The following is a 144,179-nucleotide window of genomic DNA, read 5'->3' as shown; positions in this document are numbered from 1 at the left end:
CTTCCTTTGTGAAGTTCTATGTAACCCTGGCTAGCCTGGAATTTGCTGGGCTCCTTCTGCTGAGATTATGGGTATGTACCATGAGAGGACACCCGAATAGCATCTCTTTTACTCACCTTTGAATCCTCAGTGGCTTACCTCGGTGCCCAAAGTAGACATTCCACAAGTAAGTAAGCAAAGGAATGCACATGCTTTTCTTTTTCAACGTATTTATTATTTACTTGCTTATTTGTGTGTGTCTGAAGATAACTCTGAGGGTAGGAGTTGGTCCCCTCCTTCCACCTGTAGTCTCTCTGTTGTCTTGATGTTGTCTCCAGGCTGGCTGGCCCACAAACTCCCACGTGACTCTCCTCCTCCTCCTCCTCCTCTTCCTTCTCCTCCTTCTCCTCCTGCCTGCCTCTCAGTGCTGGGACTAAAGACACGCACTACTATATTTATATATTTATATATTTATATATTTATACATTTATATATTTATATATTTATATATTTATATATTTATATATTTATACATTTATATATTTATATATTTATATATTTATATATTTATATATTTATATATTTATATATTTATATATTTATATATTTATATATTTATATATTTATATATATAGTTATAAGCCATAGTGACCCTAATGTATATTAGAACATTGACCTCCATTTTCCTAGGTAACTGTATTTAGACTTCTTCAGTATATGCAAGTGTTGGCATAAATGTGAAACATAAATTTATTTAAAAGCATCATTAAATTCACATTTTTGTCAACATGATTTCTTTCTTATGCAGCAAAATAAAGATAACAGTCAGGACTGGTGGCACACACCATCAGTCTCAGCACTGGGGAGGCAGAGCAGGTGGATCTCTGTGAACTGGCACCCAACCTTATCTGCATAATGAATTCCAAGACAGGTAGGTTTATGTAGAGAGACCCTGTCCCCCATTTCCCCCAACCCCCCTCCCCAAAACAAAGAAACAGAAAAACCAAGAAAAAAAAACCATAAAAATGACTACTTTCATTACTATGGTAGTTTATTTTGTTTCTTTTCTTTTTTTGGGGGGAGGGGGGTTTCGAGACAGGGTTTCTCTGTATAGCCCTGGCTGTCCTGGAACTCACTTTGTAGACCAGGCTGGCCTCGAACTCAGAAATCCGCCTGCCTCTGCCTCCCAAGTGCTGGGATTAAAGGCGTGCGCCACCACCGCCCGGCTATTTATTTTGTTTCTTAAGTGGGTTTCATGTATCCCAGGCTGGCCTGGAACTCATCATTATATTATGAAGATGACCTTGAACTCCTGACCTTCCTATTGCAGGCAGGAGCTGCCACATTCAGTGCAAAACAAAACAAAACAAAACAAAACAAACAAAAAATCTTTTTGAGACAGAGTTTAGCTCTATAGCTCTGGCTGTCCTGAACTCACTGTGTAGACCAGAATGTCCTCAAACTTGCAAAGCTCCTCCTGTCCCCTTAGGGCTGAGGGGACAATCATATGCCACCACGCACAGCAGCTGAAGATGATTTCAACTGTGCAGGACTGTTGGCTTGCTCAATATGACTTCTTTTGATGCAAGTAAGAATGGGTTGGTTTCAAAAGTAAGTTTAGAGCCACACGTGGTGGCACATGCCTTTAATCCCAGCGCTTGGTAGGCAGGGAAGGGCAGACCTCTGTGAGTTGGAGGATCTCTGTGGGTTCGAAGCCAGCCTGGTCTACATAGTGAATTCCAGGACAGTCTTGCGACATAGTGAGACTTTGTCTCACCTAATCTTTCCTCTGACCAAAGAGTGACTTTGTTCCATTTCTCTCCCTCTGCTCAGTTCCCCAACACCCCAGAATATGTCCTGCCCTTTTGACCTCTTCTTAACTACTCCCCATGTAGTCATGTGTGGTCCAGTGTAGAAGAGAGTTCAAGTTGTACCCCTCAGTTGTATGTGAGCCTTAGACAGCTTTAAAGCCCAACTTTCTATCCTTCCTTCCTTCCTTCCTTCCTTCCTTCCTTCCTTCCTTCCTTCCTCCCTCCCTCTCTTCCTCCCTCCCTCCCTCCTTCCTTCTCTTCTTTCTTTTTCTTTCGTGCTATTGAAGACTAAACCTAGACCCTTACATATCCTAGGGCCTAGGCAGATGCTCTACAATGCAGCTGCATCCCCAGCTCCTTACTGTTTCTCTTCCCTCTCTTTTCTTTCTATGTGTCTTTTTATCAGACATGTGAGGCATACCCTAGAAGAAAACAAAGCAAAGCCACACTCTGTCCCGCCTGCTTTCCCCCACTCCCTCTTTTCTCTCCACGGCTTTGCTGTGACTATTATCTGAGTGACTATTGACTTCCTTCCGGGATTTGTTTTTTTTTTTTTTTCCCAGAGTGATCCATCTTCATTAAAGGTTGCACGCCTTTCCACCAGACTCCTGGCTTTACATTTTGATGAATAATTATTATCCTTAGAACACAGTGGGCCACTGCGAGGTCACACTCTAATGAATGCCAGAGGAGGGTTGACTACCGAGAGAAACACAGAAAACAAAACGAGCCGGTTGGCACTGCCAGCCCATACTTGGCTGCCTCCTGTGTTTCCCTGATTACCAGAGCCAGAATTAGCTGTGAGTGGGAGGCCATGCTTTTTTTCTCCCCGTAGCTCCCACTCCATGTTGATTCACATGGGCCATTTCAAAAGGATCCACAAGTCCAAAATTATTTGTAATGAACACAAATACTTCATTTCTAATTTTGGTCTTTTATTAAGGTCTACAAAGGAATTTGTGTACTTGATAGTTAAATAAAGTATTATGGGAACCAATATCTAAATTTGACTCTTTTGACCTGCTCCCAGGAGTCCTTTCTTAGATGTAATATTGAAAGTTTAGCTCCTTGGAAGTTGTTTTCACAAGTGATGCTTTGGTCAAACCTTCTCATACCATGGCACGGAGTCAAAAAGAGCTGCTTTGACCTGTTTTTTTTCCCCCAACCTCATTTCAAAAAAGTTGCTTCTGTTTATCCAAAATCTATCTGTATTTTTACAATTCCTTTGACTCTTGTTCTAAGAATTATCTAAAAGAATAAATGTAAACCAACTAGCCCTACCCGGGAATCCAGAGCTGAGCTTAGCTAGACTGACCCCATCAAGAGGCCAGTGCGCAGGCTGGTGGAGACCTTCCGCACTGAAAGCCACCTACTCATTTGTCTGGACCTTTTCAGCAACACAGGAAGTGCCCATGCCATTTCTTACCAGCAGGAAACAATGCTGATGTTTCTTTTACGGAAAACAGGAAACTCTATTGGTCATTATCTCACATAAATCGTCTACATTCATACTCCATGATAGGCTGTAGAGAATTCTGGGATAGTAGAAAGACCTCTGGTCATGTGATCTGTTTCCACAATGCCGCTTTATACTCGTGTTAAAGAGTCTAAGTTTACTCTTGGACATCTTCTTAAAATGTGGATTTTTCCCTTCTGGAGTTTCCCACCTCCCTGGTGGGAAACAGAAAGCATTCCTCTCCTCTCTGAAAGCCCTCAAAAGTGTCCATAGTGCACGGATTATACTTGCTGTCCTGGGCATATCGAGGACACTACTGACTGCCATCAATACACCACTGCTTTCTCCTACAACTTTCAGATAAAAGGAGACACGGAGGAAGAAAGGTGTCTTAGTTAGGGTGTTCTTGCTGTGAAGAGACACCACAACCATGGCAACTCTTATAAAGGAAAACATTCAAATGGGGCTGGTTTACGGTTTCAGAGGTTTAGCCCCTCGAAGGCAGCGTGGTGGCATGAAGGCAGCAGACATGGTGCTGGAGGAGGAGCTGAGAGTTCTGCATCTTGAGTAGCAGACAGAGATTGTTGCACACTGGGCATAGCTTGAGCATCTGAGATTTCAAAACCTGTCCCCACACTGACACACTTCCTACAATAAGGCCACATCTATTCCAACGAAGCCACATCTCCTGACAGTGCCAATCCTCATGAGCTAAGCATTCTAATACATGAGGCCATGGATGTCATTCTTATTGAAAGCACCACAAAAGGATGACTTGATTTCAGGGCTTGTGCCATGCTTGCTTGGCACCATAGCTTTTGAACCTATGGCAAGGGAGAACAAATCGTGGAGTCGGGCAGTGGAGGGAAAGGTTTATCTCATGGAAGCACATAAACAGAGAGAAGGGTTCATAGAGCCCAGGACATCCTTCAGGAGTACATCCCTAGATACCCCAGCTCCTCATAGTAGGCCCTCTAAAGGTTATATCACCTTCCAATCACACCACAGGCTATTACCACTCAACCCTTTACTACAAGGGGTTTGGAAGAATACTCCTCCAAATTATAGCTCGTGCCTGCTTCAGCTCTTGAAAACAACTATAAGAAGTACTTTTGAGACAAACAGGAAATTAAACACTGGCTAGATGATATTAAAATATGACTGTTAGTTTTGCCAGATATGGTCATTGTACTGGAGTTATAGTAGCCAGAACCACCTTCTATTAGGGAGATAAATAACTACTTAGAGCTGAAATGATTTTAAAAAGTTCGATATTTGCTTCAAAATATTCCAAAAAGAATAAAATAAGATTGGATAAATGATAATTATTTAGAAAAATAATTTTTATGTGAATAAATGTTTTGTCTGTCTGTATGTCTCTGTACCACATGCATGCCTGGTGCCCACAGAGCCTAAAAGGCAGGGTATCAGTTATTTTGAAACTAGAGTTACAGATGGTTGTAAACCACCATGTGGGTGCTAAGAATTGAGTTCGGGTCCTTTGGAAGAGTAGCCAGTGTTCTTAACTGTTGAGCCATCTCTCCAGCTCCAAGGATAAATCCCAATTATTAAAGCTATAAATAGTGAGATTCATTACATTATTTGCTTTAATTTTACATATGTTTTTAAATGGCACAAACTTTTTTAAAATTTAGGGGTTTTGTTTGTTTGCTTTTTGCTTTGTGGGTTTTTTGTTTGTTTGTTTGAGACAAGATCTCATTAGGTAGCTCTGGCTGTCATGGAACTCACTACATAGGTTAGGCTGGCTTTGAACTCACAGGGATTCTTGAACTCACAGAGATCTGCCAGCCTTTGCTTCCCAAGTACTAGGATTAAAGATTTTATTTATTTTTATTGTTTGATTGTGTGTGGGTGCTTGCACATACATGAGTGTACCCCACATGGGCCAGAGGAGTGGGATCCCTGGGTCTGAAATTACAGGTGATTTTGAGTAATCGAGCAGGTTCTGGGAACTGAACCCAGGTCCTCTGCAAGAGCAGCAGTGCTCTTAACCACTGAGCCATCTCTCCAGCCCAAGACATTTTTGTTTGTTTGTTTGTTTTGTTTATTAGAAAAAGAACATATCCTTTATTTTTTATTTTATTTTATTTATTTTTCTACTCATACATTACTGTAATAGAAACAGAGAAGATATACTATGTAATAAAGATCTCACCGATTGTACTGGCTGGTTTTGTGTGTCAACTTGACACAAGCTGGAGTTATCACAGAGATAGAAGCTTCCCTTGAGGAAATGCCTCCACGAGATCCAGCTGTAAGGCATTTTCTCAATTAGTGATCAAGGGTGGGAGAGCCCACTGTGAGTGGTGCCATCCCTGGGCTGGTGGTCCTGGGTTCTATAAGAAAGCAGGCTGAGCAAGCCAGGGGAAGCAAGCCAGTAAAGAACATCCCTCCATAGCCTCTGCATCAGCTCCTGCTTCCTGACCTACTTGAGTTCCAGTCCTGACTTCCTTTGGTGATGAACAGCAGTGTGGAAGTGTAAGCCAAATAAACCCTTTCCTCCCCAACTTGCTTCTTGGTCATGATGTTTATGCAGGAACAGAAACCCTAAGACACTTACGTTATTTTTAATAATAAAGCAATCTAATACATGACTAAAGCAGCATCTTTCTATATTTTATTAGTAACTATTGCGTTTCGGGTGATTTACACTGTATGGCGGGTCATATAATTTCTCTTGTGTTTAAAGAAACGGAATTTCCTGGATCAAAACAGCTAGCACAATTAACAGTGCCAGCGAAGCCTGAGGTTTGGACACACTCTTGTCTAAAACCAAAGGCCATGCTCTCTCTCTCTCTGCCACCCAGCCTCTCATTCTCTTGGTATTTGGGGCCTTGTTAACTATTGGCAGCTAAGTCAACTGCTAATTAGAGTAATTCTCCGAAAATGTTAATCAGAGCATGTTTCTTTTCTGCAGAAAAATTTCCAGCTCGCACGGAGTCGAATCCAAACGGCTGCAGAGTTTTCCAGTGCCTTTCTGGGGTTTCCTCCCTCTTGGGCACCGTGTTCCGCTTCCTTCCTTCCAGCTTCCTCTTTGCTTGCTCTGCTGTGGCCCCGCTAGCATCTTAAATACTTCCCAAAGACATATGGAGCATCCTGCTTCTGTTCATGCCGTGGCATTTACTCTGCCCACTTTCTTCTCCTTCTTCTCATTCCTTCAGTCTCTGTTCCAGTCTTTTCCTCGGAGAAGACTCCCTGGCCATCGCTATGAAATTGCCCCTCCCATATCGCGTTCTCTTTGACTCTCTGCGCCTATCATTGATTGACAGCTGAGAGAAATGACTTATCTCTCTATAGTTTAATGCAGATCGGCGAGGATGGGGGAGGGGTGTACTCATTTTTCACTTCTATATTACTCTAGCACCTAGTATAATAACTGGCACATCATAGCTGCTCAATAACATTTGTTATATCATTGGATAGCTTGCCCTCATCAGCTGACCTGGCTCTCTGTGTGACATAACCCCATGCCAGGCAACCTACGAGATCGGAATGGAGTCATCAGTAGGGGCAGGCAGAGCTCTCTAATCCCGTTTTAAGTCGTGGATATTTTCGGGGGGTGGGGGTGGAGGGGTGGGGGGGTGGCGGGTTGGGGGGAGGGTAGTTTGCGGTCTACTCACAACATATCTCCTTGTATGATATATGAGTAAGTTTCCTAGTTCTGTTTGGTCTTAATTTTATCATGGGTAGAACAGATATAACAACTGTTAGGTAACTATGTAGGGAATTAAGTTAGACACTTCGATCCCCCTTTCAGGCTAAGTAGAGAGCTCCCTCCTCAGCTCCATAAACGGTCTTTGCTTTCATAATCCCAGACAGCTGACTAGTCAGCCAAGGGCTCTGAAAGGCCTTTGGCTAGGAACTCAGGATTTATGAAAGCCACTGTTTCTCTCTTTCCCATCCCAGCCTGTAGATGACAGGGGATAGCCTCTCTGATTTATTGAATTAGCATCACCAGTGTGGCTTTTGGTGCCAGATGAACACTTCCCAGTTTGATAAGAATCACTTGATAATGGGGATTAGATATAAAAATGACAGCTGGATCTTTCACATTCTTCTTCTTCTTCTTAACCCAAACCCTCTGCCGTGCCAAACATTTACACAAAGACTTAGTGTTCTTACACTTTTCTAGGACTTAACAAATTCATTATTTTTATGATGTAACCTCTAAACACTAAGAGACATTGGCTAGGAGTTAAAGTATTTTTTTTAATGGAGCAAAAAAAAATATATGGATGTACTGGTAAAAACAATGTTTTAATCCCATGCAGTTTTGATTTCAGGTTGAGCGGAGAGTAGAGCAACCACAGGAATGTACATTAACAAAAGGAATAAGCTAATTAAATAGTGCACAAACGTTGTATTGTCTGGGTATTAATGCTCGAAGGTCATGCCTTAGTTTACAATGGCAAAGGGGAGGATTATAAGGGAGGATCGTTTGATGAGGATCTTTTTGTGCCACAAGTTATGTGCAGTTTAAGATAATCAATTCTCGTCCCCCAACCTCTATGAATAGAATCATAAAGAAGAAAAAAAATCTGTGCTTTGCATGTTTCTTGAATACTGCATTTTGCCACTTAGCTCACAGGATCTCGGGCAGAGGGATGGAGGAAGAAGAGGAGATGTACTTTCACCGGGGCTAAGATTGGGAGTGGATGGTCGAGCCAGGTCGCTATAATAAGGAAGACAGGCTGGCCCTGGTTCCTGGGTTTTAAGACATCACCAAAGAGAACACACGCAAGCATAATACCATGTGTACCTTTCCCCTGCCATCTTTAAACAAATACAGCAAACAGGTCCAAAAGCCCAAAGGTGGGTCTGGCGCAAGAAGCTGCGTTTCCTGGTGACGGTACTCTGTGTCTTGGCATTTAGTCTGTGTTTATGGTCAAAGCAGCAGACATGAGGTAATAAAGCGAAGATGGGGAACACACAGTAATCACCATACCGTAAAGACACTGTGTACTCTGGGCCTTTTTTTTTTTGGAGACTGGAGGAGGCTGGACTGCATCTGCTTTGGGTCCTTTGGTGGCCAAGGCTTACTCTACTCATCTGTCCATAATTGCCCAATGTTGCACCATAGCTACTGGAGGGCAGTGAGAGCCGAGAAAAGCAGATGATGTAATTAACCTGTCAGGGATACCTGTCAGGACTGGTGGTGATAGCCGCCAATGCCAGGAACTCCTTAGTCTTAGACACGAGGCGCTCAGTACTTGTTCAGTGTCTGACTCTTATGTGGGCGCAGGCCACGGGTTCTGTCTTAGTTGTTTTTCTCTGTAGACCAGGTTGACCTTGAACTCAGAGATCTTTTTGCCTCGGCTTCCCAAATGAAGGGATCAAAGGCGTGTGCCACCGCTGCCCGGCTTTTCTTGGTTACTTTCTATTGCTGTGACAAGACACCATGACCAAGGCAACTAATAGACTGTTAATTGATGTACATTGGTGGAACAAAGGCATGGCAGCCATAGCTGAGAGCTTACATCTTGATCTACAGGCAGGAGGCAAAGTGTGTGTGTGTGTGGGCGTGGACAAGGGAGTGTGTTAGGGGGAATGGTATGAGTCTTTTGAAACCTAAAAGCCCACCCCAAATAACATACTTCTTCCAACAAGGCCACACCTCCTGAAATTTCCCAAACAGGTCCACCAGCCAGAGACCAAGTATTCAAACAGTTGAGCCCACGAGGACCATTCTCATTCAAACCACCACGGGCTGGGCTCCTTTATTGGCAAACCTCAGTGGGTTTTAGGTATGCTGAGGGAACTGAGAGATGTCTGTATTTGTAAATATGCTCTTGTTTCATCTACAGGGGAGAGGAGGAGCTGGTGTCATGGAGCAAAGGCTATAAAAACATAAAGGGATGTATGACTGAGGGAGTCGGTGAGCCCATTTCCTCCCTCGGGGACCCAAAGGATTGTGTGTAAGCGTGTGTATATGCGAATTTGTCTGGTTACCTTATTAATTTGTTAGTTTAAAAGTTATTGCCTTTATTTATACTACGCATCTCTCTGTGTGTGCACATGTGTGTGTCTGCATGCCTGTATGTGTATGCACATGTATTGTGTGTGTTTTGTGTGTATGCACATGCCATAGTGCATGTGTGGGACTCCCAGGTATAGGACTCAGTACCCTCTGAGCCATTGTTTTTGCCTCCTATAGTTTCTGTAGGGCCATAAGTGAGTTTCATTTAAAAGGATTCTCTTGGTGGTTCACGAGTCTAAACCTCAGCGTTTGGGGTAGTAAGAGAATTGAGAGTCCAAGATACACAATGAATTTGAGGGCAGACTGGACTGCATGAGACCCTGATTTCAAAAGGCAAAATTAAGTTGGCTAAAAAAAAAAAAAAAGATTCTCTAGGAAAGTTATGAGACACTATGTCGAGTTACAGTGTGACAGAGGTATGGCAGAGTAACCCTAAGAAAGCCTACCAGGAGGTTAGTAATGAACTGTGAGGGCAGCAAAGATATTAGTGGGTAGAAGCTTTGCAGTTCAGCACAGCCATGGCTGAAGAGGACAGTGTGACATGCCAGACAAGAGACTCTGGTTCCTGCCAGGCAACAGCAATAACGTCTGGCTATCACAATCCAAATGAAATCTATAATGAAATGGTCAGAGGGCAGAGACCAGGGCTAACGCAGTTCCTGAAGATGCCTGATGTCCCACAAAGTAAAGGCAGAGTAGAGACACTGGATAAAGGGGGACATAGTTTCCGTGATAGAGATGCAGTGATGGGGGAAAGACTTCCAGCCAACAGCCTTGGGAAAAGGAGAGCCTGTTGAGTTCAGGGAGACAAATATTTGCCGAGCGAGCGTGAGATGGGAGAACGAGTAGCTTCCCACTTTACCAAATCCTATCCTTTGTTAAAAGCAAAATGGAGACAAAGCAGAATTCTGTGTGTGCGCGCATGTGTGTGTTTGACTTGACCACTGAAACTATTTCTCCCCAGACTTCCTCCATTTTTCCAGTCAGCCAGAGAGTATTTGGCTGTCAGACAACAGGAAAAGAGCATACATAGCAACCAAAGAGGTATGTGTTATAGGAAAAAAAAAAAAACCAAAAAAACAAAACAAAACCAAACCAAACCATGGTTCTAGGAAATCAAAGAAAATCCTAGAATAGATCTAATAATGGCTCTCAATTTTAATTATAGCTCACATCAAGAAACCTTCACATTCTAGAAACACTACCTACTCATCTTTCTGAAGAACTCTCAGAAGCTCAGGCGTGAGGATGTAGGGGGTGGGGGGAAAGCCAAAGTAAATTACTATGTAACAGTACTACTGAGATTTCATTATATGAGACACATATTGGCATATTTCCTTTATTTTTTTAATTTTTAATTTTTTGGGGGGGTCAAGACAGGGTTTCTCTGTATAGCCTGGCTGTTCTGGAACTTACTCCATAGACCAGGCTGGCCATGAACTCAGAAATCTGCCTGCCTCTGCCTCCCAAGTGCTGGGATTAAAGGCGTGCACCACCACCGCCTGGCTGGCATATTTCCTTTAGATGTCTTGGAAATGGTACAAAATGAGCCATATTGTGGATGTGGTTATCGCTTGTTCACAACGCCTTGTCATTTCAGTCCCAAGCTAGAGTCACTAAAAGGACCAGAAGAGCTATTCAGTAGGACCAACATTTGAACTAAGTGAGTATGCTGAGCTGGGGAGTAGGGCAAAGCATTATCATAAATCAACTGAAGCCAGCCGGGCCAAGAAGTGGGAAGCAAGATGCCAGTAACTACAAGCATCGTGTTTAGTGTAAAGGAACTGATGTTTATGGGTGGCGGATTTTTTTTTTTTTTGTCTGCATGCAGTACTCATGGTGGCAAGAAGTGGGCGTTGAATCACAGGGATCTACAGGCATGGAGGCTTGTGAGCGACTCTAGGTACTTACTGGGAATGGAATCCAGGTCCTCTGGAAGGGCAACCAGTGCTCTTAACCACTGAACCATCCCTTCAGCCTGACAGTTTCCTTTTGGAATATTCTCCTCTTCTGTTCCTTTCATATTCCCTTACTTATTCTCCAGTTCTACTTGTTACTCTCTCCAATTTATATGTATATGTATATGTATATGTATATGTATATGTATATGTATAATGTATATGAGTGATATATCTGCATGTATGCCTGTGTGCCAGAGGAGGGCATCAGATCCCCTTACAGATGGTTGAGAGCCACCATTATGGTTGCTAGGAATTGAACTCAGGACCTCTGGAAGAACAGCCAGTGTTCTTAACCACCGAGCCATCTCTCCAGGCCCCATCTCCTTTTTCCCATCTCCTTTTTTCTCTTGGCTTTTTAGAGTGTTTTGCTACAAATCCCCAATTGGCCCAAACTCTTGATCCTCCTGCCTCTGCCTCCAGTGTGCTTGCATTACAGGGATGGCTGAGTCTCTGGCTTACTTGGCACACTTTCTGCTAGGGTTTTTGTGTCTCAGTTGATGGACAAATACTGACATGCCTTAGACATTTAGTCAAGGCCCAGTTACTCTTTACCTACATCCTTGTCCTGGTGATCTTCTCTGTGGTAGACTCCATTGTTAACCCTGGTTTCATTCCTCTTGCTTCTTATTCAGGTTTGATACTGGCAAAGCATAATTCTCCTGCCCTGGACTTGGGACTTGGGACTGGGCATGTATAATAACTTGGTTTAGTTAGTGATCTATTGGCAGAGTTAAAGATGCATCATGAACTTAGATAGGATCTCCCATACTTTCTCTTGCTCTCTTGGTACAGTGCCATGGGCATGGCCTGGAAGGACTGTGGAAAACTAGGAGGATGGGAGCCATACAGAATAGAGATGCTCGCGTGACTTGCAGATAGAGACAGAGATGCCTAGCTAGAATGTCAATGTCAGATGCAGGCACAGACTCTCGTGGTTTTAAGGCACTGTCATGGTTTGTATATGCTTGGCCCAGGGAGTGGCACTATTTGGAGGTGTGGCCTTATTGTAGTAGGTGTGTCATTATGGGTGTGGGCTATAAGACCCTTGTCCTAGCTGCCTGGGAAGCCAGTCTTCTAGCAGTCTTTAGATGAAGATGTAGAACTCTCAGGTCCTCCTGCACCATGCCTGTCTGGATGCTGTCATGTTCCCACCTTGATGATAATGGACGGAACCTCTGAACCTGTAAGCCAGCCCCAATTAAACATTATCTTTATAAGAGACGCCTTGGTCATGGTGTCTGTTCACAGCAACAGAACCCTAACTAAGACAGGCACTGAGTGTTAGGATTGTCTATGCAGCAACAGCAAACCATCACACCATCAGTTCGTTTGGACTTCCAAATATAGGGCCTTAGCTTTGGCCTGGCCCTCGTTGCCTTTCAGACTTGTATATTCTGTTGAGTACTTGGCTTCTCCATTCAGCATCTAAGACACATTTCAAACTGAAACATAAAGAGTAGGAATAGATACTTTTTAAAAATCAAGAGACAACTATTTTTATCCCTAAAGCTGCCTTCTCCCAAGTAAACTATATAACCATCCTCCTACTTGTTCAGACCCCAAACAGAAGGAACTCCCGATTCTTCTTTCTGTCTCCGTTTATATTTAGTCTGCGCCCGAGCCCTGTGGGGCTCCCTGTGAACTACTCAGAAAACAGCCACTGCCCTCTGCCTTGTGTAGCGTCTCTGACTTGGAACACTTCAATACCCCCTTTGTCAAAGTGTTGTGCTTCTACTTTAGGCCTATTTTCCACATATCAGCCAGGGGAATCTTTTGAAAGAGTAACTCAGGTCATGCCTGCCTCTCCCCCCGTGGTCATTACCTGGAATAAACGCTGAACTCCTCAAGGCTCTCCTGTTCTGACCCCACAGCCTCACTGGTCTTGGTACGCAGACCTCCAACACTCGATTGGTTCTAATTCAGGGGACTTTTCTTTACTGAACCTACTTTCTCACAGCTATTCCCATGGCTGCTGCTGTCTCACTGTGTAGCTAGGAGCTTAAATATGACCTTTTCAGAGAGGCCTTCTTTGTTTTAGAAGGATGGCCAGCCTTTACTCGCACATTTATTGGTGCTATGGTGCCTGAGTCCTCCTCTCTATGAAAAGACTTGACTCTTTCAGCTTGCTCTTTCAGAATGCTATGGGCAGACAACTTGTAGCTCTTGGACCCTTTAGGAGTTGCTTTGCTAACAAGAGAGTTGACCAACTCATGCCTGTCCCATTCCTGAGAGAACTACACTTAGTGGCATAGATGGAGACCCATCTGCCTCAGTAGCAGATGCGTGCCTGCGAAGAAGGTATTTCTTTTTCTTTTCTTTCTTTCTTTTTTTTTTAAAGATGTATTTATTTATTATATGTAAGTACACTGTAGCTGTCCTCTGACACTCCAGAAGAGGGCGTCAGATCTTGTTACAGATGATTGTGAGTCACCATATGGTTGCTGGGATTTGAACTCTGACCTCTGAAAGAGCAGTCAGTGCTCTTAACCACTGAGCCATCTCTCCAGCCTGAAGAAGGTGTTTCTTGTGGAGTTGGAGGCTATTGTTGGGCATGCTTTCCAGATTGGCTTCTATTCCTATACTTACAGTTCCTTTCCCACTGCAGTTACTGATCCCCCAAAACACTCTTTAATATAAATATACTTTATATGTTATATAATATAGCATAATATTAATATAGTCAAATATATATATATTCTGCATGCTAATTATTAGTTCATGTTGTTTTCACAATAGCAATGAAACTTTCTACCCCCCCCCTCGAGACAGGGTTTCTCTGTATAGCTCTGGCTGTCCTGGATAGTGTTGAAAATGATTCAAAATTATCCAACTGGTGTGTGTATAGCCTGCTGTTCATTTCTCCTCCTGGAAGGAAAGTGATGTGGGTGTAGGCCTCCCCTCCCCCACCACACTCCAGTCTTGTATTCCTCGTGCTCTGAACAACACTGGCACTGGCTGTTGTCGTCATCATAGAAAATACCTGTTGGTTTGTGCCAGGTGCTGTTATGAATAGCTTATCATACTGAACCACTTCCTCCTCCGCCCCTCCCAACCCCCGCACATCGGAGCTACTATTTGCTCTACTTTACAGATGGGCAAACACAAATGCAGAGAGATTAATTGGCCATCCCAGAGTCACACAGTAGGTAAGTGATACAACCCATATTGAAACTCAGGCAGTCTGGGTCTATGTTCTATGTACTTCACCATGCCATAGGCTAGGCTTTCCCCTCTTTCTTTCTTCCCTTCTTTCTCCTTTCATTTCCTTTCCTTCTTTCTCCTTTCCTTTCTTTTCTTTCTTCTGCCGTAGCAGCTGTTCAAATAACTGCTGAGTGGTCAGAGAAGCAGAAGAGAGCAGCAGTAGCTGGGCCTGCTTTTCTAATCTGAGGTTTGAAGAGCTCACCTATCCACCCACTTGTCTCATACTCGTTGCTATTGTCAGGACAAGGTCTCACTATGCAGCTAAGGCTGGCCATGAACCCCCAATCCTCCTGCCTTAGCTTCCTGAATGTTGAGGTCACAGGTGCACACCTCCATGTCCATCGGATAGTTTGAGCATCCATGAGATCACAGGTGTGCACATCAGTGCTCAGCTGACAAGTATTTTAAGCCTCCATGATATGCCAGGTCTGGTGAAATGTTTTGGGGACACAATATGAGTGAACCAAATGGGATCCCCATCTTTGAGTAGCTTCTGAAAGTTAACAGAAGAGAGTAAGTCACATTTGAAGGGAAGTATGTTCTTACATATTATTACTACTTGCTATCCAAAATGCTTGCTTTGCTTTTCTGGCCTCAGAGGACCACCCATACCTAATCCAGAGAGTCCATTACTAGGTGACAGGTCTGTGATGATGAGAAGGGTGTTTCCTATGGTCAGTGACATATACACACACACACAGACACACACACAGACACAGACACACACACACACACACAGACACACACACACAGACACACACACACAGACACACAAACAGACACAGACAGACAGACACACACACACAGACAGACACACACACACAGAGACACACAGACACACACACACACAGACACACACACACAGACACACACACACAGACACACAGACACACACAGACACACAGACACATACAGACACAGGCACAGACACACACAGACACAAACAGACACACAGACAGATAGACACACAGACACACACAGACAGACAGACACACACACACATACACAGACACAGACACACACACACACAGACACACACATACACACACACAGACACACACACAGACACACACACACAGACACACACACAGACACAGACAGACAGACAGACAGACACACACACACACAGACACACACACAGACAGACACAGACACAGACACACAGACAGACACAGACAGACAGACGCACACAGAGACACACACAGACAGAAAGACACACACACAGACACACAGACAGACAGACACACACACACACACACATACACACACTTATGTGCATTAGCATTTTGTTTACATGTTCTCCAAGTGCTTGCCTGGCGTGTGTGGAGACCAGACGAGGAGGGTGGATCTCCTGGAACTGGAGTTACTAGTTACTAATGGTTGTGAGATACCATGGGAGTGCTGGAAATGGAACCCAGATCCTCTGCATGAGCAAGCCACAAGGGCTCTTAACTGCTCTACCATCTCTCCAGCTCTGACTAAAACTTTTCAAAAATACATTTATTTTTATCTAATGTATACGTGTGTTTTACTTATATTTATGTATGTGAGCTGCATGCATGCAGGTGCCCTAGAAGACTAGAAAAGGGCATTGAATTCCCTGGGACTGGAGTCACAGAGGGTTGGAAGCTGGCACGTGGGGGCTGGGCGCCTATGTAAGAGCAACCAAGTTAGCTCTTAGCTGCTGAGCCATCTTTCCATCCCTTCCCCCGATTTTTAAAATTACATTGTGGTTGACTTGATTGTGTAGGCGTATGCATGTACCCTGGTGTGAGTGGAGGTCAGAGGACAACTTGCCTGGGCCAGTTCTCTCCTCTCATGCAGATTCTGGGAACCAAACTCAGGCGCTCAGGCTTGGCAGCACAGGTCATTGCTGAACCATCTCCCTGGCTCATCAGCAGGCTTTTCTCCCCTGAGTGGGAAGTGAACTCATTATGGCTCAGCCTGCTAGTAAAGGAGAATGGTCTTAGGCAGGGAGATGGCTCAGTGGGTAAAGGTCCTCGCACCCCAGACTAGTGAGCTGTGGATGATCCCAGAACCCATAGAGTGGATCATAGAGAGGATCAGCTCCTGCAGGTAGCTTGCCCTGTGACCCACGCATGCAAGGTGGCATGGGCACACCTAGCCACATGCACATTCATGTGCACACTAGTGTACACACACACACACACACACACACACACACACCAAAATAAATGTTTAAAAATCTTCTGTTTGTAATGGTGACTCACTGTAGGAAGAATTACCTGGTTCATTATCCTGCGTCTTGGTCCCTGACTCAGTCCAGGAAATGATCCTGAGGATCAGAAGGAATACAGAGGCTCAAAAGGAACTTTCATCGGCTGTCTCTACAGTCTGAGAATGCACTCGTGAAGGAGGAAACGCTTTGTATGGTGATCAAGAGTAAAGGCTGTGGGGTTCAGACCCAGCCTGTCCTTTCACTCTCTATCTACCACACGGTGGTCTGTGCCCTTAACTTCCTCTTTCAAATGGAATGACAGTTGCATCTGTGTCCCAGGTTTGCATCAAGTTGCTACCATGATGACACATATTAAGCCATTTTTAGGGAAGATAGCATTTGAGGCTCAGGGAGTCTGAGCCTCTGGGTTCTCATGGGTGTTATAAATGACAACCGGGAACTCTCTCGTCCCTCAGCCTGGTGAAATGCCAAAGTTAAGAAGCTGTCGAGAGGCCAGGTTCTGGTCACATTGTCACGAGGCTTTTCCTGCAGTACCTGTAGTTCACTAACAGTGCCTCTTCCAGCCCAGAGCCTCATCTGCTCCTTCTCTCGGTCACCTCCCCGCTGGGGAAGCATTGGCCTTTTGCTCATCCTTTGTTCCTTCTCAAATTATTGGAACAAGGACACACAAACTCTTTACAGAAGGGAAGTGGTGTGGGGTCTGTTGGCACAGTGAGGAGAAGATGTTTCTCTGTCGAGTGTAATTGTCTCTGCAGAGGGAAGGATGTCTTTCTGTAGAGTGTCATTGTCTCACTGAATCAAGTGTCTTTGACACTTAGATAATTTAAATTGGTTCGAGTGGTAGCGGCGTGGGGCCTTCTCTTCCTTTGCCATAATTAAAAAAAAAATGGAGCAGATCCTCTTGCTTTCATTTCATTTCATATCCCTCTGCTTTCCTTTAAAGGAGGGAATAGGAAAAGAAGAAATATGAGGTAAACAAGAGGGGAGCCTTTTAAAAAGACTCCAAAGTAGACTGAAGATATCTGAGGGAAGATTCACAAGAGGTTGTTTGAAAAATATGTTAGGACCTAGAACAAGATGGGAGAACTCTGGGCTGAATCCCAACAGAGTGAAGACTTCCCTGTGGGCCAGCCCCATGGAGTCATAGATGTACTGTCGGAGCCCAGTGGGCCGACCATTCTGTGCAAACTCCCCAGCTCACAAGTGTTGGCTCAAGAGTCTGTGGCAGAGAATGTAAACCACTGTCCTCTGTTTTTGCCCAAAGCCTGAGGGTAATTCACTTAATCCCAGGTTGACCTCCCTGTAGAATCAGCTTGCAGTGCACAATAAATAAGGCAGGGGGTGGGTGGCAGAGTTAATTACTGGGCTTTGGTCTATTCAACCTTCGGACAGTGCTAAGAGTTTTGATGTGAGTGGAGGGACCTGAATTCTTTGTCAACTGGAATGTGCTGCGACTCTCCAGTGGCTTGAAAGACTGCCTAGGATTCCTCTTCTGAGATGGCCATTGTTACATTGTTACTTCTCGGAAGCAAGTGAATTCTCCTGTGCTACTGCGATTGGACGAGAGCAGCCCTTGGCAGGCTCACGGGGAGCAAAGCTAGCTGGTATTTCCTAGTGTAGACTAGTGAGGGAAAACTTGGCTTTCTCACACAGGGGTTTCAGGCAGAGCTGTTGTAAATACGAAATAAGGCAATAGGAGAGCTTATGGGTTTGGAGTAGAGCAGGACCTATCAGTGGTGGGAGGAAGAATTCTGCTACCTTCCCCTCGGCAGTAGGCAGACCTTGACAACTTCTGCTTTGTAGCCATTTCCCAGCTACAATAGCTTCCTATCTTGGAAATGTATCAGTCATTTAGGGGCCATGTTTGGTCCAGTCATGATGATCTGGACCTCACTCTATAAATAAGTCTGGTCTTGACCTAACAGAGAACTGCCTGCCTCTGCCTCCTGAGGCTGGGATTAAAGATGGGCACACCATCATGCCTGGCTGGAAATGCCTTTCATCACAGGTATCAAGTGCTGGATAAATCACTTACGTATTAGAAGCAAAAGATTAGTATAGCTATCTATATCTATATCAATATCTATATCTATATCTATAGCTTTTGAAGGCCTCTCCACTCCTTAGTAGCTGAGCTCAGCCGGCGTAGGGTTTTGATAGGGTTCACTGCTGTATCCTCACAATTAGAACTATGCTGACCACAGAGATGGGCAATAGGGAATAATAAATCAATGCAGAGTGACAACCCAACAAGTCATACTGTGGAGGGAGCACACAGCTTTAGGGAGCACGGAGCTTAGGGAGGACAAAGCCCCAAAGCAGTGCTGTGCAGTTGAGGGATCTTACAATTTGATGGCTTTTGGGTTTTGAACACTTGGCTTTGTTAGGTGATTGTTATGTGGCCTTGGGCAAGTTACTTTCCTCTTTTTTAGTTCCATACTCTTCTTCTTTGAAATGAAGTAATAATACCTACGTCAGAGAGAAGTGTGATTATTAATCCGATGATGTCTGGCACTCTGGCACTATCTGTTTGTCTCCTGCTCACACCTCTAGCCCTGATCTCATTGCTTGAGTTTCTTTAGTTGAGATATTAGGGTTGGGAAGGGAAAGTGTGGAGACATGGGAGGAGAGTGTGGAGCCAGCATGAGCCAAGTCCAGAGATACAGATGCAGATGCTGTCATGATAGACCTGTTATTCCATTGCTCCCTGGTGGGTTCTAAGCCACTCTTGGTGATGTAGGATGCTCACTGTTTTGTTCCACATGTGCTAATTCACTTTCTGCCTGAAAAAGGAAAATATACTTAAAACAGACACCTAATCCTGAAAAATTGACTACGGACAATATGAGGCTTTAATCACTGTTGCTCCAAGAGGATAATAATGTTTTTCTTTCTTTTTTTCTTTTTTGTTTTTTTATTGGTTATTTTATTCATTTACATTTCAAATGTTGTTCCCCTTCTGCAAACCTCCTATCCCATCCCCCTCCCCTTTGCCTCTATGAGGGTGCTCCCCCACCGACTCCCCCATTCCTGCCTTACCACCCTAGCATCCCCCTGCACTGGGCCATCAAGCCTCCACAGGACCAAGGGCCTTCCCTCCCAGGGATGCCAGACAAGGCCATCCTCTGCTACGTTTGTAGCTGGAGTCATGGGTCTTTCCATGTGTACTCCGGTTGGTGGTTTAGTCCCTGGGAGCTCTGGGTGGTCAGGCTAGCTGGCAGATAATACAGTTTTAATAGGATAGTAGAGCATAGGTGAGGGTTAAATGGAAACTGGGGGGAGAAGACTATCTTAACTGACTTTGCTTTACATCTGGGAAGACCTGTGACATTTGGAGATGTGCAGAACAGATGTCCTGGGAAGTGCTGCTTCAGAACATCCTCCCGGCATTTCTGCTTTGAATGGTCTAGGAGGATATGGCTCAGAGGCACAGAGCGTGTTGGTGGAAATGCCCACTTTCATGTCCTCGGCGGTTATCCGAAGCTCTGTGGCTCACCGCAGGGCTCTGCCGAGCAAGCGTCTCTGACAGATGGTCGAGGATGGTCGTGGGCCAGACGGGAGTCTTCTCCCAGGAGGGAATGCTGCAGCTTTTCTTCTTCCCCTTGACTTTTCTCATCTAGCAAGGAATAGGCTAGGCCTCTACTTTATTTCTCACCTAGGAGCAGGACAACCAAAGTGTGGACCTGTGATACTGGTTTATTTGTGTCTTGGCTCCATGCTTTGGAGGCAGGCCCTCTGCTGGCCTTCCCCAATGTCATTTCTCGTTCACCTTTCTCCTTCCTTGAGCCTATAATGGGGTGTGGCTGAGTGTGTTAGCGAGGCTGGCACTGCCTGAGGGGAAATTAGGAAGCTGTCCAGGCAAGCTGATTTATGAGGCATTGAAAGGCACATCTGACCAAAAATATCTGCCCCACTGGCCTGCCACCAGTCCCCGAGATCCCTGATTACAAGTGCCCATTAAAAGCTTTTCTGTAGACTTACATGGATCCCTTGGGCCCACCAATTATTATCTGAGGGGGACTTTGGAAAGTAGGGAAATGGGGAAAGTTTTTTCACTAGGATGCTATTCTTTATCTTAGTCTGTTAATCTCTTGTTCAAGAATAGCATCCTGACAGGCCAATGGCACATTAGTTCAAGACCAGAAGGAACCTCAATGGAACTCTGGCACCTTAATGGAACTCTGAGCAGTAGGAACCAGAGGGGAACTGGAGACAAGAAGGTGAAAGTGAATAGCAGCAAGTTACGGGAGACGAGATGGCCGAAGCGAACTGAGGAGTTAAGGTGTTAAAGACAGACAGGCAGGTACTTCACTGTCGCATTCTTGATGCTTAGAAGATGGGGCCATACCAAGTGTACTTGCAGAGACTTCTTTTGAATTTAACTTTTCACCACTTCAGTTCTTAGTAACCTAGCTCACAGTGCTCTAGCAGGGCCGATGGCTCTGTTATTCATAAAGAGGCACCCGTGACCAAGGCCAAGTAGATTTATGGCCAGAAGAAGATATATTTGCAGAGGCAAGCTAATGAATCATTTTATGACTTTGTGAACGCTATTCCGGAGAAGTGTCCAATGGCCATGTTTCTCAGTCCTGTCGAGATGCCACCTCTGTCTGAGTCACTGATGGCACCTATTAAAATGTTCCTCTTAGCTGGGCTGGGTGGTGCGTGCCTTCGGAGCCAGCACTTGAGAGACAGGAGCAGGAGGATGAGATGTTTAAGGCCACCCTCAGTCACATGTAGTCAACTTAAAGTCAGTCTAGGCTATGTGATACCTTATATCCAAGAGCAAAACAACAAGAACAACAACAACAAAACAAACAAACAAAAAACAAATAAAAAGTTAAACCCTGCTTCCCCACCCAGACCCTTGTAAAGGCCCCAGAGGGGTGTGTCTGGGACACTGTATTAAAAAGCCATGTCTGCTGAATTTTACATGAACTACTACCAAAACATAGAGGCAAAGTATGTAAACTCCCAAGGCACACACATCAGGCATCAAAGCCTAGCCTTGCTACCTATTCATTCGTGCTTTGGATATGTTAGTTATTGGACCTCTCTGGCCCTTAGGTTCAGCCTAATAGTATTAGTGACCTTACAGCGTTATTATTGTATGTGGCCAGAGGAGCCAAGCCATGTAAAGTTTAGTGTTGCATCTGACATATGATGATGGCAAAGGAGACAGCGGTTGTTATGATCGCCATGTAAAAAGGCTTTTAGGCAATGGTTACTGACTATAATGATATCATATAATGACTATACATGACTATAATTTTGTTGACTGTGAATGGTAAGTTGAAAAATCCCATCTCAGTACATTGTAAAATCAAGTTGACTTTTTAATTTTCTTTTCTTTTTTCTTTTTTCAGATTTACTAACTTTTATTTTACGCGTATGAGCGGTTTCCTACATGCAGGAATGTGCACAGTACACATGTCTGGTAGGTACTCCAGGAGGGCAGAGGATGCTGTCAGATGCCCTGAAATTGGAGTTATAGATGGTTGGGAGGCAACATAGCGATTCTGGGAACTGAACTTGGGTTCTCCAAAAGAGCAGTAAGTGCTCTTAACTGCTAAGCAGCCCAGGCTTGCTAATTTTCTCATTATCATTTTCTAATGCTTCTGTGGCATTTTATCATGCATAGGGGTACCAACTCCTCAAATACAACTAACAAGAGAAGTATTAGATAGAAATACCTAATGATAAATATCCATATATATTGTATATGTCCATATATATGCACATATATGTATATCTACACACACACATATATGGGCATATATATGTATACATGTATATATACATATATATATATGTAGCTATGAAGGAACAGTTGGCTGAATGTACTCTGAACTCTGAAATATTTTGCCCACGCTTACTGCTAGGATGAGTCGCCTGGCTCCGTTTGAAGCTACACCTTCCATTCTTCTTTTCCCCTTTGTCTCCTGCCTTCTTCCTACCCATCTGCGGGTGACAAAGGGCCTACATTCTACAGTCCTCCCCGTTCCCTGTCTCACTCTGCCGTACTGCCTTCTCATTCATCTTGCAAGCAGACTTTGCCCACGCAGCACACGTCACAGCTGAGAGAATTGATTTGACACGCTGTCGAGTCTCACAGTAGCGTGGTCAGGGTCGTTACTGACGAATGCAAGAGAGCAGCTTTTCTACCCAGATGGACCTTACAAAGCAAGGCCAAGGGGAAAGGGTGGAGGTCAAAGGGATGCTCCTACTATATCGACTTAGCATAAATCGTGTCTGGCAGTGTCGTAACTATGACAAAGACAGCAGAAAATCTTGTAACCACAGAATACAATAGAGGAATACACTGGAGCCCCGAGTCTGGAGAAGGAAAACAAGAAGAAGCATAGAACTTCAATGCTCTTCTCTAAACCATGATTCAAGAGAAAGGACTACTAAGAAAATGTCATCATTAGCATCTGTTGCTATGGATACCTTCCTGTGGATACCTTATGACGCCAGAATCCTATTAAAGCTTGAGACATGAGGGTTGTGAACTAGAACACATAGGTTCAAACCCAAGCTGCACGCAGTTCAGTCTCTCTGTGCCTCAGTTTCCTCACCTGGGAAGTGGACACAGCAATAGTGCACGCATCAGGAGTGTTTAGGAGAACAAAATGAAAGTGATACCTAGATAGCACTTAGGCGAAATACCTTGTCTGTAGAATTAAATAACAATTTAATTAATTTAGTATTGAGTATGTGAGTGGTTAGGTATGTGTATCGTGGAACACATTGGGAGGTCGGAGAGCAATGTGGAATCTGCCCTTGCTTTCCACCTTTGTGTGAGTTCTGGGGATAAAAACTCAAATGTCAGGCCTTTGCAGAGGGCAAGTGCCTTTGCCTGCTGAGACGTCCTGTCTTACTTGTAAATTCTTAATTGTTATTTTTAGTTTTTATTGCCCCTCCCCCTTTGAGATAGAATCTCTCTATGTAGCCCTGGCTGGCCTCGAACTCACAGAGATACTCCTGCTTCTGCCTGCCAGGTGCTGGGATTAAAGAGGTGCACCCCACACTGCACCCCCACACTGAACTGGAGTGACCAGACTTTATTCTCTACTCCTGGTGGCACCCAGGAGTTCTCAGCAGATCGCTGTGCTGAGGCTGTGAAAATTTTGCTAATGGAAGTTGTTTTTGTTTTTGTTTTTCCCTTGGAAAGCAAGATTTTTTATCTGACTGCTATTTCCTCCTGTTCTGACAATAAATAAAATAAAATAAAACCATAACTTATCAAATCCAGGGCCACTAAGGTGCTCTAAGCAACTGCTCTGCTGTGACTCGGTATCCCTTGCTCTGACTGCAATGAGCAATCTCACATTTCAGAAATAAGTGTTTGATCCAGCACATATTTCTGTTTTTCTCTCTCTGCATTTTTAGTTATTCAGCGTGTGTGAACACTAGAAACCTGAGCATTTATCATTTAAAAGATTATAGGTGTCAGGCACAGTCATTCATGTTTGAATAGTACAGAAACATTTATGCGTCTTGGCTGCAGTGCTTGGTTTGGGGCATCATGCTTGAGAAAGTACATCCAGACACATCCTTCTCCAAGAGAACGATTAAAAACAAGCTATCAGTCATGCGAGGCACACTCCTTCCCCTCGGTTCCATTCTTATCATACCGATCTCCCTTGCAAAATTGAAGCTGCTCATAAATATTTTCCTTCCAAACTGTGGGAAATAAGTTGTAACACTGGCTCTCTGATAAGGTTACATTAGAAGACGGCTTTATCATCTAAACAATGACTACAAAATCCGTGTGGTCTTGGGACTTCTGACCAGAGGCCAACGGGTGCTCACCCTTATTCTCAGGCATTCCAGGGGAGTGGCCGAGGGGCGGCCACCACGAGACATTTTCAAGGGCTCTTTTTCCCACCCTTCAGAGTGCCATCTCTGACCATTTTTTTTTTTTCTTGAAAAGGATTTGTTTTGCAAGAACGTAAAGTGTCCCAAAGAACTGTTTACCCATACTAGGACTTGCTGTTTGCTTAAGACAGCCAGATGGACAGTGCCTCTTGACTCACGGCCACCTCCCCACAGATTTGACCTCATTTCACAGACACTATTAAAAGATTATCCTATTATCGAGACTTTCCATTGCATCAAATACTAAATATTAGCAACATTCCTCTGCAGGGAAAATGATGTCAGAAGAGGGCACAGACTGTGTTGACCTCAGGCACATCACGAGGAGAGGTATGTGGTGATTGCTTAACGGCTGGCTGACTAATTAAGCCCAGAGGTACAGGCAAGAAAGCTCTAGGGGCGTAAACTTTCCCAACAGCTCCTGAAGGATGTGCTTGGCTTCATATGCGGCCATAGATGGAAGTTTTATTGGGTTCTGTTGACTCGGTATCGAGGTGGTAGTTATTTTGTAAAATGCTCAGAAGAGAACAAACATACAGAATCAGGGCAGTAGTGGGGGGATGGGATGGAGTGGGGAGGAAAACCATAGTTCTTTCCCTGCTTTCTTCTCCAAAACTGTCCTCATCTGACATCACCACTCCCCACTTTGGACCAAAGGATGCTCGGAGGACGTTGGATGCAGCAGAGGAGAGACCGCAAATGATTTCAGGATCAAGATACTAAGAAATCCTTATATCAAAGATTTCTTCTTAAAAGTAATTTATTTGCTTTTATTTTATGTGCCTCAGTGTTTTGCCTGCATGTATATCTGTGTGAGGGTGTCCTGTATTGGAATTACAGACAGTTATTAGCTGCTATGTGGGTGCTGGGATTTGAACCCAGGTCCCCTGAAAAAACAGTCAGTGCTCTTAACTGCCAAGCCATCTCTACAGCTCCTAAAGATTTCTTTCTAATGTTGCAAGAAATGCGCCTTAAAGAGCAACTGTAAGAAGGGAAATTCTAGTCACAGAGGACCTGTATTAGTCAGCTTGCCATCGTGGCAAATACCTGAGAGAAATACCTTAAAGGAGGAAGGGTTTAGAGTAACAGAAGTTCCAATCCACGGTCACTTGGATCTGTGCTGAAGTACAACATCATGGCAGGGGTACAGAAGAACAAAACACCTCAAGTCATGGTGGCCAGAAAGCAGAGAGGTCCAGGAAAAAAAAGGAGCTGTATCCCAAGCATCCCCCACAATCCCCAAGGGCACCTCTCTTCCTGCCTCACCTCCTAAAGTTCCACCAGGGTTGATGACCAAGCCTTTAGCATGTGGGTCTTAGGCCTGGGGGACACTTGGGGTCCAAAGTGTCAACAGAAATGAAGATCATATTAAAGCCCAAACAATTAGGCAAATTAGATAAGATTAAACTGTTAGTCATGATTTTACTCCATTGTATTAAAAAAAAAAAAACAACAGAAAACAAACCACCAGCTGAATTTTAAATGTTGGGAAGGGTGAAGGCAAACCCAGCCCACGCTCAGTGGAAGCAAGTCAAGTAGTGGGGTGTATATAAAGGAGAAACCTTTGTCACCTAGAAGGACACACATTGCTAGGATGCCTTCCAGAAGTCTTAAGACAGCATACAATCCGATAACCATGCCCTTAGGTTGGGGGATGAGGCTGTGCTTGTTCTGAAGTTTTTTTCCCTGACTTGATGTTTCCAGTTTCATGTTCTTTTTTTTTTAAATGGCCACCATATCTGCTGTTCTTTTTAAAAGGCAGTATTTTAAGTGAAATGGGAAATCCTTTATCTGACGCTCTCAAACTATATTGTATGGGTATGATATAGTACCCAATATGCTGTATAAGTTGCCTGAGAATTGTAAAACTAGGAAGTTGTTCTTCTGGGATAGACAGGAAGATGTAAGAAGCCAAGAGACACGCTACAGGTGAAAGCCGATTTTGCAGGAATACGTATAATGTAGTCCCGATCATATAAAGGGAACACACACACAAACAGACACACACACACACACACACACACACACACACACGGGGCGGGGGGAGATGACATACATACATATATACTTACAAGTTCATGAAAAATGATCTATTTTATAAATACTAAATATTACTCATTGTTAATGGAGGATGGTTGGAATAGAAATATTTTTCTCATTCTACATGTGTGTGGGTGGGTGCGCCCACATGTGCCATGGTGCATGTATGAAGAATCAGGGGAGAACTTTTGGGAGTCAGCCTTCAGCCTTCTCCCTTCACCATGTCAGACCTGAGGATTGAACTCAGGCTGTCAGGTTGGCTGAGTCAGTTCGTTTCTTTTATGGTGTGGATTCTGGGACCAGACTCAGGTTATCAGGCATGCGTGGCAAATGCTTCCACCCATTGAGCCCTTCTCTGGTCCCTTCGGAAACTAGATTTAGAATTAGATTAGAATTCCCTTCGGAATTATATTTAAGTTTCCTTATGTAGAAAAGCTAATCTGTAGCATTATTGAAGAATTGGCCAGGAGACAAAGTTCAGGAGTCCATCTGCCTTTATTACATACATGAAATATAAAAACAAAGTCACAAGGCAATATATATATATTTTTTTGTGAGTCCACAGGACCTAAGGGAAAAATAGGCTCCGGATGTGAATCTAAGGTTTCGGCACTGTGGTTCCTGGTTTGTAAGTTCAAGTACAGTAGAAACTGTCTGCAGCAGGGCTATGCCTGGATAAAGAAGACGGAAGATGATGGAAAGGAGCAAGCTGGTGAACTATCACATACTCTGTGTTAGGAAACTGGTACATGTATTGTTAATACAAGAAGGAAGAAAACTGGTCCAATATTCACGTTTAAATACTAAACAAAAAATAGAACAAATTCTGTGTTTACAATAATTTTCGAAGTGTGTACAAGTGCCTCACAAATAAATGACATTTTCGACATTTAAAGTCTACTTCCCCTCTATGGAAACATTTTTCTACATTTTTTTCTTTTAAAGTCTCTCTCTCTCTCTCTCTCTCTCTCTCTCTCTCTCTCTCTCTCTCTCTCTCTCGTTTCATTATGGCCAGTATCTCACAATCTAACCTCTCACTCCAAACTGAGACTTCACACAAAATTCTCCTTTTAGGCTGTGTGTCTACAGTGTTTCTCCCAGTATCTGGAGCTAACAGCATAGATTTCTTTATTCACGATTCCTCTCCGTCCACAGTGGTGGGGCTTCTGGTTCAGTAGGGTCTTCAGGCAGCCCCTCTCTTCTCTGCCTGTCAGTAGCAGTCTCCAGACTTTCACAAGTAGTAGGTAAAGTGCTTTACAGAAGGAAATTATATATATATATATATATATATATATATATATATATATATATATATAATATATATATATATATATATATGGAGAAGTCCCATTCACATCCCGCACACCGATGGCCACACGCAGCACACAAGACAAGGCTCTCTTTAAGAAATGCCTTTCCTGTAAGTGGAGTTGGAAGGTGGGGGTGAGGGGTGTGTTTCCCTAAAATCTCATTAATTCCTTAAATAGCCTCACACACGTATCTGAAGCCGGGAGAAGACCTTATCAGGGATACAGCCCTTAATGGATGACGGCAATATCACTATTAAAAAAATTCTCAATAACTATGGCTTTCAGAACCAGTTTCACTTAAAGCAGGTATCGGCTTGGGGTTCTCATTTCTCTTTATGAAACATGACTGTTTTCAAACACAGATCTAGAATGCTTAGGTTAGACAAGGCCTATGCGATTGGAACATCCCCCCCCCCCCCATTTTGGCACTTAAAAAAAAATTCCAGTTTTATTTTGAGGTCTCTTTTTCATTAGACTTGTGTATCTGCTACCCAGAGAAAAGCCCTTGTGTGCTTAAGACCTTCAGTGCTACACGCAGTCTCTTTTTAAGATGTGCATGACTCTTCTGCCAAGAGCTGGTTTCCAGTGCTGGACAAAGCTTTTCATATTCACAATTAATTTGCCTGTTCTTACGTCCTCGTGGCCAGCGACCAGGTACTCCAATCCTGGAAGCACAAAGGGGATACACAAATTATAGTTTTTCCACTTTTGTTTGGTGTTCGCTTTTGTCTTTTTGAGACACGGTTTCTCCATGTAACCTTGGCTGTCCTAGAACTTGCTCTGTAGACAAGGCTGGTCTGGAAACACACAGAGATCCACCAGCCTCTGCCTCCAAAGTATCAGGATTAAAGGCGAGCAGCATCACCACCTGGTGCACATTAAATTCTATTAAAGGAGGTGCTGCGGCTTTAGCAGTTCCATACGTTACTGGCTAATAGTTTTATAGAGGCATGGATGAGATAATCACAGATACTAAGAGATGACATTTAGTATATATTATACACCATATATTGTACATGTATTATCTCATGTGACTTTGACCACAACTTATAAAGTATCTAGTCTCTTCTTTTGTAGGAGTGAGAAACTGAGGCTCCGAAGTCAGGAAGCTTGTTCAGTTTCTCCTACTAAATAGCAGCGCCTTGACTCCAACTCAGAGCTGTCTGATTCTTGGCTTCTGGATTGTTCCACCCCATGTGAGAGAGGAGAGAGGGGTCAATGGGCACTTGATCTATTAATATTCCCTGGAGATCACTGTGTGTGTTTGGTAGCAGCAACTAAGAAGGACTTTACAAGCTGGGCGTGGTGGTGCACCTTTAATCCCAGCACTTGGGAGGCAGAGGCAGGTGGATCTCTGAGTTCGAGGCCAGCCTGGTCTAGAGAGCAAGTTCCACAACCTAGCCTTTAGCGAGAGCCCAGGACAGCCAGCGTTACACAGAGAAATCCTGTCTCGAAAAACAGCAAGCTAACCAACTAACCAACCAACCAAACCAAACCAAACGAAACGGACTTTGCATAAGCGAAGCAACTATTTGTAAAATGTTGAAAGCTACAGATGACATAGAAGGACATATATTCTCTATATACACTTTGAAGAATGAACATGAGTAGCTTGTTTATGAACATAATGAAAAAACTGATGAGACCTGATCACACTCATTGCTGCCCTTATGATTTAAAAACCGTTCAGGTTTAAGAACAAAAAAAAATTGCTAACAACTGCACAGAGACAGTCCTGTCTCTTTATGTATTAAGGAAATGGCAGTATCCCCCATGGTATCAGTTTTGACATCAAGAAACAATTTTATAAAAGACAGGATTAGAAAAATAATTATGCCTATAACTTTCTAAGACAAAAGGCTGTATACTTCAACTTTTTTAATGAAAGCATTGGATGTTAAAATTCAAATAAATATCAGTTTAAATTTATGGGCCATGTGTAGTGATGTATGTCTATAATCCCAGTTATTATGGCTACTTGGGACACTAAGACAAGAGAATCCCAAGTCTGAGGTCACCTGGGCAATTTAACAAGAAGTAAAAAGGAAGTAAAGAGGATGTAGATACAGTTCAGCGGTGGGATGTTTGCATGGTTATGCACAATCACTAGTAAAACCTAATATGTGTGTGTGTGTGTGTGTCTTTGTCTAATATTTAAGTAATAACGTTCTCTTTTTACAAATAAATAAGCATTTATAAATCCACCAGAACTTCAGGGCTGGTGAGATGACTCAGTGGCTAAGAGCAGTGGCTGTTCTTACAGAGGACCCTGGTTTGATTCCCAACAGCCACAAGACAGTTCACAACCGTTTGTGACTTCAATCCCAGGAGACCTGACACCCTCTTCTGGCCTCTGTGCACTGCATGAACATGGTGCATAGACATGCATGTAGGCAAAACATGCACGCACACAAAACACAAATATATGTTTAAAAATACATATAAAAAAAGACTTGAAGATCAAGACCAGTATTTTAAATTACTTTAAAGCCATAAATAGAACAAATAGTACAGGACTTTAGTACTTACTGCATTGATATAAAACTAATGACATTGAATAAACCCCTAAAATGTGGAGTACCATCAAGCCAAACCATAACACACAGTGTCTTCATTTACTTCTCTTAGTAGTATGTGTGTGTATAAAGGTTTATTTATGTATATGATGCTCTGTCTTTATGTTAGCCAGAAAAGGCCATCAGATCGCATTACAGAAGCTTGTGGGGCAACTTGTGGGTGCTGGGAATTGAACCCAGGACCTTTGGAAGAGGAGCCAGTGCCCTTAACCAATGAGCCACCTCTCCGGTCCCAGTAGCACTTAATTTTTCTATCTTTTCAGTTTGATGTCTGCTTTGTTGTATGTTTGAGGGCACAAAGATTTTTATCTATGAAAAAAGGAAGTGTACTTTGGTGCTAGTGTTGGTAGTGGAAGATACGAGATTGACACAAAATATTCATGAGTTCCAGAGCACACCAGCATGGATACCTGCTCTTTCTCTGTCTCTCTCTGTCTTTCTCTCTCTCTCCCTCCCCCTCTTCCCTTCCTCCCCCCCCCCCTTTGGATTCTCTGTGTAGCCCTGGCTGTCCGGGAACTCACTCTATAGATCAGGATGGCCTTGAACTCAGAGACCCACCGATCCACCTGCCTCTGCCCCCCCCGCCCCCCCCCCCCCCTTTAGTACTGGGATTAAAGGCCCGTGCTTAGAAAGCTTCTTTTCAAAGGGGAGACAAGTTGAGGCAGACGAAAGGTTTCAGGGTTTTCTTATCAGGCTTCTTTGGTTTTAGTCACTGAACTTGTAAAAATGGAAAAACAAAAACAAACTGAAACAGTGTCTGGTTTTGCTTTGGCAGCTTCCAGATTTTTCTTCAAAGCAAGTAAACATGTTTTCAAGGATTCTTTGAATAATTGTGCTTGTGTTTTCAATTGTGATGAACTCAGTTGGTTCTCTGACTCTGGCACGGACTTGAGTAGGAAATAGAGCTCACTTCCTGGAGGGTGGTGCAGATGGCCTAGGCTTGGTTTTTAATGTCATTCGGCAAAACTGGATTAGCCTCTCTCTCTCTCTCTCTCTCTCTCTCTCTCTCTCTCTCTCTCTCTCTCTCTCTCTTTCCCCTTTGCCAAGATAATAGAAAATTGCTCATAAGAGCTCTCAAGCACAGATCATTGAAAAACAGAATTTAAACGAATGACTCTTTGTTTCCTGTATTAAAAAATCCAAGGTTTTATTTATTTTTTGGAACTATTTATTTTTACAATTAAGAAAATTTCCCTTCTACCTTATTGAAATTTAAATGAAATTAAGTGAAATAAACATCAGAGGGATGGAAGTACAAAAAAATTAGTTAACTTGAGAAAACATTATTTTTTTAAAAAAATTTTGCTGTTTAAATGTTTAAATGGATATTTTATTTGTAGTTTTCTCTGTTATCCATTTCTTTTCTTTCGTTAATTAAGAGCTCTTATTAACATAGCTGTGGTTTCCTGGCTCATAAGGGGAATAAATTAGACCTGGACTATAAATGATGCACCTGTCTCAGTGGTGTCCTACGACACAGAGGATTATTGCATACACAGGAAATCACAAAAGGCAGGAAGAGGGAAGAAGGCTTTTTAGAAGGATTTGTTTGCCCAGAGCCTATTATTGATTGTTACGCTAGTATTATTTGAGTGCCAATGCTGAATGGGCGTTAGAGGGACTATGATAAAAAAGCTAAATCCTGCTTTCAAATTTAGCAAGGGAGCAGGGAAGAAGTCCGTGAGGTGGGTGTTTACACGTAGGATAGGCCAGCAGAGTTCTTACACATCCCGATGGAAGGTTGTCATGGGAGAGCCCTGTCCCAGCTGGCCCTACATTCTGAGAGTCCCACTGCCAGAGGGCTATCTTTGTAGAGTCCTGGAAGTCTGGACTCCTAAGGGGTCGTAAGAACTCACCTGTGACCACTATCACCACCATCTCTGCCTTATATTTTTAAGGTTCAAATCAAATCTCGCTCCATTTCGGGTCTCACTAAGATTGTACTGAAATCATTTCCCCGGCTGTTTCTCATTTCAGACCAGAATGATCATCCAATTGGGAAGCAATCCGATGAAAACTGGAGAACTGTTTTTCTCTCCAGGAGAAACAGATGCTTCTCATGCAACAGTAGAAGCGGTTTCAGTGTTATTTGCACAGATGGGCTTTTGCATTGGCGCTTCCTTTGGGAACAGGTTCTCATGTAATAGGACCTAGCTTTCCAATAACGCACATAGAGGCAGATAAGCTCTTGAAAGTGCGGTCAAAGCCGAGGGCACCTGGAACCAATCTGAGGCTTCTCTTTCAGGACACGAAGTATTATATTGCTGGATTTTAAAATACTTTCCTTTTATGGAGCACATGGAGGAGATATTTCTTTTGGGGGGGTGTATATTTTAATGCTAGTTCAAAGAATTCCTTTTGGATTTTACCCAGTGCTCATAAGGTACAAGGAGAGATGCTTTTATGGCGGTTTGGTTCGAAGGATATCACATAAGACAGGCAATGTGCAGAGGTAAGGGTCACGGGATGGAAAGTCTAACCGGTGCTCACCTGGATTGAGGATTGGACAGGTGCAGCCTCTGTTAGTCCAGGACTCTGGGTATAGCGTTCTCTTGCCTCGTAAGATCTTCAGTTTGGTGGACTTTAAGACTTTCTTAATCTTCACGTTGACCTCGGCATGGGAGCCTTTGTCGTGGGCTGATAAGATCTTGATTTTTAACACTGTAACGACAGAATTCCAAACTTTAAAAAAAAAAAGCATACAGATTTCATGTTTTCTGTTGAAATTATAACTATTTAAATGGTCATTTCCAAGTGTGAAGGAAGGGTGAATTGAGGAAAATCAAGATACAGAAACCTGCTTTTAAGGTCATGAGGCTCATTCACCCTTGCGGTGATTTAATCTCATTTACATTTTATTTTCTCTTTATTGGGAAATTTCAACCTTTGCCCCCTCCAGTATTATGACACTGCAAAGACATTAACCATCGCCTACTGCAAATGCAATTTTAAGTATATTCAGCTGAGCCAAGCATGGTAGCACACACCTTAATCCCAGCACTTGGGAGGTGGAGGTGGGCAGATCTCTATGAGTTCAAGGCCAGCCTGGTCTACAGAGAGAGTTTCAGGACAGCACAGGGCTACACAGAGAAACATTGACCCAGAAAGGAAAAAAAAATCAAAACAAAAAAGTATATTGATATATCAAATCTACAGAGAGAGAATAAATAGGAAGTAGAACTATTGTCCAGGTTTTTATTTAGATTCTGATCCTATTGTAGTTCTTTTGCTGACTGTGTATGATAATATGGCCAAGAACAAAATGCTTTGGTCGAGTCTGTCTTCCATCCCTCTACAGAGTTTATGTAACATGATTGCCTGTTTACTGTTCGCTGGAGTGCAATTCAAGCTGACCAGGTGAGGTCAACTGTCCTCCTCCACGCTGGAGAGGCTGTAGTATTTTTCTCACTTGACTTATTTTAAAACTTATTTATTTTGACTTTATGTGTATGAGTGTTTGCCTGCATGTATGTATGTATGTATGTATGTATGTATGTATGTGTGTGTATGTGCACCACGTGTGTGTCTTGTGCCCAGGGAGGCCAGAAGAAAGCCTCACATCCCCTCCTTGAGCTAGAGTAGCAGACAGTTATAAGCTTCCGTGTGCAAACTGAGAACTGATCCCTGGTCCTCTGGAAGACTGGCACGTGTTCTTAACTGCTGAACCATCTCTCCAGACCCTTCTTTTAATTTTTAATAATTAAGCAATATTTCTAAGTTGACACATAGATATAGTACACACTTATGAAATCCTATGTAATATTTTAATATATACATTGTAAAATGTAGAACAGAGTCAGTTGACCAGTTCAAACATTCATCACTCCTCCGTAATAAAAATACCTACTTGATTTGGCCCCCAAATCTCCCGATCTGTGTGTTCAAACGCTGAAAGTCCCTGTTCCCAATTGGTTTTTGATTGATCATAGAAGAGCCAATGGTCAATGGTTGGGCAGAGAGAGGGGTGGGGGCGGGGCTTCTAGGTTCCCGAGAGAAGAAACCCAGGGAGGAGAGAGAAAGGATATCATGGAGAAGGGCAGAGGAAGGACCATGCTGGGAAGGAACAGGAGGGAGTAATGGCCAAAATGTAGATACAAGAAGATATGCAGCCCCCAGAAAGGCTGCCCAGAGCATCTTGGGCAGCAAAGATAACGGGGTTGCCCAGAAGGAGCCAGAGCAATAAGATAAAATATAGATTTAAAAGGTGTTAAGTCAGGAATGCTGGCAGCGTGCAGGGAGGTTTAGAAGTGCTCAGCCATTGAGCTAGTCAAGGCATAACAAAATTAGCTGGTGTGTGTGTGTGTGTGTGTGTGTGTGTGTGTGTGTGTGTGAGGGGTGTGTCTTTCATTTGAGAATCCAGAGAGCTCTTGGTACATCGTGTGTGAGACCCACCAGGAGCCAAAGCGGTTAACTAATTCACTGCTATACAGAGTAGTACACTATGATTACAGAGCCTTTAGAATCTGAAGATAGTAATTATTTAGAGAAGCTCTATTTTCTTCTCTGGGTAGCCCTGGCTGTCCTGGAACTCCATCTGTAGACCAGGCTGGCCTCAAACACATAGAGATCCATCCACTTGCCTCTGCCTCCTGAGTGCTGGCATTAAAGGCCTGCACCACCACCAGTTTTAATGAATGCCTCATAAACAGCCTTCTTCCCATTGCCCAAGCATCTGATGCATTATGGGATTACATCAGCCAGGCACCTCGTTTCCTTAGAAACCTCTGTTCGTTGTCTGAATAGAGAATACCCAGGCTTCGAGGATTCCCACTCACCATATGAATACTTCATTCCACAAAAGGCTTTGGGGTTTCCTAACACCTGTTCCTTACATTCACATTTACCTACAGAAAGCAAATGGAAAATTGTGTTATGGGGGGGGAGGAGGGGTGCAAATCTACATAACAGTTTATTCCTTCATTGGTTCATATAACACGTGGAAGTATTATGCAGTCGTGAAGATGACTCAATAGAAGTAAAGTCTCCTTCTAAATGCAATTACTGTCTAATAAAATACTGACCAGAATAAAATATGGAAGATAAAATCAACATCACATTCCAACGACAAAGTGATGTTTCGATAAATACAGTCTACTGTCAATACTCTATGTTAACAACAACAAAAAGAACAGCTGAAAGTGAAAACCTACAGAAAAGTAACTAAGCATACTAAATATCCAGGTAATTAAAATGTCAAGGAAAATCAAATGCAATATTTGGTAGTCCATTGGAGGTAACTGGGTACCATATGATGCTCTAGGCGCGGTGATATCCTTCAGAACATGTAAGTATGAGCAAGGTATGACTCTTGCCTAAGGCTAGCAATTTGTTAAGTCAAAGGGTGTGTATAAAAAGTGACTAAGTAGCCTATGATAGAAGTCCAACGTGCTTAGGTGGCAGGGTCCCATGTTTGGGAAGACAAGAAAAGCCTTCATGGCTGGAGAAAGATCTAGGAATGGTTTTTTATAAAAACATGGGGTAGTTTCTTCCAACCGTTGAACTCATCTGCTAGAACTGGCGCATGAGAGCACTGCCAGTCTCCAGAGAAAACTTTCAAAACACCTTTGAACAAAAATGAACGTCTTAAAAGTCAAGTTTTCAGTTAATGACCGAGTACTGTGATATCACTAACAGAAACAGGAACATTGGGGGTGGGGGGGATATTTCTGGACTTTAAAGTTTTAAAGGCTTTAGTAGCAATTTGTCTATCTAGTTGGTTGTTCTGAGGGATGGAGGATGATAGCTCTCTGAAGGGAGAAACAGCTGAAATCAGACCTCAGTAAGAACAACAATCAGCGGGGCACAAGAGATGTTGGGAAACAGACCTAGGGGGTTCCAGCTTTGCCTCTGGAACCATGCACTTTATCATGCGTAGACTTAGTCACCACTGATGTATGGTTGTTTGTGCTCTATCATTCCATGTGTTTGAATGCTTGACCATAGAGTGTGGCCTAGGAGGTGTCGCCTTGTTGGAGGAAGTGTGTCACTGTGTAGGCAGAATTTGAGGCCTCTTAGGCTTAGGCTCTACCCAGTGTGGGAGACAGTCTCCTCCTGGCTGTCTTCAGAGCAAGATGCAGAACTCTCAACTCCTCCAGCACCATGTCTGACTGCATGCTGCCATGCTTCCCGCTGTGATGATAACGTACAGAACCTCTGAAACTATAAGCCAGCCCCAATTACATGTTTTCCCCTCTAAGAGTTGCCTTGGTCACAGTGTCTCTTCACAGCAATAAAACCCTACCTAAGACACGTTTCCAGAGACAGAGAGGATATTGGGTTGGCTTTTAGGGTGAGTGAGAAAGGAAAGCTTCCTATAGCAAAATTGACTGGCGCTAACCCAGAAGTATCAGGAAAGAGGGAAAATGGATCTGGTCAGGCCAAAATGATGGTGGTCTAGAATAAGGAGGATGGAGTGAATCAGAGAAGACCGACAAAACATCTGGGCAGAATCTGGGCCAATCCAGAGAGAGTGGCATAGAAAACTCTGGCACATAAGCTATAGCAACCCATGAAAAAAAGAGCCTAAGATTTGCAAGTGTAAGATCCCTAGTAGAATTAAATGGTGAGAAAGAGAAGTTAAAGGTGCTCACAGCATACCATTGTGATTCACTTATCATTGAAACACATCGGTGGACTCATTTGAAGTGGTGGTAGGTGAATGGCCCACGGCCTTTAAAAGCTGCATTGAAGCAGGGTGTGTGCTTGCTGCCACACCACCATAAAACCTAATGGAACTACGAGTGAATGGTGCACACCATTCCTTACTACAAAGCTCTCTTGTTAGACTTTTTGGGGGCACACACAAGTCTGTCATGTGAAGGTCTGTCTCTGGCTGCCTGACAATCCCCTTTCTTCACATGCTTAAGAGTTCAAGCATTAACATGCATTGGCCAAGCTGGGTTCTGTGGGGGAGTTTATGTTGTTGTCTCAGTTACTCAGAAAGCTGAGCCCAGGGGACTGTTTCCCAGGAGTTCACGCCCAGCCTGGACAGATCATGAGAGCCAATCTCAGAGAACAAGATTTTGCATTTGTCAGGGTTTAAGAAATCTGGAAATTGAAAAAGCCTGTTGGGTTACAGTAGGTGGCTGAAACATTTTGAAAGACGAACATTGCTCACAGTTTTCTGGTACTAGTTAAAGCCAGGTTTGTCATTAGGGAAGTTAGAATTTACATCTGTTTTGTTGTTGTTGTTGTTGTTTTTGGTTTTTTTTCTACCTCACAAATGGTAGAAATGGCAGAGTAGAGGGCTGAGAATGAACTCAGCTGTAGAACTCTTTGCCTAGCATGTACATGGCTCAGGGTTTCATCTCTGGCACTGAGGAAGATGGGAGAAAGAGAAAGGGAGGTGGGGAAAGAAGAAGAAGAAGAAGAAGAAGAAGAAGAAGAAGAAGAAGGAGGAGGAGGAGGAGGAGGAGGAGGAGGAGGAGGAGGAGGAGGGGAAGAATAAGAATAAGAGAGATTAAGTTTACTTTGTGACAAATACCAATTTTTGGCATATTACTTTGTAGTTATGGTTGGAAGCTTTTAATGGTGTTTAGGTAGGAAGATGAATGGGCTTTTTAACCGCTTAAGAAACTGGCTGTCTCATCTGTTGAAGAAAGGGACCGAGGAGCACTGAGCTACACCCGAAGGTACCATGAAAGCGGAGCTGTCTTCCTCCCTCAGGAACTCATCCAGATGGTTCCCAGAGGCTCCCTGGGGACACTCGGGGCCTGACAGCTGTGGGACACTTTATGTGCTCACTGGGCATGCTGCCAGCTCCCTGATAGCATGCACAATGGGCTTACTGGATGTCCTGGAGTCCAAATGACCTGATTATTACAGATTTGGTCGAGCAAGCAGTTACAGATTAGAAGTCATTGTTGTAGCAAAGTAGAGGACAGCTTTCAGAGTGGCTAAAGTGATAAAATACAGACTAAATACCATGAAGGCCAAAAATAATGATAAATATTTGTCTTCTTCCTCAAATGCCTAAAAAGATAAAGATGGGAGCCAAGCACGGTGCACGTCTGTAATTCCAGCACTTGGGAGGCAGAGAGGCTTTCATACTTTGTCTCAAACACAAATAAATAGATAAGACAACCTCATCTATATTCCCTACCTTCTTTCTATTAAAAGTTAGGGAAATTATTATGACATTATGCTTAGTGAGACAAACAGAATAGCAAATAACACTGACTCTCAAATTTGGGTTCATGGATTTTGTTGGTTTTGAGACAGTGCCTGTCCATGTAGCCCTGATTGTCCTAGAACTTGCTATGTAGACTAACCTGGTCTTGAACTCACAGAGATTCTCATGCCTCTGTCTCCCAAATGCTAAGGTTAAAGGCTTGTATTGTCATGTCTGGCTTGAATCATAAAAAAAAAAATTACACACCAACATTTTTGGCCTTGGGCTATAGGTTCCCTATGAAAATGTTAAAAGAATGTTTTCTTTCATTATTTAAAAATGTAGATTAAATTAAATGACAATTCTAAATTTCTCTGTATGTCTGAAAATAATAAAATGTTTGAAAAATATTATATTCATGTAGTACAGTTTTGTAAATTCATACTCAGATACATTTGTATCTTTATTTATCTGTATATATGTGTGCATTTTGGGGTATCTGTGTGTAGGTGTGTGGGATGCATGTGTGTGGTCGAGGCTAGAGTGCATGTCAAGTATCTATTTTGTTGTACTTTATTTCTTGATACAGATTTCCTCTCAATAAACTTGGAGCTTGCTGATTATAGCTGGATTGCCTGGCCAGCAAGCCCCAGGTGTCCTCTTGTCTGCTCTTCTTTCCTTCCCCCACACCTCAAGAGCTGGGATTAAAGGTGTGTCCCATAATAGGTTTTTGTGGTGTTTGTTTATTTGTTGTTTAAAGGATGTTCTGGGAAATTTTCATATGTAACAGTTTCCTCCTAGTTTGAAACGATCTATCCTGCAGGGAAGCTCTCTCAGGAAGAAGATAAACCTCTCAAAACAGCTTCAGGAAGTCCCTGAAACTAACCAGATTCACTAGGCCACTCCTTGCCAGAGTAAGCATAAACCTGAGAGTGCTCCTTGGATGAGGAAGCTGATGGAAAGAAGATTTTCAGATGAGCCGAGGTGCCACGAAGACTCAGTGGAGAAAAGCTGCAGAGATCTGACCAGCTAGCTGCCTGAAAGAAGTAGCAACCAGCTGAACTGCCTGGAAGAAGGGTAGACTTACTGAAGAACCCAGACAGGACACTCTCCAACCTGTTGAGCTGCCTGCTGGCTGTGCAGTGTTTCCTAGGTGTCCCAGATTTTGTGGGCTGTCACCCATGCTGGGGTGGGCTTTGATGGTACAGATAGATGTCTTTGAGTCATTTCTGCCTCTCTAAGTGACTCCTCACCCATATTCCTGTAAGTAATCCCAATAAAATTCATTGGTTCACCAAGTTGGACTTTGGTGGTATCCAGACAGACTTTGGTCTGTCTGGGTTTCCTGTTGGGTGAATAGACCTGTATGTTGTGTCTCCCCAGGAAAAGTTTGTCACATAACACAGATCAAATTCAGATCCTTATGCTTGCTGAGCCATCTAATCAGCCCCATCTTAGGTTTAAATACACAGCCATGTTAGGAAAAGGAGAAAATAAACCAGACACAGGCTGTGTCAGAGCCAGAAAACAACCTCTGTGGGTCAGAGATATCATACAAAGTTAATATATATCACATGTATAAATTATAAATACATATAATTATATATTAAATGCATATAAATATAAATTTATATATTTTATATAAAATATAAGATCATAAAAAAACCACAACAGCCCATTAAAAAAATCCCCAACTGTTTTTCACTTTCACATCTATGGGGACAGGCCATTCATTTATTAAAACTCAGAACCAAAGAATGCCCCTCAGAAGACTCGGAAAGCTGTCCCCTGACCCAATCACCACTGCTCAAGAGCAGCTGTGGATCTACAGTCGTGGCCCCGCACATCTCACCTGAGTGTCGGAGGGCAGAAAATCCTTGCTCATCCTCCCATTCCCAGCTGGGCTCACTCTTATTGTGCAGCGAGTGAAAGGCGGGGACTTCGTGGTACCAGTCTACATCAGCGTTACTGACGGGACAGAACACAACGGCAAACTTAGTGAGAGATGTCTTAGAAACCAAGTAACAATGAGTCCTGCCATATAGACCCAAACCTTCCTATTTATCTACTTACTTTCTTTCACTTTCCAGTAACAGTGCTGTGTTAAGAGTCTACTGTGCAAAATAATTTATTTTGCAAAATGAATTAGGTGATCCCCGACTCAATCCCAAGAACAAATTTTTGATTTTGCAAACTGTAAAAAAATTTTTTTTAAGTTATGTGCAGCTGTGTGCACTCTACTTAACGGCATTCAGTCACCTCCCAATCTCCCGAAAGCTTGAACAACTCAGAGACAAGAACAGGAGGCATGCACATTCACCTGCTGATGCAGTCTCCTGTGAGCGGGTCGCAGCTCCCTGCACAATCGCAAGGTCTGCAGCCGTAGTCTCCAAAACCCCAGTATCCCACCATGCATCTGTCGCAATGTGGCCCCGCCACCCCAGGCTTGCAGGGGCAGTCACCATTGCTGGGGTCGCAGAAGGTCACTGAGCTGAAAGGAAGGATCGCCGATCCAACCGGGTGGCAGGAACATGCTACAGCAGAAGAGACATGAACATGATGAGCGTTTGTCACCTGTTTGTCACCTGTTTGTCACCAGGTGTCTGTTTGTCACCTGTGTGCATCTTATGCCTGGCAAGTGTCTTCACCTCATCAAACAGGATGTTTCTGAGGTGCGTTCTTTAGCCATCTGGTGTACGCTTGGTGAACGAAAGATAATTACACGACAGAGAAACAAGATATAATTAGAAAGCATGTCTGCTGCAAAATAAGAACCTTGGAACTTATTCCAAAGTTGAGAGCATTAAATATAAAACCTTTTGGCTGAGGAGACGAGGACGGACAAGCCAGTGAGGCAGGCAGAGAAGGAACACTGATTGAGAGAGGAATTACAAGCAGATGGTGTTCTGGAATAGTGGTTCTCAGCCTCCCTAATGCTGCCGCCCTTTAACACGGTTCCTTATGGAATCGTAATGTAGATATCTGTGTTTTCCGATGGTCTTAGGGGACCCCTGTGAAAGATCGTTTGGTCCTCAAAGAGAGCAAGACCCACAGGTTGAGAACCGCGGTTCTGGATGTCACTAAGGCTTGAAGGAAGAAGATGATGTCAACTGTCTAACACAGCTACTGCCGAGAAGATAAGGAAAGAATGGATCGTTAGGCTTATTAACACGAAGGCCTTCACAGGAAAAGTTTCAGTTCAGGGGTACATAGAGGATGTGATAAAGAGACGTCTCCAGAGAATCCAACTCTGAGGTCAGATAGCGCTTTCCAAAGCTAAACGTGGCCGGGTATGTGAAACTGAATGAGGATCTGTGTGCACGCGTGTGCGTGTGAATTCTATATGAAATTTGCTTATTTGGGTCATTATAAGTGCTAAACCATGACTTCACATGGGTCCTCTAACTGATGCTCAATTTGATGTCTTCAACGTTACCTAGATTAAAGACAAAATACTCCCTACAGTGGCCTCAGCCAAACTACCCTGGACTTTTCTTTTCTTCTTTTCTCTTCTTTTCTCTTCTTTTCTCTTCTTTTCTCTTCTTTTCTCTTCTCTTCTCTTCTTTCTTTTTTCTTTTTTCTTTTTTTGAGACAGGGTTTCTCTGTGTAGCCTTGGATGTCCTGGAACTCACTTTGTAGACCAGGCTGGCCTTGAACTCAGAAATCTGCCTGCCTCTGCCTCCCAAGTGCTGGGATTAAAGGCATATGCCACCACCAGCTAGTTTTGTGTTTGTTTTAAAAGATAGAGCATATTTGAGGCTAAGAACCCCATGTAAGAGAAAGAGCCACAGAACAGTAACAAATAAAGACCATCTGGATGAGACACCGTTGTCAAGGGGAAGCACGTGTGGAGGAAGGTTTGAGCTCTCTAGTTTATAGAGAGAAGAGGACATTGTTTATGAAAATGAGCAAGAGAAGACTCAGGTATAAAGGGCTACATGGGGTAGAGGTTGCAAAATAGGGAGAAAAACATGAACTTGGGGTTAGACATCTATGAGCTGGGATGCGCTTGTGGGATATGTTAAGAAGTTATAATGGACAGCTGGAAATAATCTGAGGGTGGAGAGAAAAGCTGGAGGATCCCAAAAACCGTTTAAAGAGTTTTCAGGCAATGGGAGTTGAAGCCAAGAGATCATGGGGAGATCCCCAAAGGTGTACAGAGTGAGGGGACAGTCACAGGCCCTTCATGGAGGCCAGCCTTCCAACACAAACAGGTGGAGGGATAATAGCTTAGATGGCCAAGGGTTAGATAGGAAGGCGGAGGGGGTGGGGTGGGGGAAGAAAACCAGCTATGGAAAACAGAAGCTGAGAAAGTTCCAGGTGGTTAACAGCGTCAAATACTGCAGAATCATGTAAGATTGATATTAGGCCCGAACCACTATCAGTCAGGAAGTCCCCAATAGTTTTCTGAGAATAGGAGTTGGAGATATGGTGGCTGGCACAATCTTCCTTGCTGTTTTAACCAGAAAGCATGAGATCAGTGTTCTCAAATAAACACTCCTGGGTAGCGTTTATGACACTGTAGTGTGTGCAACCCCCTTGCCACACCCTTCCACGTGCCGCCTTTGGTGGAGAGCCATCACAATGGCATAATGCTAGCTCCTTTGTCTGCAAAAGGCGTGAGTTATCTTCTTAGAGTGAACCTTTTATTTGTTCTGTTATTCATTTACTGGAGAAGAATCGAGAGCTGACGATAATAATCCTAATGTTTATGAAAGACTTTGCAGTTTAGAACATAACAACCACTAGTCGAACATTGCACGCTAGGGCCCTTGTCTACCTCTCTAGTCTTGGCTTTCATTATCCTCTTCGAATGCCCCTTATCCTAATGAAATGCTACCTACTGTTTCTAGGCACACAGCACTCTCCTGATTCTGTGCTGTTCCTGCGAGAGGGCCTAGCCCTCCCTGCACACATAGTTTCCAGAGTTCCACACATCACTCATGTCTAGCTTATACAGCATCTCCAGGCCATGCATTTGAGGTGCTGAGTGCTCACAGCGAGTGTGTAGGGATAGATAGAGGACAACCGGTGGCAGTTGGTTCTCTGTTTCTACCATGTAGGGTCCAGGCATTGAACTCAGACACCAGGCTTGGCAGCAAGCACTTTGAGTACTCTTACCAACGGAGCCAACAACCCCAGCTGTCCAAAGGCAGAATGTTTAAAACAGAGTGCCAACCCTAACAGAGCAAGCTGTATCATCCCTCCTCAGCCCTCTCCACTTCCCCTGGCTTGGTGCTCAAGGCAGCCATTCGTGGTCCTATCTAAGGAACAAGTCTGCTGTCTTTAAGGAGTCAACACTAATTCACACGACGGAGTTTTGGAAACCTTGGTTGCTTTAAGGATAGCATTTCTTCCTATAGCTTTGGTAGCATTTTAGCTTACACTAGAAACAGTGGCGTTTTCCATTTTTTTTTCATTGTGAAGATCATAATCTACCTCCTCCAATGTTTATTTAATTATACATTTCAGATAATTAAAAAAAAACCCTCACTAGATCGAATTAAAATGCAATGACAAACATGCTTAGCAAGTGGGAAAAGGGACAACCATGTATTTGCACAAGGTCATCTATCCATTCATTTAGTCAATGCACATTTAATGAACAGCTACTCTGTGCTAAGCGAGTACTAAGGAGACTGATAGGGATCTAAGTTGAACTAGATATCCTTTGCCCTTTGAAGAGACTTGCAGTTTATGAGAATAATCATTTCAGAGCTGGTGAGATGTCTCAGCGGGTAAACGTCAACATGCTAACCTCATGACATGGGTTTGATCCCTAGAACCATGGAGGAGGAGAGGAACAACTCTTGAATGTCCGATGACTCCTCTCATAGGCACCATCACTCTCTCTCTCTCTCTCTCTCTCTCTCTCTCTCTCTCTCTCTCTCACACACACACACACACACACACACACACACACACACACACCCCACCACCACCACCACCACCTCCACCACCACCATATAAGCATATTTAATGGGGATTTTTCTAGCTGAGACTCCTAACAGCAAGGATATGGAGCCTTAAGTGACCACCTCCTGTAGCCAGGCAGGACTTGCAGTAGAGGGAGGGGGACATCAACCTATTCAAAAGAACCAACCCAAAATTTGTCCTGCCTACAAATTGCACAGCAATAAGGATGGAGCAGAGGTTGAGGAAACAGACGACCAATGACTGGCCCAACGTGAGACCCATCCCACGGGAGAGAGCCAATCCCTGACACTATTAATGATAGCTCTGCTGTGCTTGCACATAGGAACCTAGCATAACTGTCTCCTCAGAGGCTTCATGCAGCAGCTGAGGGAAACAGATGCAGAGATCCACAGCCAAACATCAGGTGGCGCTCAGGGGAGTCTTGTGGAAGAGTGAGGAATAGGATTGAGCAAGCCAGAGGAGTCAAGCACACCACAAGAAAACCTACAGAGTGAACTAACCTGGGTCCATGGGGGCTCACAGAGACTGAACCACCATGCAGGGCTGGACCACATTTGTAGCAGATGTGGTCTTCAAGTGGGTCCGATAACAATTGGAGCGGGGACTATCTCTCACTCTGTTGCCTGCCATTGGATCCCTTCCCCTAACTGGACAGCCTGGTTGGACCTCAGTGGAAAAGGATGAGTTTAGCCCTGTGGAGACTCGATGTCCCATGGCAGGGTGGTACCCAAGAGGGGCTTCCCCTTGCCTGAGGAGAAGGAGATGGGGTAGTGGGGGTGGATTTGTGAGGGTAGAACCGTGAAAAGAGGAGGGAAGGGGAGTGCTATAGGGATGTAAAGTGACTAAATAAGTTAATAAAAAAGGGAAAATAATAACTATTCCACTATAAAGGGACTTATGTAGTACAGAAAAAGATTTTAATCTTGAAAACACCGAGGTTCTTGTGATGATAATGTCATTTAAGTTGAGTGCAGTTATGTATTGCTATGTCTTTATTAAGCTTCCTAATTTTCCCAAGGGCTTGATTGGATTATGAGGATCTTCCAGAATTTTCTCTTAAGATATCAGATCACTGTTGCTTTACCCCTTGTTCTTAGAGGTAATTTCTCTTAATCACTGGGTTATATACATATAATGTACAATGTGTGGGTATGATGCGTCTGCACACATGATGTATGTATTGTTATGATGTATAGGTGTGTGCCTGCCATGGCACATGTGTACAGGTCAGAGAACAACTCTGTATGGCCCAGCTCTTTCCTTTCATCCTTATGTGGATTAAATGGAGGTCGCAGGGCTAGCCTGGCAAGTGACTTTTCCTGGTGAACTATCATGCTGGGCACCTGGGTTTATTACTTGTTTTTAACTAACCAACGTAGAAAGTATGCATACCATGGAACGTGAATACACCGAGATAACATGTAGGGAACAGCACAGACATGACACTAAATAAAACCATACACGAAAGCACAAAACTAGATGATTAAACCAACAGTCGGTGTGTCGCTCGCTTAAATCATTTCTGTTCTTAACAGTGGCTGCAGGAGATTGAGACCGAAGGCAGATGCTGTAGGTCTTCACCCAGGGGACCCCACTCAGAGCTTTTCCATTCATGGAAAAAGGAATAAAGTAAAATAAAATAAAAGTCTGTCTAGGAGTTGACCTCTCAGTAGGACCTTCCGTTTTTAAAACTGATACACAAGTCAGGAATGGCCAGTGAAGAATGCGATTCTATTACGTGTGCTAATGGATTCCTGTCAATGTGACTTTTTGCATAATAACAAGACAGAAATACCAGTGAGAAACTATGCAGAACTAGCTGCAGGCAGAAGGCCCGGCATCCTCCACTGCGTTCCTTCTCAGACTGCAAGGGGGCGGGGCAAGGGGGGGTGGGACTTGCCTTGCATTCTTGGCTCCTGAAGTTTGATGGGTGTCAGTATCTGACACACAGAATCTGCATTTCTTGGGGAGATTGGGGGGCTGCGGAGAGGTCATGGTTCAGTTCTGAGTCCCTAGCATCTGTTTTATACTCATTCTTCTTTTTCTTTTCCTTATTTTTTTCCTTATTTTTTTTTCCAGGACTGGATTTCTCTGTATTTGTCTTCCTTGGAACTCACTCTAGACCAGGCTGTCTTAGAATTCATAGAGAACCTCCTGCCTCTGCCTCCAGAGTGCTGGGATTAATGCGGTGCTACATCATTGGCTGGTTGATGGTTCTTTTTAAATTCAACTCAAGCATTTACTTTTCCACGATGCGAGGCATTATTTTACTTTTTACATTTTGGTTGCTATACACTCCTAGTGTATGCTAGGTTACTATACACTCATCATGTATGCTAGGTTACTATACATTCATAGTGTATGCTAGGTTACTATACACTCCTAGTGTATGTTAGGTTACTATACACTCCTCGTGTATGCTAGGTTACTATACACTCCTAGTGTATGCTAGGTTACTATACACTCCTAGTGTATGCTAGGTTACTATACACTCCTAGTGTATGCTAGGTTACTATACACTCCTAGTGTATGCTAGGTTACTATACACTCCTAGTGTATGCTAGGTTACTATACACTCCTAGTGTATGCTAGGTTACTATACACTCCTAGTGTATGCTAGGTTACTATACACTCATCGTGTATGCTAGGTTACTATACACTCCTAGTGTATGCTAGGTTACTATACACTCCTCGTGTATGCTAGGTTACTATACACTCCTCGTGTATGCTAGGTTACTATACACTCCTCGTGTATGCTAGGTTACTATACACTCCTAGTGTATGCTAGGTTACTATACACTCCTAGTGTATGCTAGGTTACTATACACTTCTAGTGTATGCTAGGTTACTATACACTTCTAGTTTATACTACTGGGCTGCATAGGGACATTCTCACACAAGTATAGAAAGTACTTTGAGCACATTATCCCTCCAGAACCCTCTCTACCCGCCATTAATTCCTTATTTCTCTGGGAAGCTTCACATCTACTTTAATGTCACATGCACAGATACCTTTATTTGGTGTCCAAATAAAACTTAGAAACCACAAATGAGGGAAAAGAAGTGCTATAGTTACTTTTCTGAGACTGTCCAAGTTTTGACAGACAGAGCGGTGCAAGTCCCTGACTTCTGCTTGTCATTAGACACGAACCTCATCAGTGAAGATTACGTAACTTTTTCTGATTATCATCATCACTGTGTGCTGTGTGGGTGCGAACAACTTCCTGGAGTTGTTTTTCCCTCCTACCTTTAGGTGGGTTCCAGGCATTTAATGTAGGCCACTGGGCTGGGCAGCAGGGACCTTTACCAGCTGAGCCATGTCACTGCAGTGAGTGTTATGATGGAGTTAGTCCACCGTGTATGAGAATACAGAGGGAAACCCAGCAATGACCTCAGGACACATACATAATGGTATATTTTTTAAGGGGATAAACAATCCAACTGGCTTTCTAGTTCGCCTCTTTACTTTGCCCTTGGGAGGAATGTGGTGGCAGCATTGTAGCATACCTTTTCTGATTACCCCGTGAGTTAGAATTAAGTTCCTCTTTGGTTGCACAGTCCTTTGCTTGGATAAAAACACCAACCTATCACTCATGTAGTAAATCAGAGTAGGAGGTAAAAGTAGGGTGTGATTTATGGTCCTGCTGCTTAGAGAGAGTGAACCTGTAGTCAAAGCTGCTCAGTGCCTGAATTTAAGAATACAAATGCCAGTAACAATAGCCAGGAACCCTGTGGTCACTTATTTTTTGGATGGGTACTTAAGGCGTTGTTGTTGTTGTTGATAGTGGTGGTGGTGGTGTCCGAGGGTACCAAGGTTGTCTTTCCACCCCTATTCCCACCTTCAGCGGGACTGCAGCCCCTGTATGGATGTCTCGCACTCTGAGACTGAGCTCACCATAGAAAGGCTACTCAGGGCTCTTTAGCGTTACCTGGTAGTTCCTTAACTTTTTGCTGCTCTGCTGGCAAAAGATACACCGAGAGAAAAATACCCTGAACGTATTTGTTCCTGATTTAGCGTTTCTAAAAACAGCACTCAAAAGTTCAAGGCCCTAAGCTGGGAAAGAAGTGGCAGCTTGGGGACCTTTCACCGCGGTCCTGTGACCACGCCTTCCTCAGTGCAGCGCCTCCCAGGCTCCCAGCTTTGTTTTCTCCTGGAAAGGCCAAGGCCCTACCCAACTTCTGGTTTTTTTTTTTTTTTTTTTTTTTTTTTTTTTTTTTTTAAATAGCAAAGACATTTCAGGAGCTGGCAGCTGCGTGCTGAGGCTCTCAGAGGGAGTGGGGATTTAAAGGGGGGGGGGATGATTTTGGGACACAGTTCCAAGCAGAGAGGAGATAGTATAAGCTGTTACTAATGTATTAAGTGTGAAGTTCAATAGTAGATGAAAGGCGCCCCTTTCTTTCTGTTTACTCCTTCCATTCTCCCGCCATCTCTTTGATAGTAACCCAACAGCTACAAAAACAACCAGTTTTGTTAGTGGATGAACAGCTATGAAACTAAAGGATAAAAGTAAATGGAGCTCTCACCCTGTGAAAGGCAAGATAGCCACTTAGGCATGTTTTCCTAACCATCCCCGAATCGATAAATACATTTCATTCAGCTGACATCTAGCTGTTTATAATATTCAATATATTATATTGAATATTATACATACTGTTTTCAAAGTAATCCAAAGTAACATATGCCTTTAGTTTACTGAAATTTATTCTATCGTGAATTAGCTGTCTCATGTGGCATAGGAAAATTCATCACACGTAAGAAATGCTTTTATTCAATGTCTTAGACAGTATATGGGAGGTAATTTAGTATATTTCTTATCTGCCTTTGGTAAAAATTTAAGTGTATAATGTAAATAAATACTGACGTCATGACCTTTATTTTTAATCCATGACAGTGGCTGAGATGGTCAGGCCTCTATTTGTTTTTTATTTTTATTTTTGGTTCGGTGTGTGTGTGTGTGTGTGTGTGTGAGTGTGTGTGATTTTTTTTTCCTGTTTACCAATTGTAACTGTGCCAGTTTCTATTTATTCCTGGAGATATCTAAAAGATCTTACATGGTTTAAAAAAAAGAAAGAAAGAAAGAAAGAGAGAGAGAAAGAAAGAGAGAGAGAGAGAAAGAAGGAAAACAGCTCTATCATCTCGGTTTGTGACGTTTTAAACCAGGGAAAGTACTTCTGAATATACAGACGCATTCAATTTACTAGAAAACTTCCAGATATGATTTTATGTATGTTGCTTGACTCTGAAGAACTTGGCTCTGCCACACACCACAGTTATTATTCTTGTCCGGATCATGCTTTGAAATGAAATACCACCTGCTCACCCTCTCCTACTCCCAATCCACTCACCAGTCAGTCACCTGGCCAGGATCGGGGCCATCTCTAGCGAACCCTTTTCCTTGAGAGAGAAGCCCTAGTTCCTACTGACAGCACGCACCTTAGAGCTTTCCTCTGAATGGATACGATAAGTCTGGCCTATCACCTATCACAGCATTTGTTTCCCTTCCTAACACTTTTAAGTTTTTAATTCTATAACCACATGGTGAGGTGGTGAGATTTTCTATTAGGGTAGAGGCTCCGTTTTGTTGTCTGTGGAATGACCAGAATAGGCCTTGCACATGACAAGTATTGAGTAAGGTGAGGTTTTGTTTGTTTGTTTATTTTTTCCCTTTCTTTTTTGGAATTCTTGTTTTTTGGATTTATTTTTATTTGTGGGGTGTGTGTGTGTGTGTGTGTGTGTGTGCGCACACATACACACACACACACACAATTGCCCACAGGGATCAGAAGAGGGTATCAGATCTCCTGGAGCTGGAGTTCCAAGTGATGGTGAGCAGCCATGTTGATAGTAGAAAGCAAACTTTGTTTCCCTGGAAGAGTTCCAGTGCTCTTGATTGATGAGCCATCTCTCCAGCCCCTAGGTTGGATTTTCGAAATGAATGGTTGTACTGGCTGGTTTTGTGTGTCAAATTGACACAAGCTGGAGTTATCATAGAGAAGAGGAAATGCTTCCATGAGATCCAGCTGTAAGGCATTTTCTCAATTAGTGATCAATGAGGGAGGGCCCAGCCCATTGAGAGTGGTGTCATTGCTGGGGAAGCCAGGGGAAGCAAGCCAGTAAGCAACTCCTCCCTGGGCTCTCTAACAGCTCCTGCCTCCAGGTTCCTGTCCTGTGTGAGTTTCAGTATTGACTTCCTTTGGTGATGAACAGCATTGTGGATGTGTAAGCTGAATAAACCCTTCCCTCCCCAACTTGCTTCTTGGTCATGTGTTTCACTGCAGCAGTAGAAACCCTGACTCGTAAAGACAATGGTGTTATCTAGTATTTCTTAATGACGGGTAGTCTTTGCTAGTCTCTCCCTGTCTCACGGTCATCTCTACAGTACAGTGTGAAGCCTAGAAGGTAAGAAAGATAATAATGACATCCATTAAAGCCTACGTCTGTAGCCAACTTACTTTGGCAATTCAACCTTTGTTGAATGAATGATTGAATGAATGGACCTCTCTGTAAGCATGGAATGATTTTCTGTTTTGGTGAAGTCCCCAAAGGACCACACTATTTCTTTTACAGGCTTTAATGGTTTCTTAGCACTACTGCATGTAACACAGAGATACTAGAAACAGAAAGATAAAACAAACAAGACCCACAACACGCATGGCCAAAGCACAGTCCATTATGCTGAGTCACGTGGGCACAGCTATTTCTTACACTTAATGCTTCACTTAGTTCAGTTCTGTTATTTATTATTTGTGATAAAAAAAAATATTACAACTCTGCAGGAGACATTCTCCACTCCAAATAATGCCTTTCACTGGAAGCAATTTTTCCCACATTCATCAATCTGAAATTCTTTTTCTTGCATGTAATTATCTCTAATTATTCCTCTTTGTTGTAGGGCCATAACTTATCTTAAGATCAACACTCTGCATTCCTGCACCCTTTTTGGGTATCTATAGAAACTTTCAGTCTCCTCTCAGGGAGGTTTTCTGGTTATTCTGAATAAATTTACCCTTGCTCACATTTATACAGGGTCATTCCTGCCTCCCCCCACCAACCCCCATTTGTTTCTGTTGGCCTTCTGGAACTCTCCCCACTTCTGTATTTTTTTGTAGTAAGATCCTTAGGACAGTGTTTTTCAACCTGTGGGTCTTGACTTCTTTAGGGCTCAAAGGACCCTTTCATGGGGGGTCACATACCAGATAGCTTGCATATCAGATATTTATATTATGCTTTGTAACAGTAGCAAAATTACAGTTATGGAGTAGCAAGGAAGATAAGTTTATGGTTGAGGGTAGCCACAGCAGGAGGAACTGTATCCAAGGGTCACAGCTTTAGGAAGGCCGAGAAGCAATGGCTTAGGAGGATGGCAGGTCTTTAGATTTAGATTTTTACCTGGCTGTTTATCAGGAAGCAGAACGCTATGCCACACCAAATGCTAGACTTTGAAAAAAAAAATGTCCCTTACAATGACTCTTTTCTCTAAAAATGTATATATAGAGAATTCTATATAGAATTCTATATATAGTTATATAGTTATAATATATAAATTTATTACTATATATAATTATGTAGTTATATATTTGTTTTAATAATATACATTGTTATGTATATTTAATAACTATAACTGTAACTATATAATTTGTTTTCAGATAGCTCATGGTATAGAGTAGAATTCCTTAGAATTTTGTGGTTCATTGATTGCATCTAGGTCTTTGTAGTCAGAATGACTTGGGTACCAAACCCAGACTTGCCACTGACCAATTGTATGAACCTGGATAAATGTGGGATCAGGTTAAGCCTAGAGCTCCTTCTGTAAGGAGAAGCTGACAGTACTTAGCTATGGTCACTATGTATGTCGCCTTTGCATTGCTCAGCACAGGGTCTACCCAGGCAGTCATTTAACCTCATCCCATTTCCTTCCTTCTAAGTTTGTCCAGATTTTTCTGAAGATTTTGATACAGATATACTTACTTGCTTGCTTGCTTAATATTTATCATCGTCATCAAATGTAAAGGGCTATCTTATTTACTCAATGAACTTTACTTTGAGAGACACTGGAGAGAGTTTATTATCATTTATCACTTTCCAAGTTGACTCATGAATGTGTGTGTGTGTGTGTGTGAGAGAGAGAGAGAGAGAGAGAGAGAGAGAATGTGTGTGCACGTGTATGAGTATATGTGTGTGTATGTATGTGAATGCATGTGAATGTGTGTGTAAGTAGGTACATACATTCATGTGAATGTGTGCGTATGTATGTAAGTGGTTGTATGCACTCTGGGAAGTGAACCCCTAGGCAAATACTCTATTACTGACCTATATCTTCAGCTTTATTTCTATTTATTTATTTATTTATTTATTTATTTATTTATTTAGAGACAGGCTCTCCCCATGCAGCCCAGTCTGGCTTTGAACTCAAGATCTTCCTGCTTCTGCCTCCCAGTACTGGAATTAAGGTGTGTGCCAAACACCCAGTCTTGACTGACTTTTATTTACCAGTTTGTAACGGTTCTTACAGGGAGAATATAAATGTTCATACGTTACTTAATCTTTTAGAAGAATCACCATAGTATGGTTACTATATTATGCTATGTTGATTTTTTTTCCTATTTCTTGCCCCTCTGGTTTTACTTTTTGTGTTAGAAATAGAAAGTTGCCATGCTGCTGGTTCTATTTAAAGTTTGCTTTTTCAAAAACAGTTACTTCATTTTGACTCTACAGTGGAATCATCCGCTCTTGCTTCCAGAATAAAACAGAGACGCCTGTGTTGTTCGTATGCCGCAAAATGAACTTATATGGCTTTGCCAAATTGTACTTGGAAAGGAAGAGCCCACCGGGGTTTTACTGTCCCAGGAGACGCTCCCGGCACCTGAGAAGCAGTGCCCTGGACATAGGCTCAGGAGCTGAAAACCGAGGATGTCTCGGGTTCCCAACTGTGTCTTATGGTAAGGCATTCTGGATTTCATTAACGTAAAGCTTTTACCTGTAAGCAAATGGATGGGCAAGACTCAGTATACAAGAGCAGGAAATGAAATAGTTGACAGAGATCCAAGTGAAGAGAAATATGGAGGCTTTGTCACATGAACAGGCTGTGTGAGTAGACTCTGAAGGACAGAAAATGGCCACCCACCCAAGGCACATGCATTTCTTCTGTATGTTGAGTTCTTTTGGCCCAAGCCAGGAGGAAGAGTGTGGGAGGAAGCCAGAGGGGGTGGGGGTGGGGGTGGGGTAAGCTGTTTGGATGACAGACTCTCTAGTGTAGGTAACTGTAACTAAGTGACCAGACAGGATCTTAGTAAACACTTGGTTTAGGGGTCAGAGCAGAGAGAACAAGTGTATTTTTATCCACTTGCCCCTAAAAGGCAATTGGCTGCATTTATTCCAGCCCCTTGGGATGAAGGAAGGGTATGCCAACTGTCCCAGAGGTTGCTACTTTGGTATTCTGCATTGTTTTCTGATTGTTGCTTTGCTTACCATACTGAGAAAGACTTCGCCATGGTTAGAAACGTTGTTTCTGGACATTAAAAAAAAAAGTTATTATAAAGGAACTAAGGAGGTGTGTCCTAAGAAGAGCTAACTTTGTTCTTAAGGCATGTGGTCAAACATCTGTTTTAAACATGCTCTACGAAAGTGAGGGAAATTTGTACAGAAGCATCCTAGGATGGCTGTCAATAGTCCATGCCCAGTCAAATTCCCACCCACAAAACACTCAATAAATCCTTTAGTGTTGAAAAGATGGGGATGGCGAAGGAGAAACTCTGGGAGGGACTGGATTCAGGGATTATTTCAGTGCCAGCACAATAACGTACCTACAGTAGTCCAATGCTGTACTGCTCCAAAATAGGTCAACATAGAACAAAAGGAAATGTCGGTGTGGGGGTAAGCTAGGTTCATCATAAATCTCTCTCTCTCTCTCTCTCACACACACACACACACACACACACCACATATACACATAATCTATATCCTATGAATAAGAGGTTCGGTGATTGGAATTTCCAGATAATTATTCTGAAATGGTACACAGAAAACAAACATCTTGGAACAACTTCTTCTTCTTCTTCTTCTTTTTTTTTTTTTTCCCGAGACAGGGTTTCTCTCTATAGCCCTGGCTGTCCTGGAACTCACTCTGTAGACCAGGCTGGCCTCAAACTCAGAAATCCGCCTGCCTCTGCCTCCTGAGTGCTGGGATTAAAGGTGTGCGCTACCACACCCGGCTTTGGAACTTTTTTCACAGATTCTCTTGGATAAAACCAGGCCCTATGCTAAACATCTCTCTTCAGAGAAGAAAACTGACATGGATGCTTACCAGAGTTTATGTCATGACTAGCCAGAGTTTCGGCACCGCTTTCAGGTTTTCTGCAGGAGGTACAGCTAACTCAGTGAAGAGATTATGTTATAGGTGATTGTTAGCTCAGACTCTTTCATTCCCAGGGTAGAAGTAAAGGTGGCTGGCCCCAGAGGTAGGGCTGACATATGCAGTGGTCCTCAGAGCTCAGTAAGACGCCAGAAAGGTTGGATCTGAATCACCAATGATGCTTGTACAGAAGTATCCGCACCCCTCCCCCATCACTTCCCTATTGGGGTTTTAGAGTCAGGAGATCAGCAAGAGCTCTCAAGACATTCTGATACACATTCAGGTTCTGACCAGAGAGCGGTGCTTGCACCTGGTGGTTGGTGTAAGTGTCTAGACTGTGTGCGAAGGATGGGAACACACCACTTACAGTCTATTTGATTTCCTAATGTAAAACTTTGGGGGCTGAGGATGAAGCTCAGTGGTAGTGTTGCTTGCTGAGCACGTGAGTCTCTAAGCTCCATCTTCAGTATCTCCCATCCTTAAATCTGTTAGCTTGAAACCAGCTACAGTGGGAATATTAAAGCCATAGACATTGCCAAATGCTACAGATTAGGGCTCTTCCCTACCTCCCACTGTAAGACAGTGCACTCCTTGGTGCTACATGGCTTATTCTTCCATCTTTAATACACCTGCCATGGCCAAACCATCAGGGGTTATAGTCACATAGGAGACCAGAGGTCTCTATGACAGAAACTATGCTCCTTTGGAAGTACAGTATTTCTTGGAGTAGCTTGGTCCATAGAGGAGGGAGAACTCTCCCTTCTTCTTCTCTCCCCTTAGCAACCACTTAGTTTGAGCCTGTTTCTGTTCTTAGCCCTAAATTCAGCTAGGAGACTCACATTTTCCCCTGTGTTTATAGACCTTAAATGCACTGTCCTTGAAAAACACTTCTTTCCCTTACTTGTGTAAATAAATTCAGTTTCAATGATCTCCACTTGTCTTAAATAAACAAACAACATCTTAGGAATCCCCAGAAGTGATTTCTTGGCCTGGAAAAGTGTGGTGGACAGGCCGTCCCACAGTGGACTCTGGTTAAGGCTGAAGTAAAGAGGATGTGAAAACAGATGATTTAATTACTCACGGGAGTTAATATATTGACTGTCAGATTCGGTGTAGGGCTGTGTTTATTCAGGTTTGATGGGTTTGTGAAATCAACTAAAGTGTGCAAGTAAGGCCCTGTTGCCTTTAGCACACCAGGAGAGCGAGAGGCACAAAAGCAACTAGAACCTTAGTGGGGCCAACAAATCCTTGGTTATTGGGCAGGAAGCTAGCAGACCTGAGAACTGATTTCCAGGATTAAATGTCATTCTATTTGTAATGAGCGAAGGTGACCAGGTGACTATCCTACTAAATGTATGGGAGCTGCTATGAGCAGCATGTCACTTTATTTCTTAGATAATTCATGTAAAGCCAAGGGCACTCACTGAACTGGAAAGCAGGACAATAGTAACAGAGGGGGGAAAGGTCCATGAAGGAATACCACAGGGGATTTCCTGAGGAAGTCTTCCTCAGGCTTTGCTCATTTTCTCCCCACCCTCTCCCTGAGGCACGAAGCACATCTTTCCTCCCACAGCCCAGAGGTCACAGTACTGCTTATATGAAAGCACTTTTGAGAAACGTTCAATGAGCTGGCTCACGCCCTTTGGAGAGTGAACAGAGGGTCCTGTGCATTCACTGGGTGTCAGCCAGGGCTTGTACATCACTGCCACCTCGGTGGGTGTACTGATGTGACCCGTTACTGTAATTTCTCCCCATCGAGTAGGTAAGGCCTTCCCAGGAAGACCCTGGCATCTTACAGACCTGACGATTACCACAGTGCCCGGCAAAGGGGACAATAAATGTTTTCAAGCAAAGTTTTGTATACAGCCACTGTACAAGACAGTAGTAGCGAACAGCACCAAATTAAGCATTGAGGAGACTTGAGGTCAAGAAAACTTCAGTGGACTCACGTCCTAAATCGAAAGCCATAGGGAAGTATCCCTTCTTGTGATTTCTACTAATATTTCATGGAATTAGCATCCTACTGAGGCTCAAACACAGGAATCTAGATTTCTGTTTTTCTCTCTCAGGAAACTTCTTAAAATTTATTTATAAATTCTAAGTCTACGTGCACACAAATAGAGATAAAATCATCAGTTTTATTTGGATGTTGGTTTAAGTAGGCAGCCTCGGGAGCTCATTTAAGCAGTTCAGCTCTAGAGAGACCTCGGACACTTCTAACCTTCACTGGAAAGCATCTTGCACTCTCCTCAGCTTCTAAGTCAGATGAGGACTTGTTAAAGGGAATTTTTGGCTTTGTCTGGGTTGGGACCCGGGGTTCTGCATTTCTAAGTAGCAACCAGATGATGCCAATGAGATTAGGTCTCTGGACCACACACAGAGGGCAGGCTGTTGTTCTGCCTTGGTAAACTCAGAAGAAATAAAACAAAATTGTTGTTCTGAGTAAAGTCGTTCATGCTGTTGATGGAGCCACACAAGGAAATAGTCTGGATTTTTTTTTCCTTTTAATCAACCTGTTTGTTCTCTCTCTCTCTCTCTCTCTCTCTCTCTCTCTCTCTCTCTCTCTCTTTCTCCCTCTCCCTCCCTCCCCCCTCTCTCCTTCCTTCCTTCCCTCCTTCCTTCCTTCCTTCCTTCCTTCCTTCCTTCCTTCCTTCCTTCCTTCCTTCCTTTCTCTCTCTAAGATTTATTTATGTTATGTATATGAGTACACTGTCACTGTCTTCAGAGACACCAGAAGAGGGTATCAGATCCCATTACAGATAGCTGTGAGCCACCATGTGGTTGCTGGGATTTGAACTCAGGACCTCTGGAAGAACAGTCAGTGCTCTTAACCACTGAGCCGGCTCTCCAGCCCTCAACCTGGGTTCTTGATACCATATTCAATGAAAGTGAAGGAGAAGCTGTTGGAGAGAAGGCATCTGAGGCTAGTGATTCTCTCTCAGGATACCTCCCATGAGTCTGTACGTCACAAGCACAATAGATCCTGTGTGTCATCCACCTCATCACCAGAGTTCATAGCCAGAGGACACACAGGGGGACAGTCGATACATAGACGCTGGTAGGGAAGAGAATTGGACACACCGCCAGTTAGACACATACATGATAGGGAGAGGATTTCCATAGAAGAATTGGGTTGCTGTGTTCTGAGATGGACTGCAGGCTCAGAAAGGGGAAATGAAGAACAAGATTTGTATTCTAGAAGGAAGTGGCTGTAGATGTCTGTGCCCAAATGTACCCTGAAATAGTCATAAGATAAACGGAGTCCATTGCTCAGCAGTGCAGGGACTGTGTAGGGAAGAGAAGAAAGAAAGACAAGCTTCCCTAATACCTTACCTGCCTCCTGAAACCATGCTCGAAACACCAGACTGCTATTGGCCATTTTCGTAAGTCTCCACAGTACACCAAGAAACGTGTAAGCGCTGGCTGGCTATGAGTGATCAGCAATATGGCGCATTAAAGTAGTTTTAAACTTTGATCCTATCAGTAGTCCAGACAGAGGCAAACCATTGGACAAATGTGATTTGTGGTTTTGTTTAGTTTTGTTCTGAAGGGTGTATTAATACAGTTGTCATTGAGATGGCGTTGGCCTTCTGACCAGCTACGAGGAATCCATTTTTGTTTTATAGTTTCTTCCCTTGTACTCTTCTTATAAAACTCTGGATCCATGAGTATTAAAGGTCTTAAAAAGCCAGAGCCAACAGCCCTTTTATATTTGGCAAGCATATGAATCATAGCTTGTCACAGAACAGTACAAACAAAACAAAACAAAACAAATAAAAAAACAAAACCAAAAGAAAAATGAGAAGATACTCAGTTTGGCTCCCAGCCTGTCAGTAACCCTTTCTACCCTTAACCCTTTCTACCCTTTCTATGTTTTATTTTTTCTATTGGTCAGACTCATTCAAAAAACGTTTCACCTGTTCGAATTCTTCATGTGGTTTTTAATTTTATAAAAGCCAAGCAAAATAAAAATTAAGTAAGGGCCAGGGACATAGTTTAGAGCGTAAAAGTACTTGCCATGCAAGACTGACTATTTGAATTTGACCCCTGGAACCAGTAGTAGTAGTAGCAGCAGGGAGAGGAGGGGTAGAGGCTGGAGAAATGGCACAGCAATTAAGAGCATTGTTGCTGTAGCAGAGGACATGATTTTGGTTCTCAGCACCCATCTGGTAGCTCACAACCACCTGAAACTCCAGCTCTGAGAGATGTGATGCCCTCTCCTGGTCTCTGACGGCATCTGCATTCATGTGCACATAGCTACACACAGACATACACACAGAGAATTACAAATAAGATAAAATCTTTTAAGAAACATAGATGCAGGGGTGCACATCTGCAATCCCAGCATCCCATGGTGAGGTGAGAGGTAGAGATGGGACAGAGGGATCTGTAAAACTGAGGGCCAACCAGCCTGAAGACTATAGTACAACAAGCAGAAACAAGAGAGACCCTGTCCCATCAAGGTAAAAACCAAGAACCAACTATTGAGAGTTGTTCTCAGACTTTTATACCCATATTCTCAAACTCATACACACACACACACACTCATATATACACACTCATACACACATGGTCATATACACACATGCTCATAAATACTCATATACACACACTCATACACACATGCTCATATATACACACTCATATATACACACACTCATACACACATGCTCATATATACACACTCATACACACATGCTCATATATACACACTCATATATACACACACTCATACACACATGCTCATATATACACACTCATACACACATGCTCATATATACACACTGATACACACACACACTCATACATACACATTCATATACATACACACTCATACACACATGCTCATATACACACACTCATACATGCACACTCATACATACATGCTCATATACACACATATACACACACAATTTTTTTAAAAAGTCAGTGAATAATAATGATTTTAATCAAATCTGAATTATATAATGGCTTCCTGTATCCTAGAAACTAAACATCAAATTTTTTTGTTTGTTTGTTTCAAGTCAGAGTCTTACTATATAGATCTGGCTGTCCTGGAACTCACTATGTAGACCAGGCTGGCCTCCAATTCACTGAAATCCACCTGCCTCTGCCTCTGCCTCTGCCTCTGCCTCTGCCTCTGCCTCTGCCTCTGCCTCTGCCTCTGCCTCTGCCTCTGCCTCTGCCTCTGCCTCTGCCTCTGCCTCTGCCTCTGCCTCTGCCTCTGCCTCTGCCTCTGCCTCTGCCTCTGCCTCTGCCTCTGCCTCTGCCTCTGCCTCTGCCTCTGCCTCTGCCTCTGCCTCTGCCTCTGCATCCCAAATACTTGGATAAAGTTGTGTGCCACTACACCCTGTTCAATGAACATCAACATTTTAAAGACTGCAGTCAAGGCTTTCTAAAATCTAGCCAACACCGAGAACCTTTCTCAGTTTCTTTCCCTGTTCTGTTTGCCCTCTACTCTTTAATGGAAACGAGTGTTTGTTCTCCTCCCAGCTTGATGCTCAAATGTTAATGAAATGTCAGAGGCAGAGTGTGCTCTAACCAATATAAAACCATGGGGGAGCACGTCTGTATCATTGTTTTCCAGACTCTCCTGTGCATCAGAATGATCTGGAGGGCTCCGAGTCGAGTCGGGAGTCCCGACTCCCGTCAACAGACTCTGAATTTGTTGGTCTTTGTTGGTGCCTAAGCCCGTGCACATCTGCATCTGACATTTCCCTGGGGATGCTGCTAATACGCCCCCAGGGGTGACGTTATGGAGATCACTAGTTTGTTAACTTCACTAAAGTTGAATTTGAGAAGTACAAGTATACGAAAAGCTACCCTTGAAAAATGCAAAAACAATCCTTGGGAAACTAAGCCACCTCTTCTGCTCGTCTCAGAAAGTGTGCACTGGCTCATGGTTTTATTCCAAGTCAAAGGTGAGGTGATTACACGGTTGTCCATAGGCACACTTCAGTCACTCCCTGCCCAAGTCGCTTCTCTGGTTTCATCTCCCATGACTTCCCAGCTCCTACTCTAGTGCAGTCAAGCACCCCTTCACCCCACCCCCACCCCCAAACAACATCTCTTTGGACACACTAGACTCCTTCTTCCCTTGCAATACTTGCTCTTGAGATTCCTTCTCCGGAGAACTTTCTGCACTCAGTCAAATGTTTAGCCAACTTTCTCATTGTCTCCAAACCTTGGCTCATCTTTCCTACCCAGTCACGAGAGCCACCCTCCTTTCTTATCCAATATGGTGTTTTGTTCCTCCTCTTCCCACTCTCCATCCCTACAGCCATGTTTTCTTTTCCCTACTTTGGTAACACCAGCACTTATTGCATTCTTCCATATGTCATATTTATCATTTATATTTTCTGCTTGTCTCCTCTATGAGAATACATGCTCCCCCAAAGCAAGGACTTCTGTTTTGTTTCCTGATGCCTCCTAAGCACCTAGCACATAATAGGTCCTCAATAGATAGTCACTGAATGAATGAACGAATGAATGAATGGACAAATCAGTGAACATATTAGGTATACTGAATAATATCATATTTGAAGTAAATGTTACACACACTAGAAAAAGTGGCCCGATTTCATATAAGAGCTATCTAGGTTACTTAGTGACAAATTCATTTTTCTCCTCTCTTTTATCTTCTGGGTAATGCATTTTGATCTTTGAGGATTTGTACTAGTGGTCTGAGGCTATGGGATAGGTACATACATACTCTCTCTTTAAACATACCTAGTACAAATGGGGTTGGATTGAACATTTTCCAAATTGAAACAATTTTGTATGCACTTCTTTTAGTCAGCACGTAGAGATAAGAACTCTTTATTTTAGTCCCAAAGGTATTGTAGACTTTGAAGGGGTAACTATTTTTGAAAAGATTTTATTTATTTACTTATTTAACAATTTATTTATGTGTATGGGTGTTTGGCCTGCATGTATATGTAACAATGTGTGCAGTACCCACAGAAGACGGAAGAGGGCATCAGATCCTCTGGAATTGGAGGTACAGACGGTTTTAGCAACTATGAGTGGCTAGTCAGTGCTGGGAACCAAACCTAGGTCCCCTGGAAGAGCAGCCAGTGCTCTTAACCAATGAGCCATCTCTGCAGCTCCAGCTATAAATATTTTTGGCATGAGTCTCTGCCATTGATAGACAAGTGGTTTCTCCTGTCTAATGATGTCTCGTTGCGAGGCATGCAGATTCCAATGTGGTTTAAGCTCCTTGTTCCCACCGGACAATTTGTTGCTTCCATATGCCTACATCACACTCGCCCTGGGCAATGCCACACACCGGAGGCAGACCTCTTAAAATTCCATTCTCTCTTCGAAGAAACTTCTGGGAGCTATGCCAACAGAGAGGCAGAACCTAACCTGTGCATTTAGTGTTCCCTCCACTCCCTATGGGGTTTCTCTGTATAGCCCTGGCTGTCTTGGAACTCACTCTGTAGACCAGGCTGGACTCGAACTCAGAAATCCGCCTGCCTCTGTCTCCTGAGTGCTGGGATTAAAGGCGTGTGCCACCAGGCGCATTCAGTGTTTTAAGAGAGAGCATAAAGTTATGCTCCGAATTCGTCATGATGAGATACATTTACAATGTCGGCTGCAGTGCATTCTCAATAGAACCCAGGGGGTTTCAGGGGTTCATAACCCAGCCCAAGTGTAAGTGAGCACTGTATCTCATTAGCCTATTTCTGCCTCTTGTGAGCTCTTTATTCATAGTCCCCCCTTCCTCATCAGTCTTACTAGTTCTCTTGCTACGGTAAGGACACTTCTTTATCAGGAGCAAGATGGGAGATTCCCTTGTGAATACTGCGCTATTTTGACTGAACAGGTTGAAAATTCTTGGCATGTATTGATAAGAAAGTAGCTGATATCTCTGAGTGTATGGTCCGAGGTACATCTCCCCCTTGGGTCAGCAAAGAGCAAGTATGTTTGCACAAATCGTCTTAGGCACCGTGAATGTGCGTACCTTTGCAAGCGTCAGGGGCAGAGAAGGGTCTTCGGAGATCGCGGTAGAAACCCGGCTTACAGCGCTGACAGTGCTGACCCTCAGTGTTGTGCTGACAGTTGTTGCAGACACCGCCGCTGCGGTTCCCCGACGCCTCCCACACGTTGACGTCGAAGTGACAGGTGTCCGCGTGCCCATTGCACTTGCAAGCTGGCGATAAAACAGCATAGGAGGGACATAAAACACTGCAGCGGGTTCTCCAACGGTCAAGACATCAGAATAGGATAAAGTTGTCGTTAAATTGAAATGTTATTTATCTATTGAAGAGTATATAGCACAAGAATAAAAACAATACAAAGAGGGATAAATTAAAAACTATCAGCTGAATGGCGGGGTGCAGCAGGGGGAGGGTGGTGGCGCCTTTAATCTCAGCACTCAGGAGGCAGAGGCAGGAGGATCTCTTGAGTTTGAAAGGCCAGCCTGGCCTACAGAGGAAGTTCTAGAACAGCCAGGGCTATTCAGAGAAAGCCTGTCTCAAAACAAACAAACAAACAAACAGACAAACAAACACACAAACAAGAAAGCCCAAAGCAAATAAAACAAACAAACCAATAACAACAACCCAAAACCTAAAACCCCCAAACCAAAGAACCAACAAAGCAAAAGAACCATCTTCTTTCCCTTGATCAAGGTACCTCTATTATTTTACACTTCTTCTCTAGACTTGCATTTTTTGTTATCCATTGGTATTTTAAAGTGTTAATATATGCACGAAGGACATCGTGAAGGTAGGTGTTAATTGTTAACTGGGCTGTCTAGATCACCTGGGACACTGGCCTCAGCACCCTGTGGAAATACTCATTATGTTACTTGATGTGGGAGGACCCATCCCCGTGCGGATCAGATCGCTCCATCAGGGAGTTTGGACTGCACGAAATGGAGAGAACCGCAGAGTGTTAGCATCCTCTTCCTGTTTCCTGGTTGTGGGTGCTTCAAGCTCCTGTATGTGACTTCATTGCCGAGATGGACTGGACCCGTGAACTAACGCCGGAGTAAACCCTGTACGTGGCTTTCGTTAGAGTATTTGATCACAGCGACAGGAAAAGAAACTAAAGTAATTATCAAAATGAAGGTAGGTCCATTCAGTCAAAGATATTCTGGTAACTGTGGTTATATTCTGGGGTTGGCATTTACTTTGGATATTTGAGAGGTTACCAGGCTTCCTCTTGGATTGTGACACCTGACCTTCCAATTTCCTGCACCTTTCTGAGAATCAGTGGGTCTCTTGCCTTGGTGAAGAAAATCAAAGACCCTTGGCATTATTTGAAAAAAATTTTTTTTTTACTGAAGATATAAACCATAATGTATGCTTACCCATGAGCCTGGAAAAAAAAATCTCTGGTGGACAGAGTCCAAGGATTGCTCTCTTGTTATACTGAGATGGTACCTAGGGCTTCATACATGCTAGGCTCTGTGTGTGTGTGTGTGTGTGTGTGTGCATGTTACTGAATAAATGTAGAGGTCCGAGGTTAACTTGTAGGAATCAATTCTCTCCTTCCATCATGTGGGTATCAGCTGGGGGACTAAGGTCATCACCAGGCTTGGTGGCAAGCGCCTTTACAAGTTGAGTCATATTGTTGGCCCACCTTTTTCCTTTTTATTTTGGGATTGGTCTCACTTAGTAGCCCAGTCTATCCTTGAACTCAATTTATAGCCCTGGCAGCCTTTGATCTTGGGAATCTCCTGCCTCAGCCTTTCCAAGTAACGGAGGTTACAGGCCTGAGCCATTAGGCCTTGTTTAAGTTATCTTCTGTGAAGTAACATTTCCCTGCTGCTGTCATTTTTGATAGACCTAAGGAAGTCTGGTATTGAAGCCTCCATTTATAGAGACGGCCTCGGTGTTCCTTGTGTAATGATTTCTCAATGACATATCTAAGCTTATCAGTCTATAGAGTCCAGTGACACGCTTCTGTGTCTATGTGTATTTAGATATGCGGTGGGTTTCCATGGAAAGGACCAGAAAGGCACTCTAGGAATTTAGGAGAAATTCTTTAGATTGTCTTGATAAGTAATTTAGAATAAGAATCCAGACATCCCCGGAAATCCAACTGTATTTGAAAAAGGCTAGTGCAATTGTTTTCATTGTTTCCTCAATGTGTTATGATATTTTCCCAGACTCTGTGTCTTTAAAAGGCATAAGGTAATTTGATATTTGTGCTCAGAGGAAATCCTTCATATTTCTTAGAAACAAATTTGTTACGATTCCAGATTGGGTACGGGAAGAGATTTCTCAGAACTTTACTCACAGTACAAACAGCTTGCAGAGCTGCCAACAAGATGGAGTAGCAGGACCGTGTTATTCGCGTGTGTACTTTGTGGGATCTAAATACTCTCCATGAGACCCTGACGTAATACAAACACGCCCAGACCCAAGATTTAGAAGTCTCCATAGAACAGGCTTGGGATGTGAGCGTGTGTGTGTGTGTGTGTGTGTGTGTGTGTGTGTCTCAGAACATCTGACCACTCAGATGATAATGCGCTACAGCTGGGCCAGTCTCTTGAGCGTTTTAAACTGCAAATAGAGACATGGTCCCTTTCCCATGTCCTGTCCTCCTGTATCTAATCCCCAAATGCAAATCCAAAATTAGTCCTAGTCAAGCGATGTCATTGTTGACTTCCTGGTTTAATTTTGGGTCTGATCCATCCGTGAAAGGGGACCCAATAATACCATGGGGGAAAGTATCTGATAGGCTCCTGAAGACATGGGGTCAAGTCTTCATCCCTTCATTACTAACTTTGGCAAGATACTTTAAGCTAACTGAGCCTCGGTTTCCTGATTTCTAAAACAGGATCAACACCATCTGCTCTACTGGGTTGTTCTGGGGACTGACTGACCTTAAAGAGCTGTTTTCATGGTTATCATTCAGTATCACAGCCACGGGAGCAGTCGTACTCTGTAATCCTGAGTCCACTCATGATTGTAGCGTTTCATGTTCTCAAGGGGAGCATTTCATCCCACAAAGTACCCGAGCAAATAGACAGCACATTCTTGGCTACTCAGGCCGATTGGCAGCACTGCAGACTGTTTCCAACGGTTGGAGTCACGCTGAGCGGTGATACGGGCTATGTTTGTATATGGCTTCTGTCACCCTCCACTTTATATTGAGTTTCAAGAGATAACAAGGAATTCAAAGATAAGTTTACTCTACAAAGAGGGCTTTGAGGAGTGGATGCTCTTACTTACTTCTGCATTCGTTAGGAGCCCCTGTTCTGCCGTCCGCTGCCTCCCAGGGCCGGTCATTGTACAATGGTGCACAGTGCTGGCAGTGGCTGCCTGCTGTATTGTGCTTACACATACACTTCCCATGGACCTACAGACAACATTAAGTAAAGGCCGTGAGCAAAGGAGTAAGGCTGGGGGAGAAAGAAACCCTCCCTTCAACTTCTTCATACCCATTTATCTGTAAGGCACTAATTCACTTTTTTGAAGAAGTTAGCTAGCACGGGGAAAAAATTCTTTTAGTCTGTCTTGTGATTAACTCAAAGGAAGAAACAATACTTTTCCTTGACTATAGAATATATGGCTCCAGTGAGAAATTCTGCAGTATTGGCTAAGTATTTAAGTTAATTTTAATAGCCTTAAATAAAAACATGCCTAGCACAAAATAATGCATTGTTACTGTAGAAAATTTAGAAACTTGTAATCTTTAAAAAATATTGATATCGGGCTGGTGAGATGGCTCAGTGGGTAAGAGCACCCGACTGCTCTTCCGAAGGTCCAGAGTTCAAATCCCAGCAACCACATGGTGGCTCACAACCATCCGTAACAAGATCTGGCGCCCTCTTCTGGAGTGTCTGAAGACAGCTACAGTGTACTTACAAATAATAAATAAATAAATCTTAAAAAAAAAGAAAAAAAATATTGATATCAACATTTGAAAAAATTTATTTCTAGTGCTTTCAATGCAATGAAAGACCTTTTCTGCATAATATATTGGGAATATGAAATATGTAGCTAAGTGCTAGAGTGTGTACCCTTGAGTTCAATCCTTAGTACTCTATCAAAAAAAAAGGAATATCTATGTACCTTTTAAAATATTCTTGTGTATAATCGTGTCTCTTGTAGGATAAGCAGTTTATTTGTGCAATCCCGTACTTTCTTATTACAAAAGTATAAACGATTGATATATCTAATGCTACCATAAATATCTCTATAGCTAAGTATTTGTATAACTCTTTATTTCTCTTAAATATATTTCCTAGAAGTATAATTAATCAAGGGGCCAAAATATACTGCTCTGACTTTGAATATACTTTGTCATCATTAGTGGGTTTTTCTTTTGACCCCACAACTGAATTCTTGAGGGTTATCTACAACAGTGTGTTTCACAGAGAGGAATGCTTTAGCAAAATTCTTAAGAAAATGTTTGGTTTTATTCCATTGATAACATTAAAAAACCTCTTTGGATTCTCAAGTGCTACCTAGGAAGAATTACCATGGAGCCCAGTAACAAAATACATCTCTGGAAACTGAAACAGGGATCAGATATGCAACTTTGTGAAATGACTCTGAATGGGGTTTATAAATATGAATCTGCAAGTTTTTCTTGAAAAACAGTAGTTAAAATAATCCAGCATAAAAGGGGATAAATCAGCCGGGCATGGTGGCGCACTCCTTTAATGCCAGCACTCGGGAGGCAGAGGCAGGCGGATTTCTGAGTTTGAGGCCAGCCTGGTCTACAAAGTGAGTTCCAGGACAGCCAGGGCTATAACAGAGAAACCCTGTCTCGAAAAACAAAAACAAAAACAAAAACCCAAAACAATAACAACAACAACAACAACAAAACAAAACAACAACACAACAAAACAAAACAACAACAACAAAGGTGCTAAATCATGCCAATCGGTCAGTGAACGTTTAGTGATGAGCTTGAGAGGACAATCACTATGCTACACTGAGTTTGCTACCCAAAGCAGCACCTTGCTATTTATTTATTTTTACTTCTGTGTGTATGTGACTGTATGTCACCTGTGTTTGGGTGCTTTCAGGGGCCAGAAGAGGGAGTTGGATCCCTAGAGCTGAAGTTACAGTGAGCTTCCTGACCTTGGTGCTGGGGCCTGAACTAGGGTCCTTTGGAAAAGCTGAAAGCACTTTTAAGTGAAGAACATTTCTCTGGCCACAGTATTCCTTTTCTTTAAGAAAGGGTGAGGAGTTGGTTGTTGCTGGAGAGATGGCTCAGTCGAAACACCCATATACATAAAAAAAAAAAATGGATCTGGGTTGTTGGATGATGGTTTAGAGCTCATCTGGCTCTTCAAGACGACCCAAGTTCAATTCCCAACCACCATATGAGGGAGCTCACAGCTGCCTGTAAGTAACTCCAGCTCCAGGGGAATCCAATTCCTCTGGCCTTTGCAGGTACTTGCACTCTTGTGTGTGCACAGGTACATGTGCGTGTGCACACAGCCATAATTAAAAATAAAAATAAATTTTATAAGGACAGGAGATGGGATGATGAGAGTGAAGAGCTTTACGCAGGTAAATGCAACGGCAAGCAAGGCAGTGCACAAGCAGGAGAAGGGGAATGTTGGAGTTCAAAGGCTTAGAATTGATCGTAGGTTTGACGGCTGTGGAGGGCACTATGAAAGGCACAGGGCCTGATGGGATGAACTTCTAACAGGCTGAAGAGAGGAGGCTTCCCAGGCCGTGGAAACAAAGAAGAAACAAGATGTAGGGGAATCTGGGGGCAGGTGTGGTCCTTGAGGCTGAGTCTGAAAGGTCACACAGGATTTTCATCATGGATGGAAGATAAAATGATGAGACTTGTAAAGAGATGGGCAAAGAACAGTTCATAAATAAACCAGAGTATGCATTAGAGAGCTATGGTTGGTCTAGAATGAACATGGCATTCACCAAACGTCAGCTCAGTGAGTCTGTGTGTGCACAGGTACACTGCAGATGATGCGGACACATTAAAGATTTTTAAGCAAAAAGAATTAAGAAGTGTACTAACTACACTTTCTTTTCTTCACAATGAAGAAAACAAACGTCTTTCTGCTTTCTTCCTCTCGTCTAATAAAACACTTTTCTTTCCCTTCCTCTCTTATTGTTTCTTCACCCCTGCCCTAGCTTATGTCTCTCAATATCCAATGACATGTCTTAGATTTTAATTTTAAACAGAAATTATATTGTTGTTCCTTGTTTGTATCTTCTCCAATTTTTTTTAAGCATCCATTTATCAAGGGTTATATGAAGGTGATATTGAATGGTACTATTACTTTTCATTTCAGGAATTCAACTATTGCCAAGAATTCAGCTTATCAAGTTTAATCTTGGAAGGTCCAACGCCTACATATGAATTCTCTCAACTCATAGGTTATTCTGTCTCACCAATTCCACACCTCAGGAGGTCCCAGACATTTGGGGGGCGGGGTAACCCCATCAAACACTCGAGTGTATTACAGGATAATATTGACAGGTCTGTTTCATCTTGAGCTTTCCTTCCTTCCCATCTGCCAAGAACTGAGAAGCACCTCCCAGGGTCTGAAGATGCTAGGCCAGCACATTTTTCTGCACATAGAAAAAAATTCAAGGAGCTGTCATTTTGAGAATTACCCAAAATAGCTGTAAATCATTACCCAGACAGTTTGAGACCAAAAATCCTTCCTCAGCGATACGGCTATGGCTGTTCAAGCTTGAAGGATCGCCCACTATTTGATGCTTGTGAAAAATGTGCAAGGAAAACTAGGTCTTCCTTGGAGGACAAACAGAAGAAAGGAAACTTCAATAGTAAGTTCAACATAACTCCTATTTGGTCCATAAACACCAACTAGGTAGAGAGTAAGATAATGGAGTTATGCAAGGAAGATTGCATCTAACAGTGGTGTCTGGTGTCTAACTGGAAAACAAGAAATGAGTCTTGACCACAATCTACAACTTCTAATTACCCAGGAGGTATTTGAATATTGTAGGTGTTTCAGAACTCCTCTGTTAATGCTAAGGACACGTTTTCTCTTTCAATGACCAAAGTCTTTTTTCCTTTTTGAGACAGGGTTTCTTTGTGTAGCCCTAGATGATCTGGAACTCACGCTGTAGACCAGGCTGGCCTCGAACTCAGAAATCTGCCTGCCTCTGCTTCATGAGTGCTGGGATTGAAGGTGTGCACTACCAGTGCCTGGCCAGTTTTTCTACTTACATGCAAGTCTTTTTACCACTAATATTAACCTGTTTTCTACTCATTTTTAGCACATTCTTCACAGGAAGGTTCTTGTGCAAACTTAAAACAAGCCATTGGAGGATTTACTGGACCAGTGGGCTCATTATGTTTGAGCTGTGCGGTTTTGCTACAGTAATTGTATATTAAACCCAGAAAGGTGGCCAGGTGGCGGTGGCATGTGCCTTTAATCCCAATACTTGGGAGGCAGAGGCAGGAGGATCTCTGTGAATTGGAGGCCAGCCTGAACTACAGAGTGAGTTCTAGGATAGCCAAGGCTACACAAAGAAACCCTGTCTCAAAAAAACAGAAAAAAAGAAAGAAAGAAACCCCAAGCCACCCCCAACAAACATAACAAAACAAAACAAAGAAAAGGAAAATAGCTCCTCTTCATATTTGAAGCTGCACACATAAGGATTTAGGTGAGGCCAAAGCTGAGCCATGATTGCCTTTTAGATCCATTGTCAGAGCACAGACCTAGGATAATAAGGTTTCTTTTTATTGGTTCCTTTTGGCTTTCAGAAGTCATGTATCACATGATGGAGGACACTGGGTATGGTATGAGGTGGTGGGAACCTGATCACAGACAGTAACAGGTACATGTGATTGAACAACCACTTATTTGTATGTAGATTTTGATATGTAGATTCAATAAAAGGTTGATTTTATTTTTAACTATGTATCTGTGTGTCCATACCTGTGAGTGCTGGTATCTGCAGACTCTAGAAGAGGGCACCACATCCCAAGAAGCTGGGGTTACAGGCAGTTGTGTACCTCCAAATGAGTGTTGGGAACCAAATATGGGCCGTCTGCTAGAGCAGAATATGCTATTAGCCACTAAGCCATCTCTGCAGCTCCAAGATGTTATAGAATATTTAAATATTAGAAGGAGAACTGTCTTCAATAACCTGTAAATACTCTAGGGTCCTTAAAAAAAAAGTAATGTTCTATCAAAGCCTGCTTTTTCACACTCCAGATGTTGTTCAACTGTTGACAGCCAGACACAAGCTGCAATTCTTTCTGATAAGAAGATTCGGCCATCCTCTCACCAATGTCAGAAACTCCTGGCGTGAAACACAGAAGAGCCACACGCTTATTTCTTACTTCTTGCTCTATGTAGCACAGATAAAGAAATGAATGACCAGTCATAGTCTCTGAAGGTGGAGATCCACCTGTCTGTTGCCTATGACTTGCAGTAAGTTCTGGTCACTGTTATTTCTGTCTTTGGTTTCTCTCTCTGCTTCCTTCCCATGGCTCAGGGACAGCTTGAGCCATTTTAGACTCTGGGTTGTTCTAATTATCACCCCCGCAATAGCCATGCACTTTGTTGTCTCATGATGACATTCTCCATGGACCTTCACCATATCAAGAGGGCTAATGTACCTAGGAACCCATGCTCAGTTCCTTGGGGAATGTTTGACAAGATTGGCTTCCCACTACGTTCTGAGAAAAAAAAAAAAGTATAACCACTTTTGAGACTTCTGTTCAAATTCTACAGAGAACAATAGTGTAAGTCAATGGGAAATGTGTTTTATCATTTCATAGTAATAAATTCCTTAATTTCAAAAATAAAGTAATTTTCTTGTCCTATGTATATGTATATATGTGTGTGTGTTTGTAAATATACATACATATATATGCATGATTTTATCATCACCGACCGGGTAGAACATGAATATTGTTTCATACCATCATTAAAACTTAAAAAAAAAGAGCCGGGTGTGGTGGCGCACGCCTTTAATCCCAGCACTCGGGAGACAGAGGCAGGTGGATTTCTGAGTGCGAGGCCAGCCTGGTCTACAAAGTGAGTTCCAGGACAGCCAGAGCTATACAGAGAAACCCTGTCTCAAAAAAAAAAAAAAACAAAACAAAAAAAAAAAAAAAACTTAAAAAAAAAAGTGTGAAAAGAAAAGATTCTGTGAGCCAAGAGGAATGCATGCTTAATGGTAGCTGCGGCCGTCTAATGGGACCTCTGTTTAATGCCAACAAATTACCTACAAAGAGGAAAGATGCCGTGTGGCCTCTGAAGACCAAATGGGAAGGGAAACTGAGGAATTTCTGAGGAGACAGTATATCCCTTTTAGAGAAAAAGGATTAGCTCCTAAAAGAATGAACTTCTTATGCACGGGAAGAGATGAATTCTAAGAACAGGCTGGCCTGTTGAAACCTGTTCTTCTTACGTGGGGCAAAAGCATGCACAGCAATGCTACACTACAACCTAGGGATAGAAAACACTGCAAGGAAACGTGTCTTTCCATTAAAAAAACTATTAATAATCAAATGCGCCCTTTCCAGTTAGAGGACTGCACGTTTTAAGTCAGCAGAAGTAAGAGTTCTGTGGGGAAGAAGGAAGCTCCGAGTGAGTTTGGTGGAAAAGGAGCTTGAAACTTTCCGTCCTAATGGACAAAAGAGGCAGAAGGGAGTCCAATCCGTGGCTGGTAACCCAGACAGGAAGAAGGCAAAGGAAACAAACAGCCGTGTGGTTTATTCTCTGGTCTGCACCGGAACACTAGCAAAAACAGCTCCTATCAGAAAGCATGGGCTGTGCGGATAAAGAGATCACAACCCCAGGACAAAAGCCGATTCGTATTTAAGACTGTTCTTTCCATCTTGCTTGAATGCTGAAATGTGTCTCGTAGAGATTCAGTCTTGCAACCCTAGTTATGTGTCAGAGTCCAAAGCTCTTAACATAATCACACCTTAAAGAGTAATTGAAAACCCCATCCGCAGAGATGCTCACTATCTGCAACTAATCCTACAAGCACAGACGCAGTTGCTTGGAGGAGGAATGGACTTCCTGAAGGAATAGAAAGGAATGTCTTAAGCGGAGAGGAAAGGAGCCAAAGACAGACTTTGTCTACTTCACTAATTTGCCAAGACCAGTCCTTGACTGACATTTTGGGGAAAAGCATGAATGGAGCCAATGCAAATTTCTGAAGGAAGTGCTAAGCGGTCGCACTCCTGTGAGAACCGAATACTTATCTCTCTCCACTAGATTCTAGACCCTTGCAGGGAAGAGTGGCTTCAGTTTCTTTGAATTTCCAGTAACTAGAATATAACGGGTTATCAGAAAATATGCAATATTTTTCCTTGGGTTGATACATGTTGAGCAGAGCATTGGCATCCTTAGCCATTGGTTTAAAATGGCTTAGAAGGCTGAGTTAGCTATTGTGAAGTGGGCATGAGATCCCTACAGTTATTTGGGAATTCGGCACGACCAGGGTACTTTCTGTAAAGGCTGTGTCAGTCCATACCCAAGTGTCTCTGAGGGACAAACTGCAACATGGCTCTGTCATGGGATGACAACAAACACCAGCAATAGTCATGAGTATACTGCACGGCTTTTACAACACGCCATGCGCCATTCTAGGCACCGTATGAATATTAATTAACTCGGTTCACACAAAAACCTTATTAGAAGGCAGGAATAATAGGCACTGCCTAGTTTCAGAACTGATTAAACCAAGACCCAGAGGGCTTAAATAACTTGCCCAAATGTCAAAGCCTCAAAAAGCGGTCCAATGACTTGAATTCTAGTAGCCTGACTGCAGACTTCCCCACCTAACCCTTGAACAATTCTGTTTGTAAGACCCAGAGGGTGGATGCTGAGGGATCCACTTTGCCCAAGCCTGTTCAGAGTGATCCCTACATGATGTTAGTGTGTCCCAGGCCAGTTTGCCCTTCATGAGCATTCAGGAACTGTTGAGATGGTTCAAAGGATGCTGCCCACCAAGACTGTGACCTGAATCTTATCTCTGAAACCCGCATGGTGGAATGAGAGAACCAACTTCTATAAGTTGTCCTCTGAGCACCACATTTGTGCTGTGGCATGCATGTGCCTGTATTTAGGTACGCATATGTGCACACATATATATATCACACACACACACAAACACGTGCATAGAGTATTTCAGGACAGAGTTGGCCTGGATTTGTAGTGAAACCAGGAAGTTAAAGATAAGGGGACATAGGAGGATTAGCTGTAATTTCCCACACCTGCTACAAATATGTGTCAAGCAAGTAGGGGTGGAGAAGAGTTTAAGAAACTCCTTGGTTTTGCACACAAAACCTTTCTACCTGTGCACTTAAAACACTGGCTCCACATGCCTTTAATTCCAGCATTGAGGGGGCAGAGACAGGTGATCCTCTGTGAGTTTGAAGCCAGCTTGGTCTATAGAACTCATTCTAGGTTAGCCAAGACTACAAAGAAACCCTGTCTTGAAAAGCAAAGCAAAGCAAAGCAAAGCAAAGCAAAGCAAAGCAAAGCAAAGCAAAGCAAAGCAAAGCAAAGCAAAGCAAAGCAAAGCAAAGCAAAGCAAAGCAAAGCAAAGCAAAACACTGGGTCCTGCTAATGGAATTTCTAGGCTACTGAAAACGTTAAGAAGTTTCCAGAGACTCCATTCAGGGCAATGGTTAATATAGATAGTCATCACTAGTCACTATGCTGAAGTGACCGTTGAAGGTCTGGCTCTCCATGAGTCATTTATGTCGGTTCAGGGGATGCAGTGGAAGATGGAGCCGAAAGAATGTGTAAGAGCTGGAGTTCAGGAAGGAGGGAGCCCTGTAAAATGCTGTGTCCTGGACATGACTGGCAGTCATACCCACAGACTTACTCCAGCAGTGACTATTTGCATAGGACCTGCATGAGACTGGACCAACATTCTAGCGTGGGTGAGGGGCACATAAGGCTCCACCTGTCCCATAGGAGCCCATAGGCAGTTAAAGGTTGCAAGGGGGACGGAAATCAGTGGTATAGCCACTGGACATTGCCCTCATTTGACTATATGGCCCCTATCCATATTCATGCAACAACTTAATAGAAAGCAGTGAGTTACAGAAAACAGTTGAGTAAAAAACTATACTCCCCTCCCTGCCCTGTACTCAAGGCAGGTGGGTCTCTGAGTTCAAGGTCAGCTTGGTGTAGAAAGTGAGTTCCAGGACAGCCAGGACTACACAGAGAAACCCTGTCTCAAACAAACAAACAAACAAACAAACAAACAAACACTCCCCCCAAAAATGCACACCAAAGCCCCTAAACAAATGACAGCAAAAACAAAACAAAAAACCACCCAAAAGGCAAAAAAATTAATTATCTATCTGCTTATTCACTTACATGTGTTTGACTGTTTTACCTCCATGTATGTCTACATAACACATACATACATTGTGGCCACTGCTCTTAACAGCTGAGTTAATCTCTCTAGCTCAAACACATTCAGTTTTTAAAAAGCTAAATGAAAGGACTTAATTAATCTCATTGTTTTAAAATATAGTATTGTGTTTTGTTTGTTTTGTTTGTTTTATAAGTGAAAAGAGCGGTTTAAATGTCAGGCTCTCATGTAACGTGCTTCTCTGCTTTGGAGAGAAAGAATTACTTTCTGGAAGAAAGCAAGCCTCTCCTTTCTGAGGCTGGGGATCAGCACTTTTATCGGTAGCTCTGGACTGCAGGTCCCAGACAGCCTTCATTTGGGAAAGATCACTCCCTGAAGAATGTTTCTTTGCCTCATTCTCTATATAATTAGCCGGATTCCTTCTGCTGGAAAAAAGTTGTGAAGAAAAACTGTTACATGTGGGAGGGGAAACCCCGTTTGCTAAGAATCCTGTCCACTGAAGTCTGCTGGGTTGATTCTATTATTATTGAGTTGCTTCATATTCCCATACGTTGTAGAAAACCCATGTTTCCGAATGTTTCTTACCCATAGAAGCACAAATCAGTGGTGTTAGGGAATGAACTGTGTTGAAAGAATGCAAGTGACTATTTCAACTTACTATGTAGTCCATGCAAGCCTCCTGCCTCTGCCTGCTGGTGAGATGATAGATTTGAGCCACTGTGCCCAGCTCACTTCAGCGTTCTCTGTGTCTGTATTTGCCTAAATATGTATATTTTTTAACTTTCATTTGACTTGTTATAATGTCTTACTGGTTCCGACAAATTTCCACTTTATGTCTGTAAAGTAATTGTTTTGTTTGGTGGCTCTAGGGTTTGAAGACAGGGTCTGGGCATTGCCAGGCTAATACTAGGTTAGAGACTCAGGTTGTCTCTGTCTGTCTGTCTGTCTGTCTCTCTGTCTGTCTCTGTTGGTCTGTCTTCTGTCTACCTTTTTACTCTTGTCTCTGCCCATCTGTCTGCCTGCCTGCTTGCCTATCTCTTATTTTGACTCTTTCTCTCTCTCTCTCCTCTCTCCATCTTCTCTTCTCCCACCCCACTCCTTCATTCTTTCCTCTTTTTTTCCCCCAAGGATCCTTGAAGCCAGACATGGTGGCTTGTACCTGTACTTCTCGGCTACTTGGGAGGCTGAGGCTGAGGCAGGAGGACTGAATCAAAAAAACTATTCAAGAACAGCCTGGGACGTATTGTGAGATTCTATCTCCGAAGAATAAGAATAAGAATAAGAATAAGAATAAGAATAAGAATAAGAATAAGAATAAGAATAAGCTGTTCGGCTGAGTGTGTTGTGTACAACCTGAAACCTCAGCATTCTGGGAGGTTGAGGTGGGGAGGCCACAAGTTCTAGGTCAGCCTGGCTGTGTAAAAAGCGCTGGGTCTGCCAGGGCTACATAGTATAGACCCAGCCTAAGAAAGAAAGAAAGAAAGAAAGAAAGAAAGAAAGAAAGAAAGAAAGAAAGAAAGAACAAAAGGGAAATAGTATAGATCCAGCCAAATAAATAAATAAATAAATAAATAAATAAATAAATAACAAAAGGGAAAAATAACCTTAAGAATTTACTTCTAAAGATAGAATTTTCAACATGTTTTATAAAGATAAATGAGTTTTCAATGTCTTATATTTTATAAAACCAAGCCTAATAGCTTCCTCAGTTCAGAATCACCAGGCACTTGATTTTCCTTCTTGCTATAAAAATGCAAATAATACCATTGAACTAGAAAGTGCAGTGCCTAGAAGGCTTGTGAAAAGGACCTTTAGATAAGACCACGTGACTGCTGATTTAGGAGGGGACCCCCTCCCCCACTTCCTTCATTGCCGAGAACTGTTGATTATTTGTTTTTCACTTCCAGTGGATTAAAAAATATTTCTGAGTACTAAATTAAAAATGATTCTGTCTACAGGCAAGCTATTTGACTAAGTCATACAAGTGAATTGGGCAGGTGTGTACACACCATCTGGCTTTAGATCTGCATTCAGGCAATGGTGACAAAGTATCGCTTGTCCTTCTTTTTTTTTTTAATATTTTTTTATTATGTATTTTCCTCAATTACATTTCCAATGCTATCCCAAAAGTCCCCCATACCCTCCCCCCCACTTCCCTACCCACCCATTCCCATTTTTTTGGCCCTGGCGTTCCCCTGTACTGGGGCATATAAAGTTTGTGTGTCCAATGGGCCTCTTTTTCCAGTGATGGCTGACTAGGCCATCTTTTGATACTTGTTGGTCCTTCTTGTATTGGCACTTGTTACAATGTATCTGAAGCTTCATTGCTTCTGGATAGGATGTTGGCCCCATACCAGGGGTTCTCAACCTTCCAATGCTGTGACCCTGTAATACTCCTCATGTTGTAGTGACCCCCAACCATAAAATTATTTTCATGGTGACCTCATAACTGTGACTTTGCTACTGTGATGAATCATGATGTAAATATTTTTGGAGGTAGAGGTTTGCCAAGTTGGCCTCGACCTAACCCACAGGTTGAGAACCACTGAACACCTTCCTGAACAACCACGATTTCTTCAACCGCAAATTTAAAACAAAAGATGATTTTTAAAAGGTGGATAGATATTGCTACATTTTTACTGCACTCTCCTATAGGGCTGTACTAGAAAGCCCCTCAATAGACAGCTAATTGTACAAACCTTTCAAGCCAAACTCTTGCCTGGTTACCAAGCTCACTCAGTTCTGGGGACAGCAGCTAGTGGCCACTCCACTCCCTCTGTATGCTTGCCTAGATCTTTTAGGTGTTGTTTTCATTTGACATCACATTTACCTGTTTATATTTTTCCCAGCGACTCTGTGACAGCTCACAAGACAGAGCCCCCAAGAGCCCCCCAAATACCAGAAGTTCCATCTCAAAACAGTGATGCCATCAACGAGATTAAAAAAAAATCCCTCCCACAAATACTTAAAAGTAGCTGCTTATGATGTAATCTCTTTGAGGAAAGAAAAGGAAGGTCTCAATTTCAGTTTCTTAATACCCATTTAACTTTCACAATCTCAGGAGGGAATAGCTACGGCGGAATGAACAACATGCCTCGTCCCGTGTGCTGCTGAGTCTCCCCGGGTTAGGCAAGAACTCAGAGCGCGAGAGCGGAAAATGAATAGAACCCATTTTGTAAGCGATTTCTGTATGAGCCTGAAGGAAGGTTTTGTAGGGTCTTGCTCAATGTCTTTTAGGATTTAGATGAGTTTTTATAATGAGTTGGGGGCCAGGTAAATTGTATGAGCGAGCGCATGGTGGGTTATCAGGGACTTTTCACTCAATGCCGCTTGTTCAGTGTGCCCGAGTAACTCCTTGTAAAGGAGAACTTGCTGTAGGCTACTTTGCATCCGCTCACAGCCCCTCCCCCTTCTCAATTCATTCTCGTTCACATTAACCATTGTTTTCCTTCTTTCCTGACAGCTCTGTCTGTCTGTCACTCAGTACTCTATACAGTGCGGAGTGTGTTACAAAAGTTGACTTGTTTAAGAAAAATGAGCCTCGGATTGGAGCTCAATAAGCTAGTTGCTAGGGCATGTTTCCTTCCATAGTTTCTGTTGTTGAATTACTTAATTCAGAGGCTACTCTTCCTTCTAGAAAACGGCCTGTCTCTTAGTTTCGTAAAAGGCAATCTGCATTTTTTTTAAAGCACGCGTATATGAAAGATTAAGGTAGAACAATTCGCTGATTGGTTTGCTTGGGGCTCTGACAGAACCATAAAAAAAGTCTGCGATCATCTGAAGGTGACCAGAAACAGCAGCCACGGGTTGCAAAAGCACCAGTTTTCTTCACCGACACTGCTTTTTATAACAGTCAGTTTTGAGACTCAGTCTGCAAAATCCCTCGATGAACATCATCCCCCTTTGCCTTATGCGTTTGTTTGAGGGTGGCTTTTGGGACAACTCTGATCTCTTCTGGAGGTAACATCCTCCAAAACATTGTCATTTCCCTCGCTTTTAGGGTACAGCACAGTGGTTTGTCAGTTTAGTTGAGATGTTGTACAAACACTAACTTGAGCGTAGAGCTTTTCATCGCTCTAGAAAGAACATGATGAAGCGGGCACCCCCCACCCCATTTTCCTGAGCAATGGCCAGTTGATTTTGCCTTTATGGATTTTTTTTCCTTTGTACATTTCATATAGAAAGGAAAAAACCATAACATGGGCTTTTGTGGCTGGTTTCTTGTGCTTAGTTTAATGTTTACAAGATCTAGCTTCGTTGAAGCATATAGTAGAACTTCGTTCCTTATAATGGCTGGCTAATATTCCATTTCACGGATATGCTGTATTTTGTTTATGTGTTCCTCAGTTGATGGGTATTGGGGTCATAGCAACTCACAAATAGTGCTACCTTGAACACGTGTGTTCAAGATTTTATGGGAAGGTTTTATATTGTCAATCCATTTGAATGTCTAGGGGAGAGCAGAATTTGTGGATCATACATACAATAACTGTCTGAGGACATGTGGAATTGCTTTCCTCAGCAGCCATGACATTTTGTCATTTTGCATTTCCCAGCACTGCATGCACTCCAGGTCCTCCTCACCCACATCTGTGCCAGTTTAGTCTTTCTGGGACAGCTGTGTAGTGGATGGGAAGTGGTGTCTCCTGGTTGTTTCTGATTTGCATTCATCTAGATGATTAAAGATACTGAGACTCTCTCCAGTGCATGCTGACCCTTTGCGTGCTTTCTTTAGAGGAATGTCTGTTCAGATGTTTTGCTACTCTAAGAACTAGCTTGGTCTTCTCTTGTTGAGCTGTGAGAACTCTTTATATATGGTATGAATTGGTATATGGTAGAACTTTATAGAAAGTCGACTTGAAAGGATTTTTCAGCCGTTCTTTTAGACCTTCTTTTTTTACTTTCTTGATAGTGTTTTTCACATAGCAGTTTTTGACTTTGATGAAGTCAAATATATTTATTTTTCTTTTGTTTTAATTTTTTGAGACATATTCTCTCTATGTAGCCTTGGCTGTCCCAGAACTTGCTATGTAGTCTAGGCTGGCCTCAAACTCATAAAAATCCATCTGTCTTAGCCTCCTGGGTGCTGGCATTAAAGGTATGCACCTCCATGCCTGACTTGCTGACTTACTTGATTGATTGATTGATTGATTGTTATTTGTGCTTTTGAGTGTCACAACTCACAAAGCACCCTCTAATGTAAAGTCACAGATAACCCGTGTTTCCTTCTAAGAGCTTAGGATGTTAGCCCTGAGTTTAGGCATGCTGTCTGTCATTTTAGTTACCTCTTAAGCATGGTGCATGGTAGAGGTCCAACTATATTTTTGTGACTACCTCACCACTTCTTGAAAAGACTGTTCTTTGTTCCTGAATAGTATTTTGTTGTTGTTGTTGTTGTTGTTGTTGTATTGCTTTATTTTGGTTTTGTTTTCTGAGACAGGATCTCAGGCTCTCTGCAACTGGAACTCTAGGCCACTGAGCATGGTCATGCGTTCCAGATCTACCAATCTGATCGTCTTGTCTCTCGGATTCTGTACTAATTGCCTAGGCTGGAGTTTCTAGCATGAGTTAAACAGGCAATGAGAACAGCCATACTTGTCTGTTCCTAATAGTGGTGGGATAGCCCTGGTTTTCACCATTATGTCCACTGTCCAGTGTAGACGACCTTCACTGCACTCAGGGTGGCCTCCCCATTCCTAGTTTACTGAGTGCTTTTCCTCGCTACTTATGAGATGATGTTGGATTTCTGTCAAGTGCTCTCCCCACACCGATGAAGAGGATCAGATGGGTCTTGCCTTTTGTTTATGATTACAGCATATTACATTGGTTGATTTTCCAATGTTAAACTAACCCTGAGTTTCAAATTGTAGAGTCATTCTGGAGCTGAGTTAGAATAACCCTACTTAAACAAGGACATGCTAGTCTCCTTTTTCCTTAATAAAAAAGTATAACTTCTTTTTTCTTATAGGTACAAATTTTTCTAATGGTGCAAAGCCTAGGCAAAAAATATTTAAAGGTTTATTTATCTTAAGTAGAAACACAGATTTCTATAGTATGATACTGCTAAGGAATAGGAAAAAGAATTTTAAAATTACCTAGTACAATAAATTAAGTACAAACCAGTATTATGTGTTATATTGAGGATAGATGGTGTATTTAAGACAATTTATGTCCTTCATATTAATAAATTATTCTGTCTTTTTAAAGAAGTTCTACAACTTCTGGGGGCCAGAGAAATGGTCTGAGGTTTAGAGTGCTTGCTGCTCTTTTTGGGGAGCTGGAACTGGGACCCCAACATGCACACTGAGCAGCTTACAAAGACCTGAAAATCTGGCTTGAGAGGGTCCAATGTTCTCTTCTGGCCTCCATGAAAAACCCCCTTCTGCCACGTGTACCCACACACATGTTACAGGGGAGAAAGGTAAATAAGGCTACAGTGGAGTGTTATAATTAAATCCACTAGAGATTAAATAAAAATAAACCCTTTTGTTGTTATTTTGATAAACCAAGAAAAATCACATTAAAAATGTCCCAAGGATTTGTGTGCCAGCTCTACCCTGAGAAATAGTTTAAGACCAAGAATGGCTCCCGATTAAAGTGTGTTCTGTGGGTGTATGGAAATGTCACAGTGACCATTATTTTGTTCAATTGATACATTCACACAACAACAAAAGAGAAAGAGAAGAAAAAATAATGGAGGTATCAGAAATTAGCTACATAGTTTTCCTTTATATCCTTTGGAGGCAATCTAGGAGTTAGAAACAGGAAGACAACCTAGTATTCTCGGAAGAAGCTTGCCTCTGATCACCATTAGTATCTCCATGCTTACACGGCTTTGAAATGAGAGATCTTACTCTCTTTGAGATGATCCTAAAATATATTTTGGATTTTTTCATAGTATATAATCAATTGACAATAGTAAGCAGTCTATATGAAACTCTAGTCCAGCAGTTCTCAACCGTCACAATGCTGGGACCCTTTATAACATTTCATGTTGTGCTGACCCCCAACCGTAACATTATTTTTATTGCTGTTTCCTGACCATAATTTTGCTATTGCTATAAGTCATAATGTCAATATCTGATATGCAGGACGTCTGATATGTGACTCTCAAAAGGGTCCTGACCCACAGGTTGAGAACTGCTGCTCTAGGGGCATGGGCTCTCTTCTTACCATTATGTGCTACAGAGAAAGTGAAAAACTTACAGTTAGATACAAGCCATTCCTAAATCCTCAATAATCATAGACTAAGTCTTTGTAACAAAATGTATGTGTGTGTGTATGTATGTATGTATGTATGTATAGAGTTGGTCTGGTGCTACTATGTATTCAAATGCTAAATACTGGTCCCAAAGATCTGGTTGCCCATGCCAAGGAGATCCTTATGTACACCAAAAGATGCTGTATAAACTTGTCCCCCAAGTTACCCCTGATTGGTTACTAAAGATGCCTACATCCTGGGCTGGACAGAAGAAAGGTGGGCAGAGCCTGGCTTCCTGTCTCAAGCAGGATCCAGGAGGAGAGCGAGGAGGAGGGAGAAGGGAAGTTGTCATGGGATAGGTGGATGGTGAGCACACAGCCCTGAGGGCTGGCCTGAGGGAGTAGGAACAGCCCAGGTGGAACATGGCAAGTGATATCTTGGGGATCACCATAGGGAAGTAGACAAAATAGTGGAGTGTAACGCTTATTATAAATGCTTATTTTAAACTTATTATAAATCTAAATGTGTTTGTGTTTTTTATTTGGGAACTATATAATCTAAGTAGAGTAGAAACCTATAATAAATAAAGACAACAAGGAACTATAGCAAACCCCAGAATAATAATAACCACAACATATGTATGTATGTATGTATGTATGTATATGTGTGTGTCATATATGTATATATGTCATATGTGTGTATATATATCATATGTGTGTATATATGTGTGTCATGTACATATATATATATATATATATATATATGACATCATCAAGGCTAGCCATTATAGTTAATATTAACATTATTCTCTTAAATGAATCTCTTAATTTTCAAATGCCATTAATTCAGTCATATATTGATTCAGAATTATTGTTGTTGTTTTGGGGGTTTTGTTGTTGTTTTTTGTTTGCTTGTTTGTTTTGTTTTTGTTTTTTTGCAACAGAGTCTCACTAATTCTGGCTGCCCTAAAACTAACCGCATAGACCAGGCTGGCCTTGAACTCACAAAGTCTTGTTTGTTCTGCCTCCTGAGTGCTGAGATTAAAGGCATCCACCACCACACTGCACTTCATCCAGAATTTTTTTTAACATACCATATACTATAGAGTATGAGTGGCCAAGCTTTTGCTATGAAAGCAGATATTTTAGCAGATAGGGGGAGGGGGGTGTGGAAGCGATTAGCTACAATGCAGTGAGGTAAAGGGCGTAGTGATAACGGTAATAATGGTAAATAATGTCCCACTCGAACAGGCTGTGGGAAATTGGAAGAATTACTGGAAATTTGTGTAAAGGCTCTAATAACCCAACTATCTGACAAAGGGTGCAATTCTTAATTTTTGCACATTATCAGAAGTAGGTAGAAAGCTGCACACTTTAATCAAAGGTCTGCTTCTGGGCCATTCTGAGCTCACAGTGAGCATCATTCCACGCCTGGCAGTGCTGCCTTTAGAGATAAGAATATTTCTTATGAATGTCACAATCGTTAGTATTGGATGTAAAACATTCAATAGTGAAACAGATATAGTCACTAACCGTACCTCGGACCCTGCTTAACTTCAGGGATACACACCATTGGGTGCGGTTACACAGGATAGCCATGTATAATCACGTCCTATAGCTAGCACGTGAGCGCTGTTAAAGCTAGTAGTTTACTTTGTTTTTGAAAGCACAATTTCTGGGGACGAGTGGTGGCTTATGCCAGTATTCCCGACTCTTTGAGAAGCTGAAGCAAGATCACTTTAGCCCAAAGTTTAAGGCTAGACCTTGTCATTCCCAAAATTCTATAATCACAGGACTTTTTGTTTGTTTGCTTGCTTTCTTTTTATCTAAAGAATTAGACAGAGAAGCTAAGATAATATCAGAATTCTATATCACTTACATCATTATTATTTGCTTTAACATATACTACAGCCTATATCCTTACCCATGCTTTATTTCATTGCATTATATATTTATACTCCTAAGCTGTAGCCGGGCAGTGGTGGCGCACACCTTTAATCCCAGCACTTGGGAGGCAGAGGCAGGCGGATTTCTGAGTTCGAGGCCAGCCTGGTTTACCGAGTGAGTTCCAGGACAGCGTAACTCAGCTGCAGTCTCAGTTACATTATAGAAGTATAATGAATGTCAAAATTAACACACTCTGTAATTTAAAATGGATGTGCTGTCAGGAGGCCGAAGTGGGAGGATTGTGATTTTGGGGTCAATTGTATAGTGAGTTCTGGGCCAGCCTGGGCTACACAGCAAAACCCAGTTTCACAAGTGAAATTAAAAAAAAAAAAAAGACTCTTAATTTTCTCTACCTTCTATAGTTATAAAATAAGTGTGTGTGTATATGTGTGTGATCATGTGTGTGCACGTGTATGAGTGTGTGTGCACATGTATGAATGTATGCTCATATATGTGAGTATTTGTGTGCATGTGTGTCACTGTACATGTGTTGTGTGTGTGTGCTCACATGTGTGAGTGTGTATGGGTGTACACATGTATGTATCTGTGTTTAGTTTATGTGTATGGTCAATAAAAATTCTCTTTGAAAGTGGGAGTAAGGACTTACATTGCAGCTTATCTTCTGGATGAAGTTAATAGAGTGGGAGACCAGGCCTTGCAGGCATGGGCGCAATTCCAGGTTCTTAGCTATCTACAATATGGACTGCAGAATGCCATGCTGGAAGGGTTCATGAGAAAACTTCCAAAATGAGATACGCTTTACCTATTAGGGGATACTTTAAAGATAGGAAATGACAGAGTCGCCTTGTTCCTTCCCCAGTTTTAGAAGTTTAAACTGTTAGAGACTTGTTTTATATCTCTCCAGCTCCGACTTTTGACCCCCAATATACACACTCCACTTTCTTCAAATCATGCTCATGAAAAGGCGATGGAGCATTTCGGAGACTCCGTCCACCTCACGTCTCCACGGGCTTTATATTTCACCCTTAGAGGCGGCAGCTATGACGTCAGCGTTCGAGCTTTCGAGCATTTTTATCCTCTTACCTTACCTCACTGTGAAATAACTAAAGGTCTATAAGTAAACACTTTAAGTATTCTATGAGAACTCTTGCAAGAAACCCCACAAGGAATTCTTTTGTGAGTGCGGATCAGTGTTTAACGCCTCTGAGTTTGAAGACTTCGTAATCAGTCATCACTTGGAGTGGCTACTGGGTGTTAAGGGACGGCTGGGCGAAGCTGTCTCATAAGGCAAGGGTGCTGAAACAAGAAAGTTAAGACATCCCCACCCTCTCAGGAGAAGGGGCTGGGGGCTGGGGGCAGGGACTCTGTGAGGGGGAGATGAGGGGGCAGCCACTGGGATGTAAAAGAGAGAGAAGGGGGAAGGGGGAGGGGGAGAGGGAGACAGGGAGACAGGGAGAGAGGGAACAGTCTCACACTAGCTGGGCAAAATGGGAAAGCTTTCTGTATCAATGTTAGGAATACGTCTTGATCATTCATGCTGGTGACAGGATTACCTATTCATCCATATCTTTGGGTGACAAATGAAACAAGTGGGTGGCTCTAGCTTTTTGTCAGCAGAAAATAAAAAAATGACTTAGAACCACAGATGGAAGGAAAGGCTATTAGAACCAGAAACCCCTCCTCCTAATGAACTGAGAGGTTACCCTAGCCTCTAAAAGACAGCCAGGCATAAATTATTTACTTTGTAGATTATCCAAAGTTACCACTTACACTCTTCCTCTGTGTCTTTCTAAATTTCCTTTCCTTTGGACTATTTCCCTGGTTAATGAATAAATGAATGAATGAATGGAAAAGAAAGATCAATGCTAATTTAGGGTTCCATGTTTAAATGTAGATAGCATGGATAGACTTCCTATTCCTATAAGAATCCTTTCAATAAAACTTTTTTTTTTTTAATTTGGCTCACGTGGTGGTGCAAACTTTTAATCCCAGCACTTGGGAGGCAAAGGCAGAGCTTTGTGAGTTTGAGGCCAGTCTGTATATATGGCAAGGTCCACGTCAGTCAGGAGACAGGAAACAGTATAAAGAACCTGAGTCTGAATAATGCTCTGTGATTGTGACTTCAGGAAGGAAAGCCCTCTTCCACATTTGGACCTCCGCCTTCAGAACAGACATATAAATCTACGTCGAGCACCACGTGGGATGCGCATGGGAAGAGCATCACAGAGCACTTAACCTCTCTGTTCTCTTGTGTCCTCACTTCCAACCTCGCTAGGTTTATTCTGCGGTGCATTGTCCTAATCCATCTCTTGACCCTGTCTTCATCCCTGTTTCCCTCTCAACCTCCCTCCCTTCTGTGCTCTGCTCTTAGCCAGCTAACCCTAGCTGGATGCTTGGCTTTCCTGGAATAACAGGAAGAGGATGAGCCTTGGAGATTGATTGGCAGGTATGTTGAGTGTGGCTGCCCCCTTACTAGCTTTTGGGAAGGCAATAAACGTCTCCACACTTTGGTTTCTCTTCTTGAAAGAAATGGGAAGGACACATTGTACAGCTGTTGTGAAGGTTAAACTCAGTAGCTTGTCAGCATGATAGCCCAGCTTGCTACACTACAGTATTTAATAAGTGGTAAATGTTAGTCTTTATAGTTCATGGTAGGTTTTTTTTTTCTATGCTAAGATCTAAAACAAACTTACAGATGTTCACTTCCAAATATGGCTATGTATCTTACTGTAAAATAAAAACAGATTTAAAAAAAAATCTCAACTCAGTCATCTCATTTAATAACATACTGTTTTAAACTTTCTGTTCTTTTCCATAAGACCTTAAAGATTAAAAGGTTTTCTGATAATATACATATACATACATATATACACATATATAATCAGAAAACTATATATATGGCATAACATAACATATATCTCGCATAACATATTTTACAGACAACATTTTCTTTTTATTCATTTTTTTCCTCTTAATTTTGTGTGTATGAGTGTTTTGCCTACACGTATCACATAGGTATGTGAACCACATGTGTGACTGGGGCCTGAAGAGATCAGATGAGGGTATTGGATCCCTTGGGACTAGAGTCATAGACTGTTGTAAGCAGCCATGTAGGTGCTGGGAAGAGAACCCATCCAGGTTTCTGTGTAACAGCCAGTGCTTATATTCAATTGCAAGAGAGAGAGAGAGAGAGAGAGAGAGGAGAGAGAGAGAGAGAGAGAGAGAGAGAGAAGTGTATTGAAATAAAACCTCGTGAATGAGTCTCAAACATACCTCCACAGACCCAGTGAAGTGCATGGTTCCCCAAATCTCAGCGTTCACTCTTAAATTTAGAATAAATCAGTCAAAATACTGACCCTCTTTTAAAATGAGTTTCTCATTATGAAGTTTAAATCCACCCTAACAAGCATAGCTCATGGCACTTTAAAAAATTCTCCATGGTTCTCAAAGGTTTCTGGTTTTATCCAGTGGATTGGATATTTCAGTTAAAAAAAAAAAGTTCCACGTTCCTTTTTATTACCATCCATCATCCACCAGCTGTAAAACCACCAGCTGCTAGAAGAAACAGGAACCAAATTAGCCTCCACAGCTGCGGAGAGAAGAAACCTTCGGAAAACGTCACCTAATTTCTGGGCTCTCAGCAGGCTAGAGCCAAAGTACAGTTTCCCGTGCCACAAAACCCCTGGCCTTGTAAACATGTCAAGCAGCACATACGCTTAGATTTATTTTCATCCTCACTGGGAAGAAGTGTTGTGGGAAAAACAGCAGAGGTGGCTGAGATCCTGCGATGCGCTAAGAACAGCGAAGAAAGTGTTTACCCTAGTGAGGACACAGCTGGCTATTTCGGTTTGCATTCATTTTCCTGAGACTGCATTTCCGCACGTAGCTCAGCCTGACCTCAAACTTGGAATCCTCCTGCCTCAGCCTCCCGAGGGCTGGGGTCACAGACATGTAACACCAAGCCTGAAACCATCATACTTTTTAATCCTCCCAGTAGCTATGAAAGCAGATCTTATCCTTACTGTATATGAGAGACTCAATACCGTATTTACCAAGTCACTCGGTCTCTGTAACCGAGTGACTTGGTAAATACGGTATTGAGTCATACTTGTGTCTGGTTGGTTGGTGCTCTGCGAGGCGAGGCTCGTGACTAGTCACTGCAATGCTCTGCCTTCCAGAGAAAGGAACTGTTGAGGGAAATGCAGTGGATGAAGGCTAGATGGAGTGGATCCAGGAAGTGGGAGGAGGTGGATTGGGTGAATCCGGGAAGTGGGGGGAGGTGGATAGAGAGGATCCTGGAAGTGGGGTGAGGTAGATGGAGTGGATCCAGGAAGTGGGAGGAGGTGGATGGCGTGGATCGAGAAGTGGGGGGAGGTGGATGGGGTTGATCCAGTAAGTGGTGGGGGAGGTGGATTGGGTGAATCCAGGAAGTGGGGGGAGGTGTATAGAGAGGATCCCGGAAGTGGAGTGAGGTAGATGGAGTGGACCCAGGAAGTGGGAGGAGGTGGTATTCTTTTTGAAAGTCACTTGGAGCTGCCTATTGGAATATTTCTACTAAAGACAGAGAATGACCTTATAGTCTTACACAGTTTAGACATAGAACATGTATCATTTTCATTAACTTGTCCAATCCACTCCCATCCTCCATTAAGAATTCTAAAGCCGGGCGTGGTGGCGCACGCCTTTAATCCCAGCACTTGGGAGGCAGAGGCAGGCGGATTTCTGAGTTCGAGGCCAGCCTGGTCTACAGAGTGAGTTCCAGGACAGCCAGGGCTATACAGAGAAACCCTGTCTCGAAAAACCAAAAAAAAAAAAAAAAAAAAAAAAAAAAAGAATTCTAGCCAAGGGGCTGGAGAGATGGCTCAGAGGCAGAGAAGCATCTACTGCACTTGTGGAAGACTGGGGTTTGAGTCCCAGTATCCACGTGGTGTTTCACAACCATCCAGAGAGCCAGTCAGGGGATCCAACAGGCATCCATGTGATGCACATACCTGCGTGCAGGCAAAGCACTCATGCACATAAAATAAAATAAACCTAATTAAAAAAAACGTAATAAAAGGAATTCTAGCCTAGAAAATCTGACTTTGTTATAGTGACTCATTCTAGGCACAGAAATTGTTCTACGTGAATCAGCTTAGTCTTTAAGCCAGTGGCCTTAGACCTCAGCAAATATCCAAATCACCTGAAAATCCTTTCCTCTTAACAGACGCTAGGGTCCTGTCTGCAGGGTTTCTGGTTCAGTTGGTCAGAGATAAGAGTCTAAGGATTTGCATTGCCTACAATCCACTCCAATGGAGAAAAAACAATGTTCTGAAGAGAGGCACTTAGTTACAAGGATTTATTTATTTTTATAGTTATGTGCACTGGTGTTTTGGCTGCATGTACGTCTGTGTTGGGGTGTCAGACCCCTGGAACTGAAGTTACAGACACTTGTGAGCTGCCATGTAGGTGCTGGGAATTGAACCTGGGTCCTGTGGAAGAACAGCCACTGGTCTTAACTGCTGAGCCATCTCTCCAGGCCCGAGACTCACACTTTTATGAACAATAAGGTGACCTCTAAAGGAATAGCATTTCACCTGGCAGTGGTGGGGCATGCCTTTCTTCCAAGTGTTTGGGAGGCAGAGGCAGGTGGATCTCTTGAGTTCCAGCCGGAGGTCATTCCAAACTTGTAAGTTATTAATCCAGTTGTTTTATGTCACATTTGTATAATAAGTGGTGTTCACACACACACACACCCATGGAGAGACAATTAGCCTGTGGCTATGTGTCACCAAGGTCAAGAGTTTTTCTTCTAATGTGCCTTTTGCTCAGCTGAGCAACCTAAGAATGTGAACTCAGCAAATCAAAGGAGACAACCGTTTCCAGACTTAGGATTTGCATGTGTGTGGTGTACATGTTCTTGTGTGTACAAGCATGTGGCGGTCAGAGATCAACAGTGGGTGTCTTCCCCAGTTGCTCTCTAGCTTGCTTGCTTATTTATTTATTTATTTATTTATTTATTTATTTTTGAGGCAGAGTCTCTAACCAAACCTGGAGCTCAGCAATTCTCTGGGTTGCCTGGCCAGTGAGGTCCAGGACCCTCCTGTCTCTACTCCTCCCTCTGACAGGGCTATAGGAACATGCATGCCTGGAACCTGGCTTTTCACCTGGGCTCTAGGGACCAAAACTCAGGCCCACTTCATGCTTACTCAGCAAACACCAAGCCATCGCCTCAGTCCATGCTTCCAAATTTAAAACGAGTTAAACACCCCTAATCCAAAATTCTGAAATCTCAAATCAGGACTTTCTCTGCAACTGTAAGATAACGCAAGTGTAAATTTCCACCCATGTGATCTCCGTGACGGATTGGAGGCAAAGCATGGATGGGCTGGAGCTAACCTGTTAAAGGATCCTCACACTCTGTGTATAAGGTCTGAGTCAATTACAAATACATTTCACGTTTGGATTCGAACTCCATTGGCATAACCTAATTACGTGTCTGTGAACTTTCCCAAATCCCAAGTATTTCCGATCTCAGGTGTTTCAGATAAGTGACACTCAGGATTCCCCACCGAGTCTTCACGATCCAGAAAATAATAGGTAAAAGATAAAATTGCACCTAAGCATATATATCTATCCATTTCATTATAGACTACTTATGGATTGTTCTGTTCTTAAAGACGGGGCAGGGATGCTTGCGACACCAGATCCCTGGGCACTGACAGTCTCTGCCACTTGCCCTGGTTAGACTCCAGTTTGACCTAGCCTGGCCTGGCCCAGACAGACACAGGCTTAGTTAAGGTAAATAAATGGGTTTCCGCACTGCAGCAGAAACTCAGAGACACCAGAAACTAGGACCATTTTCAAATGAAATCTTCAACTTCCATTTTCAACTTCAAAGTAGCCCAAGACTATGGATTAAACTCGGTCTCCACCCCCAGGATCTCTCTATGGAATGAGAACCTCTCACTCCGGCATCCCTTTGGCATGGACAGATACTCACTATGTGATCTTCCCTATTCATTTACTCTGCTCCCTTTTATCTCTGGGTGATTCTCTTGCTGTGGGAATATCGTCTAGAATCATCTTACTTTAAGGTTTCTATAAAAACGTCTGTTAAGTTTGAGTAATTTTTTTCTGGATGGATTCCAACAGAATGAAGACAATCTTGTAGAAGGTTTCTTTGAGGAAGGTTTACTAAACCTTTGAAAGTTTACAGCCAGATGACTTATCTAAAAGAAAAAGAAATACCGTTTTCTAATGCATGCACAGGGAACCACTGCTCTGGCAAGTTAGTCTGGGCAGTAAGAGATGTTCAGTTGTTTGTTCTGTTGGTTGGTTTTGACTTTCCAAGACAAGGTTTCTTCATGTAGCCCTGGCTCTCCTAGAACTGGCTGTGTAGACCAGACTGGCCTTGAACTCACATGGACCTGCCTGCCTCTGCTTCCTAAATGCTGTGGCTGGACTAAAGGCATGTGCCATGAAGCCCAGTGAGAAACTCCATTGTTTAAAAGGTTGTTTATTCTATAAACACTCATTGAGTCTCTCTTCTGTGTCATGTGCTAGGGGAGGCAAAGCTAGCGTCTGTCCTTCTGCTCAGGATTCCATTCTGAAGTATTCTTGCATCACTTGGATGGCAAGTCAGCTGAGGGAGCCAAGGGCCTGTGGACCTTCCCATAATTTACCAGGATTTAGTGACAGATATGCATGAACATTCTCCCTCACACACATTTTCTAGTGCCCGCCCCTCCCCCCCCACCCCGTAGCCTATAGGCAGCATGTATTCTGCTACACCTATAAATACGACCCAGCACAAAAGTAAAAAAAAAAGGGGGGGGGCTTAAAATATTATGAACTCCCCCCCCCACCTCCCCACCCCTGTCTTGTGAAGTTGACTGTGCAGGTCTCAAGTATGAACTTTGCAGAAGACAGCATTTGGCTGAGAGAAGCCAAAAAGTTGGGCATCCCTGCCAGAGTGGACACTTGTCTCAGAGCATCTGGGTCGTTTTTCTTTGAATCATACCTGAAGAAAATTAACTGAGATAAATAAAACTATTCCACTCTTCATTTGTAGCAGTGTTACTTTAAAGATCTTTCACTGCCTAGAAACTAGAAGGTACTGGCTACAGGAAAGCTGCATCCCCTTTTTTTCAGTTTGGGGGCCACTAAATTCACTTTTAGAAGTAATTGTTTCTATCCTGTCCTAGTCATCTGAGTTACCTTACCCATGATGCCTTGTGCCCCAGCAACTCAGCCCTATTAGCACACAGTGTCCTGCTCGGGAACCAGTCCATGATCTCTGATAGTCTGTCCTACATTAGGACCAGGATTAAGAAGAAACTCTACAATCTACCCTTTCTGCGATGCTACATAGATACTCTGAGTTGTTTTGTTTTGTTTTGAGACAAGGTCTCACTTTGTAGCCCAGGCTGACCTTGAACTTGCAACATTCCTGGCTCAGCCTCCAGAGTGCTAGGATTTCAAGCCGACATCCCCGTGCCCAAGTTACTCAGCCTTCTTAATGTAAAGGTCTACCGTTTGGTTTGTTGCTGCTGCTGCTGTGGTTTCCTTTGCTAGGCTTGCCAGCGTATGAAATTAAAGAATTGAGTGCATTCAGGATTCGGATAGCCAGGAGAGAAGAGCAGCCTGGAAGACCATCTGCAACTGTCTAGGTAAGGAGACCAAAGCTCCCAGACACCATGGAATTCTACTCCCCTGTAAAGCATGAGAGTATGACGTTTGCAGGAAAATGGATGGAAGCAGAGATCGTGATGTTAAACGAAATAAGCCACGCTCATAAAGCTAGTAACAACATGCTTTCTCTCGTGTGCAGAATCTAGGTTTATATTCATATATGCATGCATACAGACAATATATGGATATGCACATATGTATGACAGGAGCGTAGAAAGGATTCTATTTGTAGAGGAAAAAATTCTGAAGAGAGGGTAAATAGAATAAATGTGACATGAAAGGGGCTTTTAGGGGGAAGGCGAGGGGGAAACAGGTGGGGGTGGGGTAGAATGGAGGAGGAGGGCTGACTAATAAAAAAGTGTAAATAAGGACACAGCAGGTGTGAAAAACGTCACAGTGAACCCCTTTTCTACCTGTGCTCTGATATTTACTTGCTGAGCGCCTGCTTCTAGCTCAGGGGATGCGCTGGGTCCTGCGGATATGGATATCCTGAAAACACAGGCCCAGCTCACTGGGAAGTGAGCTCTCCACGGGAGACCACGGGAGACCAAAGGCGGCATTGTGGGGTGAGCACATTTGCAGGGAAAGGGAGGGAAGGGCATTTGTGTTCTGTGAATGCAGAAGTAGAGGAGGTTAACTCTGCTGCTGGGTAAAGGGGGTTCAGGCCACTCCTCACAGAGAACTGCTATTCATCTTATGGCTGAACAGCAAAGCCACCAGATGCATCGAGGATCTTGTTTTCCATAATCTCAACAATGGTTCCTCGTTACCACCACAGGTGGCTAGTGTGTGTGAGAATGCTGTAAACAGGATCTTGCCAAGTTCTCAGTACTGCTTACTTTATACTTTAGATCCAACAGTCACAGCATTAAAAAAAAAAAAAAGATATTTCTAAGGAATCTAGTTATCATACTTGAGTACAATTCCAAAAATTGACATTTCAAACACAAGTGAATAGTACTTTTGGGGTGAGGAGAGAGCTGGGGGGTGGGAGGGTGGTGCTAGCAGAGAAGGAAACCAGAAGTGCCGTGAGGGAAGCCAGGGAATTTAAGACTATAGTCCCCAAAACCGAAGGTAATTTCCGGTTGGTTTTGCCTACCACGTGGAACGCTCCTGGGGCCTTGATGGGTCTGAAGCCCTCCACAGGTAAGCACTGGTCAGCGTGGCCGTTGCAGAAGCAGCTGCCCTTGACGATGAAGTCATAGACTGCGTAGTGCATAAAATGGTGAGGCTTTGCGTTCAAGTCGTTTATCTGACAAGGGCAGGACTGTCGCTTGAGCAGCCGCACTCGGAGGTTGGTGATCTTCAGCTGCTCCTGCACTTTGGCACTGTAAGGGTTTTCTATGTCGTATGGTGGTGACAGGGCTCTGAAAATAACCTGAGAAGAGAAGAAAACACCATGTGTGTGTGAGTACAGGCTAGTGGGCACGCCCTGGATTGTTTGCACGGTGTAGTCGTGGTTTGATTTATACCTTTCATTATCGGCGAGTGATAAGATAACCAGGGGCTTTTAGAACTTGATCACACCTGGAGAAGGGCCACCCTGTTATTTTAAGGCACAGGTGTGCTGCCTGTTCGAGTCCAGATGGGAATGGTGTACAACCAACAAAGCTTTGGCTCTTGAGATGAAGGTGGCCGTGGCAGAGATCGTGGGAAGAGATTCTGGGCAGAGGAAACAGCCAGCTTCCAGGGCCCTGCAGCAAAGCCAAGCTTGACGCATTTTGGGGCAGAACAATAGCCCAGGCATGGTGGCAAAATAGGAGTGAGGCAGGAGGATCATGTGAGCCAAGAGTTCAAGACCAGCCAAAGAAACATAGAGACCCTGTGTCAAAACCAAACTAGAAAGGTCAGTGTGACTGGAGACCAGTGACCAAGGGAAGAGTGGCTGGGAGACCAGAAAACAAATGGCAGACAGATATGCAGAACCGGAGGCCTTGGAAGGCTGTGGTGGGCTCATTGCAAGGAGCCAATGGGAGGGTCTAGCTACGCATCCGATTTGAATCACTCCATGTTCTAAAGAGGTAGTGTCACTTCCCAGAGCAGAACAGATTGTACACAGTAAGGGCAGGAATTGTAGCTGAATGTGTGCTTAGCACAAGGGAGGCCCTGGGTTGGATGCCTACCACTTTAGTAAACAAATATCTAAATCGTCAGAAATCAAATAGGAGGACTAGTTGGGAAGCAACTATAAAGTCATGACCCAGGGCGACCTTGTATTTCTGAGTGAACTTTGACCCTTCCAAAGACCTAATCATTTTTGCTATTACACGAATATTCTTGGTTGTCCTTTTCTGGAACTGCCTTCTGTGTTTGTGGCACTTTCAAAAGGAGCATCCCTACAGACAGTCAACGCGCTGCCTTTGTGGGCGGGTTGATTTCAGAAGTCATTTAAGTCCAAGTGTAAGGAGAAAAGTTTCTGGTCAAGCTGCCTGATTGCGCTCTGCTCCAGTTAAAGACACTATGCTAGTGAGGCTGCTTCTATTGTGTAGGTTACGGATGGATGCTGAAGTTTTGGGAAGGAAATCAGTGAGAGGAAGGATCAGCAGGGTAGAAACCTCGGCCATGTGCGAGTCTCTGCAGTACACAGGGGTCATATAGTGTCTCAGGCATGGCTGCTACCCAGTCCCCAACTTTCCTGTCACCTGGAGAAGCAAGGTTGGTAGGAGGGGACAGCCAATGGAAGCCAAGGGAGAGAAGAGATTCTGAAGAAGGATATAACATGAAATGGTATTTAGAATACATGCTTATTACATGGGTTTTATAAAGATATAGAATAAAATCTCAGGCCATCTTGGGCCATTAGGTGTGTTGAGGCACTGAGTATTTTCTGGGCTGTAAGGACTTAAAAACTCTAACAACAATAATTAAAAAATAAAAAAAAAGCAGAGATATTTTGGTAACCAAGTAGCGCAAAAATAATTATCAAATGTAGGCTTCAGAAAAACTACCACTTAGGGGAAATGTCTGGTGCTTGTGGAGTCCTGAAAAGGGGTTGGGTCCCCTGACACTGGAGTTACAGATGTTTGTGAGCCACCATGTGGATGTGGGGACCTGAACTCGGGTCCTCTACAAGAACAACACATACTTTTAATTGCTGGGCCTTCTCTCCAACCCCCCAAAAGTCCATTTCTAAAATGAAATTTTTGTATCTAAAGCATTCCTTAAAAAAGACATGTGTATATGTGCAAGCAAACACACACACATTAAAACAACAACAACAACAACAAAAACCACTGTAAATTAAAAAAAAAAAGGCTGGGCTTGGGGTCATAACCTTTTAATCACAGCTCTGGGAGGCAGAGGCAGGTGGATCTTTGAATTCAAGGCCAACCTGTTCTACAGAACAAGTTCAGGGATAACCAGGGCTGCACAGAGAACCACCCCCCCAACACACACACACACACACACACTACCACCACAAGAAAGAAAGGAAGGAAGAGAGAGAGAGAGGAAGGAAGAAAGAAAGGAAGGAAGAAAGAAAGAAAGGAAAACGTATTTTATAGCAAACACCTGAAAAGGCAGGAATCCACTCTGGAGAGCCATGTCTCCATGCTTATGAGGATAAAGCTGCTCTCAATAAGATATATCCGTGCCTGGCTCAGGATTCCATAGACACTTGGCCTTTATACACTAGGCAGAGTGATTTCCATTATAAAAAAAAGGAAGCTGAATTACTCCACACTCTTGCTTAACCATCTGTCCTCCTCTCCGCCCTGCCAAAGACCCATTTTCTTCAGAATAAAACACAGTCTTTCAATGGCCCTGCCTAATTTTGGTCCTTAGTACTTATAGCACTTGTACTTAGTACCTGACAGTCTATCTTTTTAGTACTTATAGTACTGGTATTTAGGGCCTGACAGTCTATTTATAGTTCTTTATTGTTAGTACTTACAGTACCTACACAATAAACAGTATCTACAGTACCAGTACTTAGTACCTGAAAGTCTTCTTATAGCTGTTTATTGATCCATTGTCTTCCCAGGATAGACTGAAAACGTCTTGGGGAATAGTCGCAGTGTCACAAGAACCACCCTGGCGCTTTGTTTAATGCATCTTTTGGTAAGTGACTTAATTACAAAATTATCCTCTGCACCTGAGTAATAGCAAGATTCCGAGCAGCCTCTCTCTGTGGAGACCCGGTGCTGAGTTCCACAGTGCAGTATCAAAAGGGTAAGAAAGGACGGGAGAAACAGGCTGCATTTGCTAACTATCCGGTGTATGCAGGTCTAGTTACTTCTAAGCATCTCAAACCAAGACCAGTTTCATCTTAAAAGGATTGTGGCCCATTTCTACCCACATGTAAAGTTGTTTGCAAAATGACGCAGAGGGAAATTGAAATTCCCAACAAATTCTATGTCGCCTAATTGAGAGTCGTCGCCGTAGAAGGAACGACGTTTGCTTTTTAAAGATGGATTAACTCATTTCATATTTTTGAAAGTCTGAACAAAGAAAACTCTCCAAAGCTGGAGACATCAGGGAGAAAACTGTAAATGAGACCGGTTTTCCACACGTCATCCCCAGACACCAGCATTTCTGTTATCTCTTCACGCAGGCATAGACAGGCTGGAGCTGGGCAAGCAGTGCCCACTGAGGAGCTGGTAGTGTGCTCTGTCCTGTCTGCCCACCCTTCCTTTTCCTGGATATTGGTGGCAGCTGTTTGCGCTCTGTTCCGGCCACGTGCTTACCCTTGACATTTACCCCGACTCCCTCTCCCCACCCCACCGCTTTCACCCTGAGAGTTGTTTAGCACCGGCACACAGGGGTGGGGGTTGGGGGGGCGGGAAGATCTGTCAAGGTTTGGGGAAACTTAGAGGCCCTTTTGCTTCCTGAACCCTGCCCAGGGCGGCTGAATGGCGGCTCTGTGCTGGGTGTGCATGACTCCACTGTTGGCACGCTGATATCAGCCGGGAAGGGACATCATGACCCCCGAGGCTGCGTGCTGGAAAGGAGACAGCACAGTGCCACAGACACAAAGGGGAGTGGGAATTTAAACCATGAAATCTTTTTTTGTTTTTCCCAGAGAGGAGACACCTTAATCTGATACTCTGGGAAGGGGATCTAGCCTGTATCAGGAAGCAGAGAGGGAGCCAATCCAGATGCTGCAAAAAGTCCTGGCAGGTGGCCCTTGGGTCCCCACCCAGAAGAACCCTGTGTGTCATGACTGGAGAGAGGAGAGGCACTGTGGAAGCCTTCCATTTCCCAGAAGCCTCTTCTTGTTTTGTCCCCAGGAAGAGGGTAGGTGCCCATGGGCACGCCTGTTATTGATCTGCCTTTAGTTGCTTCTGAATACATACTCCCAACAGGGGCACTTGTAGAGCCAGGAGCAAGGTCTCCTGAGCAAGACTGTTGGAGCCAATGTCCAGTGCCTCATGATTCTTTTTCCTTAAGTGAAGAAATTTTATTGCGCTTTAGTTACCCACATTCTGCTTATTACAGAAAAGTATGCCATTCAAACTTCAGAAGACAATTAAGGGCCCACTCTATGTTTCACCAAAGACAACCAGGAACATGAACTCAATAAAAGATCTTTCCCCCTAAACTCCAGTGCAGAGTGAAAAAAAAAAATCTGTACGGTTGGTGAGTATTCGTCCAAGCCTCTGTATCAGTAGTTCTGAAAGTGTAGTCCTTGGGGGAATTTGTTAGAAAAGCAAATTCTTGAGCCCTCTCTCAAGCCAACGACATCAGCAACTCTGCAAGCTTGGCTGAGCAATCTGACCTTCAGTGAGCCCGATTCGGATGCAGAAGAGAGAGTGAGACTCAGGGCCCTGCCATAAGGTTTAAAAACAAACCTGCTTAGAATGCCATCTTACGGATGACATAATTTATTTAGTGAGGCTGCTATTGTTAGGCAATGAAGCTGTTTCCTTCCCTGTGTAACCAAATACAATGAACAACACTGAGATGTGGACGTCCATAGCCTTGTCCTAACTTCCAAGTAAAACCAGTGGAGCAAAGAAAAAACGCATCATTTAAAACTGTCCTTCCCAGTGAGTCTTGGACCCTTTCCCCTGGTCTTGCCTGACCTCTCTCCTTCTCTTTTGTTTATTTGTTTTTCAAGACAGAGTATCACTATGTAGTTCTGATGGTCCTGGGAGCTCACCATGTAGACCAGGCTGGCCTTGAACTCACAGAGATCCACCTGTCTCTGCCACCTGAGTGGTGGGATTAAAGGCACGTGCCAGCACTCTGGGCTTGCCTGAGTCTTATGAGGCTGGGATCCCTAACATGACACCTGTGGCTGTGGATTCTCAGCTCAGGTTCTTCTTATGTTCTTCTTATGCCCTAGTGTTAGGAAGCAATCCTTAAAGAGCCCTGAACGGGCTAGCTTCTCTTTGTTTTCTGGAACTTTCACATCTGCAAGACTTAGTTGGAGGAAGGTGGTAACTAGGGATGGGCCCTGCACTTGAACAGCCTATGATACCTTGGCAGCCGATACAGTGTGACCAGCAGCCTCTTTCTCCTGCTGCCAAACTTTGCCCACCCTGGTGGATTTTATCTTCTTGTACCCTAAGCCAAAACACAAACCCCTTGTCTCTTACAAACAAACAAGCAAGCAAGCAAGCAAACAAGCAAATCAGCCCTAAATGAGGCAGTGTATTGAGAATGAGTAAGAGCAGCCTGCTATGTCTTTTTTTATGCTTTGAACTGGGAATTGTTTCAAGCAGAGTGAACAGAATAAGCGCTAAATAAGCATCAGGTGCATGGTGGTGATGGCGTTCTTCCAAAAGTGTCTTACATATTGCCCCGTACTTCACGTTTATTGTGTAGGCAGCTGGGAGGGAGAAGGGGAGGGAGAGAGGGAACAGGGAGAAAGGGAGGGGGAGAGAGAGAGACAGAGACAGAGACAGAGAGAGAGAGAGAGAGAGAGAGAGAGAGAGAGAGAGAGAGAGAGAGAGAGAGAGAGAGAATCAGTCTGCCTTTCAGAAATGGTTATCACATTAAAAACGGAAAGCACTTTTCAGCGGGTATCTTGGGAATGCTTTAAGTCCTCCTTGGTCACCCACCCTGTGATGCCCCCTTGGCTGTTCCTCCAGGATGGCACTTGCTCAGGGGTTCATTGTTGGTGTCCTATTGCCTGTCTGTATACATTAGACTGAGCATTCAGAGAGTTGGGTCCTTGTTTGGTTAACAGCTATGGCATCTCTGCCTGCCCCATAGTCCCGAGCACAGGATAGCACTTCATAACGACTGTTAGACAAACTAACGAATGAACAAGCTGTTCCTCAAATTTCATTTTAAAAAGAGCAGTCAAGCAGGGACTAGATTTAGAGCTAGGAAAGTGAGTTGTTCTTAAAAACCTCCTGTTGACTCAGTCTTTGATGATTTGATATACATAATGTGCATTCTGATAAAACTACATACATATAATGTGAATCACATGCACCCTGAATATCTATGCAAAATATGTGTTGCATTTCATAATGACTTTATGGCTTCCCTCTCTTCTATAGCATATAAGGGGTTTTTATATGTTCAAAAGATGTCTTCCTTGTTATTGGTTTTCTAATTTAACTCTCTTGTGGTTGGAGACCATATATATGATGCCACGTCACATTTATTGGCATGTGTGTTATGTATGTATGGTTCAGTATATGATCAACCTTGATAAAAATTCCTTGAAAGGGCCATGACCTTCCAACTATAACAACCATCATGTCTATGTCTCTGTGTATGTGAGACTTCTGCTTTATGTAGTTCACTGTTTTGGGGTTCATAAATAGTTAAGATTGTTATATTCTTATAATGAACTCCGTTATCAATACGAACTGTTTCTCTTTAACTCTAATAATGATCTTTGGCCTGAAGTCTACTTTATTATCTGCTCCATTCCTTTAGAAATATATCTTATGCTATCCTTTACTTTAGTTGGATCTCATAGTTAAGCAGGATTCTTGTAGACAGCTCAACTGACCTTTTGACACGTCTAATTCAATATAACAGTCTATGCCTATAGTAAGGATATTTATACCTTAATGTGATTGTTGATGAAACTGTGTTTTAGCTTATTTCATTCTACTGTTTTATACTACAGAACCTATTGTTTTATATTTCACTCTCTTTCCTTTGCTGTCTTCTGTTAGACTGATGAGCCCAGAAACTTATTTAACTCCTTTTTGTTCAAATATTGAACTTTTTGAAAAATGATTGCTTTATAAGATACATATTTTCCTTCAGTTCTAGGGAATGATCCCAGTGCTTTTCGTACGCTAGACAGGGACTTTACTATCAAGCTACCTTTCGCTTGTATTGTCAACTAAAACCTAATCAGGATGGTCACATATACCAGCTCAACTATGGTATAATAAAATTATAGCAATACATTCCTATTCCCTAACCCTTTGTGTTACTGCTGTTATGCATTTTGGTTCTCCACAAATTATATTATAACCTCCAAAACATGTTGATACCTTTGCATTAAAAAGACAGCCCTCATTAAGGAAAATTTAAAAATAAAACCAAATTTTTTACATTTTCCATTTTTGACATTTTCTCCTTTTTGTACCTCTAGATAATGATGTAGTATCGGAGTTTATTGTTGTTGAGTTTTTTTTTTTTTTTTTTTTAAATCTGAAGAGGGCCCTTTAACATTTCCTTGGAAATGCAAATTTGCCAGTGATGGATTTTCTTGGGGTGAGGGAGGCCTTTCTAAGTCTACAAAATCTCCATTCCATCTTCATTCTGAAGGAAGTTTTGCTGGGTATAGAATTCTAAGTGTTGATTGTTTCTTTCTGTTTCTTTAGATTCCACCTCTGCTGTCTGGCTTGCATGATGAAGGCAGAAGCCTTCTCACCCCCATACCTGTTCCTCTCCACACACTGTGTTTGCTCTGATTGGTTTTTAAGATTTTTCATTTTACTATTGGTCTTTAAACAAGTTAGTTTATGATGTGGCTTTGGGTATTTTTCTTGTGTTTTGTTGAGCTTCTCGGATCCCTTCTCTCAGGTATTCCTGAGCTTTCTCCTGAGATGCAACCAAGCTACGTGACACAAGCTGGATCCTTTTGAGGCTTACTTTTAAGTTTTGTTAGATACGCCCCATACACTTGTTACTACATGTGGCGATTTGAATGAGAATGCCCCAAAAGGCTCATATATTTGAATATTTAGTTCCCAGCTAGGGAACCATTTAGGAAGGATTAGGAGGTGTGGCCTTGTTGGAGGAAGTATGTCACTAGAGGTAGGCTTTGAGGTTTCAAACGCCAATGCTAGGTCCAGACTCTCTCCCACGCATCTCTGTCTCCTGTCTGTGGATCAGGATGTAGCTCTCAGCTACTGCTCCAATGCTATTCCTGCCTGCCTGCCTTCCTACCTGCTATGAAGGTTGTGGTCTAACCCTCTGAAACTGTAAGGAAGCTCCCAATTAAATGCTTTCCTTTGTAAGCATTGGTCAAGCTCTCTTTTCACAGCAATAGAACAGTGACTAAGACAGTATTGGACACATTCTACCCCTCTACAGTGGTGATGAAACCCCACTAGCTACTCTACTAGTGAATTACAAGATCCATGCTGGTTCTACATAGCCCCTGTGACTTGTAGATACTGTTTCCTCTGCTCTTTGTGGGGAAAGTGCCTTCTGTAGTGTGGGTAGTAGCTTTTGTTTTGAAATGTAATTGTATTACAGTTACAATTATAACCAGTGGTAGCACTGAAACAGGGCTTACTCTATAGTACAAGCTAGCCTGAAACTCGTGGTATAACCCAAGCTGGCCTTGAACTAGGACAATCCTCCTGCCTCAGCCCCTGTGTCCCAAGTGTTAGGATTATAGATGTGAGGCACCACACCCAGTGATAGTTTTATCCCCTACGTGTTGATCAATTCTCTGCTGAAGCTTTGAGAACGACCTTTGGAAGTCTGTTTCCTTTCTGGAACTACATCCTCGTAAGATCCTGCTGCCTTGACCTTCCTGGACTCTCACCGTTCTTTTTTACTTCTCACAGGTTCTGAACTCAGAGACTCCATCAGGCTCCATCTATGCTCCCTCTTCCTGCATCAGCATCCGGTCACTTTCTCCAGACAGTCAGAGAGGTGATCTCAGGGCCTACCCTCAAGCATCATTGTCCTGCCCCACCTGATGTCCGATGGCCTTGAAACTGTTGTTAGCAATCAGACATCTTCACCACCTGCCCCAGGGACCCAGCAACAGCAGGATACATTATCACAGCTGCCAAGATAGGACATTCCTACTGTCGGCACGGGTAGCAGATCCTCGCTACATCTTCAGATAAACAGCCAGTCCCCCGTCTCTTTGCTCCCCTTTTCCCTCCACCCTCGTTGAGAGGCAGCCTCTGTATACCCTTTCCCCAATAAACATCCTATGTGAGATCTGTCGCTTGGTGTGACTTCTTGGTGCCCATGCCTTAGATCATGACAACTACTGCTTCACAAATCTTGTCTGGTATTTAGTTATTTCAAGTGAGGGTGAACCTCACTTTTTTTTTTTTTATCTACCCTGATTGAAAAGTTAAGGATAAAACCCTAGTAAACTTTATTTTTTTTTCTTTTGGTTTTTCGAGACAGGGTTTCTCTGTATAGCCCTGGCTGTCCTGGAACTCACTTTGTAGACCAGGCTGGCCTTGAACTCAGAAATCCACCTGCCTCTGCCTCCCGAGTGCTGGGATTAAAGGCGTGCGCTACCACACCCGGCGAACCCTAGTAAACTTAACTTTCATAAAACAAAATGTTAAAATTGCATATGGGCTAGCACTTTTTAAAATATAAATTAGTAGGAATAACATGTTGGAATGTTTTTGTTATTTGGTTTGTTGTTGGAATTGGTGGTTTTCTCTTTTCTTTCTTTCTTTCTCTTTCTTTCTTTCTTTCTTTCTTTCCTTCTTCTCTTGGTCTTTTTCAAGACAGGGCTTCTCTGTGTTTCCATGGCTATCTTGGAACACTCTGTGGATCAGGCTGGCCTCAAACTCAGAGATCCACCTAGGTCGTCTGTCTCTTAAATATTCTGGTTAAAGGCATATGCCACTACTGCTTTACAGGCTTTTTGGATTTTCGAGATGAAGTTTCACTATGTAAACCCAGACTTCTTTCCAGCTCAGTGTCACCTTCCTGCTTCGGCTGACCAAGGAGTAGGACTACAGGCATATGCTATCACATGCAGTTGAAAGTCTTATAATAAAACCAAGAGCCTGGTTGCAGTTAGTAAATAAAAAAAGACATGAAAAACAAACGTTTTTCTTCCTTTAAAAAAAAAAAAAGATTTATCCTATTTTTAATCATGTGCTTGTGTGTGGGGAATACACACGAACTTGAGTATGGATACCTGTGAGGGTCAGAAATGTCTGATCCCCTGGAGCAACCTGACATATTACATGCTCGCAGGTGAACCTGGGCCCTCGATTAGAGCCACACCCAGGAACCATTTCTCCATCCACACACACAACCGTTAATATTCTTTAACATCAATGAGGAAGGCTACATGCCATTGCCTTCTGAAGCCAGATGAAGGTTTTGGCATCCAATTGAAAGACGCAGAGAGCATATGCTCTGTGAGAGAAGGAGAGGTGCCCTCCTCTGCCCCACAACAGGATTCTGCCTTGGTGGGTAGGGTTCCTCTTGGAAAGCCTGTGAAGTTTCGGGCTTGACAAAAGCCTTGCAGAGAGTGGGCGTTCTGAAAGGCTAGATAAGGCGAGGACGGCAGAATTGGCACGTGGGCGTCTGCAGTTGAACAGCTGGTTGGTTTAATTTTAGAACGTTTGTCCTTGACTGTAACACTCTCGGTGAAGCACCTACTTGTCTTGGAGAAGTATGTCTGACTTTTGGGCAGCACCCGAAACCTTTGGCTTACACCCCTGAAGCGTGAGGCACCCCGCTTCATCTGATAACCCACCTTTTAGAGTGGGAGAGTCTTATCTGCGGAGATAGGACAATATAACCCCATAAAGCCCTCCGTGGAGCGGGCTGAGGAATGCCGTGCACTCAAGTGACTTACTTGTCCGATAATAACCTCCCGTTGGAAGTACACAAAAGCTTCTTTGCGTGTTTCAAGGGCATATTTACGGTTTTAGCGTGATGAAAGGGCCCTTCTTAAGTATCTTCAAAGGGAAGGAGAAAGACAGGACCGACGGGAGGGACAAGAAAACAGCAGAGGAGCAAAGTAAAAACAAAGATTGCGCTGGAAACAAATGCCCCCAAGTCCCCCCATCCATATGGAATGCTAGCGATTCCTTTAAGTCAGAAGTCAGAATCAAAGGACTCTGGCAGCGGAGTCCTTAGGGCTGATGATCTAGTCCTGCAAAGCTCAGAGTGCTTTACACGATCAGTCAGCAGCTCAGCGACAGTAAGAACCAGAAGCTCCCATTTAAGAATTTTCCCCACTAATCCCACTTACACCTTTGTAGTTATCCACTCCTGCTCTGTAGGATTAGGAAAGAGAGCATATGCTGTCTCCGACTTCTACTTGTTATACTAATAGTGGATGGGATTGACTGTATCCTTGGAAAAACTGATAATACTCATTCCTGTGTTGCACACGAGAAAGCCATGAAGGGTATATATATATATATATATATATACATATATATACACACACACACATATATATATACAAAAATGTTTATATGCTTATATATATAACAAATATGTTTATATATATATAAACAAAAAGTATCAAATGTAAAGATGTCTTCAAAAAAATCACTACTCTTAACAAATAAAATGACTGGTACACAGTGTTTCCCTGGGCACCTTGCTTTCTTTGAGACACAGGCCAATCAGTGAACGCCAGTCAATGTCTAGGACTTACTGACAAACCCCTCAGATTCTATCCATCTACCTGGGTAGCGCTTTGACATGGATGACCTGTGTTCTTTAGCGCAGGCTTGGCTCACATCCTGGCTCATCAGGATCTTCTAGTTGCTTGCTCTATGACGGGAATGTACGGATGACCTCATGGTTTGCACCTGCCCTTCTCTCCCAGAGTGAAGCTCATCCTGTCCCTAGAAAGCTCCCTTCCAAATCTGCTCCTCACCTGGAACACATCCCTCTGTCCTGGTCACCTGTTACCTACCCTGTGACTTGGCCAACTCACCCTGTCTTACAGGTCTCATCTCCTATAACAGTTTATTCAGGAAGTTGGCTTTCTTGTCCCTCCTCATCAAGAGCCCACCTTAGATGTCCGTCCTATTTCAAGACTTCCGGACTTACCATGCTCATTTCTTAATTTGTTTAATTGTTTGTATTTTTCTCTAGACTATGAGCTCTATGGACACCGAGGAGTTCCTCTCCTCGCACAGCAAAAGCTTAAGCCATATTGTAAATACGTATTTGTTAAAACCCAGACATGCTTGACAATGACTTTTAATTATCAACAGCTTCCTTCCTTCCTCACCCCCCCTCCTTTTAAATCTCATTTTATCCTTAAAGTACACCTAGGGTATGGTATTATTTATTCTCATCTTTCAGATAGAGTAACTCTGAGAAAATGCTAACTTGTTCAGGGTCATGTAGCTGGGACTCAACTAATGCCTGAACCCAGGTTGATGGAGTCCAAATTCAGCTAACTCCAGTTATTTAGAGAGTGAAAATAGATGACCAAGAGACTGGAGTCTTCCTTCTGGAGAATTAACATGATAAGAGAAGAAGCCAGGCAGAGGCAGCTGGGGGAGGGGTGGGTCAAGAGAAGAGGAGCTGAGATGGAAAGAGAAGAGCCAGGAAGAAATATATAAGAAAGGGTCAGGGATGAATGGAATAGAATAGAAATTTTCCTTTCCCTTCCTTCCTTCCTTCCTTCCTTCCTTCCTTCCTTCCTTCCTTCCTTCCTTCCTCCCTCCCTCCCTCCCTCCCTCCCTCCCTCCCTCTCTCTCTCTCTCTCTCTCTCTCTCTCTCTCTCTCTCTCTCTTATTCATTTTTTACTATCAAAGCCCAAAGAAATAAAAAGTTAGATGCTAGTCTAAAGGAGGGAAAAAGACTGGAAACCTTGCCTAGTTTGTCTGGATACAGAATAGTTTTCTGTTGTTTATTTTGAGACAGAGTCTCACTGTGTATCCCTGGCTAGCCTGGAACTACATAGATAGACTGGAACTAAAAGGTCTGAGCTGCCACACCCTACTGAATGCAGAATACTTTCAGAGGGAATGAGGGTGCAGTTAGGTTTCAAGAAAGAAATTGGGAGGAGGAAAGAGAAACAAGAAAGAAATAGGGGAATATTCATTCATTAGTTGAGAGGTATTGGGGGAGGGGGAGTTACACATTGAAGTGTCACACGGAAGTCATAAGAGAACATAAGGCATTGCTTCTCCTGAGGAAAGCTGGCTAGGGGGTGTGGTGAATGAAGTGCCTGTGGGTGAGGAACTTCCAGGCTTCAGATAAAGTCTTGCTTTAGGTAAAGTCCTTCTGTATCCCTGCTATGGGTGCATAAGGAAAAGCTTTAGCTGCCACACGTCCTTGTCGATACTTGGTTTTACCAGTCATCTTCACTGTAGCCTTTATAGTGAATACGAACAATATCTTGTATGATTTTAATTCATTTTTCCGTTGGCTGGCAGGATTAAGTGTCTTATCATGGTTGGGCACATTCCTTTGATTTAGTGTCTATCCAAAGCTCTCGCCCAGTTTTGTTATTATTCTTGAGTTATGACTTTCATGAATTATTCCATGTAAACACATATTCAGGCATTAGACTTTCAAATCCTCTCAGCCAGGCACTTATTTTCGTAAGTGCTTTAAAAGCAACATCTTTTTAATTTTTTTTAAAGTGTAACTTGCATTTTTCTTTTGTAGTTGGTGCTTCTCGAATCTCATCTATGAAATATTTGATTCAACCCTGGGTCATATAAACTTTTTAAAAAACAAATTTTGTGGGTTTAAGCTCTTATACTTGGGCTGATGGTCTGTTTCAGGTTGGTTTGTATGTGATCTGTGTTGGCATTCCTTCTAAACTCCGCCCAACAGTTACCTGGCAAGCCTGGTAGGCCTGGATTACTTTTATAAAGGGGCTGTTTGGCCACTCCTCGATCTGTTACTATCTCTGACCCTTCTCTCTCCCTGACTCTCTTCTCTCCCTTACCCCACTCCCCGTCTCTCCCTTCCCTCTTACCCACTCTCTCCAAGTGCTCCTGGCCAGCTTCTCCTCTCTCTGTCTCTGTCTGTCTGTGTCTCTGTCTGTCTCTGTCTCTGCCTCTTTCTCTAGTCTCTTCCCAACCCCCTTTCCCATGCCCTAAATAAACTCTATTCTATATCATATCCATCGTATGACTGGTACCTCAGGGGAAGGGATGCCCAGCATGGGCTCACCAAGGCAACCCTCCCATCTCACCATACCTGGCTCTACAAAACAAATCCTGACTCTCTTTTTTATAAAATACAACAATGTGAACTCACTAGTGAGGTTCTTGAGACTTCCTTAATATTGTTTTTAAGGTCTACAGGTGGTATATGGGCCAGAAATGGCCACCTTTTCTTGTATGAATTCTGTTGGCAGTGTCAGCAATCTCATTCTGTCTTTTTTCACCCGAGACTCATTGAGGTGAGTCTTCTTAGGTCTGTAGATTGACAACTGTCACCTTGCTTGGAAAAGTTTTTTTTTTTTTTTTTTTTTTTTTGCCTTCTGCTACTTTGAGACTCTCATTGCACGAATCTCTGAACACCCGATCTTCTCCCATGGTTCAATAGTCTTTTATTATTTTGATCAATCTCCTTTGCCTCTGCTCTCATTCTTTTAGAGTTCCTATTGGTGGCATCTTTTTTTTTTTTTTCTGAACTGCATAATCTCTTTTTTTATGCAGCATGTGTGATTTTTCATTTTGGACACTGTGTGTTTCATTTCAAGAATTGCCATTTTAATGTTTTTCATGTATGCCGTGGTTCTCTTCAACATGTTCATGTTGTCTTGAACATGTGTAGTATACTTACAACAGTTGCTTGATGCCCTTGTCGGCTGATTCTACTGGCTGTGGGTTCTTTGGCTGGGTATATTTCTATTAACTTTTCTCCTGGTTTGGAGCCACTTTATATATATATAATTATAATTTTATATATATATATATATAATTTGATAATTTTTGTTTAGAGATTAGGCATTGTGAATTTCAGATTGTTACTTGGTAGGTTTTTATGTATGTCTCTAAAATGGGTTAGACTTAAATGTGATGTAAAATTAGTTTGTGTGGGATAAATTATTACCTTGAGTGTGAGTGTGTGTGTGTGTGTGTGTGTGTGTGTGTGTGTGTGTGTGTATAGAGGCCAGAGCAGGACAGTGGATGTCTTCATCTTTTACTCTCTGCATTATTGCCTTGAAACAAGGTCTCTCACTGAAGGAAAAGCTCACCATTTTGACAAGGTTGGATGACTTGTGAGCGTCCCAAATCTCCTGGTCTCTTCTCTCAATGTTGGAGTTATATGCACATGCAGCCTTGCCTTGCTTTATACATGGGTGCTGGGGATTCAAACTCAGATCCCCACATTTGCAAAGCAAGCACTCTTACCCACCGAGCCATCTCCCCAGAAACATTCTCTTTCATGTTTGGTATAACGAATCCTGTGCCATCTGTAGTCTAGGGCTCTCTTAGCTCCACCACTAGAGCTTTCTGAGATCCTTGTAACAACTCTGAAGGATGCTGTCTCTCATTCTGTGTACTGGGAAGACCAACTATTTCCCACTGTGTGGAACTACTCAGAAGTGTTCAGTTGTAGCTTTCTGGAGGTGCTTCCTCCACTGTTGTTGAGGTTTAGGGTACACACATCCCATTTGGAATGCAGCCAAAAGTCCAAGTCAACCTTTGCCCTGATCTCCAGTTTTTCTCTTAGGTGCACCCCTCCTCTCTCTAGTAACCTCGTGAGTGGTAGCAGCCTTTCCTTTTCTCCACATCCCTCTATGTCTCCTCAGCCCAGCCACTGGAATCTAGATTTCCTTCCCATGCTGAGGCTTGGCAGTGTCCGACTAGTAATCACCAGTGAGCAGAGGCAACCCTAAGGCCCGCCATTTTTGTTTCTACTCTCTAGGATCACAATCTTGAGTTGTCTACGTCTAGGACCTGAGAACAACTGGCTTAGGTAGTTACTTTTTTTTTTTTTTTTTTTTGCTAAATCTTAGAGCCGATAATCCTTGGTGAGTCAAAGTCATTTCAGAGCTGGAACTGTTAGGATATTGTAACTCGTGCAATGTTAGGAATGAGACAAGAGAAAAAAAATATAAAATCATCTGATTTCCATACGTCAGTCTGCACGTGTAAATGCAATTCTCCTCTTGTTAGTCCTTCTAGGCTCTGCTTCCCTTCCTCTCTGAAGGGTTGAGGATTCTACTTGAGAGGTTTTTTTTTTTTTTTTTTTTTTTTTCCTTTGAACAAGTTGCAGAGTTTGTTCTCTACAGTTTGTTGGGTTAGGAAGACATGCTCAGTGTCAGAATAGTAGAAGCTATCCCCTTTTCCTGAAGTACAGGGAAACTCTGACACCTCCGGGTGGGGGTTTTATTTCTTGACCTCCTAGGCTTTTGCTTGGTCTGGCTTCCTCCATTCAGTGCAATCAGAATAAAGCTTTTAGATTCTTCTTTGCCTTGGCCACTTAACTATGACATCAAAGGATACTAATGCGGAAATCTGTAGTGAAAATGAAAAGGGAATTTCTTCTATGAGGTGGGACAAGAGAGGTATTCTTTTAAATCAAGTATATTAAAAGTGATATTATCTATCTATCTATCTATCTATCTATCTATCTATCTATCTATTTTGCTACAGAAAACCACAGTTACATGAGCCTTCTTTTCAATGTAAGTGTGCAAACTGGGAGACTTCTATAACACAAACAACACTAGAATGTTCTTTCTTTCTTTTTCTTCAGACTTTATCAGGAGCAACCAAATGTCCTGCTGAAGGTTTGAAAACAAGCTTCTAACTAGCCGTTTCCCTGGTGGGGAGTTCCTGGCTACCAAACAAATAGACCTCAAAAGGACCTCCCAACTTGCCTTAGGCCACAGACAAATATTTGCGGTTACTGGAGTGGTAGGGAGGACAGGGCCACTTTGCCCTTCACTGGTAGGAGACCTTGAGGTCCAGTATTAATTACCACCATGAAAAATTTTCCCAGTAAAGATTAAGCTCACATATCTTTTCCCTTTAAGTTCCAGTCTGCAGTATGAGGATTAGTTTCAAGAGAGTTGAATTAAGGGAAAGAACAGCGAGCTGACTTAGGAGGAAGGCTTGCAAAGAGAAAGCCCAGCAAGTAATTGGCCTTTAAAAAAAACAAAGCATGAAACTTATCCAATTTGTACAGCATATTTTTAATGACTTATTTATTTTTTTGTGTGCACTGGTGTTCTGCCTACATGGATGTCTGTGTCAGATCTCTTGGAACTGGGCTTACAGAGGAGGAAGAATTATCTCAGGTCTAAAGCAAACCCTATATGAGCTGCCATGTGGGTGTTGGGAATTGAACTCTTAACCACTGAGCCATCTCTCTAGCTCCTGTACTGTGTATCTTGAAGCACTCTCTGCCAACCCAGAGATCAGTAAGTCTAATTCTTATGACTCCTAAAGAGCAAACAACACCATAAAATTAGGCTGTTTTCTTCTGCTCAGAAAGTAGAGATTCTATGGAAGAGTTTGAAGCACAGGATTTTAAAGAATGTTTATGAGCCATTGGGTTTACAGCAGAGCTGTTCTATGAGACATACCCACTTGCTGTGAGACACACCCACTTGCTGAGACACACTTACTTGCTGTGAGACACACCCACTTGCTGTAAGACAAACTCACTTGCTGTGAGACACACCCAGTTGCTTTGAGACCCTTCCACTTGCTGTGAGACACACCCACTTGCTGTGAGATACACCCACTTGCTTTGAGACTCTTCCACTTGCTTTGAGACACACCCACTTGCTTTGAGACACACCCACTTGCTATGAGACACACCCACTTGTTTTGAGACACACTCACCTGCTGTGAGACACACCTACCTGCTGTCAGACACACCCACCTACTGTCAGACACACCCACCTGCTGTCAGACACACCCACCTGCTGTCAGACACACCCACTTGCTATAAGATCCTCCCATCATCAAGCCGCACATTTACTGCTGGATGGTTTTCATTAAAGGTCTTCTGCTTGAGCTGTAGTCTGTCTCCTGTAATTTTTAATCCTGCATTAGAAAAATTCCTTTTATATTCAACACGGAAAAGTCCTTCAAATGGTTAAGAGAATAAAAGCTTAGCTTTCATCCTCTGGGTAAACTGTTTATAGTGCTCCCTGCTGCATAGTTTCTCGACTACTTACCACTCTGGCTGAGCAGCAAATGGCCTCTTTTTTATTTATATGCCTAAGCCACCAATGAAAGTGTTTCCATTTTTTCCCCTTCTATAATACCAAGCAAATTCTAACCTCTATTTCTGAAGATTTCTTTTTCTGACTGTATATTTTTATGTCAAAATGGATGTCAAAGTTTTTTTTCCCCCTTAACTTAAGCAATAGTCAATTTGAAAAGACCCATGGGGGCTCTTCCGGTCCCAGGTGCTGCGGGAACCGTGGGTTACCGTGCAGACATGGCCAAGTCCAAGAACCACACCACACACAACCAGTCCCGCAAATGGCACAGAAATGGCATTAAGAAACCCCAGTCGCAAAGATACGAATCTCTTAAGGGGTTGACCCCAAGTTCCTGAGGAACATGCGCTTGGCCAAGAAGCACAACAAGAAAGGATGAAGAAGATGCAGGCCAGCAATGCAAAGGCAGTGAGGGCGCACGCAGAGGCCAACAAGGCCCTGGTGAAGCCTCGGGCCATCAAGCCCAAGATGCCAAAAGGCCCCAAACTCAAGCTTTCATCGCTCACCCTAAGCTTGGGAAGCAGATTCGAAGCTACATGGCCAAGGGTCAGAGGCTCTGACAACCGAAGCCTAAGGTTCAAACCAAAGCTCCAGCTAAGGCCCAGGCTTCAGCTCCAGCCCAGGCTCCCAAAGGTGCCCAGGCCTCCAAAGGTACACAGGCCCCTGTGAAGGCCCCATAGAAAAGGCTCCTGCCAGTGTGAAGACAGACGGACTGCTGTGACACACCTCCCCACACACTATTTGCAGATGACCAGTGTCCTATGCTGTTCTTACAAATAAACTCAGGCAAGATCTGTTTAAAAAAAAAGAAAAGAAAAGACCCCCGGGGCTTCTGGTTCAGTTCTTTGGGAAGAAACCCAGTTGCTTCGGTGAAGACCGGGGCCTAATAAGCGGGGATGAATGCTGTGCTGAGACACACATTTACGCAGTTACCTCCAGTCAGGAGGAGACAAAGAAGCAGGAATGACGAGGAAGGAAGGCTATTGTATTGGAGAGTGGGGGAGGGGAAGAGTCGGCTCTCCATTCAAATTATGATGCAAAATACATCATCTCCACATTTCTATTACATCTGTTTTGCATTATTTAGATCCTAAGAAAAATGATATTTCTGGTCACATGTCAGCTGAACTCATTGGCAGAAGGGTAGGAGGGGGCTGTGGTGACAAAGGATTTTGGGGAAGCAACATGAGTAGTCAGTAGTTACACGTGAAAGACACTTCTCCCTGTCCTCTGGAATATCTAATACTCAACTTGGAGCCATCCAAAGTAAGCCTATTTAATCTTCAGTATGGAAACCCTTCAGATACTTAAGGGTGGCACTCACCGACTTAAGTTTAATTTCTCAGCAGCTCAAGGGATGCCAATAACTAACTAGAAATGGTCCAAAAGATTAAAATGGCCTTTGAAGAAAACAGCACTGGGGGTCAGCTGCATACATAGCATCATTCCCATGGTCCCAGCCAGCACACAGGCTTAGCGTACAGACAAGACCATGCAGAAGTGGTTGTCCACTTTACTTGTTAGGTTTCTAAAGGGGGAAGGGGGAGTGAAAAGAAGGCAGCACCACAAAACTCCTGGCTGTGGACTTTCATGTGAGCCTGAAACATCTTTCATAAAGTTCTTATAGCCGGGCAGTGATGGCACACACCTTTAATCCCAGCACTTGGGAGGCAGAGGCAGGCAGATTCCTGAGTTCGAGGCCAGCCTGGTCTACAGAGTGAGTTCCAGGACATCCAGGGTTACACAGAGAAACTCTGTCTCGAAAAACTGAAAGAAAGAAAGAAAGAAAGAAAGAAAGAAAGAAAGAAAGAAAGAAAGAAAGAAAGAAATGTGCGTGTGTGTGAATGCGTGCTTGTATGTTCTGGTTACTCTATTTTAAACTGATGTATTCTTTAAACAAGTTATAAGTCCCTGACTAACTTAAAAAACACCTTAAGAGACATTGGAAGAGCATATTATTCGAAAAGTTGATTCATTTTGACAGCAAACCTGCCATAGAAAGTCACAAGGAGGGTTGGAGATGGCTCAGCAGTTAAGAGCACTGACTGCTCTTCCAGAGGTCCTGAGTTCAATTCCCAGCAACCACATTGTACTGGCTATTTTTGTGTCAACTTGACACAGCTGGAGTTATCACAGAGAAAGGAGCTTCAGTTGAGGAAATGCCTCCATGAGATCCAACTGTAAGGCATTTTCTCAATTAGTGATCAAGGGGGAAAGGCCCCTTGTGGGTGGGACCATCCCTGGGCTGGGAGTCTTGAGTTCTATAAGAGAGTAGGCTGAGCAAGCCAGGGGAGGCAAGCCAGTAAAGAACATCCCTCCATGGCCTCTGCATCAGCTCCTGCTCCCTGACCTGCTTGAGTTCCAGTCCTGACTTCCTTTGGTGATGAACAGCAGCATGGAAGTGTAAGCCGAATAAACCCTTTCCTCCCCAACTTGCTTCTTGGTCATGATGTTTGTGCAGGAATAGAAACCCTGACTAAGACACACATGGTGACTCACAACCATCTGTAATGGGATCCGATGCCCTCTTCTGGTGTGTCTGAAGACAGCTACAGTGTACTCACATACATAAAATAAATAAATAAATGTTTAAATTTTTTTTTAAAAATTATTTTTAAAAAAGTCGCCAGGACTATTTACCTGTAGCCAAAGACTAAAGGCAAGCTCAGAGCTCTGAACCCAGCTCTGAACTGAGACCATAAGTGCTTGCTCAGTGTTAGTTCTCTACGGAGCAACCTCTAGATGGACTCACTTAGAAATTACTTCAGGAGTCTGGAATACCAAAAAGGTGTAGGTGGGTACATTTCTTTCAGTCTTGCTAAGGCATTTGGTTTTCATCTGGCTGTGACATTGCCACCTAAAAATAGCTCTTAAAACTTAGCTCTTTATCTGGCACTTGACATTCATTATACAATTTTTAAATAATTTGTAAAGTCCCAGTAGATAGGCAGAACTAAATATGGACTGAAGAGACAAGAAATCCTCCTCTCCCCGTGATGTGTTCGTTTCTAAATCTAACATTGCTACTTTGTTACTGTCCAAGGAGATGACTAGTCTATGGGGTTTTTTAAAGCATGTAATTCATTTATCTGTTATTATATAACCAAGACTGATATTTGTTTTCAACTAAATGTCTCTCTAAAAGCACTCAGTAAAAAAATGCTAGGTCCTCGATGATCTAGGAAACATTGACCAATACTCAAAGTTACGACAAGAAGTCCCTAATTTACACCTGATTGTTGTTCTAAAGGAGTCCATTTAGGGAGCTAGAGAGACGACTCAGTAGTTAGGAGTACTGGCTGCTCTTGAAGAGGTCCTGGGTTCAATTACCCACACCCACATGATACTCACAACTGTGGTGTACAGGCATAATATTCAAGCAAACACTTATTCTCAGGAAATAAAAATAATTTCTAAAAAGAAAAGTCTATTTACATCTATTGTTTGGGTGATAGAAGTGGACTTTATTCTGTTCCTTACTGTGTTCCTAGAACCAAATATCTGGTCACTAAATGAAGTGGCTGAAAATGTCTTCTTCCTTAGTAATGTGATAGAGATGTGTTAATGGTATTTATACAGTACTCTGCCATCTATAAACACATTTACATGTGCCTTATCTGAGTCTTTCTTACATTGACCCAGTTTATAAATGAAGACCTGAAAGTCCCCTGAATAAGGACATGACAGCTACTTAGGCTCCACTGGAGTGAGAGATGACAGAGTTTTATCTGGAGGGACAGCAATAGACTTGGCCAGCTGATGTAAAGGTTAGAATTTCCACTACATTAGCATAGCCCAGATTGGGGGCGGGGGAAGGCTCCAATCCACTCTCAAATGGCCACATGCAGCTGGCCCGATTATAACATGTAGATGAAATGTCTTTCATTGGTACAAAGCAAAGACCCAGATAGCAGGGACTCATTTTCATTGTCTTCTTTCCCTTCCCCTGGTTGTGAAATGACTTCCTTGTGGTTAATGGTTAAGAAGCAGGGCTATTCCTTCCATGGCAGAAAAACACGAGATCTCCCATGATCGTGTACACCGAAGCAGAGGGCAGCTGCTCAGCTGTCACGGGGCTCACCAGTGCCGGCCACAAGCCCTCAGATCTTCAACAAGATGGATGTAAAGAATTCCCTAAGTCAAAATGAGTGTGTTCGGAGTTGGAGGGGACAGTGCCAGAGGTCCCGAGACTACCAGCTCTGCACATAAGCTTCCCACTGCGGATCCTCCGACTTTTTTTTTTTTTTTAAAAAACATTCCCTGGCACAAGAGACTGAAGAGTTTGTTCAGACTCTGGATATATTTAGGTTTTTAGAAAGTCTCTCTTTGGTCATACCCTTGCCTTCTGAAAGCATCAGAGTCCATTTAATCCCTCTTCAAATATCCCAAGAATGTTAGCAATCCCTGAACATCCATAAATCCTCTCCAAGGCAAAATATCCCAAGTTAATTGTTCATTATATAACAAGGGTTCTAATTGCTCTCATTTCTTCTGCCCAGCTTTCTCTAAATAGGAAAATCTTGACCTGAGCATAATATTCTAGCCGCTCTCTGACAAGGGAGCGCACAGAGGACTATTCTCTCCCGTCTCTTGGAACGCAGCTCTTCTGCAAATGTGGCCTAAGATTGCATTCAGGTTTTTTGGCAGTCACGATATGTTGATGATTCACACTGAAATCACAGTCAACTAAAACCCTCAGGGTTTTTTTTTTTTTCTTTTCACATGAATGGCTGATAAGTCAGCCACACCTCTGTGCTGATGGTAGTACAGCTGAGTTTTGAACAGAGGAATTTATATGTATCACTACTGAAGTTAATCTCTTAAATTTTGCTCAAGGGTTTTTTGTTGTTGTCATCTTTGTTTTTAGGCTGATCCCTGAGTTTTCTTTCTTAACAGCTCTGACTATGTTACCCTAACCCAGGGCTGCTGTTGAATCTCCAGGATCAAGTCCTGAAAAATTAGACCCTGAGCCTCTAAGGTCAACTTCATCTTCCCCTCTCCCTTCCTGCCAACCAGCACTCCAGAGTCTCCAGCTAGTCAGAAAGGTGACTTTCTATAGGTATTTTCCCGCAGGATTCCCTTCAATTATTATCTATTCTTTCAATTATTATCTATTCTTAAGAGATATGAGTTACAGACAGATGTAGAGACCTACAGCCAAACAGTGGATGGAGCTTGGGGACTCTTATGGAAGAATATGAGGAAGGAGTGTAGGTCCTAAAAGGTGGGTAGGAGCTCCACAGGAAGACCAAGAGATTCAAGTAACCTGGACCCTTGGGCCTCTCAGACTCTGAACCACCAACCAAAGGACATACACAGGATGGACCTAGGTCTCCCCACACATATGTACCAGATGAGCAGCTTATCTTCCTGTGGGTCCAAACAACTGGAGCAGGGGCTATCCCAAAAGCTGTTAACTGTATGTGAGATATGTTTTTCTAGCTGGGTTGCCTTATCTGGCTTCAGTGGGAGAGGAAGCACCTAGCCTTGTAGAGACTTGAAGTGCCAGGTTGGGGGGAATACCCAAGGAGGCACTCGCCAGCTCAGAGGAGAAGGGGAAGAGGGATGGGGGGAAGGATTGCAGGAGGAGGTGATTGGAATGGGGGACAGTGAGGGGGATGTAAAGTGAATAAGTAAAAAATAAAAAGAAATTAAATTTAAAAAAGAGAGAGAGAAACTCTCAATTAGACTATGAAGTCCTTAAATACACAGATACATAAATGTAACCAGATATATACAAGTTAACTAGAAGAGACAAGACCCAGTTTAGACATCCCAAATATTGTTTGTTTTGCCAAGAAAGTGATATTTAAACTCTTTTGGGGAGGAGTCAAGATAGAGTTTCTCTGTATGGCCTTAGCGGTTCTAGAACTCACTCCATTGATCAGATTTCTCTTAAACCTAGGGATCTGCCTGCGTCTGCCTCTCAAGTGCTGGGATTAAAGGCATATGCTACCATGGCCTGGCTGATATTTAAATTCTTTCTCCAAAAAAATTGGTCTATCTCTCAACTAGCTCCAGGTAAGCAGGTGAGGTGAATGTTGGATTTGGCTTAATTGAAAGAGAAGGCCTTTGGGAGAGGGAGGGACACTTGTGGCTTTACACAAACAAGCCAACAGCCATGAAAGCTTGCCCAGAGATAGCCATCAAGAGGCTTGCTCTCCAGAATTCCCAAACAATTACCACTGCCATCAGCACAGTGTAGTGAGAGCCAGTTGGCTGTATCGCAGAAACATATGCGCAAGGCACCCTTTCCAGTCATTTGCAGTGACACTGGTGACAACCTGAATGAGATCCTGGAGTAAACCTTTCCATGCACCTTGCACCGTTGCCAAGAGGTAGGAATAGACGAGTCTTCCCTTTGTGCCAGGCCTCTGGCAACTAGGAACAGAGCCTGTGGTTTGGGTTTGCAAAGGAATGGAACCCATGAGATCATCTCGGTGAAATATTATACTTGTCAATTGTCTGCCTGGGAATCTGTCCTCCCAAAGGCAAACTTAAGAGGCACTTGGCAAGTTGCTTCTCAAACATTCTATTTATGTGCCTCATACCTGATTCTCTGCCATCAAAGAACCTTAAATCACAAAAAAACATGAGGAGTTGTCATCATTAATATTCACAGTGGTAATCTCAGGGTTCATTTATTTGATAAATATCTACCTAATGGCAGGTAGCATGCTAGACACTCAGATAGTGTTTCTTTAGGTGTGGTCGGCACTTCCTTAAGGAGTTCACAAAAGAATGTGATGGCAGCTACAACAGAAGTGAGTGTAGAGTGCTCGGACACGTGCTTGTGATGGATGTGCACTGCATACCTACTCCTGAATTTTGGTAAGAGATGGAGCCTAAGCAAAGTCCTTAAGGATGAATATGAATTATCTAGTCATCTATCTGTCCACCCATCTGCCCATTGGTCCATCTGTCCATCCATCCATCCATCCATCCATCCATCCATCCATCTGTCTGCCATCTTTCCATCCACCCATCTCTTCACCCATCTATCCATCCATCCACCTGTCTGCCATCTTTCCATCCACCCATCTCTTCATCCATATATCCATTCATCCCTGTCCGTCTGTCCATCTGTCCACCCATCCCATCTATCCATCCATCTGTCCACCCATCCATCCATTCATTCATCCATCTATCCATCCCACCCATCCATCTATTCATCCATCCGTCCGTCCGTCCGTCCGTCCGTCTGTCCGTCCATCCATCCATCCATCCATTTATCCATCTATCCATCCCATCCATCCATCTATTCATTCATCCATCCATCCATCCACCCACCCACCCACCCACCCACCCATCCATCCATCCATCTAAAGTATCTTGAGTAAGAGCTTAGGTAAGTGTATGAGAAGTAGAACTTGATGGAGATGGTCAAAGAAGAGTCATTCCTAGCTTTTACGGTACCAGAAGGTGCCATGCAAGCTTCCAAAGGAGGGAAGCAACCAATAGTCCTACCTAGCTACAATACCTAGGAGCACTATGACAAGCATGGCATTACAGCCATGACAGCCCAAGGGTGCAGTAGTGGCACACATACCTTGGTGGTAACGAACAACTCTTTAACTGGACTTAACACTCACTCAACAAGAAGAAAATCACGCCTGATGCTAGAAATCCAGCCAGCTATCCAGGGCTAGCAAAGTGATAGACCTTGGAGGAACCTGCCACCACCACTTTACCAAACAAGCATAATCCCTAACTACAGACTAAATATATGCCCTTAGACCTATAGATAAATGTGGTCCTCACCCACCACCAAGGAAATTTCTCTTTACAACAGACAGACTATTATAGAAAACTACAGTCAATCAAAATGCAGAGTTGTAGAGCCCAGGCACATCTACAAAACAACCCCTACCCAGAGGTGGAGCTCAGAGGTCATTGCAGAAGAGGGGTGTAATGATTGTAAGAGCCAGAGGATCAGAGGGTTTGCTGTAAAAGTGTGTGTTCTAGTAATGTCAGAAGGTGCACACAGCAAGTCTCACTGTCTAAACATGAGCCAAACACGGGCAACAACATTAGATATGCTAACATGGACTGGGCAAGCCCAGGAGGTCTCAACTCTACACAAAGAATAGCTAAGAAATGTGGAGAGTGGGAGAAACAGTCTTCCCCAGGGAGGAGCACACTGATTGGTTATCTAATACCAATTGTTCATCTCTGAACACACACACACACACACACACACACAAACACACACAACTAACATGCAAAGCTAGCAGGTTGTAGTTAGGTATTTAGGAACGTAAATGTATATAGATATACATTATGTATATTATCTAACAATATATTATGTAACAACAGTTAAAGAAAACAAGAGCAAGGAGATATATCTGGGAGGGTTTGGAGGGGGAATATAAAGAAAAATGATGTAATTATATTATAATCTTAAAAATCGAAATAATTAAAATGTCTAAAAATTGAAAAAAAAAGAGTTCTTTAAGTCAAGGAAGTATCAGTCAGGAGGAGAGAGTGGACTAGAAGCTCAGAGTGATACGTCCTTTCACAGACACCTTGGAGGCCAGAGCTACGGCCATGGGGACAGAGGGTGGGAGGGGCCCAATGCTCAGGAAAGGCCTGTCATGCCACAGTAAAGACTGGGGTGGCGTTAGGAAGGGATTCCTTCAGTTTGACTTAGCGACTGACAGTCTCAGTCCCCAGCCCTTGGAAGGTATGGGTGGTAGGCTAGTTGTAAGCTCTGGGCCAGCCCACTCTCTTCAGTGAGCTCCAGGGCAGTCAGATCTACATAGCTAGATCCCATCTCAAAATAACAATAAAGCATCCTTCATGATAGGAGACTGGAGAACAAAGGAGACCATGGAGAGAGCCTTCAGGAACATTATAACGGATGAGCAATGATAGAGGTTTGTATGAGGACTGGGCTGTAGGGGGAGAGATAGACAGTGATGCCGTTCTTAGAGGTTTTACTAGGTAGGAAGGAGGCAAGCTCTTTAGCTGAGAATGCTAACAGGAACTTGAGGACGTCTTTAATGTTTTTTAATCTCTCTCTCTCTCTCTCTCTCTCTCTCTCTCTCTCTCTCTCTCTCTGTGTGTGTGTGTGTGTGTGTGTGTGTGTAGCAGGGAAAAGAGGGGCAGAGGACACAAGGGCTATAGCAGTGTATAGAGGTAGGTTCCAAGGATCAAAGTTAGGTCATTACACTTGCATGGCTACCCCTTTTACCCAATGAGCCATCTTGCTAATTCCCAAGGGAGGTGGGTTTTTTTTTTTGTTTGTTTGTTTTTTACTGTGAAGAGGAACATCCAAGACTCAGCACAGGAATGTAGAAGGAATAAAGAAAAACAGATTTCTGGGGGAAGTTTGAGGGCCATGTTGGAAGGGAAGATATAAAGAATGATCACACCCCCCCCCAATTCCATTTTAAAACAGAGAAGCCTTTTCCAATTGGAGCCAAAAGACACACTGTTGGTGCAAATAAATTAGATGGCATGTGGAAGCCATCTGTGGAGGCCATCGGAGACCACTCATAATAACTTCTGACTGAGGAGCTGTGACATGAAGCATTGAGTACCATCAACAAACATCGCCGAGGCCCTGGGAAACTTCTGCGCCTCTGCCAGCTGCAGGAGAGTGGTGGCAAGAAGAGAAATGTAATACAGACCAACAATGATGCTCAGTTAGTAAGGACCCTTGCCACCCAGCCTGACAACCCGAGTTTAGTCCCTGAGACCAATGTGGTAAAAGAAAATGTTGTCCTCTGACATCCATACTCACGTACTGGCATGTCCCCCCCCCCCCCACTCACACACATACTCTCTCTCTCTCTCTCTCTCTCTCTCTCTCTCTCTCTCTCTCTCTCTCACACACACATACACACACACACACAAACACACACACACATCCTAGACATACAAACAAGTAAATGCAAAAAATTATATAAAAAAAGAAAGCGTCTTATTCGACCCATAAGACTTTTAAAAAATGAAATATGACAGGAAAGTAGGGTTTCTTTACTTTTGTTTTCATTATCAATAGGAGACAGATCTGGTGTCTTAGAGATCATGTGCAAGCATGCAAAGTGTAGGGCAGGCGCTAGGACATCCCATCATGTGCAATGCATGCCCTGGGACATCCCATCGTGTGCAACTGCATCTCGGCTGTTCTCCTTTGCAGAATGCGCAACATTAATTAAAGCACTAATAGGTTTTGTTTTAAAAATTTGCAGCCAAATGTATACATTTTCATTTAAAAGATATTGGCTGTCCAGCCCCAGTGCCTTTGGCAGATGCCCTCCAACATCCTGTTCTCCAAATCAAATTTCATAAAACGTTAGGCAGCAGAGTGTTACTCCTAGAGGTGCAGCTTTGAGAACTCAAACAGGATGCAAAATCAAGAAAGGCAGGATGATGTGTAGGCAAGCTGGTGCGTGCCCAGATTTCGAGTATCCAGGAGGCTGAGGCTAGAGGATCACTTGTGTCCAGTTTGAGACAAACCTAGGCAATGCATGAGATACAGAGTTTTAAACAATGTAAGAGTACAAAGCCCTCCGAGGCAACGGTCCCCTAAAACGAGCATAGCTCTTTCTGTGTGACTTTCAAAGATTTTGTTCTCCTCCGACTCGGCTCTACCCTCCTTGCCTCTCCACTGTCACTCAGGCCCAGTCGCTGTCCATTCTTCTCTCTGATTGACTTTGTGCCTCTGGTGGAAACCTAGAGTGCTGCTTCCAATTTTAATCTTACTTGACGTTTTATATACTTTATGTCCTCCCGACCATGGAAACTCAATGGAATTCAACACATGATTACAACTGGTCTCATAAGTGAGCGAGACCCATTTTTGTGAATGCCTTAGGACTTCCAAGAGCATCTCATTGGAATGGCAGCATTAACGGACAATGCTGTCTCTGCTTGGGCTCGCTTGCCAGACCCTCCTCTTCTCTATTCACACCTAGACCCTGGATGATCTCAACTAAGTTTCAGCGCCTCAGACATCATCTGTAAACTGTGATCTGATCCTCCTCAGTGTCCGCACTTAGATGTCTGGCAGCTCACACTTAGCATGTCAAAGTGGGGAGCTTCCTTCCGTTCCCCCTCAGACTTCTGCTTCTCAGCAAATGGGTATTTTACTCTTCCAGGTCACACACTATAAGTACCCTTATATTTTCCCTCCTCCCCTCCCTCCCTCTCCCTCCCCTTCCCCTTCTGTCTTTCTCTGTCTCTCTCTGTGTCTCTCTCTGGTTCCCTGTATGTCCATATGTGGGTCCATTGGTCTGTCCATCTGTTTCTAGGCTGGTTTTCTGCAGTTCATTCCTGCTGGTCCCCACTTCCTTCTGTTCACCTGTTCCCCTGTTTAGTCTTTTCTTAGCATGTATCTTAAAAATATATATATCGTGCCGGGCAGTGGTGGCACACTCCTTTAATCCCAGCACTTGGGAGGCAGAGGCAGGCAGATTTCTGAGTTCGAGGCCAGCCTGGTCTACAAAGTGAGTTCCAGGACAGCCAGGGCTACACAGAGAAACCCTGTCTCGATAAAACCATATATATATATATATATATATATATATGTGTGTGTGTGTGTGTGTGTGTGTGTGTGTGTGTGTGTGTGTAATATCAATCATCTGTTTAAAATCCCTAATAACTTCCAATACCACTCAGGGTAAAAAATAAGTAAATGAGATGGACTGGGTGGTACAAATTGAGACTTTTTTTTTTCAGTATAAGGAAATGCTAAACATAATTATGTGACTTTAATCTGGGGATGCCCATCCCCACCCCTGTGGCTGTCATCACTTCTCAGTTCTCACGTACTCTGCTGCATCTTCATCTCTCTACTTCAGCATCAGATGCCTCCATCTTCTGAAAGTACCAGGCCGATTGGCCCAGGTCCTTCCTTGCCTACCCTACACAAGCCTGCTTTCCTTTGGAACCTTTTTCTACAGTCTTCATGAGGTTTTTCCTGGGGGCCACAGCTAAGCATCCATCCCACTTTCTGCACCTCCTTTTCCCTTTCTCTGCTTGCTCTTCACACTTGTCCAAGTCGCACAAGGATTAAAACTCAAAATCATGGGACGTGGTGGTGAACACTAATCCCAGCACTTGAGAGGCAGAGGCAGGCAGATCTCTGAGTTCAAGGCCAGCCTAGTCTACAGAGTGAGTTCCAGGACAACCAGGGCTACACAGAGAAATCCTGTCTCAAGCAAAATAAAACAAAACATCGAACAAACAAACAACCAAACCAAACCAAAACAACAACAACAACAAACATTTTTCTCTGCAAATTGGGGTTCCCCTCCCCAAATATATATAAAAAGAACGGACCATAAATATTTTTGAAAGATCACTACATAATAAATGTGTAACACCCAACACAGTCAAATGTAAAATATAACTTTATAAGTTACTTTCATATAATCCTGTTTCAGTTCAACAAAAATATCTTAAGACATTTACTTCTTATAGAAATCTGTGTTGGTGGGAGCCTTGGGGACTGATAGCCACAGATTGAATACAATGATACAAAGAACAAAGGCTCTCAATTAACAAACACTGTGGGAAAGAAACAGGAGGCATGTGACAATAGGGAAAGCGTCCCCTCCGTTCCCACACACCTCCTATCACAGGTCAGAGCAGTCACCTACACAATCTTACAGAGCTCCCAATACCTAATACTCTTAATCCCTATTCTGGTTTTGAGGGTTCTCTGTTTCTTCAAACCGCCTCATGTGCTCGAATACCACCTGACTTCCAGTATGTGCTTGTCATAGGTTCTTCATCATTAAGCCTTAATATCTCAGTGACTCATGACAGCATTTTGACATTTTGCAATCTGGTTTCTCACGGTTTCCAGACTATTTTGACCAAATGTTGGCGGAGTTAGATCATCAAATAGAACAAATACAAAACAAGCAAATGTGAACCCTACTTTTTAAAAGAGCCAGCCAGCTCATTATTAAATTGTTGGAGGAGGAATCCATTCTAGTGGCTGGCCAGCTGGGAGACAGCTCTGCTCAGCAGGCAAAGTGCTTGCACCAGGATGAAGACTTGAGTTCAGATCCCAATTGCTTGCTTAAAAGCTGCTGCTGCACGTGGTAGAAAGCTAAGGCTGCAGTATGTGTGCCTGGAGAGATGGGCAGATGCCTGGAGCTAGCTGGCTGGCAAGTCTAGCTTAGAAGGCGAGCTTTCCGTTAAATGAGAGACCCTATCTCAAAAAAATAAGCTGAGAGTCTTAAATTAAGATGCCTGACATAAACCTCTGGCCTGGGCACACACACATGCATACATGAATACATACAAACATACACACACACACACACACACACAATTGAGAGTCATAAATTAAGATGCTTGACATAAACCTCTGGCCTGGGCACACACACACACATGCATACATGAATACACACACACACACAATCTATTCAATCAATCATGCATTTACTGACTAGACATCTATGTCTGGGTTCCCTTTTTCTGTAGCTTCTTTAAATAATTTTAACCAATAATCCCTGTGTGAGTTTTATATAAACTAAAGGCACATTTTTTTTGAAAAGGTGCTATTATACATCTTTAGTTATAACACCTGAGGAAAGGAATATATTAGGCTGTCTATAATCAAATTGCTGTGTGTAACTATATATATATATATATATATATATATATATATATATATATATATATGGCTTCCTACAATTACAGCTAAGGGTGAACATCAAGGTGATAGACACAGTAATACATTATATAACTAACTTAGAAAAACGTGAGTAGTTACTAACTACGGTAGAAGGCACTCCTGTCCTCTCAAAAATCAAACCAATCAAAAAGCATGCCCAGTGATACCAGAGAACTATATACTCTTTCCTTCCCATATAGCTCCTTCTAAAGCTGTGGTTCTCAGCCAGTGGGGCCTCAACACCTTTGTAGGTCAAAGGGTCCTTTCACAGATGTCACCTAAAACCATCGGAAAACAGGGATATTTATATTACGATTCATAACAGTAGCAAAATTACAGTTATGAAAATAATCTTCTGGTTGGGGTCACCACAGCATGAGGAACTGTATTAAAGGGTCACAGCATTAGGAAGGTAGCGAGCCACTGTTTTAAATCTCCAGGGGTAATATTAAGTCTTCACTTGTTATAAGTATCTTTTCGATATAAGGAAACACTCCCTCTTAACCCAAAGTCTAAAATGCAAACTCTTTCAAAGTATCCACCAGTCCGGAAGTTCTCTACAATCCTTAACAATCACATAGTAGTCTAGATTTAGTTTTGTCTAATGAGTTCTTCTCCAACGTTTTCTCCATTTACTTATATTGCGGTGGTACATGCCACAGCACATATGTGGGAGGCAAGGGACAATTAGCAAGATTCAGTTCTCTCCTTCCGTCATGTGTCCTGTGTCTCAGCACAAGTGTCCTCAGGTACTGAGCCGGCTTGACAACCTTCTTTTCGACTTTGAAGTTATATTAGAACTTAATCGTATCGATGATTTCAAAGTAAGTTCATTATCCCAGCTCTCATATTGGCTGGCTCATCATTTATTTGACCCTGGGTTACCCTGACTCACCAAGCCTCCATTTCTAAGTCTACAAAATGCACTTTGTGCTGATGCCTGATCAACGGAGTTCTTTTGTTCCGTTTTATTGAGACAGAGACGCTAGATAGCCCTGGCTACCCTAGAATCCACGATGCATACCAAATCAGCCTTGGACTCATAGAAATCCTCCTGTGTTTGCCTCCCCAGGACTAGGATTAAAAGTGTGCACCATTACATCCAACTTTAACAGGGTTCTTGCAAGAAAATGGGATGCAGTGTGCTTACCAGGTTTTTCCCATGGGAAGGGTACATAGATATTAGCTCACCATTGTGACTTCATCGCTGCTACTGTTGCTGAGGCTGGCATGAACAGATGTCCCTAACTGAGCAAAACAGCAGTTAATTAAAAGTGCTGTATTGGTTTGTTTTATCCTTTAAGGGAAGAAAGGCCCAAGTATAGTTCAACACGTAAGTGTAAATAGATGCAAAAACTCAACTGTCTTCCCACTTTTCTGCCTTAGAGGCTTTTATCACTATGTATTAGCATCCAAACTTTTCAATATCCTGAAGCAACAACTAAATGTTTGGACCTCGAATGGCGCGCCATCTATATTCGGGGGAACGAATCCTATACCGACCAAGGTTACTGAGGGAGTCAGTCCATAAGTGACCTTCCACCTACTAGGCTGTAGGGTCACAGAAGAAAGGAAAATCTGCGGCTCCCAGTCTTTCACGCTACCCAACTACGTGTCTCAGCTGCGTTCTAGCTTAGTGTGCAGAGTGGAAACCGAAGCCAGGAAGACATGGCCCAGTGGGGTAATTGTTGGAAAGCCATTTAAACTCTCCAGCCTTCAAATGACTCGTGAGTGGCACTCTTTCCCCCTCGGTGACATTAAAGTCCCTTTTCAAATACCCTCATCCTAGTGGCGTGCTTGTTGATTGATTGGGGGTGGGTGGGGGAGTGGATATTGATCCTTCTGTGTCATTGCGAGGAACATCCGACTTAATTTTACTTTTATCTGGAAGTTAGGGGAGATGTGACCTAGGGGGTTGGGGGGCGGGGAGATGAGTGGCTTACTCAGTGGCGTGTTTGCTGGGGAAGCATGAGAATCGGAGTTCAGTCCCCTCCCTCCTTTCATTCTAGCTACATATTTATTGAGCATCTACAGGGTCAAAGCTGTGTCCTCAGTGCCAAAGAAATGGCCATAAATAAGACTGACAAAAATCCCTATACAGTTAGTGTCATTGTCTATGCAGGGACTACTCAGAGATCAGGGGCATCCTCCTGCGCCTGCCTTCTCTTACTGCTGCCTAAGACTTTACTCTTCTCTCTTTGAGTGTGGTATATTCATTATTCTCTGAAGAAGAAGAAAAAAAAGAACCTACTATGTGATTCCGTTGGTTCTGAACCCGTTTTGTGTAGAATTCTTTTATTAACTAGTCAATGGAACAGGGAGTGAGCAAGGGTTGTTTCCAGAGAGATGGGTAATCTCTACACCATTGCTTATGGTCCACATGATCAGACTTCCACTTCCAGGAAGCCTGGAAGACTGGGGCACCCAGAATGATTCGCTATCCTCTCCTCCCTTCCCTACATTTTCTGTTTCCAGGGGTGATGCAAGGGGCCCTTTTCATCCTGAAAGAGCCTAATTAACCCATCATCTCCACCTCCAAGGTCGTTATTATCTACTGCTCTGTCAAATTGACTAAGCCCCCCGGTTGACAGAGAATCTTGAAATCAAACCACCTGAGCCCCAGGCTTGACTGTGCCTCCCACTGGGGTAGTCCCTCCATTGCGGGATTTCCCACTTAGTGCGCTGTGGAGCGCTGTGGTCCTGGCAGACCATAATTGAAGCGATGCAAAAAGAAGGCCCATGGCCAGACAGACTGAATCGGATGCCACGTCTCTTCTCCCTCGCTTGTGTACAGGGCAAAGGATAGTATCTGTGCTTACAGATGCTTGCCTTTGTTCAACCCAGTGGTAGCTGTTTGATTTCGTTCATCAAAATGTCATGCGCTGGAAACAAAGCTCATAGCATTTGTTGCTATGTTGTTGCTAGCATTTGGTGGCGGGGACTTTAATCAGTAACTGGAGTTCCATCAGGGTGATGGAGCTAGGATTTTATAAGTATGGAGAGACACAAGCTAGCAAAGTTGTTTTGTCAAAGCACGGGAGGCCCTTCACTTCCTTAGGGAGGCTGAGCAGATGTTGCTATCATGATGTTGGACTTCGCAGCCTTCAGAACTATAAACCAAATGCATGCCTATTCCTGCAAACTGCAAAATCCAGCAGCGGTTGCTATTGTTGTAAATATGGCTCCAGGGGGTGCCAACCTGGGGGAATTCTCTCCTCACCATGAGACAGAAGCCTGCTTAAATGGCAGCCTCAATGGAAATGCCTTTACAAAGTGGATTGAAAAGCTTATCTTGTCCATTGAAATAACTGATAAAAACTGCAGCCTCTGCTTGAAATTTGATATAAGCATTAGTGACGATGATTACCCATGAATGTGTGCGTGTGCACAGTTGTGTTTAGATGCACGTGTAAAGTGTGAGTGCCTGCGGACAAGCTTAGGTATTGTTCCTTGGGTGATATTTACCTGTGTCTGTCTGTCTTTCTTCTCTCTCTCTCTCTCTCTCTCTCTCTCTCTCTTTGAAGTTATGTTTGTTTGTTTGTTTGTTTTTAGATTTATTTATTTATTATATGTAAGTACACTGTAGCTGTCCTCAGATACTCCAGAAGAGGGCATCAGATTTTGTTACGGATGGTTGTGAGCCACCATGTGGTTGCTGGGATTTGAACTCGGGACCTTCAGAAGAGCATTTGGTGCTCTTAACCACTGAGCCATCTCACCAGCCCTCTCTCTCTCTTTCTTTCTTTCTAATGGGATCCCATGGACCTGGAGCTCACCACCTAGGCTAGGCTGCCTGGTCAGCAAGCCTCTGGATCTACCTAACTCTGCCTTCTGAGGGCAGGGATTACAGGTACGAAGCACCACGCCCAGCATTTCTTTGTTCGCGTGGGTTCTGGGATGAAAACCAGGTCCTTGTGCCTGGAAGGCAAGTCCTTGATAGACTGAGCTATCCAGCAGTTCAGTCGAGCTCGGGTATCTGTTAGTCATCTCTGAGTAAGTGTTGAGTCACTGAACTTATCCAGTGTAAGAGTGTTAGTGAGCAGGCCCCTGCCGTCTGCTTTCCCACACTGATTTTGCTTCTTTACAGATACTCGAGGTCCAGTAGCACTGAGATGTAGGGAGCCAATGTGAGCCTGTGCATCAATAACCAAGACAGTCTGAGAGTTCAGACCATTTGCTTGTTTTTAACACAGTGTTCCCTGCACGAGAAAACAATGAGTCTAACTTATCTTTCTCTTTCCTGTCCTAAGATCTTTTCAAAATGTCCATCATGACAGCGTGCTAGAAGGCTTACAGTATTAAGTGAGCTTTAAGAATTATCAAGGAGAACAGAAACAGAGGCAAGGCACATCCTTCTTGGCTCTGGTTCCGGTAGCACTGTTCTGGGGTGTTCTGGGGCTGAAGGCATAGAAACAAGCATTGAGGACTCCATGTGTCAGAGGGACTCAAGAGAAGGGACTCCCATTCTAAACCTTGCATCATGCCCCAGGCAAGCAGATCCCCTACCTACCCAAAGTCAGAACCAGGCGCGCTGAGAAAAGCACTTGACATGCAGGAGGGACTCAATAAATGTCTGTTAAGTGCTGGCATCTGGGAGACTTATGAGGCGCTATGTAAGTGCAAGCAGGCTTATCTCAGTGTGTGTAGCCTTGTGTCATGAGCATTGGACATATGCCCAACACCTAGCTCCCTTGTCTCAACCAGGGTAGTGTTGACATCTTGGGCTAGATAATTCTGTTAGGGAAGGAGCGGGGGAATGCTGTCCTGCGCATTGTCTAGGACTTAGCTCTGTCCCTGGTTTCCACCCACTAGATCCCAATGCCATTCAGTATTCCTCATAGGGCAAAAATGTCTGCAGACATCAGTAAATGTCCTGATGTCAGGGGATTACATAAAGTAACCCCTGGCTGCTGGTCACTTATCTAATCTTTACACTCATGGTAGCTATCTGCACCAGAAAACCTGACACCACCCTTCTCTCTCTCTCTCTCTCTCTCTCTCTCTCTCTCTCTCTCTCTCTCTCTCTCTCTCTCTCTCTTTCTCTCTCTCTCTCATTTCCTTCTTTTTTTTTAAAATTTAATTTTATGTGTATGAGTGTTTTGCCTGCATGTATGTCTGTGCCCCATGCATTTTCCTGATGTCCACAAAAGCCAGAAGATGGTATTGCATCCCTGTGTACTGGAGTTACAGATGGTTGTGAGCCAACAAGTGAATGCTGGGGATCGAACCCGGGACCTCTGGAAGGGCAGCCAGTACTGAGCCATCTCTCCAGCTCTCTTTGTTTCTGAATCAGTATTATCTAGTTATTGAAAGCATTCAAGTCTCTTAGTCTGCTTTCATCTAGTCCTTTATGTTCATATACCTACAGAGAATCTGCCTGGCCACCTCTATGAAAGCTAAAAAGAATAGGGCAGTGATGGTACAAGCCTTTAATCCCAGCACTTGGGAAACAGAGGCAGGCAGATTTCTAAGTTCAAGGCCAGCCTGGTCTACAGAGTGAGTTCCAGGACACACAGAGAAACCCTGTCTCGAAAAACAAAACAAAACAAAACACAAAAAACAAACAAAAAGCTAAAGACCTGTGAGGTAGAAACTTCTAGTTTCATTGGAAAGTGAGTTATGTCAAATGTGGTTTTGCTGGGGCACACAGGTGAAAGGATGTCTTGCTAAAGCAAACACTTGGTGAAATATAACCCCACAGACAGTGGGAGAAGAGCGCTGAGCCTTGGCTTGGTTTGCTCGGCCTGCCCGCTATTCTTCACTAGAGACACACATGCATTGGTTCACCTTACGTAGCTTGTCGAGATCAACTTGTGGCAACGCTGCCATTGAGAGAAACTCGCCCAAGAACTTCTGTGAGGTTCCTGCAGCAGCTTGGTGCTTCAGTGGCCTTGCCTCAGGCCAGTTGGCAAGCCTGGCAGTTTCTTCAGGATTGATCTACAGCTGCTGGTTCGTGCCTGGTGTTTGCCTATCAAGGGGGACTGGCCTGCAGCTGCTGAGTTGTATTTGGTGTTTGCTACAGGACTGGACTGCTGAGAAAGAATATCGAGCTCATCCCCAGTGAACTATTGCTAACAGGTCCACTGCCCCCACATCCTAATAACTTTTCTCTTCCACGACCTCTGCTGAGTTGTGAGCTAGAGGAGTGGTTGGACCCTTATTAAGAGTAGATTGCAAAAAAAATGTATGCCTACAGACCTATTCCCCACCCTCGGGGGAAGGAAAATATGAAACCAGGAAAAATATAGAGGAATTGGATTTGTAGCTGGCAAAGCTGATTTACAGAATGAAAATGGCCTGGCCTTGGGCCCAGGAAAAGAAGATAGACCCAGGTCCCTAACTGGAATTCATGTGTATGTGAGCCTCAAAATATCTTTTGTGTTAAAAGGAACTATCTTCCTTTGCTTGCTACACATTCTTGGCATCTTAACACCAAATCTCTATGTTGTATGTGTGTATGTGTGTGTGTGTGTTGATGGTGGGCATTTTTCTCAATCACTTCTATACCTTACTTGTGTGCATGGATGCAATCCCTGTGTAACACCTGTGTGTTCATGTGTGTGTACATGTGTGTAATACATGTGTAGCATGTATGTGCGTGTGCACGTGTAGCATGTGTGTGGCATATGTATGCATGTGTAGCATGTGTGTGTGTGTGTGCACATGTGTATATAAACATGCAGAGGCCAGAGGTTGACATCAAGTGTCTTTCACAAGGAGTCTCAGCCTTATCTTTTGAGATAGTACCTCTTCACTGAACCCGGAGCTGTTAACTAGCTAGATTAGCTAAGTGACCAGCAAGGCTTGGGATCCAGCATGCTTTTGACACAGGTACCAAGGATCTGAACTTAAATCCTCATGTTTCTATCTCAGACACTTTACCTTGTTTTTTGACACAGGGTTTCTCGCTGAACCTTTGGCTCACTGGTTTGGTTAGAGTGGCTGGCCATCAAGTCCTGTGGATCTTCCTGCTTCTACCTCCCCAGTGCTGATGTTGCAAGCATGCACCCTCACACCCACCTTTTTTCTGTGTGGGAGTTCTAACCTACGGTTGTCAACTGCTTTCGAGGGTAGCACTTCACCAAGCAAGTCGTCTTCTTGGCCCTTGTCTCAGGGTCTTTGGATGGGCGTATTTTTCTCCTTGGCTTTGTGGTTATTGACTACCTCTTTATGTTTTAGATATCAGGAAGATTCTGGTATGTGCTTCCTGAGCAAGCTACTAGCTGGAGGGACCAGCAGCCTTTAAACCTCCTGAGCAGAGTGACGGTTTGTATCTCTCTATAAACAAAAAACCCAAGAAGCTTAGAGTTCTGACTGAAATCCAGCCAGTGGGCAATGTGCTTGAGAACAACCAGCCAGCCATGTCCTAGAGTGAGGAATAATTTATGACAAAGCTCATGAAAAATTCTAATTTCATTCATGTTGCTACAAGTATAGCTTCATGCTTTAAAAAAAAAATGTGGGCTGGTAACATTTTTCTACCTCATTTTCCTTATGGTGCAGAGTTAAACGGGCGCTCTTACCTCTCCGCCGGTGCATGGGAAAGGATTTGAGTATCTAGACGTGCAAATAGCTCCCTTCTTGACGACGTCATCTTCCAGGCCAAAAGTAGCCGAGCAGTTTGTTGCAAAGTACTTGTAAGGCTTCCAGGTGTTCCCAAAGTCCTGGGACCGGTCCAGCACCATGGCTGCAGGCCTGGGAGACTTGAACACCATAATTAGGTGAGTGAAGTAGAATTCTGCTTCCAGGTCTAGCTGAATCTTTTCCCTGTGCACGTCCTCTGCAGACTGCCACCATGTCCGGGGAAACCTGAAGGATGAGTCTGCCATGGCAGAGGGTGGGTGAGCCAGGTGAGAATGGGCAGCATTGCATTTATCACACTTGGGCTGCCGGCAAGTGAGGTCAGCATTCTCACTGTAGAAGCAGAAGAGTTCGGTGGCGTTCTGGCCACACATAGTGTCTGCCCGGAGCTTTCTTCCCAAAGCCAAGTTTCCCATGCGAGGGTTGCAGGCCTTCTCACAGCGGGAGTTCGCTCCGGCTACTCCATTCAAGCCTGAGGAGGGGGAAAGTAAATGTCACTCAAGACAAACCCACGGGAAATGGGGATGCTCTTCTGCATAGCTGAAACATCTACAACAGTCAAGGTATCGTCCAAAGACCCTGGCCCTTTCTATAATGAGAAGAATCTAGCAAACGGGACCATGAATGCTATCGTGCATTTAAATAGGTTCATGTACACAAGTGTGTGTGTGTGTGTGTGTGTGTGTGTGTGTGTGCTCGATAGATGATAATGTGTTCACGAGTGCAAATGAATGTGTGAGTGTGCACATGTGTGCACGAGGAAGCCAGAATACCTTGGGTATTGTTCCTAAGGTTTCATCTACCTGGCTGCTTTTAGGTTTGTGTGTGTGTGTGTGTGTCCAGTAAAAGGGTAGTTCTCTAGGAAAATCAACACAAAATGGTTTTAAAATATGCAATAGGACTTCTTTTCAGGTGGCAAAGCTAGAAACCACTGGTTCTGAAATATGTGATATCCATGCCTAATATTAACTAAATATAGCTATGGGGGGGGGGCAACTCTTCAAACTACAGGAAAGCTTATTGTACCTACTCTTGGCCTCTTAAGTGCTTCTTCCTATGACAGACTGTGGTATTGAGTACTTATCTGTTTGCTTAGCTGGAGAACACTGCCAGTCTGGCATGCCAACGGCACCACTAACAACTGTCATGAACGAAACACCTTTTAAAGTAGCAAGCTCTGCCTTCCAAACTCCTAACCCACCTTAATGCTTCGAAAGCACTTAGAGTGACAAACGGTACCCACTCATTCACGTTCTGACTACTTGTCATAATCCTTTAATTTGGGTTTGTCGTGTTAATTACGAATACCATAAGCAAAGAATTGTCCATTTAAGAAAAATTAAAACACAGAGGAAAAGAAGGAAAAAGAAAACCCAAGCCCCCCAATTCTGGCTAATTGGGTGTTTCTGTTTAAGAGACAGAACCTCTGAACTGTTATCACAGGGGCACTGGATAAGGCCAAATGACAGCTTTGGCTGGGAAGGAGAGATTTCACACTCTGACAATCACCACTTCACACAGCCTTGCAGCCAAAATAAGGAGTTTCCTCGGGCATTATTTTTCTTTTCTTTTTTAATTCCATGTCAAATGAAAATGTGCAGCAAGCCGGGGCCTCTGTTTGCCATTGTTCTGATTAGCAGGCGCAGCAGCTGCCTGTGGCCAGAAACACACAAACACGGAGTCCTATGACTCACCTGTGAAGCGTTTCAGGGGGAAAGTCTCACACTGCCTGTACAAGCGTCTTTGACTTGCAACATTCCCCCAGTGTTCTCTATTCCCAACCTCTTGATTGCTCCCGTGGTGGTGGTTGGGGTTTTTTGGTTTGTTTGTTTGCTTGCTTGCTTGCTTGTTTTTGGCTTTTTGTTTTGTTTTGTTTGCCATAGCATGACTTGAAAAGGAAAAGGTTTATGAAAAGTAGGGGGAGTGTGGACTTGTAGTGCATCATACGAAGTGCGATGAGGAAGAATTCAAGAGAGATCTTTTAACCGTTTGAGCGGTTTGACAGATCCTTGGGGGTAAAAAAAAAATGAATAATTTTAAAGTTTCCACACACTAATAATTTTGATAAGAAGTAGTTATCAGTGCAAACACAGGCTGCACCCTGATAGAGGACGCAGCCTCTTAAGCCTGGACTTAGTTGCTGGCAGCTCTGGGGGAAAGAATGGAAGCAGACCAACTGAAGAGATGCCTGCCCCAGGGCTTGGAACCTTCCAGTCGGTTCCTCTAACCCACACGTTTCTTTCTGGAGCAAGTCAAGTCCATCTGAGGGGTTTGGGGTGGGGGATGAAATCAGACCCTCACAATTTTTCCCCACTACCCCACTGTGCTGTACTTAACCTAGCTGAAAACCAGGTGGCCTGCGAGAAGGGAGTGGGAGAAGAGAAAGAGGAGGCTCCCGGGGACTCAGACACAGCAAGCCTGGAACCGGTGGCCTAAAGACAGTCCAAGAGAGACAGGACCGTAGCGGGAGGGGAGAGGGGCATCTGCCCGTTGCCCGTAACCCAGTTACTGAGCCAAGGAACAGACCCGCCTCCGACCTCCTGCAGAGCTTCGGCCAGGGTACCGATTCCCCAGGGGCAGTCAGCCAGCTCCGGGCAATCACCACCTGAGTGATCACCCCCCATGGTCCCAGTTCCGAGTTCTACAGCGTTGCAGCCATCGCCCCGGGAAGAGGGCGCTCACCCTCACCCCAGGTGGCCCTACCTGGCTCTCAAGTACACAGAATGAGATCCGGGAAGGTGGCGATCGCTCTAAGTGAGAGATCGGTCTCGGCCCACGCACGCCCAGGGTCTCTTGGCCACCCCTCCTCGTCTCTCCTCAGGCCATGGAGAGCCCGGGGATGGCGAGCTGGGTCCTTTGTTCCCCCTCACCAAGTGCAGAGGCAGTTTTCCCCCCCAAGCCAAACCCAGAAAGAAACATTGATCTCTCTGTATCTTCTGCAGGGAGTACCCAGGATATCTGGTTATTCAAGGACATGTGTATCTCAGTTGCAGAGAAAAAAAAAATCAATAGTGTTTGAAACTGCGGAGTCGCGGGCAAAGGAGACGGAACATGGCCACTGGCTTCATCCTCAATAGCCCAGCTCTGGGCTCCCTGTCTCGGATCCCCTATATCCCCCAGCCCCCGAGCTTGGGTGGAGGGGCAGGAGTAAGGGAAGAGGGGTGGGGGCCCGGCCGCGTCACCACCCACCTGCGGCCACCGCGGAGCAGCCCCAGAGCAGCAGCAGCCGTGCGCAGCTCCCCATGGCGGGGCAGCTGCGGGAGCGGGTGGGATGAAGCGGCAGCGGTCCTCGGGAGCACCGGGGGCTCTGTGGTTCTTCCTCCTCCCGGGGCGCCAGGTTCGCTCAGTGGGCACCGTGGGCACAGAGCCGCGGGCCGGGGCCGCGCCAGGCGGCGGGGTGACCGTCGCGCACCGGCCTGGCGGGGCCCGGGCAACTCAGCAGCGGCGGGAGCCCCGGGATCATAGCCGGCCTGGCCGCTGCCGGCTGAGCGGCCCTGAGGGCGGGTGCGCCGCTCGCCCGGGGCTCGGCGCCCGCAGCCGACGCTGAACTTTGCGAGACCTTTCACTTCCCGGCCGCTGCCGCCTCCCGGCTGTCCTCCTCCGCTTTTCCCACCTTCTGTGGCCGCCGAGGCTCGGTCCCGTCCTTCTCCATGGGCAGTTCCATGGGATGCATTTTTATTGCACCGACACCGCGGCGCTCCGGTGCCAGCCCTCCTCCTCCCCTCGCACCTCCACCCCTTCCTCCCGCCCGCCCCCCGCGCTTGACAGCCCGGGCGGTGCAGACGCGCGGGTCCGGTCATTGTCGCCGCCGCCGCCGCCCAGGGAGGGGGGGGGTGTCTCTGCCGCCCCCGCTGCGCGCATCTCCCTGCCTGACCTCGCGGGTGCCCTCCAGCACCCAAGGGCCTCGCCTGGGAAACAGTCTCCCACCTTCTTCAGGAACATTCCTGAGAGCGGTTGACTCCCTCCGGATCAGGTCAGGGCATGCCAAGGGGCTTAAAAACCCGCGAAACAGGCGAGCCACTACTTTCCAAAAAATCACCCAGCAAAACAAGCTTTCCCCCCTCCCCCAACACCACTCCACAGCACCCATTCTCTGCGAGTCCCACAGTCTGGGTTAGGACCACCCCCAAACCCCCAATTCTGCCTAGGGTACTGCCACTGAACGCGCACCAAGTGCCAAGGGTCCTTTAAGTCTCTGCTACCTTTTTGGGGGGTGCAGCCCAGCTAACAGCCGCTGCCTACAGGAGTCGAAGGTGTACCCGTTTTGGGTGTAAAAGATGTTCTCACACGGCCTGAAAGACCAGGATCCGTGATCAGGGAATGAACTGTTTAAGAACATCTCAGTCTGGAGCATCGATATAAGAATGCCTGGGTCCTAGGTGCATTCACACATTCTTCATAGTATGGTGAGCAGGGGAACCATAAAGTTATGAAATATCTTATGGGGAGCAATTTAGCAGCAACCACAAGCAGCTAATTGTAGCTCAGGGCTGGTGTTTTTGAAAGGAGATTAAATAGCACTTCAGCCTGGGACTTCTGTAACTTCTCTGAAAATATAGTTCTGCTTACACATGCAAGGAAATTGGCAAACGTTGAGTCGAATGCAATTCTGTATTGCAGCATTCAGTGTGTGCTTTTGAATATTTTCCAGAAAGTTAACTACTTTACAGATACCATTCAGTTATTATAAACTGTCAGAAATACAGATGGGGCCAATTAGAGCTTTGGGGGCACACGTAGATATTATTTATAATGACCAAGCTGGAGACATATAAGTTTCTATCTCTCTAAAGGAACTGAGTTGAGGTTAGCACAATCCACTGGGAGGCATTAAAATTATTATTTTGGCCAGTACTGGAAGTGGCAGGCGACATGAGAACCGTCACCAGCTTTCGAAAACAAACTCTGAGCTTTCAAATACTGGCCACGCTGGAGCCTTCTTTGGCTCTCACGGATGATGCTTCTGATGAAGTTGCTAAAACGCTTCTCCCAACTGTCCTTTTTATTAAATGAACGACAGGGAATCATAACAGGCTAAGGCTCTCAGCCTAAACATTAGCCTACAGGCCAAGAAAAAGGAAGAGAAAGACAGTATTTACTATGAATCTCTGAGACAATATATTAAGTTGAAGCACCGCTAATCCATGCCTGATTATGAATTTCAGAAGCATTTGCTGGGTACTTCCCTGATCGCTTTGTAACTGGTTTATCGCTCCTTTAATAAAGCAGCAAGATCCTTAAATGGCAGCTAGACACTTAGACTATGCAAGACACAATTATGTTTTTTTTTCTTACATTGCTCGTTATTCTTAACTGAAAACACTTGTCAGACATGCAATAAATGTTTTGACAGTTATCTCAAAACTATTGTTATATGCTAAGAATAGAGACTGAGAAGAAAAGGGGCGAAATAAGAACGATTCCCAGGATTCTAGAGGAATGTGGGCTCTCCACAGCAATACTTTAAATGTGGACTAGCTCAAGAGAAACGGTAATGAGCATTCGAATAAATGTTGTCTGGGCGTAATGTGGTGTTTTCCGCCTGTAACCTTAGCCATTGGTAGAGGCAAGAAACTCATGTTTTCAAGACCAGCCTTGGCTACAAAGGAAGCATGAGGCTAGCTAGGTCTACATGAGACCCTGTCTGTCTTTTTTTTTTTTTAAGTGCATCTCTAGTATACGTTCTTACAAATTATATTTTCATTTTGAAGAAAGGACCCAAGAGAGTTGGCCAATGTGAGGAAAATGTGTTCCGGGGTGGGGACATTGCTCATTATGACTTTGTGTTATGAAAATGTCAAGAACTGATTCAGAACTTTCGAGGTGTCATGGATTACAGGGAGGGTTGGATAAATTACAGGATTTCAATAGCAGGCTTTCCAAAGCCACAAATCCACAAATTTAATGTAGAACATTCCTGACGACTTGGAAGGATGTTAACAGGATCGCTAATATCTACATCAGAAAGGCAAAAGGTCCATACACCAAAGACCTCATTCCCAAGTGCCTCTGGGCCATATTTAAGTTTCTCTTCCAATTTCAGTGTGTCTGTGCAGGGTGCTTTTCTGGGGCTCAGTGTATGAGGAGAACAAGCCCAAGCGGAACAGGATCCTGTTCAGAAAAAGGGATAAACTGTGGCAGCCTAGAAGCAAGAGGATGGCGAAACAGCAGATGTAAAGACAAAAAACATTGGCAGCAGTATCCATCCTTCTTCAAAACAAAAATCTTCCAGCAGCCCAAGGCCTGTTAGCACAGAGACAAAGCACCACAAAGCTATGAAGAGATCTCTAAAAACCCAGCACAAAGTCTAATGACCGAAAGATGTTCAGAACCAGATGGGACCCTGGGCCCCAACTCTCACCCTACCCGGAGCCCTTCATTCACCGTGAAAACTCTGTCCATTGGTCACACAGGTTTTCTTCTGAGCATCCCAATAGACAAAAGAATCAAAAGCATTGCTTCGATTTCATCACTGGTTTTATTTAACTGTGCACTTACCTTCTTTATAGACATTTGCAGAGTAAATACCAGTTCTCTCTTTTAATGTGTGTGTGTGTGTGTGTGTGTGTGTGTATGTGTGTGTGTGTGCGTGCGCGCAAGGGTTGAGACAAGGTCTCATTAAATAGCCCAGGTTAGCCTGGCCTGAAACCTGCTATTGATGTAGCCCAGGCTGACCCCAAACTCTTAGTGTTCTTGCCTTAGTCTTCCGAGTGCTGGGACGAAAGCACGGCCCTCCTGTTAGGTCTCTGAGACTTTGAACCCAGGTTTGATTGCTCTATTTAAGCACCTTCTCCAAGTGCTTTGAAAAACTCTTCTTCATCCCTTTTCAGATATACTCCAATTGCACAATACACATATAAGTCAACTGTAAGTGTGATCAATTAGAATAAAATAAAATAAAACTTACGGTGTCCTTTGAGTCTAGGACTTGTAGTTATGTAGCCTAAGAACACACCCGCAGCCTTGTAACACTGGCTAACATAGCATGGAGTCAGAATAAACTTTTTGTATGTATTGATTTCTTACAGGCCATTAAGATTTAGTGCTTGAATACATATAGGAAAAAATTCAAACAGTATTAAGTTAAAAAAAAAAGACCGCCAGGGTCACATTTCTAAATTAAAAAATAGTTGGGAGAGATAGCTCTGTCTAAAAAGTGCTAGCCTTCGAAGCAATGAGGACCTGGGCTTCACCCTCAGAACCCATGTTTTACCAAGAAGATGCTGAGCGTTGAGACCGTGCTTAGCATTCCAGCACTGAGGAGGTGGAGAGGGTGATCTGGGGTTCCTATTCTCTCTCTCTCTCTCTCTCTCTCTCTCTCTCTCTCTCTCTCTCTCTCATACACACACACACATACTCACCCAAAAGGTAAAAGATAAAAAAAATGTCAGGATATTTAAAACAAGCTTATTATTCTAATAGAAAAATATATATCTGCTTCCTGAATAAGGCCAGTATACTTATGTGACACTTATTCTACATCACCAACAGAACGGGGGACTTTGGAAAGAGACTTATTATCATGGTATCTGATATTCTTTTTTCAAGGAACAAGAAACATCACTTCTTTTGCCCTTCTTGAATGAATGTGTGCATAGTGCAACCCACAAAGAATTGTACAAAGAGATAGTGTCGGGGGGTGGGGGGGTGTCATCACCAAACTTAGATCATAAATATGTACACATCTAATGAGCTCATTGGCTCAAGAACCTGGGTTCCTAGATCAGGATTGCATTGCTTATCCGTCTTCTGTGGGTACAACCTTGTGTGAAGAAGGTTGGATAAAGTGTTCCCACTGAAATCATCTCCCATTCTGGTTTTTACCAGGCCACTGCCATTTGGCTGCCCCTTAGGAGCATCACCTTGGGAATTTCCTCAAGCTTGAACCTAAGCCTCTTTCCAATGGTGCTGGTTCTTATTTCAAGAGCTTCCTAGCTACAGCTGCGCATTCCCAGGGATGGGGGGTGGGGGAGGGAAGGAGGGAGGCCTTTCAAAACACACCAGCAATTCCAGTACCCCAGGCAAAATTGGGGGAAAGAGGGTGTCCTAGCCCAGACTTCGGGGACTTGCAGAGAATGTATGTCAAGGAATGGTGACACCTCTCCTCTCTTTCTTTTACAGATTGTGAATACACCGTAGCTGTCTTCAGACACCCCAGAAGAGGACATCGGATCCCATAGCAGATGGTTGTGAGCCACCATGTGGTTGCTGGGATTTGAACTCGGGACCTCTGGAAAAGCAGTCAGTGCTTAACCACTGAGCCATCTCTCCATGAAGAGGTTATGAATAGCGTGTGAAGTAATATTTATGGGGCACTTAGGAAAGCAAAGACACTAAATATGAAATATAGTAAAAAAATCTAAGTCCATCGTGTGCTCTTGACCCACTTTGAAGTTTCATTTTTGAGTTATACACAGATATTCAACAGGAGAAGGTCAAGAGTGGCCACGGCTTAATTTTAAAAGCTGCCTTTTTTCTGTGAGACGCTCTCTCCACAGATGACGAAAGCCAGAAGGAGCCACCACCACCACCCCCGCCCCCAGCTGGAGGGCTGAAGGAATTGGCATTAAACGATCATCATGATAATGAGGACCATCTGTGTGGCTGTTGGATTAGCGCTAGCCACTGGACCCTGGCGGGGTTACCAGTAGATACACCAGAGATAATGACTCCTTCTTTTCCTGCATCCATTCTTAGGAAACCGCTCAGTTGTGAGGACTAGGGCTCTGAGTCCTTCTCCATCTTTGCCTTGTCGATGGTCCTATTGTCCCGCAGACCCTGTAAAGTCATTAATAATCGCTGAGAATTGGTGATTTTAATGACTGTGGATGTCCCAGAAAGTGACATTTTTACAAGCCTTATCCCTAGCTTCTGGCATTTGTGATCTTTCCACTTCTTCTTCCACAGTGTTCTCGAGTGTCGGAGAGGATGCTAGGGATGTCTTGTTTGGGGCAGAACCCTCAAGCATCATCTACTCTTGGCCCACTTGTTAGCAGAACAACTCTTTAAGGTAAGCTGCAATCTGCCAGGGTGAGGACATTTAGAAGCGCTGGATAACCGAGTCAAGTTCACACAGTTGGGGAAACGAAAAGTCAGGATGGTGTGTATTCGTACGTAGGTGCATGTCCATGAGTGTACATGGATAGACGTATGCTTGTGTGCATTCGTGTGTATGCACGGACACGTGTATGCTTGTGTGCATGTGTGCGTGTGTGCACGCAGAGGCCAGAGATCAAACTTAGATGGCATTTCTTAGCGACCATCCACATTGGTTTTTGAGGCAGGGTCTTTCACTGGGACCTTGAACTTGCTGACTAGGGTAGTCTGGCAAGCCAGCAAGCTCTACAGATCCTCTCACCTCTGTGTCCTCAGCCTGAGAATTTAAGTGTGTACCACTGTGGCACTTTTTACATGGGTGGTGGGCACCGAAGTCAGGCCCATATGCTGAGTCACAGTGGGCGCTAGGCTAAGTCTTCCCAGTTGGAAGTCGGGGTTTGAACTCTTGTGAGTGTGGCAAAGCTTGCCTTGCCTTTCCTCTTTTAAGGACAGCGGGGCAGCATGGCGGCGAAGGGGCATGGTCTGTCTCCAGATGCTAACTTCCCCACTGGTAAACACATTCAGAGGAGGTTTTATACCTTAACAATTATAGCTTAACCCACTGAGCCCATGGGTTTAACCACCATCTTGCTCACCCCCAAATCTCACTTCAGCTTTGGGGCTATATTGCCAGATGTTTATGGTCAAGTCTCCCTAGACACCTCAAGTTCAACACTGGACTAGTTTACTTCAAGTTCAAAATTAAGCATACCATCTTTCCCCCACAGTGTGTCTGTCCTTCAGTGTTAGTAGACAGTCTAGTTCATCTTCATGTAACTATAGTCTTGTCTGTTATCCCCAAGAGAAGTGAACTCTCATGAGCAGTTGCCATAGTATTATCATTTTACCTAATTAATAACTTCATGATAAAATTGAGGATGGGGAGATGGTTTGGCAGGTAAAGTGCCTTCATGTGCATATGTGCACCCTGTATGTGTTGCCTACATATATGTGTGTGTACCATGCATGGACCTGGTCCCCCTCTGAGGCCAGAAGATATTGGATTTCCTGGAACTGGAGTTAGAGATGGTTGTAAGCCATCATGTGGGTGCTGAGACTCAAATCCAAATCCTCTAGGAAAGCAGTCAGTGCTCTTACCTCAAAGACAGTGGTGCTTTGTCAACCTGTGAGTTGAGACTCCCTTGGGGTCACATATCAGATATCCTGAATGTGATATTTACATTATAATTCATAACAGTATCAAAAGTACAGTTATGAGGTAACAATAAAAATAATGTTAAGGTTAGGGGTACACCATGAGGAACTGTACTAAAGGGTGGCGGCATGGGGAAGGTTGAGAACCATTGCTCAATGGCATCTCCACAGCCTCAATCTATTTTTTTGTTTTAAAATATAGTTGTACTTACTTACATGTGTTTGCTCATGGAGGTTACAGCACAACTTTTGGTAGTTGGTTCTCTCCTTCTATTGTCTCCTTCCACTCCATGGGTCCAGAGTATCAAACCCAGGCCACCAGGCTTGGCAGCAAGCCCCTTTGCTCCCTGAACCATGTCTCAGGCCTAACTGACCCTTAAAACAGTTTCTTTGAAGCCTTACCCACTCGCTCATCTCTACCTCCCCAGACCTGGGTCAGTCAGCTTCTTCAGACTAAAAGGAAGTTTGGGAAACTAAGAGACGCTAAGACTTTCATCTGGGAACACTGGGATCCTTAACCAAGTCGGGGTTCTATTAAAAAGATGTTTGGGGGAAAAGTATGTCAGGGGATCATAGCTCTGTGC

General features: G+C 43.5%; 1 protein-coding gene and 1 long non-coding RNA gene across 2 annotated transcripts; one reads left to right on the top strand and one right to left on the bottom strand.

The window, feature by feature from the left end:
- Positions 1–27,003: 27,003 nt before the first annotated feature.
- On the bottom strand, positions 27,004–137,049 carry Ntn4 (netrin 4). Its single transcript, XM_021174419.3, has 10 exons — positions 136,534–137,049; positions 133,287–133,816; positions 93,963–94,241; positions 66,002–66,128; positions 62,779–62,967; positions 40,844–41,057; positions 40,376–40,491; positions 35,189–35,257; positions 32,904–33,074; positions 27,004–28,502 (listed from the first exon to the last, which is right to left on the bottom strand). Exons 1-10 carry the CDS (start codon positions 136,586–136,588, stop codon positions 28,366–28,368), a joined length of 1,887 nt encoding a protein of 628 aa, XP_021030078.1. The 5' UTR covers positions 136,589–137,049; the 3' UTR covers positions 27,004–28,365.
- On the top strand, positions 92,727–103,097 carry LOC110303330 (uncharacterized). The gene is made up of 3 exons (XR_002378916.2): positions 92,727–92,841; positions 96,846–96,922; positions 102,802–103,097. It is a non-coding gene; the product is annotated as an uncharacterized LOC110303330 (long non-coding RNA).
- Positions 137,050–144,179: the final 7,130 nt, after the last annotated feature.

The sequence above is a fragment of the Mus caroli genome, unplaced genomic scaffold (genome assembly GCF_978045245.1).
Source record: "Mus caroli unplaced genomic scaffold, Mus_caroli_1 scaffold_9, whole genome shotgun sequence".
NCBI lineage: Eukaryota > Metazoa > Chordata > Mammalia > Rodentia > Muridae > Mus > Mus caroli.
This window is presented reverse-complemented; position numbering and strand designations above follow the sequence as displayed.

Coding starts and splice junctions, on each gene's coding strand:
- Ntn4 (XM_021174419.3), bottom strand. CDS start 136,588: ATGGGGAGCTGCGCACGGCTGCTGCTGCTCTGGGGCTGCTCCGCGGTG. Junction 66,129..93,962: donor CCCCAGGAGCGTTCCACGTG/GTAGGCAAAACC, acceptor TGTTGTCTGTAG/GTCCATGGGAAGTGTATGTG. Junction 62,968..66,001: donor GGCTCCTAACGAATGCAGAA/GTAAGTAAGAGC, acceptor TTTTATCGCCAG/CTTGCAAGTGCAATGGGCAC.